Genomic DNA, 115,125 nt, shown 5'->3' on the forward strand with positions numbered 1-115,125 from the left:
GTCATGCATTTAAAAAGCCTCATCCGTCAGAGGACTAAAGCCAAGTAATAATCCACTCAGCTCTCACTTAATTTAGGCTCGCTTTTAAAACAAAATGTGGAAAAACATCAGAATACGTGGACTGCATTAGACGATCCAAGACCTCTGACTGCGCAGGTCGCAGGCTGCAGCCCTTGCAGAGGGAGGGTTACGTGGCTGAACTCTGTGCCACTGCATCAGTCCGTGCTCCGTTTAGGCCAAGGATGAGCTGCTGTAACAAACGTAATTACCATCAGCACTACTACCCTGGTATTTAATACTGTTATTTGACTTATTGTGATGATTTTCAGCCTCATGAGAGCCTCTCTCTACTCCTCCCCTGACTTATCCCCGTAAAAGGATCCCCACCCCAAGGCAAGGAGCAGGTGGGCTCTGAGGATCACACTGCGATGCTGCAAATGGTGCCAGCATCCCGATAAAATATAAGAAGTTGCCCAGGACAGACACTCTCCTCATGCAGGGAACAGAGCTGGTGAGTGCGGGGTTCTGGCCATCAGCACTGACCCTTTATTCAAAGGGGCAGCCGATGACAGCGCACTGGGCTGTGCCTTTATCACTGGTTTCCATGGAAAACGCTGTCACGGGGGGAGGGGGGGATATGGGTTTATGTCAGGGGAAAAAAAGCCGAAAGATTGGTGGGAGAAGGTGGATCCTGGGGGTGCTGCAGGGGAAGGAGCTGGTGGGGGTGCAGGGTGCCTCGGTGGAGCCGGGCTTCCACTCGCTGGCTGCCTGCGCTCAGGTATGGCTGCCCCAGCACAGTGGGGTGGCAGGGCTGTGGTTATCAGCACCCACCCTTGCAAAGGCCCCTCAGGGGTCTGCCTCACCCCCAGGAACCCCCTTCCCTCAGCCCCCACCACCCCAAGCCGGACCCCGCACCCCTGGGTCCCCCCAGAGCCAGGCACAGCCCCAAGCACATGTCACTAGAGGGCACTCGGGTTATTTTTTCCAGCAAGGCTGCGGTATTAATATTCCTAACATGCGCCCTGCTCCTGGAGCGGAGCGGCGATGTTCTCCTGTGGGGATGGGGAGGACTTTCGGGGGGCTGTTATGGAGCGGGATGGCAGCACCTGTGTACCATGGGGATGCTGATGGCAGCTGTGGTGTGCCCTGTGTGCCAGCAGCCCTGCTCCTGCGTGCCAGCCTTCCTGCGGGTCCTGGGGGATCCCAGCAGAAGGAGAGGGGCCCCAAACCCAGGCTTTCAGCAAGTGCTGGCTGCAGCGAGCTGAGCTTCAAGCAGAACAAGAGCATGGCACTGCCAGCACTCACTGCTGGGGCTGCAGGGGGCTCTGGGGCTGTGACAAATTCCCTGATGGCTCCAGCAGCGCCGGCTGAGCCCCCGGAGCAGCCGCCTGGGAGAAGCACCCGCTGCAGCCTCGGCCTCACCGCGAGCCCCCAGCCCTCGCCAGGAGCAGCGGGTGCCTCTCTCCTCTGGCTGGGCACGTTCCCCTCTCACAAATGACGTCTCATTAGCTATAATGCCTCGTAAGCCGCAACTGGTATTCAAATCAAAGAGAAGGAGCGTATTTTCCCTTATTTACTGCCACTTTATTTGTACTGGAGGAGCAGCTAGAGGCTCTGATTGGGACCCCCGTGTGCAAGACGTAATGAAAAGATGGTCCCTGCCCCAAAGAGCTTCCGGCTTAATTACCGAACAAGAGACAACAGATGGATGCCCCATACAGACAGGGAGGAGCTCAAGGTAACAGGGAGACAATTATGATTAGCTTAATAAGCCACGGTCACAGTACAACAGCTGCCTGCCATTGTCACTAATTGTCACTCCACTTGCTATGAAAGAATTTTTTCAGTTTAATCAAGAAACGTGCTCCGTCACCCGAGGGGCAGAAAGCCCAGGTATTTCCCTCCACCTCACATCTCACTTTTCTGTGAAACCATCCTCCTGAGCCCACAGATCCAGGACACGTTGCTTCGACAGCTGCACTTGTGCAGGGCTCTCCCTGCCCCTGCTGCCTCCAGCCTGGCCCTGGGACATGGCACTGGTTCCTGCCCCTCTGCTCCAGCTCCTGCGTGGCCTCACGGTGAGTTGCTGGAGTAGATGCAAAGCATCGTGCCAGCAGGAGCATGAACTGCTGGAGGTCTGGTGCTGTTCCACTACAGCCTCTCTTTGTCTCTGTCAGTCTCTTTCTCCTCTCTGTGGCTCAGCCACGCTGTAGGTATCCACTTCCAGCATCTTTCATGTGCTCTGACACTGTGACTGTCGTAGCAAAAGACCAAACTGCTGGCCCTTTCATGGCTGAAGTACTGTTTAATTCAGTGCTGCTCCCAGCTGTAGCTTTCTGGAGTAGCCGTTTTCTGTGTCTGCTTCTCCCGGGGGAGCAGCACTTTCTGCATGTCTACCCAGGGCCGGTCTCAGTTTAAGTCCAGGCTGCAGCAGGCACCAACACCCTGCACTCCCCATGTTGTGGTCATCATCCCTTCCCCTCACTGTGAGGAGCCTCGGACCATCCCATCTCCCCTCCCCACATCTCACAACCCACCTCAGCCTAGAGATAATGACCCATGGAGCCGTGCCCTGGAGCAGAGGCTCTGGGGCACCCCAAGAATTGCAGCCATGTGCCTGCAGGGCTGTGCCAGCTCTGGGTAGCATCTCTGCTTCACACCAGGCTTGCTCTTAGCAAAGGGACAGAGCAGTGAGCTATTTATTGCCCTTGCTGGCCACAGGCTATGGCTTTGCAGGGAGCTCAGCCCATCCTCCCTCACCTCCACACAGCCACCGAGCTGGAGGATCAGACCATGCCTGCCCACGCAGCCACCAAATGCCACAGGCAGATGTTGGGTAGGTCTGGCTGTATCCTGCCTCAAAAAGCTGTTTTGGGGCACTTTGGTTTGTTTGTAGCTTCTTAAGAGCAAGAATCAAGCCACTTTTCCCTCGCCCCTCAGATCACTCTGTATCTTTGGATACTCTCATCCATGCAGGAGTGGACTAATTGTCCAGGCTGCTTGCCTAGATACATCACTTCTGTTAGAGCAGCAAGCTGCCAGGTTTATGAGCATTAATAGCTCCATATTTATTCCACTATCACAAAAAATATAATACAAACACTCAAAGATTTTATGGTAGCTGTTGCTGAATCATTGCAGAGTGGAATAACTTCATTAAAAATTAGCCTGTCATGTTTGTCTTCTTGGTTATCCAGGGTTGTATTTCTTCCCTTTTCCCAACTGGTAAGTATCAACATGACAGGTACAAGCAAGACAGGGGAGTAAGGGCGAGCGTAATTTTAAAATAAAACCTTCTGTGCTGAAAACTGGCAACTGTATGGCAGTCAATCTGCTGCTCCTTTCCTTCAGCTGAAGCGGGTATAAGTCACAAGAAAAGGAGGATGCCACAGGACATAGCAGTGCGCTCAATGCAGCCAAGGCCACTGAAGGAGGTCTCTTGGGGCCTCCTAGAACTCGATAGTTGGAAGTTATTTCCCTACACACATCTTGCACCACACGTCCTTGCAGCTGAAGTACCAATGAAGTGTGCCTAAGCAATGGTAACTCTGCCAGGATGGAGCTTGGTGCTCCTCAGCCTTTCTGCAGCTCTGCTGAGGGGAGTGGTTACAGAAGCTCTGGAAGTCTGATGGTTTTCTGTACCCTGGGAATGCGGAGCTCATTGCGTTGCCAGCCAGCCCAGCAAAAAGGTGAGAGGCATCACGGGCAGCTAAAGGCGAGTCAGCACAGATTTTGCAGAGTTCAAAAATGGTTGAACCAGTCCTCAGAGTGAGATAGTATTCCCAAAAGACAAATGTCGTCAAATATATCTCCCCCCCAAACCAACATAAACATGTATGAGAAGGAAGATACTGTTCTTTCTGAAGGATGCAGTAATCTATTTGAGACAGGGCTTGATGAAGCAGCGCTTCGGTGCCTTATTTACAATGATGAGACAGACGATGCGAAATGATGAGAAGTCTTGCATAACTAATTCACTGCAATGCTTCAAAGCTGTTAGTGGGATGATAGTACGAGAAAATAGAGTGGATATTTTGTGCCAAGATTTTTAAAAAGCACTTCATAAGGAGAAAAGTTAAAGATTAATTAACTATTGGCTGTGTTATGATAGTGGAATAAAGCAGCCACTTAGATAGACAACTGGCTTAAAACAGCTTATGAGGGAAGGCTGGGACATGAGCAAACCAGCAAGCATTTGATTTTAAGACTTTAATAATCTGTAATGTCTTGTATTTTTAAATTACTAGCTTGGAATATGAAATATTAGTTACCAAAATCTGCAGGTTAAGACAACAGTCAGGGATTTAATAAGTAGGAAGGGAACTGGTCTGCATGCAAGGCAGTTCTGTTCTGAAAGGCAATTGTGAAAATTACAAAGTGGAATTTTTTGCTTGGTTATATTTCATGTACAAGCAAGTGACATCTCTGTAACCACCTGCTTTGCAAACTGAACTGGAGATCCATGAGCATCAGTGGGAATATTTGTAGAGTCGGGTGCTTCTCAAAGTGAATCAGGGCATCAGTCCCTGACCCCAAGCCAATAAAGGAGAGATGTGCTTTAATGTTGATGACTAATGTGGAACAATAAATCAGGGAGAAATGCCAAGCTGCAAATAGCACTGTCATGCAATGCACTGCCAAGTATTTGGGAGTCCTATTCAGAAAAGTTTTGAGCTCATCAGCATTGTATGTAGCTGCAATAAAACTGGGAGAAATAAAGACATCGCTGGTGGTATTGAATGCAGAATCCGCGCCATATGGTCAGTGGTAAGTGCATTTTGCTGAGATTACAGCATGAAACGAGAGCAGTAGTTCCATAAATACTGTTTTAGGACTGGGCTAAATCTCATGAGGTATGGTAGGCTTATATGCTGCTCTTCCATTTAAGGGATCTTTAAGATGCAGTAAACATATGTTTCGTATAGGGTAGGCTGCTCAGGAATTTGACTGTTCTGGCTAGCGTGGTTTTGTCTGGGTACTGTTTGAGGCTGAGTGACAGGGGTTGGGAGGCAGAGAAGAAACTCACAGACCATGCAGAAACAGGCACAAGAAGAGATATTAAAAATACAGCTTTTGCAGTGGGGGAGGAGAGCGGAGCTTGTCTGTCTCTGTCTGTGCCCAGCCTGAACCACAACAGCTGTGCTTTTGGATCAGGCCTGAGAGTCCTTCAGGGCTGTAGGCAGCAAAACCATCTCAGGCTGTCTTGATTCCTGTGCTCTGGAAGGGCTCGCTGTGTCTCTAGTACCGGGGTCTGCCTCTCCTGGGTGTTGCAGTTAGATCTCACAGTCCTTGAAGAGCAGGTTCCTATGTTCCCACACTCTCATTTTTTCCCTTTCTCCAAACTGGGCATGCAATTTAGGTCACTGCCAACCCTTCCATTATTGTTTCAAACCTCCAAGCCAATAAAAATAGCTCGTAAAGGCTTTCATTTTATCTCCACCACCCATTTTTCAGTAATTCAGCAGGAACAGCCTGTGCCCTGCTGCCTTGCTAGTCCTAAGTTTCCCAAGTGTCTTTCACATCTTCTTCAACATTTCTTGGGAAAACAGGTTGGCTGTCTGGAAAACAGCTGCTCGCTCTTCACCTTTGCCCACCTCTCTGCTGAGGAGCTCATTAAAGTGTTCCCTCTGTCTTTCTGCAGATGAATTCCTCATAACTAAAAGCTCCTGTTTTATTCCTTAATGGCCATTTGCTATCTTCCCTTCACTGCCACTCTTGAAAATGCTCGCATACTGCTAGGACTTCTACTCTGCCCTGTCATCTCCAGCAAGCCACAAAATAAATGCTTTTGCTTTGTCCTATCAGACTTTTGCCCTCCCTTTTGGCCTTATCACATCCCTTTGCCAGAGACTGAACTGGATTTTGAATGCAAACTATCCATCACGCTGCATGTTGATCTTCAGTTGCTTTTGTGCCACCCTCACCAAACATTCCCTGTCTTGTTTATATCTGGAGACGCTAACATCCTTCATAACTCTCCTACAATGCTCAGTCAAAACCCCAAGCTCTTCTTAGTATTTCTGTGATGTCCCTATCTAGAGCTGGGTTCCTCAAAGCCTCTGTGGTATTTCTACAGCTGTCCTTCATCTGGTTCTTCATCATGGAGGTATTTCTGTTATCAGCATTCCTAAAAGCCCCTGTCAGAGCTCCCCGACGCCTGGTGTTCTGGTTGTTTCTTTTGTCAGCCTGAGTTCCTTAGCAACCTGTCTTCTGGTGATATGTCAGTCGTTCCCCCTGCACCAGCAATTACTGCACTCGATTTCTACCAAATTTGGCAAAAGCACAGAAATAGCAAAGACACTGTCTGCCTGCAAGTTCTGTGGAAATGGGTGATTTAGTAAAGCAGAGGGGTTCTGCTTTTGTACCTTCCCAGAGAGAGGGGCAGGACTGGCTCCAGCCCTCTCCTACCACCTGGCAAGCAGCACGGCCTGCCCAGCCTGCCAGGATGAGAGCCCAAAACAGGTAGGTGGGAGGCAGGAGGGGAACTGGGAGTATTGTGACTAGCCAGGAGGAAGTGGTAAATGCTTTGGCACGTTGCAAGGCTGGAGGATACAGGCACGGGAAGGGTGGGTACTCCAGCTGGAGAGCTGGAGGGGGGGCAGAGCTGGCTATGCTGCTGCGGAAATGCTGCAGACAAGCAGAGGAACGAGCATTAGTGTGTGAATCCAGGCCACACATCCACTGGGAAATGTTTCCTGTGTTCTGCTGCTCCCGAATCCTTTCTATCTTGGATCAATATTGACTAACTGGTTGAGGTGATTAATAGTGACCTGGGCTCTGGAGTTGCGTGCAGCCAGACCACAGCTAGCTGGGCTCGTTCCCTCATAAGTATTCATAGCACAAAGACTCTTTTACCATCTGATTGGTTTCTTCCTCTATTTTAGCACCGCAGTTCTCTTGCCCATTTCTTTCAACAACCTTGAGAAAGCTGTGATATGTCAGTACAGTTCATAGACTTCACAGACTGCTATTTTATCACTCACTTCAGCAGTGACTACTGACAAAGCAGATACCACGCTCTCCTTTGTGTCCTGAAACAGCAAATTTATTTGCTGAGGGCTTCCAAACCAAGTGACTGCTAATAACCCAGGCTCACTATAACACATGCTCACACTGCATATTAGCTAACTTTCTTCTATAAAGCAGTGGGTTCACTTATATTTAAAAGACAGAGTCCCAGCTCCCTTAACTTTTGTATGGCAATAGTACTCCTCTAGTTGTGATGACTTATTTTGGAGGCAACCTGATCTGTATCAGATCAAAACAATGTATGCTCCAAGTATTTAGTCCTTTTCTCACCATAAGCCGCTTAATCACATTATAGCCAGTACTTTCCCAAGGTATATATGACTTTCTTACAAATCAGTTGTTTCATAAGAAAGCGATATTAAGCATATGCCCAGCCCACAGTCTAAAGGACAACAAGATTGCTTCTTAGCTGGCACTGTCCTTCAGTGTGACGGGAAGGAGTCTGCTAGCAAAACTCATGGATGTTTAGCTGTGTGCCCATTGGAACACAAAAACCCTTCTGCATGGTCATGCAATAACTAGAAAGGGCCATTTAAACACAATTACAGCTCATACTTTGTAATGAATGAGCCCACAGCCCTGCCTCAAGGTAGTGAAAATGAAGTAAACATTCACTGAAGCCTAAGGAGTTACTCTCCAGGGGAAATCCAGTAGGCAGGAGGAGACGCAGGCAGAACAGGAAAAGGTGTTAACTCGCAAGACATCTGGGCTTAACCTGAGCCAACTGCATAAAAATGTCACATCCTGTCCCACGCGGACAGGACAGCTGCTCACAGCAGCACCGACAAGCCAGAGGGACACGGCCAGTCTGACCAGGCCATGCCTCGGCAGGTCGGGGCCTGCTGCAAAACACCATATCTGCTGACATGGTGCTGGTGTAAAAATCCTGGGAAAGGTGTCCAGGGCTCAGCATGGCTCTGACTTGGGCTGCTGCCCTGTATTCCAGTGTGTGCCACCACACAACGCCGTCCTTGTGCTTTGAGGGGGCTCCAGCAGGATCCTGGAACAGAAGCTGCATGTTGCCTCGTGCAGCAGTGGCTGCTCCTCTAGCAGGCTCTCTCAAGTCAGATGGTTTTGGAGGAACATTGACGGGTGTATAATACCAGTGAGACTGACAAAGTGGTTAGCATAGCACACTCTTCATTATATTCAGAGCAGAGGATGTATTGGCCCTGCTGAGCAGTGGCTTATCTGGTTCTCTAACTCTGAAGAGTGAGCCAGCAATGTGCCCTTGCTGCAAAAAGGGGCTGCATTAGGCAAAGTATCACCAGCAGGTCAAGAGAGATGACCCTTCCCTCTGCTCAGCACTGGTCAGGCTGCACCTGGGGTGCTGTGCCCAGTTCTGGTCCTCCAGTACAAGGGATCTGGGCACACTGCAGAGTGCAACTGGAGGCTGCCAAGGTGCTGGAGGGCCTGGAGCACCTCTGCTGTGAGAGGAGGCTGAGGGAGCTGGGGCTGGTCAGTCTGGAGAAGAGGGAGGCTTGGGGTGGGATCTTACCCATGTCTGTAAATACATTGGGAGGGTGCAAAGAGCCAGGCTCTTTTTGGTGGTGTCCAGTGCCAGGACAAGAGGCTTTATGCACACACTGGAGACCAGGTGGCCTCCAGAGGGCCCCGCCAACCTCAGCCATTCTGTGGTTCTGCGATGCTGTACTACAAGCAGTAAAGATCATGCATAATACCTAGACTCCCAGCACTGTCAAAAAGGTGACCTCGACTTTCTATTATGACAATGAATGATTACATTTGGAAGCCGTCCCTGAGATTCTGCTTGAGCTGAAGCCTGCTGTGAATACTTTGCATTTACTCTTAGAAACTACGCCCAGCTGGATGGTTCAGGGAAAAAAAAAATGTATTTAAATTAGGCTTGTGGATTTGCATCTTAATCGTGTTATCATGATTAAGTAGTACCTCGATGTTACCTGAGGCAAACATAGGCTACACACCTAAATGAAACCTGAAATAGTCAACCCCCTTCTGCTTTACATATATTATGTCAGTTCAGATTTTCACATCCGCAGGGCAATTCATAGATTGGCAAGTGGCATCTTAATGATTGAAAGAGACAGCCTTGCCCAGGACAGGCACCAATTAATTACAGTAGCGATGGATGCTTCGAAATAATGTGTCCTGTTCCTGGACTACCACAAAATTAAATTTAGGCCTTGTCCTACTCCCAGCAAAATCAATAGCAGGGTCAGCTGGACATCAGTGGATTTCAATGAAGTTATGACAATTTCTACCAGCTGAAGATCTGCCCTGGGGAGTTTAGTTATTGACATCGTGAGCCTCTGCAGTTTGCTGCTGACTCCAATGAAGCCATGACGATTTATTGTAGCTGTGGATCTGTCCCCCTCCTGCTTAACGTCAGGAAGAGAAGAAGCCTCTCTTTAACCATTAATCCTCTTAGAAAGAGCAATCATGACTGCATGCTCTTCTGGGTTGTGCAGCCTGAGCACTCCGCCTGTGGCGATGGCCACTGAAGAGTCATCATTTCTGCACTTAGAGACGTCCCTGTTTCCCCATCACAGCTAACAGACTCGGAACAACAAGTAATAACCACCGCAGCTGCCTCCTCGGACGCTGTGTGCCTGCCCATACATCTTGCAAGGGGGAGCAGCTCTCTGAACCCGTGATTGCTTGCCGAATCCCTCCCTCTTGCTCCTCCCACGGCCCTTGATGGCTGGAGGACCTCCAAGCCAGGGATTTGGGTTCCCGGTACCATGTCATAGTCATTACTTGCTCTTTTGTCACTGAAAACAGGGCTTTGGTAAAGCATGTGTGAAGCAATAAAGTGTATGTGTGACATTGTCACACACAGGATCAGACGCTGACTCAACCCCATGTTAGCAGGAATTGCACCCACACCCAAAACGGAGAGACTGCAACGCTGCGTTTAGTCATGTCTGCAAGTTAAAACCCCACAGACGCAGCTCCTTATGGCCTGTAGATTGTTTCAGCATTGTTCTGTACAGAGACAACTATACAGAGCATCTAAAAAGAAAAAAAAAGATAACGTGGGGACAACAAGACGGCATTTTATTGTCGAGTGGTTGAGGGCTGATGACCACAGAGCCAGCTGGAGGCCAGAGCAGAACTAGAAGTTATCCTTTCCTTCTCCTTTGCCAAAGTTAGCAAGCAAAGCTGGCTGCTACTTGTTCTGGGTGGGGGTGAAAGCACTCCCACAAGCACCACCAGCTGCCACACAACCCCCAACCCAAATTAGTGCATGTCCAGCTCTTCAGGGTCTCTCCTGACTTTTAGTTTCTCTTTCCCCTCCATTTCAGAAGGCAGTGCGACACCCATAGACCCTGCAAAATCCCACTGGGTGCCACCAGCATCTACCAGAGGATGAGCAGCTCATCGCCACTCCCTGTGAGGAGGCAGCTATGAGGAGGGCACTCAGGCCAGGCCAGCACTCACATTCACCTGTGGTGCTACAAAGTTTGGGTCTCTGCTGAATCACTGTCAATATTGCTAGAAATTGTGGAAACTGCTGGTATAATGTGTGAGATGGGGGGCTTCCATGCAGCTTTGTGAAGACCAGGTAAGCCAGAAGCCAAAGGTAGCAGCATTGGTGTAAATCCAGCCTGTAATGGTGTGGCTAGGATCAGCCTACAGCTTGGGTGAACGCTTTGTTAGAGCAAATGAATAGGAGCAAAATGTCTTTTTCGCACATTGTCAGAAAAAAAGTCATTTTGTTTTTGGAAGAGGCTCTGTTGAACAGGAAAGTGAGAATTACCCAGAGATGCCTTTCAGGGTATTTGATACTGAAGATAGTACAGTTATTTTATTCACTGCCCCAGGGTACTGTGAATAAATTGAAGCCATTTTGGTCCCACCTCTGCCTTTCTGAACAGTGCCTGGAAATTCATAATAAAACACCAGCAGCCAAAGGTGCTTTGCCAGGTCACCATTACCGAAGAAGTAGAAGTGTTTTCTGCACACTATCTCCTGCTGCTTTTTGGACATTGTATAACTGTATTTTTTTCCTGAATGCTATTTATGCTCTGCCTCTTATAAAACAGATTGGAATCTGTTTTTTTTTTTTTTTTTTCTGATTTCAACTTCTCATTACCAAAAAAATAAAAGATTATCTATGGATTCTCCATTGTGGAGAGGGAACCAGGGAAGAGAATACAGTAGAATTCACTTTATTATTATTATTATTATTATTATTATTATTATTATTATTATTATTATTATTATTATTATTACTTTGATTATACATTTTCTGAAAATCAAAGAGCACTCTATCATAGAAGAATGAAGTATGTACTAAAGTAATGTTACTTAAAATGCAAAAATATTTCATTCAAAGCAGACTAGTTCTTTTCCTTGTAGGTAGATTTAGTTGTGCTTATCTCCATGGGAACACTGCTATTAAAGTCAATGACAGATTTTTAAAGGTACAGAAGAGAAGACAGACTGAAAAAGTTTTTTTTTGTTTTTTTTTTTTTTTTTCCTACAGTCATTTCTCTCAAGACATTAAAAAAATAAAATAATAAAATGCAACATTAATTTAAAATGCAATATGGAAAACACTGCTACTCTCAGCAACCCAAGGGAACTAATCCTACAGATTAGCTAAGGAAAAGGATCACATTTCCTTTTTGCATATATCACCTAAAATTCCTCTTATTCTCCACGAGGAACAATACTACTTAGTGCTTGGCTGAACTATGGTGCCAGCGTATCTAGCAAAATAAATCATTAAATAAAAACCCACAAAACAAAACAGGATAATCTGGGTACAGCATCTACTCAGGCGCAAAAAATTGCCTCTAGCAACATGATGCTTTTCACACTTCGAACAAAGATTGATCTGACTGAGTCTGGCAGATGTGAGGTTGCAGTAACACAATACTATTAAATGACAAAAATGGCAACTATACAGATAGCAAAACGTGGTGCTGCTACTTGCAAGATGTCGTAATTGTTGACAAGTACTTGTTGTTGTTGTTGTTTTTTATCATCCCTACTGCTTCCACCTCCTTTGAAGATCCCTTAAGTAGCATGAGTCTAACTGGTTTTTGTTTTGTTTTGCCAGTCTTTCAACATTATCACGTGCCTAAGCAGACTAGATCATGGAGCCAATGCTTTTCTTGGGATATTGTGGACTTGAAATCAGAACTGAAATAAAATTGAGCTGTTGTGTTGCCTCAATGCGGTGATGACATTCTGTTCCAGATGTCCGCAACAATGACCTCATCTAAAACTGCAATTCCCTGACACTTCAGTCATTTTCAGACAAATTCTGGAAAAAAAAAAAAAAAAAAAAAAAAAGGAAAAAGAAAGAAAGAAAGAAAAAAAAAAAAAAAGAACAAGTGGCCTCATAATGATTTTGATGGAAACAGCTGCCCACTTCAGTTAATGCTACTCTCAAGACGTGAATGGAATGAGAAGCTGGTTAATTTGATGTGATCCATTTCAGGCTCCTTGTATTAAACTGCCTGTAATCAGGAAACATACTGATCAATACCCATGATGGTTTCTTGAAATAGCAGCAGGGAGGCAAGTTCCCTTCTTTCAGGTGAACTTTAAATAGACATAAATTACCAAGAAAGAAAACAATATGAGTAAGAAAAAATATCGAGGAGGAAACAATGTGTTTGGGAACCTGCTGCATCTAGACTGGAAGAAGTGACAGGTTTGTATGGTTTCTGAGCCTGTGACAGCTTCTTGCTCATTAAATCCATCAAAGCAAACCAGGCAGAAGTGATGTATCCCTAAAAGAATCTACCAATACATCCAAGGATTTTTTTATTCTTTTTTTTTTTTTTTCTCTTTAAGAAAGCACCCACTAAGTGCAAAATCTTTGCATATCCTAGTGCGCCTCACCTTCACTTCAAAATATTGTGTTATACTATGACTGAATTCTAGGTACGTAGAAGAGCAAAGCAGAAGCACTGCCAGCAAATGCACTTAATGGCAGAATGCACTTAGTAGAAGGTGGCCTGCCAAATGGCTTTGCTGCTATTTTTTTTTTAGTATTGTTATGAGAAAGCATTTTAGTGAAAATTGGAAACGAACAGACTCTCAGCTCTTCCCAGCACTTCTTCATGAGCAACTTCCCTTTCTTTCCTCCCACTTCACTCATCATCATGTGCGAAGACAAGAGCATCTGTGAAATCCCCTTGCTAAACTAGTCCATTAGCAGTGAGCTGAAGCAGACAGAGCTCCCTGGAAGATGAAGCAGAGTTCTAGCATCCGTCATCCTACCAAGAGACTTCGCCTTGAGAAATCTTGTGCTCACTTCCCACCACCACTAACCCCACACAGTCTCCAATGGCGACTTAGCTGTTGTTTTTAATATCGAGTATCTTACCTCAGTGCTCAGGCTCACATGATGAAATGTCATCAAAGACAGCCCCCACTGATAGATTATTTTTGGCTCCCAGTCTGGATGACAGCTGTAGATTCACACTGCTTTTGGCAATAAGGAATTTTTTAGAGTATTGCCAAATACAAACAGTGATGGAAAGGTGACAGTTTCCTAAAAAAATAATTCCAGGAAGGAAACTCTATGATAACAAGAAGAAATAAACCAGTCATGTTGTTCTTAGTCAGATTTAACTCTTTCTTATATTCTACTTCTGAAATTTTATTACTATGAGCTTTCTCTGATTTCAATTTAATTATATTTTGTATTCTGAATCCTTGGAAAACTCCCTTGCCTCACATTTGTAAGCTTCTCTCTCAGCAAGAAATTCGATCTCATTTTCTTAATGAGTAGAATATATTTACGTCTTCTAGCTAGGTTTTCTAGCTGTTCAGAATCTCCCCTTTGCTAATTAATGTAAAAACAATTGAAATAAAAAGCAAATAAAGTTTGCAACTTGATATTTTTTCCTCTTTACCTAGAATTCTGTCTGAATGTGACAAAGTAGGTATTTGTGATGCCTTCACTTTTATTTATTTTTTTATTTTGTAGCATTAAGGCCTTAATTTTTAATGAGCAATATTTGCAATTTCTGTCTGTAGACTTCCCTATTTCTTTATTCTTCTCAATTCCAAACTGATCTGTGGGTGGATTTTCCTGAAGTCATAAAGCAGTGACACAGCTATTTCCTGTTGCCATCAAAATTCTGTAACAGAATTTCTCCCTCTAGTAGTTACTAAGTTACCTGGAGAACAGCCAAAAAGAAAAAAGAAAAAAAGAAAAAAAAAAAAAAGGAGAGGAAAGAGACTTAAGTTGATTAGTTCTGAAGGAACTTTTCGGTAGCCATATGGACTTTTTTCCTTCAGTTCTGCAAATCTGCAATGATTTCAGAAAATATATGTGAGAACCCTTTTGCTTACATTTTGTCTAACCAGAAAAAAAAAAAAAAAAAAAAAAAAAAAAGAGGATTTTAAAAATCAGAACAGTCCCAGAAAAGGGGGCTGTATTTTTCCACTGAAATATACCACAGGAAAAAGGAACCAGTAAGATGGATCATTTAAATCATTTTAGCCAGATCACACTTATTTTTAGTATATGGAGTTGGCACACATGAGTAACAGAAGTAGAAAACCTTCAGCTACATTTTCAAGCTTACATACATTTTTAATAAGTATACCAAAAGTCACTTTTCAGCTAGGTAGTTTTTTTGCAACTGCAAACCTTGCTGTGAAAATCCAGCTTTATTTACAATACACAAAACTTGTAACCTTTCACGAGATTTTTTGAAATCTTTCAGCTAATTCTGAAATAATTACGGTACCACTCAAATACCTTTTCACATGTGGGTTCTATACACTAAACCTTCCACAGTTGCTAAAGCAGGCTTCAATATCATCTGCCATCCATCTGCTGTCTTCCCAGCATAGGACCTGATTCTTCAGTGGTCGGTATAAGTCAGGAATAGTTCTTGAAATCCCTGAATCCTGCTAATGTAGAGCAGACCAAGGGGACTGGTACGCAGAGAACAGCTCTGTCTTCATCGGGCTGCAGTTTCCTTTATACACTCTTTCTTGCTGAAGAAGGTTGTGATAATCACCATCTGCAGGAACAGATAAGAAGGGGGAAAAACAGATAACTTTCTCTTGTATTATTGTAACAAACTACTGGATCTTTAGAACTCTGCTCCGTTACCCTGATAAGCTGTCCAAAAATGAGTCTCCAAAGTGATAATAAGTGGAAAATGTTAAACTCTCATTTTAAATAAAGCAGTAACACAAGGAAAAAAAAAAAAAAAAAAAAAAAAAAAAAAAAGATTATTAATATGCTAAGAATCCTGCAAATTAATGCATCTATGATATTAAACAGTTTGAGGTCAGGTGAAACAACTGTAACCAGGGAGAAACATAGAGGGAGAACAGTGAAAACTTGTGAAAGAATATGCTGTAATTTTTTTTTTAATCCACTGTGGCTTTTCTTTGTTTTAAAATTATATGTTCTCAGTGAAAAAACTATGATTCACAGTATCCTCTACTGAACCGCATTTTTTAGAATTAACAAGTCCCAACATGCCTATACCTTTTTGATCCAGGTAGTAGGTCCAAATGCACAGCATGCTGTTATTATGACCCAAATAGCTTTCAGATACAATAGGTATTCGGTGTCAAAGAAATATCAGACATGCCTGAGGGGCAACAGCTCCTGAAAACAGTATTTCCATAGTCACCTGCTGGACCTCTGTCATGTTGGGAGCAATACCTTCTGCTCCGTAATGCTCTGTCTAGCTCTGTCTGGCTGTGCTCCTGAACTTTTGAAAAGGGCAGCTCCCTGCATGCAGCACTGGCTGGGGCTGACCTTCAAGGTGATGGCTGAGATCATTCGGGTCTTTCAACAACCTCACACATCACTTTCTGACCACGACGAATGCCAGCAACTGCAACTTCTGCCAGGCAGACTCCTGCCCAGCTCCAGCTCCTGGAGGCAGGAGGTTTGCTAGCTCTGGCAGACCCAGCGCAGAGCTGCCTCCCATCTCCATGTGATGATTTCAGGATGGAAATGAGGAGACTTTTCTTCTGAGAAAGAACAGTGAGGCATTGGAATGGGTTGCCCAGGGAGGTGGTGGAGTCACCATCCCTGGGGGTGTTCAAGGAAAGGTTGGACGTGGTGCTTAGGGACATGGTTTAGTGGGTGACATTGGTGGTAGGGGGATGGTTGGACCAGATGATCTTGGAGGTCTTCTCCAGCCTTAACGATTGTATGATTTTCAGCCCACCTCGCTCCATCTAATCACCCGGGGAGATGAGCAAGGCAGAGGCATCCTTCCCAGTGCAGTTTTGCATTGGGACCTGACCGGCCGCATTCCTAGGGAGGTAAACTCCCATCACGCTATTCAGCATCTTGCCTGGAGGTGCTGCAATCTCCAGAGAGAACAGTTCTCAGAATAAATTGAAATGCAATATATATATATATATGTACATATTAAAAAAAAAAAAAGCACTTCATAAAGCTTGAGAGCCTTGCACCCAGCTCCTTCAGGTGAGCACGAGCAGTTGCTAACACACAGGTCTGTGCTCGCCCTGCTGCCTCAACCACCAGCAAGGCATAGAGCTGCCTGGTGACAAGAGGGGGTGACACCAGGGGTGACACCAGGGGGGTAACATCAGGGATGGACCCCATGGAGTGACACCAGGGATGGACCCCATGGGGTGACACCAGCCCAGTGGGGCAGCAGCTGTCCCCTGGGGGAAGCCGTGTCCTGGCAGAGCCCAGCTCACCCCCCAGACCCCCGCAGCCCCCCAGCAGTGCGGGGACCCCCCTTAAAATCCCTCCAGCACCATGCCACGGCGTGGCGAAAGTGCTGCGCAGCCCCTTTAACCCCGTGGCGAATGTGCGGGGACGAACCCAAAGCCCTGAGCACCCCCATCCCAGCTACGGCACGGCGCAGGGCCCAGTCCCCCCTCCCTCCCCTCCCCGCGCGGCGTTCGGGGCGTGTCCGGGGAGGAGCCGAGCGCTGCCGGAGATTGCCGAGCGGAGTCGAGCGGCGCCGGAGATTGCCGAGTACCTCCGGAGATTGCCGAGCGCCGCCGGAGATTGCCGAGCGGGCGCGGCCCTTCCCTTCCCGCCGCCGGGGCGAGGCCGGAGCGGGAGCGGCCGGGGCGCGGCCCATGGAGCGGCCGCGCCTGAGGCGGAGCCCGCGGAAGGAGCCGCTCGGCCCCGGCGCGGCCGTGAGGAGGAGGCGGAGGCGGCGGGGCTGAGCTGAGGAGACACGGCCGGGCCCCGTCTGTGTGTGTGTGCGGTGTGTGGTGTGTGAGGGGGGGACGCCGGGCGGCTCGGCACCATGTCGGCCAAGGTGCGGCTGAAGCGGCTGGAGCAGCTGGTGCTGGACGGGCCGCAGCGCCACGACAGCGTGCTGAGTGTGGAGACCCTGCTCGACCTCCTGGTCGGCGTCTACGCCGAGTGCAGCCGCGACTCGCCGCTCCGCAGGGACCGATACGTCTCCGACTTCCTCGAGTGGGGTGAGCCCGGCGCCGGGGGGAGGCTTAGGGGAGAGGGGAAAGGGGAGGGTCCCCCCCGGGGGTGCTGGGCCTCCACAGCCCCTCACGGCAGGGCTGGGCCTCGCCCCTTATATACATCCCCCCCCCCCCCTCAATATACCCTGTGTCCATGGTGCTGTGGGCTCTGGGGGTGAGGCTGAGGGTGGAAGCTGGCCTGCTGGCTGCGGGGAGCACCCCCCCCCCATCCCGGTGTGTGCTGTGATCAATTCGTGCTCAAACGGGCCGTGGGTTGTTCAGCTGGGGAGGTTGGGAGGCATAATGCATGGTGAAGGTGACTGAATTGCTCCGTGGAGTGAGGGGAGGAGAGAGCCTCGCTCACGAGCGCGGTGTCCCGTTCGTCAGCTGTTCCGTGGCTGTACAGCTAGTTGGGCTCTTAAGGATATCTGGTAAGGAAAAAAAATATAATAATAAAAAGAAACAAACAACAAAAAACACAAAGGATTTCCTGCGGGAGGGGGAAGGGCGATTCGCTTCAGGAGATGCAAATGTGTGTCGTGGTCCTGCCGGCCACAGCACCGGGAGGGAGGGAGGGACAGCTGGTTCTCCTTAATTTCTGTGGGGACCACCACTCTTTGTGTCACACTAACAAACTAAGAGGATTCACTTCCTGGACTCTTCTATTGACGTCAGTAATGCGATTGCCAACTGAATAATTAACCACTCGATCACATCTGCCCTGCAAGGCTGCAGCCAGGGGAGCATCGATTATTTGTTTTGTTGGGGGAGCTTTGTATGTCTCCTGCAAAGTGCAGGCTGCTTTTGAACTTGTTTTCGAGCTGGTGGCTTGAATGAGCGAGCATCTACAGGCTGTGAACTGTGTTGGGGCAGGGCAAGGTGCTACTTTTAGGGTAAAACTCAAGGGCAGGATTTGGGGCAGGCCAAAGAGCGGTACGCTTTTCCTGTAGCACTGTTGGTGGCTGGGTCTTACAGCTTGATTCCTGTGTTGTCATTTTCTGTGTGATGGAGAGTCCAATTATCTAATTGTTTATAAAATTGCTTTTCCAAATCCTATTTATTGTGTTCATTGAATGTGAAAAGGTTACTGACTTGGTGAAAAGTATATCTCGCAATGAAAACAGTGTGCAGCTCTCTCTGTAGCGTGGGATTACCCTAGTATAACAAAGTGCCTATTCAATAAATAATTGAAATGTATGTGAGCTACCATCTGGTGCTGCAGAGTGGGGATAAAAGTTTATAATCCAGTCTCTCCGAGGTAAGGGGATGGGCCTAAATCTGCACTGCTGTGTATTTGGGTTCCATCAGCAAGGAATGCCCTTAAAAGCAATTAAAGGCCATCCCGTGTGTTCCTCCCTTTCCTTCAAGCTGTTGCAAGCAGGTCAATGGCAACGAGGAGACACCTTTTATCTGTGTCCTAATGCCCTCACAGTATGGTTCCACTGACAAGGAACTTGGTTCTGCCTCCAGCTAATAAGGAAGCTATCATGCCAAACACGCTAATCTTCCTCATGTCATGATGTGCAGTGCTAATTACAGCCTGCTTCTCTGTTAGGAGACAGGCCGGATTGATGTGCACAGGTTCTGCGCGCTGTTATGTGTCTGTGGCAGCATGAGAGTGTAGCTAAATATTTGGCAAATACTTTGAAGATTAGCGTGTTTCTTTATCGACGGGAGACAGGAGGAATTTCCTTCTGACAAAATGGAGACTTAGCGCCCACGATGGAAATCAGCCGCGTAGGTATGAAGGGTGAATTAAACCGAGCAGTCTAACAAGCAGCCCTGTGCTATTCTGGGCTTAAAACTGGGCACGAGGTAGCAGACGCGCAGAATTCCCCCCAAATGGTTAAGTGGAATTGTTTGCACTCCTGGCTGCCAAGAGGAAGCCGAGTTCAGGCACGGGTAGGTGAGGCAGAGGTTTTTTATCCTGGCTGTGGGGATGCAGAGGAGATGTTAGGGCGTGGAGTGTGGCTGTTGGGCCTGGGGACCGCTCTTCTCTGAGGGCAGCACAGCGCTGCTCGGCTCCTGGAGCTGGTGGCTGGGAGAGGGGAGTCCGGAACCAAGCCCCACCTTCATCCCGTGAGCCTTGTGCCAACTTCTAGTCAACACCTGCAGCAGCTCTGCACCTCGAGCAGAGCCCAGGGAGCCCTGGGTGACCGGTCTCATTGCTTCTGTCCTGTAAACCTGGCTGCTGCTCCCTGGCAGTCCTGCCACGGGCTTGTTTCTTCCCAATCTTCTTCCTATTTGCTAACCAGAGAGGAGCGCAGGGTGTGGCCGTTTGCCCAGGGGCAGCTTGTGGCTTCCATCTCTTCAGCAATGTAGGAAGAATCTGCCATTTTAACCTTGGCAGTTGCTGCTTTCCCATGGCGAACAGAGCTTTGAATATCCTAGAGTTTTTTTCCCCTGTACCAGAAGTATAACGCGCATATTTTCATGCCGCATATCATGGAAGAAGAGCGAGCTGAGCTACAAGCGAGGGTTTTGAAAGTCATTTTCTTCCAGTTCCTGGTGTTTATAACTCCTGTTGAGTAAGGCCTCGCCGCTGTATTGTTTGTATAATACTGAAACGCCGCTCGGTGTGCTTGCTGGGAGCTGACTCCCAGTCTCTCACGGCAGCCCCGTGTCTTACATGTTCAGCACGAATTTGCCAGATCTGTGCGTGGTGTCATCTAAGCTGTTGCTGCATGTGCTGCTTCAGGAGTGAGAGCTGATGAGGAATCCGCACAGCCAGCCCTGTTTATTCTAGCTCTGCTTCCTCGTTTCCCTCTGAAAGTCCTCGGTGAAGCTGGCCTGCTGCTGCCCTCATGCCTCCGGGGCCAAATTCCTCGATCATCTCTGCAGGTCCTCATAGCCTGGTGGGGCTGGCATCCTGGGAGGTGCTGGGTCTGGGCAGGATCACGGTGCCCTGGGAAGCCCATAAAGCCACCTGCATGGCCCTACAAGCCTGTGGCCCTATCTCCTTGGCTGAAGCTGCCCAGACCCAATGCTGAGGACTATCTGAGACTGTCAGCAAGCAGAGAGGAGGGTTTGTGTGGCCTTTGGGCTTTCCTGGTGGATCACACTGTGTGCTGGTGCTTGGGAGCTGCAAGTGGTGAGGTATGTGTGCTGCTGAGCATCCTCCTGAGGGACTTTTCCTGCAGCCAGTGCACCCCTTTCCCTGTTCTGCACAGCAAGGAGAGCTGTGGGGGTGGTGAGCTGGCACAGCTCAGGTCTCCTGCATCTCCTGGGGTCTCTCAGGAGACGCATCACCTGCCCCATGGCCTTCAGGCACAGCGTGTTCCTCTGCATGGAGCCCGTTCTTCCCTCGTGCTGAGGGATCTCAGTCTTTCTAATCCAACACCAGCTGTACAGGAGCCCCGGGACGGCTGCTCCCAGGGCTCTCAGCACGGTGTTGGTGCTCATCTGACATCACCTTGTTTTGCAGGAGTTATCTCAGCGGGCTGTGGCTGCTGCTCGCTGCCCCTTGCTCCCAGCCCGCCGGGACTGGCACAACCGGCTGCTCCCTTCCCCAGCAGCTTCTGTCACGGTTTGCAGCGGGTAGGCAAGCGTGTTCAGCGCAGAGCCTAACAGGAACGGGCCTTATTTGTATTCCGAGAGCTCTTGGTGCTGCACAGCCTCTCGCCCCAGCCTTTGTTTCCCCTGGCTGTGTTCCGTGCCGCTGGCGCAGAGCAGGACAGCGCGCATCCCCACGTGGCTCGCCTGGCCTTGTCTCACTCCCGGACTGTGCACCGGCCAGCTTTCCCTGCGAGATCACCTCCAAGCCCGTGTCGGAGTAGCCTGATGTGAAAGGCAGTGTTTGTTCTCCCCAAAATGGGCATGCGGGGTGCCCCCGTGGGCTGCTCCTGCTGCTAAGTCAGGAGCTGTTTGCACATTGGCCTTCTGCAGCCCCGCTCGGTGCGAGGTTGCTGCCCTCTGAGGCTGCTGTTCTGCTTTTGTTTTATTTTTCTGTGTTGCTGCTGTTGGTTTGGTCTTGTTTTTGCTTGTTTGTTTGTTTTTCCCCAGAAGAACTGACTTGGAGGGGGCCTGAAGCTGCGGGGAAAACAAAGAACTGCGGACGATTAGCAGGAGGAGGCCAGCTGGGCACCTGCTGCCAAGCCCTTGAAGACAGCCTGGTGGAACAGGCAGGCAGCGGGTGCTGCCCTAACAGCAGCGTGCTCCTGCTTGGGGGGGGAAAACGTGCGTGCAGCACGCTCAGAGCAACCTGTCTAGCCCAGCCTCAAGCTGCTGCTTTTGGGTGCGTGCCTCTTACGTTTGGGGCTGGGCCACAGGTGGGAAGCTGACGGGAGGGATGACCAGAAGGGTGCTGCCGTGCTGCTGGGGCCATGATTCACGGCCTCGGGTCGCTGCAGGGACTGGTGCGTCGAGTTCTGCACCTCGTGGCTGGTGGGGGCTAAGCCAGGAGGCTGGGACTGGGCTTTCCTTCTCCCAGCTCCGCTGAAGGAGGCATGGTGACATTTCATGAGTGAAGTGAGAGGCTCGTGGAGTGGACTTTGTGTCAGAGGAGTTCGGAGCCTGTTCTCTCAGCTTGAAGGCGGTTGTATTCAGCTGTGTGGATGTGGACCTGAGGAAAATCCATGCTTCCTCAGCCTACGTTAGAGCAGCTTTGAAGCTTGCTGCGGGGTAGATGCAGTCCTCTGGCTGCCGCAGACACTGACGTACGAGAAAATGCCCTGGGTAAGGGTGAGGGCACAACGTGTGGCTGATGTGGTGCTAGCAGAGGAGGCAGAAACTGTCCTGAAGTGTTTTGAGATGACCTTATGAGAGCTGTCAGACTTTGAGCACTGCTTATGAGATCTTTTCTATGGCATATTTGGGTTATACCAGGAAAAGGTATCACTTAAGAACATGGTGTGCTTCTTGACTTGAGGTCTGTTGGTTTAAATTCCTCTCTCATTCTCTTGACCACTCCTTCCCACGCCACCATCTGCAGCGAACGAAGGAAGAAGAAAGCCAGGAGGTGACCCCAGCCTCTCCTAGCCTCTGCCAGCAGGAGCTGTGCAGCCTCTGATAAGCCTCTTGGGCACCAGAAGGTCAGCTTGCTTGGGTAGGAAGACAGCTGAGGGCCAAGAAGCGTGAATTTCAGTCTCTGGGCCAAGTCCCTCTTCTTCCATGGGACCAACAAAGCCGTTGTGGCCCCTTGTGCTGGAGGTAGCAGCACGAGGGCGTGGGTGAGGGCCCGGCCCGTTGGGGCAGAGTGAAGCTACAGCTGCCTTGCAGAGGTTCTGGAAAGGCCAGTGGTGGTGGTGGTGGCCACGGTTCCTTTGTGCACACTGCAGTGTGGATGCAGCTGGAGCCCTTTCCTGTTCCCCGAAGGCTTTCCTGTGGTCAGAGATGGGGCGCTGCAGCCGGGATCGCCTGGGTAAGGAAGCCTTTGACGGTCAGCTGGCAGGCACGCGCTGGCATGATCGCCGAGCCCTGATTTCCAGCGGTCTCTGCTGTCGAGTAAACGGTTTCTGTTCCTTTACAAAATGGAGGTTAGGATTAATTCGTGGTAGAGCAGCAAAAACTGCCACGTTAGCTTTGATAGCGTTGTAGTCAGGGCTAGTGATCTGAAGGCGTGAGGTTCAAAGCTTGCTGCTGTGTGCACGATGTTGCAGTGCATCTCTTCTAATCTGCAATTTTTAGATTGGGTAGAATATCTTTAGAATATCTTCTGATGACTTTTTCTGTCCTATTTTATTCTGTGAGACGCTGGCATTGGATGCTGAAGGCGTGTTTTGACAGTGTGAAAGTAGTGTGGTTTGGAGGCTGGGACGCACATTGGCATGAGCTGCTGAAACGACAGCCATCCTGGGCAGAGCTGCTCTTTTGTCCCATAGAAGGAAGTCAGCGTTGCTTTTGTCCTGGGGATGGATAAAGTTGCTAGTAATGAGCAGCCGTCTACCGAGGGCTTGAGGAATTGTCCTTTGTTGAAGGCTGTGACCTATTTTCTAGTTAGATTCTGCTGAAAAGTCAGGACGAGGTAGGTAAGTCATTGCTAAATCTGTCTTCATGGAGAGGATGCGCAGCCTGTGCTTTCTCACTCGTCTTACATGGCAACACGCAGAAGTCGGGTTTCATAAGCATCCTTACATTCAACATTTCTCAGAATTGTTTCATTGAGAAAGATGAAAATCAGTTGAAATTCCTTTTTGCAGGTAATATTAAGCTAAAATATTTTGCCAAGAAATATTTCATTTGCATCATTAAAACTTTGTGGCTGGCACCAGTTTTGCGCTCTCGGTGTGGAGAAACTGCTCGGGTGGTGGTTTAGTCAGCACATTCAGCGCAGCGAGCCCTTATCTGAAGCTGAACCAACCTTTTTTCTTCCAAATAATTCACATGGGAGAGTGAGTCAGTTGCTTTTACACCTACGAGAAACAAATGGTTTCAACTGTGAGTCAGAACTGAAGAGACTCGTTTCGTTGGCTTTTTTTAGCAAGTTGATTCTGCTTTATGGATATATTTTAATGCATTGGTTTCCAGAAGTGCTGATCTATAGCCGAGATCAGGTGGGAATGTTAAACTGCTGTAAGTCCTTCACATTTAGGAGGCTTGCATTTTGCTCCTTGCTTGCAACTTGAGGTGGTTCATGCAAGCTGTTGGGTGGCTGTTACCAAAAGGAAGACGTGTAAGACTTCACCAAGTAATTGAAAATGTATCAGAGCCATTAACTGCGTATAGTGCATGGGATTCAGAGTAACTTACCCGTGTTGGAAAAGATGAATAGGGTGATGAACCATGAGCAAATTTGTTTGGGAAAGTGGAAAGGACTTCTTAAAGCTTTTTACTAGATTCTTGCCTTGATAATGCTTCAAACGGAGTTGAGGTTCGTTTTCTAAGTCTTTTGCAAGGTTCACTTGAGAATTCCAATCCAGTCTTGATGTAGTTGCCAAAGAGCTTGTATCACGCTTACTAATACATCTGACTGAAGCTGTAGCATTAAAAAAAAAAAAAAAAAGGTGACTTGATTTAAAAAGCTTTTTGAGGTCTAAGAATTTCCAAGTGCATTTGGTCTGTGGCTCGACATGATCTGTTCTTTTTAACTGTCTCCTAATACTCAAATCTTCCACTCAATTTTTTCCCCAGCATATGCAGATCGCCAGAGTGCAAGCTTTTATTTATAAGGACCTTTGTTCCCTGCAATGACTACAGCTTTCTGCAGTAGGAAGCTGCACGCTGTTTTCTTAAGCCCTGATTTTGCATAGAACTCAGTAATCGTGTCTGTAGATGTACTTAGGGTGCACTCAGCTTAACGTGTGCATCCCTCCGTGCCAGCTGAGGCCTTAGGCACCCTCGAGTGCCTGAGATCTTAATTTCTGCCGTTCTTGTCATCAGGGTCTTAGGGCTGAAACCTGTGGTTACTGAACCATGGCCTAAAGCTGCAAATGTGATAGCGCCTCTGGACGCCCAGCCTCTCTAAAAGTCTGAGCTTTGGGATGTGGTGGGGGTGTCTTCACTTAGCATTGGATAATAAAAATGTGTGGAGTTCGTTAATCAGGTGTGCGTTAATGAAGGCTGAGATGCTGTCCTTACCTTGCTCTCCTGCAGTGCCACTAAGGACCGAATATATTTAGCTGCCTTTCCCAAAACAGCCAAGAGAACTGCTCAGAAGCAGGGTCAGTTCCAGATATATTCCAAATTCTTTTCACATTTCTAACCATTCTCCCACATAAAAATAAGCAACGACAGTTGCTCTGTGAAGTCCAACTTGAAATGTATTTATGCCAGTTTAGGGAGAGATGCATATCCGGCATTTTTAGAAAAGTCTATAAAAAAAAAATCTGTCTGGATATTTAATCCAACTTAAACATGGGTTATTTTGTTCCAGTTCCCATCGCAAATTTCAATGAAAGATAAAGTAATAATGAAGATGAAACCAGTTTTAAACTCACGTAAGTTTGTATGTGGAAGTCAGCCTTAAAGCCGCTGTTCTGGCAATATTGGGACTGTGTAGGTTGAAGGATGTGGATCCATGCCCTTTATGTGTAACTTTCCTCAAAGTACAGCAGCCATGACAGAGTATGTTTTTATGTCTTCACTACCTGTACAGCTTCGAATTTGCCCTGCTGTTACAGCATGACTTCTCCTTTCTTGATTTTGCATGTTCTTTCCCCAAAGTTGGCTTCTTCATGGAGCTTTTCTGTGTGCCCCCGGTTCTCTTGCTGCCGTGTGACTTGGATTATCAGTGCTGAGAGCCGGAGCGCTCCGAGTGTCCCTTATTTTCCTGTAATTAAGGCAGAGCAGAAACATCAGGAGGGTGACTTCAGGCACGAGATCCTATTAGCATTTTGAAATATGTTCCCAAGGGTTTGCTTTTTAGGATGCAAGGGGAAGCTTTAAATTGAGCTCGTCTTGTCATAGGGTCAGTCGTTCTGCACCAGCCCCAAATTTTGTGCCTGCTGGTGATACTCTCCTTGTCTGGCATTTGTGCCAGGGGATGGACACGTATGGTGCGTGCTCTGCAGGCTTCTGGCTGCTCCGGGACTGGAGCCGAAGAGGGGTAGCATGGGCATTTTTTTGTGTATTCCTGAGGAAGGTGGATGTGTTGAAGACTTTAAATAAAGGCATGGGGTTGCTGTTACGTAGTGTGCCATCATTTGAACTGCGTCCGTGAGTAAGATGGGAGTGTAATTTCTGTTTGGATTCTGTTTTTTTGCTCACAGTTCTTTAAGGCAAGGGTGGGAGCTCACCGTGCCCTATCAGTGGTTCCTTTTAGGATGACTTTGCTGCCCTGGAGCCCTCTCCAGTTACTCACCCAAAAAAGGAAGCTCTGCTGTTGTGATTCAGAACCTCACCCGATTTGACTTATTACAGGGGGCAGGGAGGAGAACAAATTACACGTGCAAATGGCTAAAAGTGATCTGAAGGTCCTAAAGAAGTAACTGCTAGCTGGCAACCTCTGGCTGTTGGGTTATAAAGCAGGGGCAAAGGCTAGAGTTCGTGGTAGGTGATCTTTCCATCTTTTTATGACTAATATGGTATTTTTCCTGAATTCACAGCGTATCATCTTTCGGAGCAGGCTTCCTGGGAAGCTGCAGATAAGTTAGCTTCTTGTGTCACAGGGAAGAAGCACAAAACCTTTCCTTCCAGACCAGCCTTAACTAGCAAAATGTTTTAGCAGCGTGCTGTGGTGTTGCTGCACAGAGGAGTTCAGTTTTTTCTTCTTACGTAAGTGAAGATTTGCATTGCTAGTAAGCTCAGCCGTGGGTTTCCCGGACACTCAGTCCAAATTTAAGTTTGGAATACTGACAATATCGAATTGTTTTCAAACTGTGGTTTCTGCTGCCTGGGTACTTCAGATAAAATCATACAAGGCAGTGTGCAGTGGAGATGCCTCACCGGAGACAGTGTCAGGCCCACGGACTGTCTTCATCTTGCTCTTAGAAGCTTTTACTGGTTATGAAGGCAACTGAGCTGTGGCTGTGGCTCTGTGCTTTGTCTTGAGAGCCGGCAGGATTGACTGGGTTGGGCGTAGTGCTGTGCCAGCAAGGCTCGACCCACTCATGTCTATACCCATGGCTGGAAATAAGTAGCTCGTGTGCACCCTGACATTGACTGCGTGTGATGTGAACTCTAAAGGTTTAAAAACAAACAAACAACAAAAAAAAAAAACAAACAAACACTGACAGTGGGGGAATTCATTAAAAATATTTTTAGCAGTGGAGAATCTTTCAGTGCTCTTAGGAAAGTGCCTTGCAGGGATTACCTTCAACGTTAAGAGTGCACGTGTACCTGAGTGGCTCACGCCTGGAGCAGAAGTGTCCTGGTGGACTTGGACAGAATCAGAGCTGCAGGTACTGCGGTTACAAGCTTCCTGTTCTCGCAGGTAGCATTAAACATGGCAAAGGTTTTGTTTAATGTTTCAGGCCCTTCTGGAGGGTGGGGATGGCAGAGATTACATTCTCTATACTTAGCCATTTGCATACCAGCGTTATTTTTCCTTCACCCCGTGAACCTCACAAAGTTCAGTGCAGGCACAAAGTCTCACACTGCAGAACTGTAAAAGCTGGTGAACGACCAGCCGGGGAGCAGCCTTGCAGAAAAAGGTCTGCGGATCCTGGTAAACACTGAGCTGAGACAGGCAGTGGTGCATCGCTGCAGAAACGGGGGCTGCCTCTGTGCTGGACTGTGCCAGGAGGTTGAGGGAAGTGGTTGTTCCCTTTACAGCACTTGTGAGGCCAGCTGGGGACTGCTGTGGCCACTTCTGGGCTTCCCAACACAGCAAACACATGAGCAAACTGGAGTCTTGGAGAAAGCTGGGGCTCAAAACGCACGATGTACACAGAAAGGCTGCGAGACCCGGGCTGGGTGAGCCTGGAGAAAGGGCATCCAGCCCCCAGGAGGAGGAGGATGAGGAGACAGACCCCTGGGAGCACAGCTGTGGTGGACAGGGGCATTCCCCCAGCAGCTGGATGGGCTCTGGACAGGGACCTGGAGAGCTGGCAGAGCCCCCATCCTACAAGGTCCCCAACCCACAGCTGGACCAGGCTCTGAGCAACCCGGCTGAACTTTGACGTTACCTCGCTTCTGAGTAGGGGGCTGGACTCGGCTCTCCAGAGGTCCCTTCCAAGCTAAAATTATCCCAGTTCTGTATTACTGATTTATTTTTTCCCCCGCATTAGTAAATTTATTTAACATCATGGCTGCTTGAACACAAAAGAGTTGTTCTTCAGGCCTTTCAGAATGAAAACAGAAATAAATGAAATCCTTTTTTTTGTTGTTGTTGGCAGATAAAGTAGTTCAAACAACTTGTATGAATGTACCATTCATTTTTTTTTTTTGTAATTTAAAGTGTTTACCATGATGGGTTGGCTTTTTACCATGTAGGCTGAATACAAGTATTGACAAACTTTTAACTAATTTTTAGGCTTGTAAATGATGAGAAACTGAACTAATTTTTGTCTGTGGTGTTCTGCCATTTACTTAATAAAAGGAACAGCTTCCTTGTTCCTGGAACAGAGTTACCAGAACAGGTTTTAAGAACTTTGAACCTATGTTTTATGTCGATTGCTTTTCTGCAAGTACGGTTTCGTTATGTCTAGCTGTTGGTCTTGATAGCAGCTGAAGGATTTTAAAGCCTTGTCGCATGTAACTATGAGAAGCCTGCGAGCCCTACGTGGGCATGAAGATTACAGGTTTAGCTGTTCTGCTGGCTGTGAGAGCTGTATCAAAGGGATCTGTCTGTCATATTCTTATATCTGACCAAGCTAACAACAGGATAGAATCCACCTTAAAGCTGTAAAGATGTCCCCTTGTTTTAGTTTTCCTTTGTAAAATAAAAACCTGTAAAACTTGCACGAAGTTGGACTTAAAGTATGTTTTTCAGTGCTGATACTCTCAGTGGTAGTGCATCAGCAAACCAAAACCCACAATAACAGTTTCAGTGTTAAAATCATATCACTGTATGGAAAACAGCACGGTAAGTACTGTTGGTGGGAAGGATAACAATGTGTAAAGGAGACAGAAAACAAGAACTGATTCCTTTATTAGTGGTGCGTTGTAAGTGGTGTTGGAGTGTACTAAGTGATGCTTGACTTTCCATACAATGAATTTATGTCCATGTTTGTGAGTTGGTTGCTTACAGCTGGGCATGTATGGCCAAAGGGAATCTCCCCCAGCTCACAGGAACATGACCGGATTTCTCAAAATACACCGTGGTTCCTGCGTGCCTGGGGGCCTGGCAGGCATCCTGATCAGCGCTATGTGGGTGTCGGGGGCATTCCCTGACGGCGCTGCGTGCTGCGATGTGATGCTCCATTACCCTTCTGGGGCAGGGGCTGTGCATGTACGTGAGCAATTGATGCTGTGTGTTAATCTTCCAGAAGAACCTTTTAAAAAGTCTTGTGTGGCTGTTTCAGATGCCATGGTTCAGTTCTCAGCTGTGCTCGTGTTTGATGCACAGAAGTGGTTCGCACTGTTCCAGTTTCAATGTACAGCTTCTCTGCTGGGATGTACCTGCACACCGTGCAGATACCCTGGGGAAAAACACGAGTGAAGTAATGATAATAACATTTTTTGTGCCGACTCTTGCTGCATAAAACTGCTGAGAAATGTCATCTTCCTCCCCTCTTGCCCTTGATTTCCTCTTCTGTTTCATTGCTGGGAATCTGTATTTCTTGTTTACTCTTTGCATTTAGAGCAGCTGCCTTGCAGGGATGTCTATAAACAGCCCCACACGCTCATGTCATGGCTGTAAGCGTGCTTGGCCTCACCGATTGTATCATCACACATGTTGGTGCTGATGGCGCTTACTTTGAGTGCGTGCGTGGTTGCCACAGAAAAAAACAATACAAAGACTTCCCTGGCAAATGTGCCCCAGTAATTCATCTTCAGAGCTCTCTGTGGAGCTCTAAAATGGGTGACAGCTGGTGGAAGATAATGGATTATCTTTCTGCAAGATAGAAGCATGGGCAAGACCTACTTCTTACTTCAATCTCCTTGCCCTCATCTCTCCCTTCCCCCTTGTGTCCCATATAGCACTTAAGAAGCCGTCCTCTCTGTTTTCTGAGGGGTTTAGGTGGGGAGCATTGTTATTGCTTTTGTGTAAATGATTCGTTGGCAAGGAAATAAATTTAGCTGTGTGTAACAATTCATGGAAGAGGAAATCAACGCTGTCTACTTGCAATCTTTTAACACTTGTCCAGAAATAGATTGCTGAGGAGTCGGAGTATGTGAATGAAAAATTGCAGTGTTAGAATCAAAATAAGCAGGTACCTCCATTAGAAAGGGCTGGGGAAAGCACGCTCAGTCTGTGGGTCAATATGCTACAAACAGTGGTCAGCCCAACCATCTTTATCACTTTGGGAAGTACCAGGTGGTCTGGACTTTAAGGAAAATCTGAAACTGAGGTGATGTGCTAAACCGTCTGATAAACGAGACTTTGAAGGGGTGAGATGAGACCGGTGGTACTCAGAAATAGGTAACGACTGAAAGATTCTTACTAGGCTTCTGAGGTTTTTTGGTGTGCTGTGATTTGTTCGTGTAACAAGGCTGAGGCACCAAAATGACTTCTTATTTCTTTGAAAATGCATTTCTTATAGGGCAGTCCTTCAGAAAAGACCAACGTCTTAGATGTTGACTTCATGCAGTACAGCTGTAAATGTTCCTGGCGTCCCTTCTTCCCTTAAGATAAAGCTGAGCAGACAGGCAGGGGTGAGCTGCTGACAGCAACCGCACAAACTGCTCAGCTCTTAGGAAACAGTTCATGGAACAGTTCGACACAGCTGCTCCTGGTGCTTAATTTTAAAGACTTAATAGAGCTAGGTTTTTAAAATGATGCTGATAAGAACTTTTTAAAAAATTCAAGTTATAAAGGATAAAGATTTAAGCTTCAAGAAGCTATGATAAAAGTGAAAATTGCCTGGCTGTTAGAGTATAAGCTTTACCAGAAGAGTAGTCCTCAAGACTTGAAGTCCTTTGCAGGGGGGTTGAGGAACAAAGATGAGCTTTATAAGTCCATTCTTCCTTCTGCTCAGTGTGCCATGGTATCTCTTCAGAGATCAGTGTCATAGCCTTGTGGTATGTACCTGTCTGTAAGAACGAGATTGGAGCTTTCATGTTATTTCAAAAGTCGTGAAACTGTCAACAGATTGAAAACAGCGCCGGTGATACTCATGTCCTTGCTGGATTCGCAGTGGCAACCTGCAGATGGGATGGCATGTTACCAGATGAGCAGTTCCGTGCATCTCTTTCACGTAGGTTAAAAAAAAAGAAATAGTAACTGGTATAAATACTGAGAATCACAGAGATGGAAAAATAAAATATTAAAGATTATACCTCTTCCAGATTTCTTTCCATTAGAAACTTCCAGATCTGTTTACGGAACAAAAGGGTTACGTGGCCTCAGCTCCGCAGCGCTAGCATCAAAAATGAGAGCCTGAGCTGCAGTATCAGGGCTGAAAAGTTTGAAAATCTTTAGAAGATTGTGGTTTGGGACTGAATGCTTTTTTGAAGTGAGTCAATACAAGTGGAAAAAATTACTTAAGAACTAAAACAATCACTGAATGGGCAAAGTAGCCAGGGTTTATTTAGATGACATTGGAGATAAATTAGTAAAGGAAAATATTAAATTCTGTGTGGAAAAAGAGGGGAAAGGAATGGGGTATTGCTAAAATGTCATATAAAGAAAGAGAAAGCCAACCATTTGGTTTTTCTCTGCGTAAATAGTTGACTTCAGTGTCTATGCTAGTTTGCCCTTACTTCACAACATCTTTAAATATTTTGAAGACTGGCTGAAATTCCTTCTTGTTCTTCTGCTTGTGGTCTTGTCTTCTGCTTATGTTCTCCTCGGAGCCCGCAGTCTTTGTCAGATCTCTGGAAGGAAGTTAATGTGTCTGTGCTGTTTCCTACTCGGGAAATGTTTCTGCGAGCCCAGCTACATGGGTAGGGCTTCCCAGCTGCCTCTGTGCTGACCTGCAGGTGCTCACCCTGCTCTTGTGCTGGAGCACGAAAGGTTTGGGTTGTTATTTTCAACTATTTGTAAATGAAGAGGTTGAGAGCCACCAAAATAAAGACTGCAGTGTAAATAAAGATTTGAGGTTACCAGCCTAGCACAAGCTTGTTCTAGACATCCAGTACCTGATTTTGCATTTTCAAGATCAAACCCAAATCTAGATGGGTTGTAAGTGGGGATGGCAAGGCAATTCTCTGCTTAAATGTGTGGAAATAAATCTTAGGGAAAAAGGATTTGGGATGCAGTGCTCGCTAAACAAAGAAGCCATGAGAATAATCTTTTAAATTCAAGTAAAGGGGAGGGTTGAAAACAGAAAAGTGGCATTTGAAAAGATAAGCTAGAAGCAGAATGTTCTTTCAGGTGCTGTTTCTGTCATTAAAGCTTGTGGGGCTGATCCTTAATTGCTAGGTCTGCCTTGAAAAGGTGAGGAGCAGGGCATAAAGGAATGGCATAAGTAATATTTACAGCTGAGTGTGATGATTGAAATTCTTTTCCTTTTTTAACGGATGTAACTTTAGTATCAGCTAAGGACGACAAACAAATTTTCATTTCCTACTGGCTTCAAGCATACACAAGAAAGAGGGCTGACAACCGAAATCATGAAACTGAATGGAGAATTCCTGAAAGATAACACAGGAAAGATCTTAAGAAAAGACGGGGGTAAAAACACTAAAATGCAAAAGCCTGTGTTTTTTGGCACATGCATTATAAAAGGAAAGTTTATTCAGTGTATTGTATGTAAATTGTGAAGAAGAAAGTTGTGTGGGGGTAGGTGCCAGAAATGCACAATGTGGGGTAGAGAAGAAAGAAAATCTTCCTGACTGTACTAGAGAGAGCTAAACTTAGAAGGCCTGGGGACTCTGAAATGTCTCTTGAACAAGGCATGGCGTTCTTCTCTTTTTAGATTCTTGTTCTGTAGGCTTTGCATATGTATGATATGGTAAAGCTCTTCAGTTCTAAGACAGTCAGATTCAAAAAATTCACTTTAACTCCAGGATTTGATTTCTCTGCCTATCTGGTTTAAAGGACAATGAGAAATTTTGAGCTTGTGTTAAATGGGATGTGTCTAATGTTTTATCCAACATGTTTTCTTTCAGAGCTCTTTAACAAGTATTCAGAAACAAACAAAAACGAATAAAACCTGCAATTCTGCGGGCTTCTCAGTTTTCTGTTGTCAACTTTTGCCTTTTTTGAACCATGGGCACTTAACAAAAAATCCCTGTACTGTTCGTTAGTGGTCCACCTGCATTCCTAGAGATCAACACCTAAAGCCAGATGTAGCATCTCCTTATATATTTCCAGTAGTTATTTTTCCCTGCAATATCCAGGCATCTCAGTTTTCACTGTAGCATATGGGATGCCTGGGGATAGCTGTAGACAAGCTTTAAAACGTGCTGAGTCCGAATTGGACATTAAGGAAAAGGTGCTTGGCGGAATCGGAAGTGGTGCTCTTCCCAAGTAACTTATGCAAATAATTGATATTATTTACAGAAGATAAATATTGTCTTCTTTGGGGGGAGAGGATATAGGAGGGTTGTGTCAGAGGAACACATCTTAAGGCTTAAAGATGCAGAGAGGGTTTTCATCGTGCCTTGCAAGGCTAGAAGAGTTGTGCTCACCCCTTTCTGCTGCTGTTAATGGTGCTCTTGGCCATGTCCAGACAGAGGTGTTGGAAGCGGCAGAGCCTGGGGTTTGTGTAGCTCTGCCACCAGCGAGACATTACAGTCTGAGTTTAAATACTGGCCAGTTGTGCTTCAGAGCAAGAAGGGCTCTGGTTGTAGAGTTCCTGTCCCAGAGAGGGCATGTTGGGCTGTGGGGTTAGTGTAAAAAGCAGGTGAAGAAGAAAAGCTATCTGTAAATAGTAAAAAAGCCTCTCTGAACCTTTCACTACAATGCAAAGCAAGTCTTAGCAAGAGACTTTTTAGTATTCTCTGCAGATTTAAAGGTAATCCCCCTCTTCTCTGCTTTGGAGAAACTTGAGGTACTCGCCCCTGGCTCCAGCAGTTGCTTGGCACGCGTCTTTGTTGCCTTTGCGTGCAGCAAAAGTTTGACTTCCATTGACCTCTGAATGAGGTCTGGGGTTCTAAGGCCGTTCTGAACTGGGGTGAGTAATGTTGGAGAAAATGTCCTGAACGTTGCTGCCATGGAGAAGGAAGTGGGAGGACCAGAAAGCTGTGCCACACCTGTGCTTCACCGAGGTGGTGTCGTCTGCGCTCTTTCTATTGGAGGGCACGACAGGGTGGTTCTGTGATAGCCCTGCAGCCTTGAGCTGTCAAAAACAAAACCAACCCGAACCAGGTGCAGCTCTGCAGCACTGAAAGCTGGATCTGGTGCCTCGTCCCCTGGGTCTTCGATTTCCCTTATTATTGTGTTGGTCTGGATGAGAACTGAAGTGTAGCAAAAAGGGTCACTGTGATCCCACTGCTCCCTTGCATGCAGTGCCAAGGCTGCAGCCAGGGCTGCTGGATGGAAGGATGGTTCAGCTCATCTCAGACCGTGCTATTTCAGATGACGACTTAAGAACTTCTTTACTGAAAGGGTTATTAGGCACTGGAACAGGCTGCCCAGGGAGGTGGTGGAGTCACCATCCCTGGAAGTCTTCAAAAGACATTTAGATGTAGAGCTTAGGGATATGGTTTAGTGGGGACTGTTAGTGTTAGGTCAGAGGTTGGACTCGATGATCTTGAGGTCTCTTCCAACCTAGAAATTCTGTGATTCTGTGATTCTCTGAAAAAATACACTGCAACCCTTCCTTTTACTTGCTTGTCCTGCTGTATTGGCCCAGACCCTATACAATGGTGTCACTGAATGTCAGTGATAATTCAGTTTGCTCGACTACCTGGAAATGGTTGCGCTGTGTTTCCTGGGAGCTCAGCTTTCTGCTGGGTTAGGGAGCAGAATCAGATGGGTGAGCTGTGACCTGCCAAATTTTTTCCAGCTAACACAGGGAGGAGAGCAGGGCTGGGCAACTGCCCCTGTGGGTGCAGGGCTCTGGGATTGCCTCGCTAACTTCACTGAGCTGCATCTGAAATTCACTCTAAATTTATAGGCATAGAAAAGCGGTACCTGTAAGGTGGATTTCTCTCCTGTTACTGTCAGTGTGTGTGTGGGGGTGCTTTGTCAAGAAAAGCTTATTAATAGAAATGTCAAACCTTTATAATAAGAGAGGTGGCATGATAGAGAACCAAAATAACGTATGAATTTTGCTGTTATATAATGTATATGTGAAGTTTTTGGTTACTTGAGAGTGGTTTGTGTATATCCGGAGAAAACAAACGCTAAGTATATTTACTGTAAATAATAATTGATAAAATGCTCCTTGTCGTGAGAGATTTTCCCTTTAAGATGAAATAAAGCCTGCAGTTGGAGAGCTCAAACTTTGCTCGTATGATGATGTAAGGGTTGTTTCTTAACGTGAATGTGTAAGCTTGTATCACAGTGTGGTCATCAGATTGGAATTTTTATTTCTTAGGAGGGTGTGTGAAAGACTGGGTTCTGATGCAATTTAGTCAGACTCACCATTGAAATTTGGGCGAGCTCAAATTTGAGATTTTCTTAATCTTTAGTCTGAGACCATCAGAAAAATAAGTGAGAATGCCAAAGGGTTTTCCTGAGTAGTCATAACCTACAAAGCATTCTACAAAAATTACTCTTAACTGGTTTTTAGATCATTCATCATGCAGGAAAAACAGTGGATTTTAGAAATATTTACAACTTTGTTATGGAGTGAGGGAGATTGGATCACTGATATTTTACTGTTTGGAACTCGTTGCTCGCACTGAAACATGAAACATTTTTTTCCATTACTGCTGAGCTTCAGTATGTGATCTCAGTTTGCTGCAGCTTCAATCGCCTCTCCCAGCACCTGCAAAATCTGGCTTCAGAGCGCAGCACCATTCAGGTACCTAAACAAATAAAGCTACATTGTGTTCTGTAGTGTTTGCTGTTGCCCTTTTCTTACAGCGTTTTGACGTGCGTCTTGGAAGACCCCATCCCCGTGTGCTGCAGGGTGGCCAGGAGCAGCCTGGAGTACCCAAAAAAGGCCATTTTGTCCCCGCAGCCTCTTCCTGCGGCCTGCTGCTGGTGCTGCAGCTGCGCGTGAGTCACAGGGGGCAGGAGGGGATGGATGGACAAGGCAGCTTTCGCCTGGAAACGTTTCCTGGTTCGACGTGCCACGTGAGCACTGCGATGAGCCAGGCAATGAAAGCAGAGTGCTGGTGGGAAGGAGGGACTCCTCCAGCAGCAGAATGGGTTTCCTGGATTAAAGCGGTCGTGCAACCCCCCTGTCAGTTGTCTCAGACGTCTGGGAGGTCAGGGAGTTAGTGTCTGGGAAAGGCTCATTCAGAGAGCTCGTGTGACTCGGCATGCGTGTGTTTTCTGGGCTGGATCTGATCCTCCCGAGGAAAACAAAGTGAAGATGAAGCTTAAGAAGGTGTTGGTATTAACAGCTGGTTAAGAGTAGAGCAGATACTTTATTGTGGAATGGTGATCTTTTCCTCGTATTTCTTTGCAAGGTTTAAAAGGAAGGAAAACACCATGCTTGAAAACCTCATGAAATTCAAGTATGAAGCAAAATGCAGTCTTCCAGTCTCCTCAGAAAATCACAGCGTGCAGACATTACTGGGCTGCTGCACAGCAGATCAGGCAGTGAAGTCTCTAAGGCTGAGGAGGCCGACAGGCTGCCCGGGGATCCATCTGTCTGCTGGGAGAGCTGGGACCCTCAGCCAAAGGTTAGGGAGGCAGCAGGGCCTCCCTTCTCCCAAACTGCCAAAGCTTGGAAATAGATGCGGAAGGTGGGCCTACAGACTGCAGTCAGGAACATGATTTCTCCAGTAGCTTTATAATTCTCATAAGAGAGTTGGGACAGGCCTTAGTCTCTCACGCTACTGACTTTTTGTTTGTTTTGTTTTGAAATGCCCTGGTTATTACTCACGCAGGTGCAGGTTTTATTGCTTGGAATGTGGCACCCGGTGTAGAAAGGTCTGGCTGTGTCCCGATATGTTACACATGGTGAAGCTGCACCAAGCCTTTGTGGATGTGAAGTCTCTTCTAGGTTTCCCACACTAAATGCTCTGCCCAGGCATATTTTCCTTCAGTCTTAGCACTAACAGTTCCATCTGCCAGCGTAACCTTTAGTACTGGAAATACCCCTGCCTGATCTGTAGTGTTGGCATATGCCATTACCTTTAGGTCTGATTTGCGTGGGGTTTTTGTTTTACCTGACCGTTATTTTTCCATAGGTGAGCTACTGTCTGTATCTCTCTATGTATCTGTAGCAGACGGTCGCTGGGTGTTTGCTCTTGCACGTATAAGCCAGGGTGTATTTCCCCTCTGGCCTGCGAGAGCTCAGGTGCTGTCTGGCTCTCCGAGGAGCACGGCTGTGCTGGCAGGGGTGGTGCTGGCAGTGCCTCCCGTCACTTGGACCTCGGTGTGCTCCTCGGTACTCGTCTTTGCAAACCTCGAGTGTTCTCCTTGGTGTCCTTCCCCTGTAAGCACGAGAGGAGGTGAATGGGCCAGCAGGGCAGCGAGCCAGCTCCTAAGTGCTCCTGGTAGCATTCAGCAGCGAGCTGGCAGTGGGAGCGATTGCTGCTCGTGGAGCCCTTCTATGTGCTGCTTGCTTTTGGGGCTCGCCACACAAAAACTGCGCTGAATGAATCGCAGCGACCACGGGTGAGGTTTCAAGGTAAATGCCTGGCTCTTCGGCCAGCAAGTGCAGTGATACTAATGGGATCAGAACCAGTGCTGCTGCTGTTTTCTTTCTTCAGAACACTTCCCGATGCCATTACCCTTTAGCAAGGAGGATAAAGCGAAAACCTTTACATCTTTCTTGTAGATAGTTATCCCAAACCAGTATACGAACCCTAAATGCCAGGATTAGTGCTGTGACTGATGAAGCCCCTCCTGCAGCATCCTGCAGAAGCTCTGCAACACACAGTTCTGGTTCATGCCTCAAAGTGATGACTGCTTTGTCCATTTAAGTCTTAGAGGATTTTGCATGTGACTGTGTAATCCAAATCAGTCCAGGTGCCACCAAGGTATGTGACTGAAGGTGTTCGAGCACTCTGTTTTACGTATGTTGGAAGCCTTTCAGAAAACAAAGCAAACTCCCTAATTACAGCCCTGTGACTTTGTGCGCTCCATCTTCAGGAAAGAGTTTCTTTTGTGTGCTGGTTTTCAGTTTCATAACCCAATCTTAAATTCCTTAATAAACTCACCGCTTATTAATTCTCCTGAAAAGTACTGGCAGTCGGCCTCAAGGAGGTTCAGGCTTCCTTGATGTGTTAGCACAGGTATTTGTGACGAAGTGCTGCCCAGCCAGGCTCGCCAAGTCCTGGTGGCCTTGCCGGGGGGACCAAGGGGCCTGGCAGTGTGCGCAGCAGCAGGAGGCTGCCCTGTGAGGGCTGCGAATGCCCCACCGTGGGTAAGCAGCTTCACTTCACAGGTGTTCAATCCAGTGGAGCTCGTGCTCGTTGATAACCAAAGTCTTGCACCACTGGATTTGTTTGGCTAATGAATGTTGAGTGAGCGATGAAGGCTCAGATCACCGAGCTGGAGCCAGGCAGAGTAAGCGATGTGTGTGTGCGTTAGGGACGTGGGAGGGAGGGCATGGCAGGGGTGAAACGCCCAGCAGAAAATGGCAGAGAATACAAAATGTGCCACCTTTGTCTGTAAGGAGCAGAGCTTTGTACAGCACAAGTTTGGCTTCCCATCTATTTGCGATCTACCTCCTTTCCTTGCCCTTCCCACTGTACTGCCTTCCCTTTCCTGATGCTCCTTTCCTTCCCTCCGACGTCTCAGTGTTCCCCTGCTGTACCCACAGCTCCCTCCGTGACCAGGCCCAGCGAGGTGTCTGCTCTGCAGCTCAGTGTGTGCTCATTGCCCAGCTGTGCACCTGCGGCAGCCTTTCCCATCGTGGGATGACACTGTGGGCATCTTTCCTATCACCACTGGTGTTTATAGAACCTGGTATCTTTGGATGAGTTAATATCCCCTTTACCAAACCTCATTAAGTGTCTTAACAGGGATCAGAAGTTGCTGAGGAGGAGGACCGGGCTGTGATTGCCAAGCAGCGTGCTCGCATACCGTATTTCCTTAGGAAAGCAGCCTGACAAAAGGCACTCACAGGGCTGGCTGATGAGAGGAAACTGCACAGGAAAAGGGAGGCAAGGATCTGTAACTGGAAGAAAGGAAGGCTGGAGTCAACAAAGGATGGAGGAATTAGCAGAAATTTACACCTCTAAAATAGAGGGAAAATCACACAATCAAGCGGCGAGAGGATGGTACTGCTTTAAAAGGCGAAAGTGTGGGTTGTGGCAGGTACTTATCAGCCCCGGGAAGCTGGTTGGGGCTACCTGGGTGTGGGTATCTCTCAAGACAGGTCGACGAGCGCTAACTTGTTGAACCTGTCAGCCTGCTGTTTTAGCAGCAATATCACAGGAATGCTGCTGCTTTGAGGAGGGTGCACAAAGGGCAAAGGAGTTGCTTGATTTCTAGAGCCTAAGTTAGGAGGTGGTGGAGGGAGATGGTAAAACTCGCTTCTCTTTCATGTGCTTTCTCCAAAGAAAGCATCTTAAATGAAATATTGGATCTGCCTGATGGCACTGTGGCTCCACAGACAATTACCTGTGACATCTTTTGTTTTTTTTTTTTTTTGACATTAATATTTTGCAGTTCACACGGTTTCCTACCATAACATTTTGTGCAGGGAGTGAGTAGATAAAAGGGAGTGTGATGGCAGATGAGTTTCTGTGGAACAGATGGTTTGGCCATGCCTTCTGGGCAGGTCTACCTGAACGTTATCATCTCGTTATATAATGGCTTAAAACCCAAAGCACTCACAAGATCAGTTCTGAACTGCGAAGCTCTGGTGCAGGGCAGGCTGCTATAGGGATAGGCTGTCCAGGGAGGTTGTGGGATCTCCGTCCTTGGAGGTGTTTGAGACCTGACCAGAAAAAAAAAGCAGCATACCCATACCCTGCTCTGAAGTAAATAGAGATTGTGACCTGAGCGAGGAGGTTGGTCTAGAGACCTCTCGAGGTCCCTTTCAGCCTGAGTTGTCCTGTGTTTCTGTGTGTTAGTTCCTTACAGTTGTCACATTTATTTGAAGCTTGAAGTTGCCAATGATAACAAAACATCAGATGTTCCTGAACATTTGGCAGTTTCTACTCAGTGATTTTTGTGAGTCTGAATTTCTGGGATCCTGCTCTGCCAAACAAAACATGCACCAGTCCTCAAATCGGAGCTGCTGGACTACTCCACTGAGGCAGGAGTTATCACAAACCCAGGGTAGTTTTCTTGTCCCCTCCAACATAAAGGTACAAGCTGGTCTGATTTTGGGTAGTAAATTATTAACACAGTCTACACAGTTCAGAATCTGAACAGAAAGTACAAATCCAAAACATATGTCAATCCTTTTTGCTTTTAACCACATTCTAGCTTGGAGAAGGTTGCCCTATTATTTTTGAGCAGGATGTTGACAGTACTACACCATCCTTCCCCTGCATTTGGAAATGAAATCTTGCGTGTGCTTCTGACCTTGGTGGTGGTAGCAGAGCACTGGGCACCTTGGCTGTCACATTGGATCATCGCTGCTGTCCTTCCCTGCAGCTTCTGCTCCTTCGGAAACCATTCCACCTGGAAATGTCTTCTGTCAGGTGGAATAACACAAAGTGACTGCGGTGTAGATGTACACAAGAGACCTAAATCACAAAGCTATTTACCTATGACTGGGCTTCAAATTACATTTTCAAATTATTCAAATTGATGTTTCCTTTCTGAGCAAACAAAACATCCTAGTCCCATCTATCAGGCAAAGAGGAGAATGATTGGAATATAATTTGTTTGTGGGTGGAGAATTTATGCCTTTCGTACATACCTTGGTTTTCAGTGAAGAAATAAATGTTGGCATTTGGCTTCCATTTGTGAATATTGATCAAAACATAGACCGTTAATGTTTTGTAATACAATTCTTGAAAGCAGACGTTTCTTGGCTCCTTAAATTTTTTTTTTTTTTCCTGTGTGGCCTTATGGAAAACACCCTTCTTCCAAGCAAGTGCAAATACAATAATGCAAAATCAGCTTGAGAGCAAAGCCGGTGCTGCATACAAATACATGGCACGCAGAACGCCTGTCCCAAATGGTGATCAGAGCCTCAGTCGTGAATAAACAAAGTCACGCAATTACTCAGAGCTGGTGTTACCCTGACAACAGCGTGTATATATAACAAAATTTAGTAGTGGCTGCCAGTAAAACCCCCAGTACAGTTAATGCTTCTGTTTGCCCAGATGAAATACTTTCATTAAGTTTTACATCAGTTCCAAATCATAAGTCCCGCTGTTAATATTGGGATCAAAGCTAATCAGTAAAATGTAATTATCCCTTCCAGTACATGGAGAGAATTCTGCTTTGAGTTCAGTATTTATAAAATAGTGAGATGTAAAAAGAAAAGCTCGAGCCCTTTACCAGTTATATAGCGGTGGGTGTATCACTTGGCATCATTTTGGCAGAGGCAGCCTATGGGGCTCTTACACGCTTTCTGGAGCAAGTTTCTGCTCCTTCAGTTTTGCCTGGTGTGTGCGTGCTGCTAATCTGGGTGTTGGATGGGTGAGGAACAACAGGAGTCCTGAGGGGAAGCAGGAAAGCAGCTTGGAAGCGTTTTGTGATTCCTCTCACTGAGAGGTAAAAATTGTGCAATCCAGTACTTGAAAGCAGCAGGCTACATGCTGCTACAAACAATGGTCTTCTCCCAGATCTCAAAGTAAGCATCAGTTTGAGAATTAGTACTTCATGGCCTCCTCTGGGCTCTGATTTGTTGCCTGAACTCCATTTTGGTCTCTGTGATGATGGGATTCCGTGGAAATTTGGTTCTATTTTCAAATTTTGTTTCCTTTTCAGAAACCTTAGATACCTTGACAAAGACCTGCCGTTGTCCTTTTTGGGGGAAGTGCTGTCCAGTGTTATCCTTCTGTGTGTTCAGCTCTTCGTGTTTGGTGCTGAACTGTCGAAGAGAGTTGCCACTGAAGTGGTTGTGTTTCTTACCACCAACATTTCCTAAATAGTAAAAGCCAACGTTGATGAAGTGCACAAACAGCCTGTAAAAATAACTTGTTTTAGGAAGGGAAACTTCATATGCTAAATTAATTCATTTTGTTATGTGGTACTTCACTGACAATTGGAGATGGAAACAATGGGACTGGCCTAGGACTTGTGGTCTTGGAGCTGGGATGGAGGTGCAGGGGGTGAGGTCTGCTTGTACTAAATGATCCAGTGCCCAGAAAGGTAGGAGTAGTGCTTTTTCTTAGCAGGCACTATTTCTTCTTTTTGCTTGAATTTGAGTCCATTTTATGCTTGATATATAACGAATATTTATTTTAAAGTAGAAAAGTAATTGAATTTTCTCTTACTTTAGTACAATTTAATGCATTTCTAAACTGAATCCCAATTTTTAGCAAGGTGAAATTTGGTATACTTCAAAGCAAGGGAAACTGTAGAAAATAACAGCATCACCGGTTGACAAAGTAATGAAAACGTAAGAAATAAAGAAATAAGGTTATTTTTTAACATACAAGACAGCAAGCTGAAACTTGTGTAGGTTTGTGTTGGCCTGCTTTGAAAATTACTTGCAATTGATTTGCAGTGGCAAGGTTGTTTTTTTTTTTTTTTAATAACTTGCACCAATTACATTGGGTTTCTGTTTAGTGACTAGAATTTTCATTAAAACTGGATATTAAAAAAATATATATATATATCAGCTTACTATCTTCCACAAATAAAACTACTTGATTTCATTCCTACTTCCCTTGAATTGTAATAAAACCAGAAGGTGGTGTTCGGCTCAATTAGTCTGATGACCTGTGTTTGCAATAGCAATCCGTACCTTGGGTATGAAATGTTCACACTCATTTTGGATCTGTAACTGCATTTCTTCAATCCCTCCTGATCTGATGGAAGGGGAAAGAGGCAGAACCACGTTGCAAATAATTAATGTATAACATGATCGTCAGTAGTGGTGCTTTGTTGTACAGATGTCAGACTGGACCAATTTGTGGGTTTGGGATGAGGATAGTCTCAGTTACCCCTGTGGGAGAGACTGGTGGGCATCTCTGCCCTAAGGAAGTGGAGAATCGAGTAGGTTCCTCATGAAATTTCACATTTTTTGGAGAAACCTGAAGTTATCCAGTGAGAGGGGAATTGCTTGTGGATGAAACCTTTTCAATAACAGTTCTCTCAAGAACAGAGAAGAAACATGGCTGTTCTTTAGCCAGGGTATTTCTTCATTCTATTAGCCGCTGTGAGTTTGTGCGGACAAATTTTCATGCGTTCATGCTTTGACTTCCTATAGAATCCGTAATTGAGTTCAGACTTGTGTGGCTCCTATGTGTTTGTAAGGTTTGGTTTGTTTGTTTGCATCTGAAATACACCGGCAGTCCAGTGCCCTCTTTCATAGGAGATCTGCTTGGTTTTTAACTCATTGGTTTATAATTATAATGCACGGGGAGGTAAAATGGGAGTCTGGGTGGAATTACAAGTTGTAGTCCTGTGCAAATGGAAAATATGTTTTTAAAACCTTCAGTCTTCTTAGTCTGGGAATGTTTGTGATTCTGTGAAAAGAACAATTTTTTTGTGATTAATTAGATGTGTAAGCATTCCTTGTGTATACACCGTACTTTTGTACAATTCAGCTGGCACCACTGTTCGTTCTTATTGATTTGGTCTAACAATTCACTATTTATTCTGATTATTAATGATTATTGTAACAAGTATCTAAACAGTAATGCTTTTTGCAGAATATGTGAGAAAGAATTATGAATTGGGGCTAAAGATCAATGGGATCTGCAGGTACAGCAGAATTTATTGGCTAGATGCTTTGAGAAATGTGAGGAGTCCAGCAGGACCACTATAGCAAAGTAAGTGTAGGTCAGTTATTTGCTGGACACCTTTCAGGCTGCAGCCCTTCAAGACTTGTTCTAGCTGAGATCTGGCAAATGTGATTCTTGTTTGTTTGTTTTTAACAGAAAAGATAATTCAAAGTAACAGATTATGTAGAATTCATTGCTCTTGAGCAGACAGCTATCTCCTGAAAGCAGGCTTTTAAGACTTCAGTTTGTAGTAACTGAAGAAATGAAAAATGAAGGTGAACTCTGCTTAAGAGGAAAGTTATTCCAGTAGCCAAAGGATAGCATGATTCTTTCTTTAGGGTTTTACACATAATGAACGAGCTCTTTTCCCATTTTTTTTTTGTTCTTTGCTGACTCATGAAACCCTAAAGAAAGGTAGGGTGGCAAATCAAAACCTCTTTCTGAAAGACTTTGCACTTAATGGAAACAAGGCAGAATCCCAGGCTGAAGCTGATACTGGCCATCCATGTGTTAGGGTGATTTAGTAATGGAGTCTATAGCTTTCTGCTCACAAAATAGGGAACTTCAGCTTATTTTTGTCTATCTCATGCACAGCTCTCCTTGATTGCAGCTCTAGAAATGTCAAGTCTGTGTGGTCATGTAATCACTGCTAGAGTACTTGGGTTGTGGCTCACAGCACAGTTCTTGGTGGTGGATAAATATGGTAGATAAGCTAACTGATAACAGAAGGTGGAATCTATACAGTCATAAGCCAAAAGCTTCAGTATTCATAGGATTAAACTTTTTTTTTTTTTAATTTTAAATGTTAATTGCATTCTGTAATGAATGTTTTTCTTCTATCTGTACATTCTAGCAGTAGTTGGAAAAGCGCACTAGATATACTGCAAGTACTGCAGACTTCTGTTTTATGGATTACTTTGATTTATAGGATTTCTGTTAATAGAGTTTTCCTTTTTCTTTTCCCTAAACAGCACGACCATTTACGAAGTTGGTAAAGGAGATGCAACTTCACCGCGATGACTTTGAAATTATAAAAGTGATTGGAAGAGGTGCATTTGGTGAGGTAAGATAATTTTGCTCTCAGTTGTAGTAATGCAACTTTTATCACTTGTGCATCTGATTTCTTGGTGCAGTTGAATTTGCATTTGTCCTAAAGACAGAAGATTCACACAGATATATTAAAATACTTGCAAATGTGGGATGCTAGCAAGGTACTGCTAAAGGGGGGTCCCTTTGAAGGTTTCTAGTGTCCAGTTCTGCCATCGATGTGACTAGCTAATTTTGACTTCAGAGCAGCAAAACAAGTGTCTCTTCAGTATGTGCATGAGCAGGGTGGTCCCACCTAGCAGCTGCACAGCTGAATTTGGGATCTCTTCTCCCACTTGCCATATGTACTCTTCTGTACTGCTATAATTTAACACAGAGCTGGGCTGCTTCGATGGTAGGAACGCGGAGGCTGCTCCACCCATCTGCCTGTCTCTGTAGCAATCTGGTAATGCAGAAAGACGCATTTGGCTGCCTCAGAGGCTGTTCCCTGTCATCTTTGAAGATCAAAGGCTGCTGGATCTGTTTTTTTGGACAGCAAGTTGAATCATGCTGGGATGATAGGAACGCCTTGTGTTTTGAGGACTCGCCAGGCCCAGGACCCTGGACTGAAGCTTTACTTCTTAATATGCTTAATGAAAGTCTCATCGGTCGCACAAGTCTGAGAGGGCTTGCCACTACCAAAGCATTCAGGAGCATGCCCCCTGTAGGAGGCGTAGGATGCTCCTGGAGAACCTCAAAGGCAACCTCTCAGCATTTAAGTACACATAAGTAAAGCTGTAGCTGTCAGCAAAAGAGATGATTAAGTAGAGGATTTCTGGAAGGAAGGAATTTAGATTTCTTTCAGGAAGCTTCTTTTAAGTAATACCACATCAAATCAAATGCAGTGACGGCCATTAAAGGCTCACTTGGGCCCATTAGCACTTGATTACAACTTTGCTGCCGGTGGCTAAGGCTAGGCTTCGTTATCTTCATCTGGTGTCAGGAGCGGGAGGATGTGCTGTGCAGGGCTTTCCTGCCAAGCACGGTGTGCCCATGACATGCCAAACTTTTGCAAAGGGTTTGATTGTGGGACAGGGGTATTGTGAGTTGATTGTTGGACACTGGTATGGTGGGCAGACCAGAAGCTGACCTAGAAAAATGGCAGGCCCCTACTCAACCTGGGTTGAGAAAGCAGTGAGGTTTCTGTGCATGTGTGTACTTGGTAATAGCCTAAAATTCTGTGGATCTGTTATCTACGTCAGGGACTGCTTTTGAAGAAAGTGAACACCTAAGGCAGGCAGAAATTAAAGTTTCAGGAACATCTCCTAATCTGTACCATTCTCTCTAGCAGTGTGAAGTAGTTTGTGTGTAGTCACTGTGGACATAGCTACTCAAAGAACTCGAGAGTTTTAAGTAAAATGTCCAGATAAATCCTAAGGTCTTGACCTGTAAAACAACAGTTCACTTTCTAGTGGATGTTGAACTCCAGGAGTTGCAACATTCGTTTAAAAAAAAAAAAAAAAAAAGGAAGTGTTATCTTAGGGTAGTAGAAATAGTACATGACAATCAGTTGGTTGTTTCATTTAAGTGTTAGGTTTTATCTGGAATATGTTATTTGAACATGGCTTTTAGGCAAGAATAGTTCTGCAAAGAGTTCACAGTAAAAAACAGAAATGGGAAACAATTTGATAAGTCCGAGGCAGGGCTGAAAGCTACAAATTATGTCTAGAAAAGAGGTCTGAGCAAAAAATTTATTGGCCAAATAAAGGGCTTAGAAAATGAAGGCAGTAACAGGTAACTGTCTACATCTCCATTAGTGCTTTGGTTCAAAGCAGTAGCATAGCACACTTGAAGACAGTGCCCCCAGTTACTGCAGAATGGTTTTGCAATGTGTAAATTGGATTTCTTTTGGAGGAAGCTAAATGAGAACCTGTGTTCCAGGTGTGCACCAAATGTGCTTCTGGCCCCAGTGAGTATATAAGAATCAATCATTGTTTTTCAACTCTTCTAGCAGCTTCAAAGCATGTTTAGTCCAGGAGACCAGACTAGATACCCTCTGAAGCAAAATTCCTGAACTGCATACAGTATAGATTGCAAGGCTCAGCACAGGCTACTTTGATGTCTTGTTCTGGTCCTGCTGTGCCAAATTACTAGCTATAAGTGGCTGCGACCACTGATATCTAAAGAATTTTAGATTAGTGTTTTGGCAGTTTGTCTTTTGGTGGGATTAGAAGTGGTTTCTGGATCTTTTCAGAACCAGACTTGTGAATGCTATAGCTATCAAAATGATTTCAGGACAAGGGAGCCCTTTATAGTGGCTTGCATATGGAGCCAGTATTAGGAATGCCTTTGCCAGAATATTCCTCTTAATCCTAAAATCAATGAATATGAAACAGTAAGCTCTTTTCATATTGCCCTGTAACTTGGACACAGAAATGGGACATGTTTCCTGATGCTTATTGAAGGTTGAGGGGAGTTTTGATCTCTAGCAGGAGATGGACTATGTCTCAGAATGTTTCTGAAGACAGCCTTGGACTTAATTTTTAGACTAAATGCTCATACAAATGTTAATAACTTAACCTAATTTCCTTCATCATGTCACAACAGTTTTCTTTTCAAATTATTTCTTCATTTATCTTTCTTTTTTTGAGGTGTTTGCTATGTCTTATGGCTTTTGCATGCAGAGATCGCTGTCTCATGTCTAAAGTTTTGAAGCTTTGTTACAACATTAAGGGAGGACAGTTTTTTATAGGACTTAAATCTGTTCTCTTCATAAAGATGCTCCTCTTCACTTAGGGATTTCCCCAGCTGGAAATCTCAATGCAGCGGCAGATGAAGCGTGTATATGAACTTTTCAGAGATTTCTGTTTATACTTGTTAGGGGCATTAGGGTGACCTTTCTTAGCTTTGGATCAAGAGTTTTAGGGTATATATAAATTTAGAAATTCTGGGTGGAAACTTGTGTTAATTCTGTTTGGGATGCCTGAATCAACAACTTCTTTCATATTCTTTCATTTGGAAAAGCATGAAATGATCAAAGCAACTGGTAAATTCTACACCCCCCACCCTCCACCCCAGTGGAAATGAAATTTCACAGAAGGGAAATGATAAAACGTCTTTAATTTCATCCTTGTGTCACAGCTATGAGTAGTTACAAAGTCAGAAGAGTTGGTTATCTGTTGATATTGCATTGTCCTTCTCATCTGTTACTTAACAGGTTTATGTTTGTACCAGCTCGACACTTTTTGATCAGTTTAAAGTGATTTTAAGTTCACTGTACTTTAATCCTGCTTGCCAGAGAATATTTCACGCTTTTTGCTTATGAATGAATCCTTTGACCCTTGTGCATAGTAGGGTGCTATAACTGTCAAATATAGGCATTATAAAATAGCAAATATGTGAAGGTTGAAATTCCATAAATAAGAAAATAAAATCTAGGTTCTTTAGAGGGCCTTGTGGCATCTGACTTGTGTAAAGCAACACTTCAAAAACTGAATGGGGTGCTGTAAATAATTTTGCTGTGGTACATTCATACACACATAAGAACGGTTATAAATTAGTTGATGGGATTTTAGTGTTATTTATAAGGTTACTCTTTCATTCTTGATTAAAACAAAACCAACAACAAAAACTATGCTTACAACATACTTATTGAAGTGCATAAAGAATTTAATCAGAATTAAACTAGGCATATTCCTTGTAGAAATAAGTAGTTTAAATTAAAAAGCCAAACAGCTAAACAAGCCAGACTTCAAAAAGATTGAAAACTACATTCCATTCTCCTGAATGTGTGCAGCAGCTATATCCACAGTTTAGCTACTTTAGACTTCTTTGAGAACCCCAGGGGCTTTAGTCTTAGAGAAGGACTTTTGCATAAATCAGTAGCTTTGAAGAAAGATGGCTTAAACGGAATGAAGACGTAGCATCAGACAGGATCGGTGATTGATTTTGCCACACAACACATGAGACACATGCTCCTTGACCGGAGAGTGGATTGAGATGGCATGTGAGTGTGTCTTTATGAATACAGCAGCATCTGATTCAAGGCAGATTGATATAATCCCCAGTGTGTAACTTTACTGTGAGTGCCTTTTTCTTTCCTTTTCGTTTTCAAACCAGCAGAACTCAGCCTGATTCTTTACACTTTTTCCAGCAATATGAGAAGAAGAAAACAACTGGTAATCCAAAACCACCTGAGTGGAAGTTCTGAGAGCAAAGGAGAGTTGGGAAAGCAAGTGAAAAAATATTTCTTAAAGTTCTCATTATTATGCTAAGACAAAAATAGCCTAACTCAGGACCTAGAGATTTCTTCTGTAGCCACCTGCCAAAACATGCAGTTCTCCTTTTCTCATAAACTTAGCCAGCTACTTTGCATGCATGGTAAACTGCATGTCTGAATATCCTTTACAGGAATATTTAAGGCTCTGAGTCCTGGAGTCGCTGGCTTGAGAACATCATTACATTTTTTCAGAAGTTTCGTAGTTATAAAGAAAAGTTTCAAATGATCTTTGAATGCATGCTGTTCTTATGAATAGTATTTTAATTTGAAACGTTAGCTATGAGAAGAATAAACTACTAATGGTTCTTGCCCATCTCCTGCAGTGTACGCACCTGGTGTACGCCCAGGAGGCTGCAACATTGTCATGAGTGCCCACACACTGCTTTCACTGTGGTTTTTGGGGGATCATGTAGGCAGATGGTTCAAGTGCAGAGGGGCAACCTCCATAAGGAATAAAATAATAGTCGTAATAATTTAAAAAAAAAAAAAAAAAAACCCTCTGAATTAAAATCAGAACTAAAATGTCTGTAATCTTAATTCTGGGTTCTATTAATAAAATTAATGCAGTGTCCTGTCTTGATGAACAAGAATGAATATGCTCTGTAGGGTGAAGTTTTTGTTATCTACTGCAAACACACCTTTCCTAGGAGAAAATCTAAATAACGCAAGAACAGAATGGAAAACTCCTCCGGTTTTTAGACTTTTAAAAATGCATTATATCTGTGGTTTGAGATTTGCATGTGGCTGGCTATTCCTTCTGTCTAGAAACACTGCAGGCCATGAGTTGAAAGGAAATCCTGTCCTGAGATGCTGGGCTTCGTGGCATTGTGCCTACCTGAGAAACTTCGGGCAGCCTTAGATCTGCTTTCTGTGTGCTTGGCCTGCATAATGTGGCTGACACCTCCTGGAAATTTGGCAGCACGGGACCGAAACAATCGCTTTCCTTCCCTTGTTTATTAGCAAGGACTTGTTTCAGTGAGCAGCACTGCAGCGGAAGGGAGGAACCCTTTGGTCTTGCTTAGCACAAAAATAACTAATATTCTTAAAGTGCCCTGCTTCAGTAGGATTTGCTACTGATAGGTTAGAAATACATTTCCTATAACTGCTGCTGAGTGCAGACTCGATCCATACGGTGTTCAGCGATAGCTCTTGTTGCCTCTACTCAGTGTGCTTAGTCAGAGTCTCAGCTGGAAGCAAGACCTGTCCAAGTGCTGCCAGAAGAAAATCTCTCATTGCTGAGAGAAGGGGATAGGACCGATCCCATGTACCACAGGTTTCTGATGAATTGTATGGTTCCTAATGGGAAATGCACTGGCTAGGACCACAGATAGGCTCAGAAGTGAACAAGCAAGAACTAACCTTCCTGTCGACCATTACCCTTGGCAGTAAGACGCGGTGCTGTTAGGGCCTCGTCCATGTTGTAGTCACAGATTTAGGGTGCTAAGTGTAAAGTTTTTGTCTGCATCTAGAAATTAACGTGGAATGTGATGAGCCTACAGATTGCAGCTGAGGCTGTCTCACCTCTTCAGGTGCTTTGGTAACTGGCAGTGGGAACCCACAAGGACCGTGCCTCCCTAAATTAACTGAACTCATAAGCAGAGGACACAAGGTACGGCACTGCTCACCCAGCTGCTCAGACTGCAAGCATTGAACACGTGGTGTCGAATAAATGTTTAATGAGCTTTTCCTGTTCCGTGCCATGCTCTTCACAAGGTATTTTCTGAAGTGGAAATGGACAGAGAGAGGAGCTGGTTGGTTTTGAAAATGCTGCTGAAAGAGGCCAGTGGGCGGCTGTGTGGTGGCAGCACCCACCTGCTATGGAGCTGGACGGACAGACGGGACAGACAGACCTGCCTCATGCTGCTGTGCTTGGCTGTGTGCTGGCTGCTGAGGAGCAAGTCTGGGTGTTGCTCAGGGCCACCTTTTGCAGACTCCTTCTTGCTGGCACTGATTTCTTCTCTGTACAGTGTGAAGGTCTATTCTCGGTGAGAAAAACATGACTTAGTTTGGGAAATGTGAACCACGGAATGCGAGCCCTGCAAAGATACTGCTGCTCATTTAAAATGTAAAATAGGCATAAAAAACCTGATAAAGCAGTCCAGACCAGTTTTTCTCCATGCTGCAGTACTAAAACTGTTAACTAATGAGCTATGTATCAAAGACTTCTCCTGTCCAAGAGTATTGGGAAGATAAAGCAGTTCCTGCAGAGTGTTTTCAGTAGGTATCATCCAAGGTATCAATTGCGTGAGGCAGAAACAGGAGTGTAAAAGTGGCACCTACGAGCTTTAACTGAGGGAAATGTCTATAATATTCAATTACGAGTCTGGTAATAAGACATTACAGGTAAATTGTTTACATCTGAAATGACATTTTGTCTCTTCTGGTTGAAAGGCTTGTCTAAAATCCCCACTCAAATTTCTAAAGCCATTCCAAGTTCCTGCCAAAGGTTAATTCGTGCAATTTTACATCATTTTATCCATGTAATTTTATTGTCCATTAGCCTAAGCAGATCTTTCATCATCCTTATTAGTGGTGTCCTTCCTTCCAATTTTATTGGTAGGTAGCAATCATAGCCACTTTTTAGCCTTCCTTTTTATTTTTTTTGAACAAGCAAAGCTTTTTCTATTCCCGTGTCAATATGAGAAGCTCTAAATACTCCTCCTCCTTCATACCTGCTATGTGTGAAGTTTCTCTCTCTGGGTTGTGGCTGTGCGTGGAGTTTCCAATGATTTTCTATTTCTACAAGGCAATAATGTTTACCCGTCCCTATACCTATCGTTACGAGCTTGCAGACTGTTAGCTTTATGTCTGAGTTCATCTCCTTTTCAGGTGAGAGCTTTTTGTATTTGAATTTCACCTTGTCCTCAAGGGCTGAAATTTTAGGATTAAGTTTTACATGAAAGTTTAACATGCCATGAGCATAAATAGTGGTAGGTAGCTTTTTTATGTTTGTCTTGAAATTAATGACAATATGGTTCTCAAGAAGTTGAGCATCAAACAATCCATAGGTTCCCAGTCAAAAGTCTTTCTGTTAACTATCTTAATTGCTTTCTGGAAATTCAGCCTTGCATTTAAATGATTTCTGCAGTTTCTTACATCATGCTTGCTGTTTGCATAAATTTGTAATTTGATGCTGCTTCCTAACATTGGTCATGTCACTCAGAGGTCAGAGTACAGGACTAGGAAATCTCATGTTTGTTGAGGCTGATTGGGCTTGGATTCCCACCATATAGGCTTCATTGGGGCAGAAAAGCTTTGGATAGCTTTGCACGTTACAGCCCGAAATGCCAATATCAAATGGCTTTGGAAGATCAGAATGCAGCAAAAGGCTTTTATGAAACAATTTGAGAAGCAAAATTCTAGCTCTTGCCAAAGTCTAAAAAGGTTATTTCAGCTATATTGGTTCAGTTTTATTTTATTGCAGTACAAGGAAAGCAGAGCTTTGAGGCAAAAAGTCCTGGAAGAAAAGGGATGGCAGAAATTAATACAAATCTGATGGGCTGTTGTGGTATGCAGTTATCATGCTGGGCTCTCACACTTCAGCTCCAATTCTCATACTTTTTTTTCCATAAATAAGTCTGAAGAACACTTAAAAGAAAAAAGGTTGTACTAGCCTTGGAAATAAAGGGCAAAAATCATAATTAAATCCCATTTTTTTACAGTGTGTGCACGAAGTAAGCACTTGTTCGGCCAGTGATGCTCTAAACTTATGCTTAAGGTAGCAGCAATGCTTTTGTTGTGAAAGGAGGTATTTGTGCACATCTGTGTCCTGTGGAATACCTCTGAACGTACCTCTGAAGATTTTTCTTATGATGTAGTGAATTGGTGTGTACTATAGAAGCAGTCATATTTCAAATTTGACATCTTGCATGGTTAGCACAATTGCAGTGTAAGGGATTTTTGTTTGCTCGTACAGAGTAGGCATTGTGGGTATTTTAACTGCGTTTTCGATATGCCAGAGAAAGAGGAGTTTTTAGAAAAGCAAGAAAAAACAAATATGCTGCAGCACCTCTGTAGCAACCAAAGTATTGTATCACGAACACAATCTTAGAAGTATTGCTACCTGATGGACAAAGTAAAAGCTTTTCCTCAAGTTAACTTTGTGCTTTGTGGAGCAAAGGCTGTAAGTTGTTTGTTTTTGTGTGTGCATGCAATATTATTCTTGGACAGCAGTGAGGTTTTGGTGTTCTCGTGGTAGTGCTTTTTATCTTAAAAGGTCAATAAATCCTGATGATTCGAATGAAACAGAGAGTCAGGACTAGTCAGGCCAAAAATCCATTGCTTTTCTGGGGTGTCTTCTTTACCTTCCATGTTCTTTTTCCTTGTAAAAACACCTGCTACTTTCTATTTTCTTGGGGATTTACCCATTTTGCTGCATGGTTCAACACTTCTTTTCTGCTGGCACAAGAAGCCTCTTGTCCCCCTGCTCCCCTTACAACTACAGCATCGGTGTGTTTACTGATGCCATCATCTGATAACCACTTCAAGTGAAAATGTGAGAGTCAACGCTCCTTTTATTAATCCCACTTTTTCTTCCACAGAAAACAATTCCCCTCCTCCTGAAATTTTAGTCAGGCTTTTTTAAGCAGTCCTTTCAGTTGAAAATGACGGCACTGATAAAGATGGCAACTGGGGAATTGCTGAGCAGATCCTACACATTTGACTCCCTTTTCTTTTTTCTTTTTCCAGGCTTGTTCTCACTTACTGCTTTGTCTTAATATTTGCACAGCTTCGCAGTGCCCTCCTGGATGCCAGGCTCACGTCACACCTTGCCAGTTCAGCACAGAGCAGTCTCCAAGCTTCCCCTGCCCCGCAGTGCTTGCAGACAGCGATGGCCTTAGATAAAACCTAATAGATGTGTATCTGTCTTCTGCTTTGTACGTAGATGGCTGAGCGATTCGAGCATTGTGCTTTAATGAAACTTGAATCTTGCTTCTTCAGGGCTTGCGAAGCTCAACTTGTAAATCACTTCTGCCCCAGAGCCTTTGTTTTTTGCAGCAGCTCATCGCGTTCTGCTCTTCTCCTTCGGTGGATACGGGGGTATTTCCCAGATGGAGACGGGTATTTCCCAAACGATAGTGTTGTGTATGAAACAGAATTTAACATCTACAGAGACTGTGTCGGCATCTTGCAGTTTCTCAGAGCTTTTAATGCATAGTTTAACTTACACTGTATCTTCAGCTGTGTCAGGCAAATGATTCAATTCACTGTAGTTGGAGAGACTGTTAGAGTAGGTTTGAACTAGAAGGCTGTGACAAGGCTGGTAATGAAGCTAAACATCTTAGGGCATTACCAGCATTGCAGGCCAGCACTGAACCCTCTGATATATGCCCAAGGAGCCTCATGTTCAGGCAAGACTCCCATTTGTACTCCCCCATCCCCTGCTGCAGGAGCGGTGTCTGCGGGAGCTGTTTGCAGACCAGGAGAGGTGAGGTGCTGAGTGGCTGGGGATAGTTTACGTGCTGTACAGAAGGATTCCTCTTAGCACTGTATTTAGGGCTCAATTCCCATGTCTTCCCTGTCATAGATAGCTGCTGGTCCTTCCATAACAGATTTCCATTGCATGACTGTGCAGCTGTGTACGAGATGCAGCTTCTCCGTTGGCGTGAGCTGCTGAGAGGAGCCTCAGGCACCGAGGGGTGGGAGGCTTCAGTATCCACCTGCAGAGCCAGGTGTCTGAACGGGGGGATCTCATCCCTCTGCTACTGGAAGGGCAGTCTCCCCCTGTCCTTCATCTGGAGTTATTTTAGGGTAAGCCCCAGGGAGGAACTCTTCCCTCCTCAGGTCTTGTGTTGATCTTCTCGATGCTCAATTCCAACATTGTTTCAGAGCCAGCATCTTGGTGGAGTTTCTGCATCTCCTGAATCCCTTACAAATAGTGGTTATAAAGCAACAGAAGAGCAGAGCACGACGTGATTCCTGGTACTGCTCCCACTGCTACTCAGAGCTCTGATGGAAGCGATGAAAGCCGATAGTTTTTGTGCTTCTGAAGTAGGCAAAACAGTAGCGGCAGAAATACTCAAGCAGTCCCTGTACAGTCTTGTGGAAATGTCGCTGTCCTAGTTGTCAGTCTTGATTTTCTTTGCCAAATGTAAGAATTTTATGGAAATAATAGCTTTACTACAAGAAGAATTAGTTTTGTTCTTGCTCTAAGTACAGTCTTTGCATTCCTAGGCCTTGAAGTTTTTGTATTTCTCAGTTTTTCTTCCACTGTACAGCCATATGAACAACTGCTTGTAGTAGGCTGGTCTAAGTGAGTGACTTAATACAGAGGCTGCGTAGCAAAATGCTTCAAGCAAAGTGATGATTAAGTAAATGAACACTGGTGTTTTTTTTTTTTTTGCTTCTTTAAAAATATCTGCATATAGTACACAAAAGCATGTTAATTTATAAATATCTTTCAAGTTTCTGAAAACGGGAATGTGAAAACGAATTAGTCAAACGTAGTGTATTTCTATTGACAGCAGCCTTCCTCCTTTTCTAAGGCTGCCCTTTGAAAAGTTCCCTGGCTGGCTGAAGGCGAGGTGTTAGGAGCATTCCTTGTTCGTTGTAAACAATGCAGCTTTACTTTGCATCTGCCTAGGAAAAGCTTGGTGCCCCTCCTGTATCATCCCCAATGTACTTGCTCATGAGCAGTTGACCACACAAGGTGTGTTGTGCATCAAGTCCGTAGTATTAATGGAAGAGGAATACAGAGGAAGCACAGAATCAAGCTGAAATTTATTGGTGTGAATTGATTGCTGATGGCTTTTTAGTAACTGACTTCATTAACACCGTGTGAACATTAAGCTGTTTAAATACTGCATTTCTCTGACAGTGCTTTTGTGTGAAAATTAAGCTGTTTAAATGTTGTTTTTCTCTGACCATGCTTTTGTTAAATAAGGATATCTTATTATTGCAGGTTGCAGTTGTTAAAATGAAGTGTACGGAGCGCATTTATGCCATGAAAATTCTCAATAAATGGGAAATGCTTAAAAGGGCAGAGGTAAGTAATGTGATTCTCTAAAGCAGAGAATTTTAAAAATGTCATCAGGAAAATTACACTGAAGCTCTTCCAGATTAGAAAGAATTATTTTGTGAGCCTAGGAGCTTCATACTTTTTTTTTCTTAAGCTGTTTTAATGCAATCAAGTCTGACGGTCCCTTCCAGGCATCTGTTGTTCTCAGCATTACCGTGTATTCGTTTACCAGACAGTCTGCCCTAGTTCTTACCCTGAATTTATTGGCCAGATTTTTGTTTACAATAAAGGCAAGTTAAAAACTACATGAAAGCTGAGATCGGTGCTACTATGACGTTCACAGCTGCATACAAATACATTATGAAAGGATCTTTTTTTTTTCCTGTTGTATTCAGAAAGCATACATTAAGGAGCTTTGCATCCTGCAGTTTGTAACAGGATTTATGTAACTGGTAAAACTGTAACTAAATACTTTGAAACCACAGATTCAAATTGTAAAACAAATGTGTTAAGAGGGTAAGTCTGTTTAAAAAGGGTGTTTTTGATGAAAGGAGATGTACGTTGTCACAACAAATTATGTAAATGCGAATGTGTACTTCACAGATTAGGCAAGGACCTACTGGGAATGTGCCATAACTGGTGTATTCCTAGAATACCTCCTCTTGCAGTGTAGTAGGCGAATGTAACGTTATATAAATCAGCAGTTAAATGAGCAATAGATTTGAGGGGAAAATACGTGTATTGCATCACTCCTTGTAGCAGTTTTATGGAGGGACAAAGGCTAGCTGCTTGCTGAGGACTAAGCCTGCTGACACTTCCCTGTCCTATTCTTCTGTCCCCTTCCTGACACCTCCTCCCCCTCCCCAGCCTTCCTCGTCTCTCCCTTCCTTTCAGTGAGTCAGTTCCACCTCTTTTCCTGTGAATTAATCTCTTGGCTCTTGTTAAGCCCCGCTTCGCCACTGCATTTGGCTGATTTAGTCACACTCCGTCCATCAGCCCGGCCTCTCCTCGCCAGCAGCACAGCCACTGCTGTTGGGCTGTTCTTTGAGCTGTCAGGAGAATTCACGCTCCCGGCTGTGCTGCATCAGTGGTTCTGTATGAAGCCTTTGCCTGCACCGGGGAAATTGGGTGCCATTTCAACACAGATTTCAGTTGGGCTAATTCATTGCTCAGCCTAGAATCAGTTTAAATCCTAAAGTGCTTTTAGGGGGTTCCCAAACTCTGATGGAGATGCAACTAATGCTGGCTTACTTCTGTCATTTTTAAAGTGACTTAATTAAAAGGTCTGGTTAAATGGCTGAAACTTTATGCAGAGATGTCCTGAGGAGAGAGCTCTTTCTTTGCAAATTGTTGTCTTCAAATTATGTGACTAACTCCTCTTACCTCGTCAGGCAGGCTAGGACCTGGAAGAGTGTTATCTACCAAGAAGGAGCTGTAATGAGCAGTAGTTTTCCCAATACACAGTTAGGATAAGTAACAGTCCAGCCAAGTCCTCTTCCTGCTGATTTCCCCATCTACAAAGAACAGAAAAGGCAGCTGTCTGCTTTGCTGTGCCCCTTTGACATTTCCTGTTCAATTTGTTGGCTTTTTTTGGCTTTCCTGGGTAAGCAAGAGCTTACAACCTGCATATCAAGTTCCTGAAATGTTTGGGAAATTAAAATTTCACAGATGTGGTAGAACTTGTTCGTTTTTCAAATGAAACCTGCAAGTATACAATGGCATCTTCAGTGGGCAGCTCCACTCAAAAGCAGATTTGAGGTGTTTTAGTATGTGCTGAGTGGTCTAAGAAACAAAGTGTTATGCTTGTTTATGGAATATGAAGCATTGGATGAGATTAAACACACCAAAAAGTTATCTAAATACTGTGGATTTGTGTACTGGCTGCAAGAAAAAGCATATGGTTGGAAGCTACTGAGGTACAGGAAAGATTAGCGAATATCAGCTGACATCCGTAAATGGGTTGCAAGCAAAAAAAATAGGCATGCCATTTATGTTGATGAGGTGGGCCATTTGTATTCATTGTTCTGACAACAAAATGTGTAGTCATTAGTGTGTTACCGCTCACAGTTCCAAATAAATCCTGACTAGCTAATTAGGTAGCCTGTCATGCTTTCTCAAGGCATGTCTCAAGGCATTTTAAGCCAGTGTAAGCTGAAAAGGATAGTTTCATACTTTGAATTCAGGATGCAAAGTGCTCAGAAGCATTACTGGTTTGGAAGTGTTCATAACATTCCCTCACTATTTGAGGTTGCGCAGTGAACTGGATCAAGGAACTGATGTCTTTGAAAATAAATAAACTAGCTTTCTGTGTTGGCAGCCTCCCCAAAGAGCGGTGCCAGAACAACTGAGAACTGCTGCGCCGTGGTGCTGAGGGCAGGGGATTGGATTACTTGGAGCTGCTGTTGCTGCCAAACTTTTCTTTTTTTTTGTGATACTTTGACCTTGCATTCGTAAACCTTAAAATCATTCTCAGTTAACATTTAATTATAATACACATCTCTTTGCACCAATAATTACTAACTTTACAACATGACCCCAATATGACCTTCTTCAGTAGAAACATAAATTGACTTTTGCTTCCTTAAGGGGAAAAAATGGTTAAAATAATTTTATGAATTGCAATTGATATATGGTGAGGCTTCGGCTTCCCGAGAACGTTCCTTTCATAGTGCGTTTTCTATGACATCTAGACAATTGGCAATGACAAAAAATGAATTCTTATCCAAAACCCAAACACTTGAATCTGCAACTACTGGATGCCATAATAATGGCTTTCTGAATCGACAGTACCGAAAGAATCCCAAGGTCTGCTTCTTGATAATACTGATCTGATCCAATAAAAACACTATTTTTATTAAGGAAGAGATTCTTGAAGGTTATGGAAGGTGGTTTTATGTAAAGATGCTGAGAAAACACATTACACTTACTTCCCTGAACTGTTGCAGTATGCTATTCGAAGTAGAGGAAATATTCTTGGAATTGGAAATGTATTATACTAGACAAAGATAAGGCAGTAAATTTTGCTTATTTCCTGTCATGTTTGCAGTGTCTATAGCTGGAACTGCAGTGTAAGAAAATTAAGATTTTGATATATTTTCATATATAACATTGTGATATATTTTCACAAGGGTCTTTTTCAGAAGAACCAGATCTGCAGTGATAAGTTATCATTTTTCTAGCTTTTAAAGATATGTTATGGAACAAAGATTTAGTGTTGGCTTGGATTGGTTTGTGGGTTTTCTTTTTGGTGTTTTTCTTTTTTTTTTGTTTTTAAGGTTGCAGTCAGAATTAGAATGACTGAATGCATAACTACAAGCCTGCAGAGATTCCTTGGCTTGTCACTTGTGCAGACAAAACTCAGATGAATAGAGACCTCTGTTCAGTAATTTTAGATAATCCCATAAAACATCCATATATATTCATCCTGTGAAAACTACTTGTTGATGTTGACAATGGCTTCTTCCCCTTTCTTCCTTTAGACAGCTTGTTTCCGAGAAGAGAGAAACGTCTTGGTGAATGGAGATTGTCAGTGGATCACTACGTTGCACTACGCCTTTCAAGATGAGAACTATTTGGTACGTTTGATTCATCAGCAAATAAAAGCTTTATGTTATGAAAGAACTTTATTTTTGGTACATTTAAGGGTATTGCAATAAATCAGTCTACCTCATGCCTTCCAGCAGTGTTTTGGCATTCTTGTTTTCTCCTTGAAGAAAGACTTCAAAGGACTGACTGTAACTGTAACAGAGTGAGAAAGTCATGTACTATGGTCTATAGAAGTTTAGCTAAGCAGCCTTTAAATTAATCTACCCTTGTATAAAACGTATCATGTTTAAGTTTATATTTTTGGATAACATTGCCATTAACTAATTTATGAAGAGAAATGGTAACTCTGTGAAAGTAAGAAAGATTTTTATTTTAAACTTTAAAAATCGTGGTTTTGTTTAAAAATGGCAGAAGTAATTTCGCATCTTATTTTAAAAGCCTCAGGGAAAAAATAATAGCCAACTTCATAAAAGTATTTAAATGTTTTTGAAATCAGTAGATTGGTCATCTCTATAGTTTGAGAGATTATAGCAACCCTTTGTAAAGTAATTGCTCTTATTTCATGTAGTGATGATTACTGCCTAACTGTTGGTTACTAGAGCTGTAACATAGAAGCTACGTTTAGCTTTGTCACAGAAGTCAGGAAAGTGCTGGTCAATGAGGCTCCTACACACTGGAATGTAGAGAAACATCCAGCTTCCACGTGGTACCTGAGGCTGTGTTAGAGAACCTGCTGTTTCTGTAGCAAAGAACATAGTCGTAATGCAAAAGTTTTCAGCATCTTAATGCTTTCTAGATGGCACAACTAGCAAGTCATGACTATAAATAAGGAAAAAGCTTACCAATGAAAACCTGCCAATGGGTTCAGGAATGAAGATTAAGAGTTAAATACCCAACAGTTTTCAGAGGTGCTGAAACAAAACAAATTATTTTGATTACCATCTTAAGCATAATTTCATGATGTCAAGCACATTTTAAGCACACTGGGTCTCTATACCCTCATTTATATTGAGTCTATTTCCATTTAATAAATACTTTGATAGATCCTGATTTTTCAACCTCTCAAAATTTAGTTCTCTGACACTTTCCCAGAAAGATCACTCATAATTTCAAATTCCTTCAGAACCAGCCTTCAGACTTTTATAACAATAACCTACAACACCCTGTAATGCACTATTTCCACATAGCATCTGAGAATGGAGCTACCTAAGGAAAAAAATGTTACCTGTAGTAATAGCTAGCAATGGTAATGAGAGTACAGAGAGGGATTTAGTGTTGCTAATGCCATTTCATGAAAATCTGTTCCAAGTAAGCTACAGCAGTATAATATGCTTCTTTTCCCCACATTCTCAAAGGCATGGAGAACAAAGATGTTGAAGTTTCACTTGACAGCAGAATTTAGACAGCTAACATCTAATTAAAGATCCAGAACTTAGAAAGCAACAGCTCTGTGTGGCAGCCAAAGTCAGCAGCTTGCCAGCTTGCCTGAGGTCTGGTACTGCATGTGCTGAGCTGCTGCCTTCCAATTCGGTCTGTTACTCAGCATCCACCTCATGTAAATGTCTGGTACTAACAGATGAAGTGTGTGTGCATCTCAGTCGCTCTATTGTAAATGATGCATGAAGAAAAAGTGAAGTTGACAAAACACATCAGGAAGTGGCTTTCATCCAGAAACCTGGGCTGTGGTCCAGGTTCTCTTCCATACCGTCTTAGTGGTTTATTTGTCCAGGGACTAAAAGATCTCTGTTCAGACCTCTGCTCAGCTTGAACAAGTTTATAGCTACGTTTTTCCACGTCTCAGAAGAGTGCTGTCACATTACAGAACCTGGACAGGTTGAGTTTACTTTTTGACTTTGCTACTTATCCTTGATCGTGTAAAATGGAACACAAAGCTAAGAAGAAAATGAGAACAGATAACAGAGCTTGGTTTCCCAACTGGGAGTGGACATCAGTCCTCTGAGAGGGAAAGCTCTAGCTTCTTTGTATCTGCTCCCAGTGATGTTTGTGCATTATAGCTCATGATTCTTAAATGCAAAACCACATAAGGTAACCCTGAAACAGAGAGAGAATATTGGTGTCTTCCCCACACCTAGGGCTTTGCCATCCTTGTCTGGCTGCATGAAGAAAGACTTCAGAATGAGAGAGAAGATGTTAAGACAGCAAAGCAGTAGCTGCTCGTGTGGAGAATCTAGAAATAATACTTGGGGTTGTATTCTTTCTAATATTAGTAGAGCATTTGATGATGCAGATCTTAAATAAAAGCACGAAACAAATTCAGCAAAAAGTATATGTCCTGAAGTTTCATTTTCTGGTTCTGCTCCTCTAGTTTTACATGTTTGAGGCAAATATATCGCACTGTAGTGTGTTCTGAACAGTCAAGCCTTAAATGACAGTATGCTGAAATGCTGGCATGACTTTTTTTGGTTTTAGAAACAGTTTGAGACAAGATGGTTTAAGTAAGCCTTTGGTGATTCTACTGAAATAGGGGGTAGGTAAGACATAGTCCATGCGTATTGTAAACATGCATGAGACCTGAAGTTCATGATCTACCCCAGATTGAAATCTGTGAGTTTTCCTGCGATTTACCAGAAATCCTATCCAGAGGGAAATTTTTCTTTCCCAATTTTATTCCTGAGTATTCATAAGAGTATTTAGATGCCTTTTTTTCCCATTGATTTCCAACTACTCTTCCTGTATGATGCAACTGCTTTCCAGGAAGAAAAATATGTCTAAATGTAAGTGTCATAATACCTTTTAATTTAACCCAATGTGAAGAGCGAAGTGCCACTGGGCAAGAAGAGGAAGATGTGGAGGATGAATAAAATTTGATTTTGTTATAGAAGAGGTTCACTGTGTTCCCCTGATCCAGGCTCCTCATTTCACAGGTCGGCTGAGTTCTCACGGCATTACGCATGCTGTGGGAGCTGAGAAGCAGGCACTGATGGCTCTTTGACAGGCATTCTATTTCAGATCCCACAGAAGGCTCTATAAGCTCTCTTAACCTTGAATTTAAGAGAAAATAGTGTAATACAATATCCCTCTTAAAACATTTCTGGTTCCTGTCTGTAGCCTTTCCTTCCCAAACATAATTGTTGTGCGTATGCGGTGTTCCAACAAACATTTAAAATTCCTTGTGGCGTTGTGCAATGCAGGCTGGTTGGTTTCAACATAAATCATGAAATTTGCCTGTCAAATTAAGCTGTAATGATACGCAGAACAATATCAAAACGTAGGCCTTTTGGAGTCACCCTTGTAAGCCACAGCATCGTAAGGAAACGGGTAATGGTGCACTTACTGCTACTTGGGGTTCTCATCTTCTTTATTTTGCTTCACTTGTGGAAGAAGAATCGGTGGCAGCAACACTAGACCCGAAGTTGCTTTACATTGAGGAGAAAAATAAGATAACTGCTTTGGAAAGTTAGTCCCAGAAAAAGCAAAGTTATTCCTAAAATAATATATCAAGGAATGGGAAGCATGGAACAAACAGGTTTAAGACTGGTGGTACTAAATAAAGTCAATATACGCTGAGTGATGGTCTGGAGTTAGGTGCATATCGCTAGGAAATAACTGAGCCCACTCCCTGTTTTGTGGTATGAAAACCAAATAACAACTCCAAGCCCTTTTCTTTCACTTGTTACCTGTATCTGTGTTGATTCTTTCAATAGATAGGATAATGGTTGATTGCCCTTGGAGGCTATTTCCTTTTTCACTGAAATCCATTCACAAGAACCCAAATGTTTGATTCCTAAATGTCCTGCTGCTGTAGTGTCTCTGGCATGTCATGAGCCTCCCGGCCACGGTGTCCTGAAGCTCCTGCCAGCTCTGTCATGCATCCGTGCTGTGGCATGTGCCAAGATGAGTGTTTGAGGATGGTGGTGTGATAAATCCTACTTTTGGAACCTCAAGTGGTATTGAAATGGTACCAAAGCTAAAACTAGTAATGAGATGTTTAATTTAGACTGAGCTGCATCGATCTAATGAGCACTAATACTTTCCAGAGAAGTTTTAAGTGAAATTTTGATCAAAATAATGTTTGGAGGAAGAGTGCTTATTGTTTATTGCTTCTATAAAGAGTTTACCTCAGCAAATGCTTATGTTATGAAATGTTACATGCTTAATATAAATACTCTGTGTTCAGTTGCGTACTGCTGCTCCCATTTTAACACCTGATAATAGATGTGCAAGTCAGGCAAAAAGCCACTAGCTTAAATTAAATTTCAAAATGTTAATCCTTATTGTTTCCCATTCACAAATGATTTTATTTAATAAGTGGCATTAAGTATTTTATGTTCATGTTAGTGTAATACTAATACTCTTTCACATTTTTTTAACTATTCCTTTTAAATATTTTTTCTTACTATCCCTTCTGGACGTTTTCAGTTTAAGTGTCAATGACCTACATTAATTTTTGGTGATACTGTTTTTTTTGTGTGTGTAACATTGTAGTTAATACAGAGATAAACTCACCCTGATTTACTTGTTTGTAGTTGTTCTCTCTCTATAAACGTATGGTAAGGGTGGAATGCTGATGTATCGTTATTACTGGAATTATTAAAGGAATAAGGTATGCTTTTACAGTGAACAAGCGTAACACAGAGGATTACTAATTTTAACTTCATTTCATATGGATAGAAAAAAATAATGAAAGTCTTTTTTTCCCTAGCAGTTAACTGATGAACTTTAATTCATTTCCTTAACAGCTGTGTCTCAGTACGTAACTGCTTGCTTTCTCCCTTTCCAGTATCTAGTGATGGACTACTATGTTGGTGGTGACTTGCTGACGCTTCTCAGTAAGTTTGAAGACAAACTTCCTGAAGATATGGCAAGGTTCTACATTGGTGAAATGGTGCTTGCTATACATTCCATACACGAACTGCATTATGTGCACAGGTAAGGTACCATCTTGCTTGAGAAAAAAACACATTTACATCTGTATGAAATTAACCTTAAGGGTATTACTACCAATACAAATGGGTGCAGCAGCCACAGGCAAGCTACAGTGGGCACATGCTTACTACAGACTGTATAATAACTGCTATAACGTTTTAAATACCAAATTCTGATGGACTGATATTAAAAGCAGTGGTATTCATCTAACCTTTTACTAAAGCTTTTAGTTTTAATCGGACTTCTTGACTAACTCTGTTCTCTTCATGAAATGTACCTACCGTAAGGCCATGATAACAGCAAATCTATTTACCTCAGCTTATCCTCAAACCGATGAATTTTGTAATGGGGGGGGCACATGCCTGTCTAATTGTTTCTACAACACAGGATGCATGTTTCCAGATCGGTGCCTGCAATCGTGGTAACTTAGGTGGTGTTCTGAAGCAGTTAAAAACATAACATTCCTTATTCTGGGTAAGAGAAAATAGGTCAGGCAGGTAAAGCACGCTTCTTTTTTTGGGTCATCTCTCGGGGCGACTGTCTCAGAAGAGCTGTTAGTAGTGCAGGGGTGATGCTTGATATAAATATTGTGTCATTTCAAGAATCTAGAACAACTGAGAATTTCTATCCTTGGTTTTGTTTTCAGGTTTAGAAACCGTGATATATCAATTACAAAGCAAAACTATAATAATACTAGAAACCTTTGTGGTTATATCTTTATACACTGACCTTACAGCTTAATTTCAGTAACCAAGATGTTAGAAAATGTTAAGTGTGAGAGTAGTGATGTTTTTCAGTTGTGTGAAGTCTGCTTATGGCCATACAGGCAGGTTTCTGAAGTCCCAGCTCAGGAGAAGGAGGCTTCATACTATTTGCTTGGCAGGGAAATCTCAACCACCAAGTCCCTTTACCTCTTTATGCCTTAATTTCTAACTCCATAAAATACAGACAGCAATGCTCCTGGGGGTAAATGTGGACAATATGCGGGGTACCGATTTGGAGAAGTTCACTAGAGGCACTATTGCACCCATTTTCGAGGAGTGGAACCTGACCAACTACAGCTTTGCATGGGTTGAATGAACGTCTCCTGTGGCAATGGGAATGAGCGGTTCCAAGGCCAAAGCATTGGATGAATGGGAGATGTATGAATGCCCAAGAAATTACTGCTTGGCAACTGCAGTGGATTAGGAAGAAGCATGGTTGCTCTGGGGAGGATTTCAAGGACCCTTTAAAGGCTTATATGACCTGTTAGCTGTAGATAGGAAACAGTGGGGCTCAGAGATGAGGCATTAAGCTTTTCTCAACAGAAACAGTGTTCCCTTAGGCAAGCGAGACCTGAATGCAAAGCAGAAAAGCAGAGATGTGGTGGATGAGATTGGCTCATGCTTCGAAAGGCACCGTGAATGATGTTATTTGAAAACCAACAACAACAAAAAACCTCTTGCATAGTTGCGTAGAAGTTTTAATAGTCCTCTGCTCATACTGAGCTTGACTCTTACTTATGGGACTGTAAGGGAAATCTGTACAGGCCTTAAAACTGAAATGTATGGAATAAATTTAACAATGGAAAATGGCTAATGAGTTCTGTAGTGAAATGGTCTAGTTTTCTGGGTTAACGGTTATTTTTCTGTCCTGTAACAAGTAAGTATGCATTTAATTTATGTTGATAGGCATACATTAGCATTGATATTTTGTCTTAATACTGCTACATTGGTGAAGTTTCAGTAATAAATTTCAAAGCGTTACACCTTGGTTAAAAAGTAGCAATTCAATTCTACATTGGAAAAATGTATCGGGTTTTTAAACATATAAGGACCCTTTGTTAAACCTATCTTGATTTTTTTCATGTCTGCTCAAGTGTGAAATAGAATTAGGAGCTGAAAAAACAGACGTTGTCAGCATCCACCTCTATGCAGCAAGGTGTTTTAGAGCATGCTTTTTATCTTGTTTCTACTAATTCAAGCCTCTTCCCCTCAAAGTAAGCTGAAGCTAGTGTACAATTCTAAAGTTTTTGAGCAAGTGTGGTGACACTTGGAACTTCCCATTTGAAAAGAAATTCCGCATTCTGTGGTTCAACAGGACTGGTGGGTTTAAGATAAAGCACGTGTTCTATTTATTAATAACACAGTATTATTGGAATATATATGGTATCTAAAACAAAAAAAACAGATTTGGTGGTTTGGTTATCTTTTTTTGGCTACCTCAGTCAGTATTTCAAAATGGCATGGTGAAATGCTGGCATGTTGTGAGCTGGTCCTGGGTGGTGTTGGCTACGGAAAGGGAAGGACACTGGTGCAAGTTAGCTTGTAAGACTTGAATGTTCTCATTCTTAGCCTGCAGACTTGGTGTGTAGCTGGCTTAGTTTTACTTTCTGCCCTTGCTCATCTCTCTGCCTTTCTCAACATATTGACTTAGTGCTCTGAAAATAACACTGTGTATTTTGAGGCTATCAATTAAAAAAACATGTAGTGGGCATCAAGACTGTCGTATTATTAAATTGAATGTCTTTGTCCATCTTTTAGTTTTACTTTACCTTGTGTGAATTTGAGCACAAAGAGGTGAGAGAAAATGGTGGATTAAATTCAATTTACATGCTCTAAATCTTTTTCGGCTGCCTTCATGGTATCAAAAATAATATTAAGTAATGAGATACAATGAAATGGAAGTCTTAGTTCCATGTCATGTAGTAGCTTTAGCATGCAGAATGCCATCTATAACTTGCTGTGTACATGTATGAATAGCAATGAAGTGGTTGATCCAGGAGATTTTCTCCCATTACTGTATCCTGTTGAAACATCATTGCCCTGATCCCAGAGCTGGGGGAATTCAGTGCTCTGTAGAGTAAGTGCTGCATATACACAGGATGCAAATGTCTTCAGGTACCCATAGAAGCAAATATGTTATGCAGTAGTATATAGACAGTCTTGAACAGCAAGTGAAAAATGCTGGACAAAATTTAGAGAAACAATGATAAATCTTTCTAGATAAGAAGCTGTAAGTTAGCTATAAATCTTGGCAAAAAAAAAAAAATCAAATTAAAAAATTGCCTCTTTTATCTTTCTTGCCCCTCAAAAAGTATATTAGGATGCATATAATATTGAAAGGAGGTTGCTAAGGTAAACTACCTATCTGTTAGTTATACCATTCTGCATAACGGTTCTGCTTGATTATGGGAGCAGAGCTCAGCTTTGATGAGCTGAAAATCTGATGTAATCTGAAACTTCAATATTGCAGGCAAAGTTTCAAGTTCGTCAGGAAGAAAGGGTCAAAATAAAGAGATTACCAGTGGGTACCCAATATAAAACTGTTATTTTGATGCAATCTGTACAATTGGAGCTCATACTTAGTATTTAAATTTTTCACTTTTTTCTGTTATGACAGGGACATAAAGCCTGATAATGTTCTTTTGGACATGAATGGCCACATACGACTGGCAGACTTCGGGTCCTGTCTGAAAATGAGTGAAGATGGCACAGTATGTATGAAGCAAAATTAAATTGCATTGCTGGTAGTGGTACCTTTTATGTGAGTTGCTGATCTTAACTCTACTACATGTTATCAGTGTGCACCAAGGAGGTATGATAGTTTGTAAACTTCTTGGCTTGCTAAAAATTGAGGGAAATGTGCAGCTCACCACATTTATATAAAACATTTTTCCCTCTTCTTGTTTTACAGGCTGTAAAACAAGTTTAAGTTATTCTTTGCTATGTTTTTCTGTCTTTCACCTTTTTTCCTACTAGTGATTCAGTTCTCATGAGATATTTATGAACTGGCCAAAGGGCCTGTGCTAAAAAAGGATAAAAATTTGATGTTATTTATGCACTGGAATCATGGGTGACCAGGAACCTAGCAGTCATGACAGATTTAAAGTAAAAGTAATCCAAAATGAGCACGTACTTACTAAGTAGTTTATTTTACATGCCTTTTACAAAAGAAATAGCAATACTGTGGTAATTTGCTATCTTGTGTACCAGATAGGATACACTCCTAAGAGTTAAATTGCTCATGAGGTTTTCTGCTCTCCCTAGTTCGAGGTGCTTCTAGGAATGTCAATTCTGCCAAAATGCAGCATGTGATATTCACTGGCTATGGCACAAACTCCAGGTTTTGGTGACATTCTGTAGTCATAGAATGCCTCGTAAGGATTTACCATATTAAAATACAGAATAAATTGGAAGGAGCCATTGTAACTCCGTTAACCCTTAGAATGCATTCCTAGAGTTCACTTTTCTGCCACTGCCCTGATGGTCAAGGCTTTCCTACTACTAGGACACAAGGAAACTAATTACATTAATTCCTGTATTTTATCCACAATTATGCTATATAAGTGTTAAACCAGTTTTGAACATAGTAAAAATAGGGCAGTACTTGCCCTGGAACCTTGTTTTACTATCTTCAAATGAAACTGTAAAACTTGAGTATAGAGCTTGAACTCCATGCTTTTTTATTTTTCATTTCAGCTTCTGGCAACCAATTGCAGTTTTTAAGTATAAAAATACACACACACATATATAAAGGCAAAACATTTTCCTGTCTGTCTGCATTCTGAAAACAGCTATGACTATTTTGAGTGTTTACTGTTTGGAGAATAAAATGTACTGATTTTATGTAGAAGTGGACTGAATCGTAGTCTGTTACTTTCTGAATATCATCTTTATTTTGTTGCTGTCATTTTTTAATAAATGTCTTCCCTTCCCAGAATAATGTACTGATGTATCTATTTGCAAAAGTACTAGTGTATAAGTAAATGTTGCTGAGAGAACCTGAAAACTAACCAGAACGGTGTTTGCTTTATTTTCAAGGTGCAGTCCTCAGTAGCAGTGGGTACACCTGACTATATCTCCCCTGAGATACTGCAAGCAATGGAGGATGGAATGGGAAAATACGGACCTGAATGTGACTGGTGGTCACTGGGTGTCTGCATGTATGAAATGCTTTATGGTGAAACACCCTTTTATGCAGAGTCCCTAGTGGAAACATACGGGAAGATCATGAATCATGAAGTAAGAAATAAATTTATTTATCTTGATTTTAACGTTTACAGAGAGACTGATGTATCTTCAAAATACTGCTGTGGGTGGTAGTTCATTGCTTTTTTCATGGTGATTTTGAACCATATCTAACTATGTAGATTTGTTAGTTCAGTTTTTAGGAAAATTGGCATCCATGAACTGCAGAAATCGAATTCTTTGTTAATTTGATTTTTTTCTAAATGGTGATGTTCCTCTTGAAAAATCTTAAACAATCTTCATGAAACAAAAATTAAAAACAACTCTTATGTTAGGCCCATTGAAAGTTTCTTCTGGACTGCGCAGGAGAAATGAAGTAATGCATTACATATGCAGCTGTGCACATTTTGTCACACTGCTAATCAGTACAAAAAATGGAAACAGACAAGTCAACCAGTGTGGACATGAGCTGCATGAAGAACATGAGGTCTGGGGAGGGTTGCTCAGAATAGAAGTGACATAAAAACATGAGCTTTTGAGCTGCATGAAGAATGTGAGGTCAGGGGATTTTGTCCAGAGTCAAAGTGGTAGAAAAGTGTTGAAACTTCTGTGTGCCGTGTGAATATTAGAGAGTAAGAATTAACCAGTTCATTGTGTCCTTTTGAGAGGTGTGGTAGGAGTACGTGCTTATGGGTGTCCTCATCTTAGCTAGCCAGAAGCTGTTGGACAGGGAGTGCTGCTGCATTTTCTTCTTCCCAGGTTGAATGTACTGGTGTTCACAGTGCTGTGCTCTCACAGTGAAGTAGTGATGGATAAGACGTGAAATCCTTCCTAGAGCTGACACTCTTGCAGTGATCAACATTAATCTCTCTATTGCTTCAATTTCTTCAATGAACTAATTGGTGACAAGCTTTTCTGTATTATGTTAGTGTTGTGGTTCCGCTCAAGTGGGCAGCTGAGCTCCATCACAGCCGCTCTCTCACTCCCCCTGAGTCTGTTTTGCCCATTACAATAATTACTGCGTGATTTTCTCATCCTTATCTCAACCTTTGAGCCCTTTTCACATATTTTCTCCCCATTCCTCTTTGAGGAGGGGGAGTGAGAGAGCGGTTGTGGTGGAGCTCAGCTGCCCACCTGAGTAAAACCACCACAGTTAGAAATATGTAACCAGCTTGTGGGTAACTGCTGGCTACCTAGCTGTTAACCTGCTTTCAAGGATGTTTAAAAGCCGTTGCCCTGCAGATTTAATATTGCAATCTCATTTGGACACAAAATCAATCTGATTTTATGTTTTTCAATGGGCGTTCTAAACTTTGATTTGAATTATGCTATTTTGGTCCCTAATGGTCTCATTCTGCCCTTGAAAAGATGTATTGTAAAACGTTAAATATTCTATAGTCTTTTATTGAAAAAACAACAAACAAGAACCTTCAATATTTTAGTTTACTACTACTTCCACTATATAGTCAAGAATTTTTCCCAATTTTATCTAGAGTAACATTATGTATTAGTGGTAAGTACATTTCTGGATCTTTTGTTTGTGATAATATAAATCTTAGTGAAACTATATTTTGATAGGAAAATTATAGTAATATTAGTAATTATATTTTGATATATAGTAGTTAGATTTTGATAGGGAAAATGTGTAAATTAGAAAAATACATCCTTAATTATAACAGTGTTTTGTGGGGGATTGACTAACATTGTGGGTTATTAAGAGCTGAAATAAATAAAATCTCAAGGAGTAGATCTTCAGCAGATCAGTGGATCTATGACTAAGAATACCACTGAGTGTATGCCTTTATAGCATGATCTTTAAAGTACTGTAGTGTGTCAAAACATCTGTCCAGCTTCCAAAAAAGGTTTGCTGTTCGTAAGAGTTACTGTTCTCACAGTTAGTTTCAAACAGATCTGTGTGAAAGGAATCAAAAAGTGATTACTTGCCCTCGAAATCCATTTTAAGACAACAAGTCTATCACTGAATGTATTGTACTGTGTTCTGCTGCTGCTCACTGGGACTAGAACAATGTCTGCCTATTTGTTTCCAATTTTGTTGGAGTAATTTAGCACTTTCTTTTTGAAATCGCTGTTGAAATCTATGGAATGGATTCTTTTTAAAATTTCTTTTTTTTTTTTTTTTTGTAGGAAAGATTTCAGTTTCCATCCCACGTTACAGATGTATCTGAAGAAGCAAAAGATCTTATTCAGCGACTTATCTGCAGCAGAGAACGTAGACTGGGACAGAATGGAATAGAGGATTTTAAGTCTCATGCATTTTTTGAAGGACTTAATTGGGACAACATCCGAAACCTAGAAGCACCTTATATTCCAGAAGTTAGCAGTCCATCTGACACCTCAAACTTTGATGTGGATGATGATGTTTTAAGAAATCCAGTGAGTCTTTTATTTTAATATTACTATTGCAAGTATGCAACTTTGCTGCACTGTAAGGTAGTAGTGAGAACTTGATTTCAAAATTGATGCGTGCCTTTTGTTTGTTTGTAATTTTTTAAGGAGCAAATAGTGAGTCTGTTAATAAGCCGTGCGAATGAAATAAGATTTCTTCTTATTATTTCGTTCTAAATTCTAAAAAGCCGTGAAACAGATTCCTGAGTTTAGCAAATTTAGTTGTGCTTTCTTATGGATGTGCACTGTGGTACAATCTTACAGGAACAGGTAGTATTCTTATTGCAGTCATAATGACATCAATGGGCAAATGAAGATCCGCAAGCAGGAACGCTCTGAGAAACTTCAGAAGAATGAAACCCTACTAAACTGTTGTTATTTATATCAGAACTGACCCAGTTTGTCAAGTGTTACCATTTAGAAAAGAAGCTCACAATTTCTGAAAACTCAGAATGACAAAGGGTTGATTTATTTTTTTTTCACGCTTGGAATGACTTATTCAATGCTAAAACAAGAAAAATAACACGGACAGTCAAAATGAAAACACTTAGGCAGGAAAAAAAAAACTTGCCTTTTTACCTTTACAAGAATTTTGAATTTATTTATTTACAAGTATTTTGTTTTATTTGTTTTCAACTATGAATAACATCTGTCTTCATATATGTATATATTCTTCATGCAGTTTGTAATAGCAGCAGACCAGGTGAGAGAACTCAGATTCCTGCTACTTAAGTCACTTAAGAACCAGGCGGCTGTTTGGGTGCGGGGGCATTGATGTTCTGCTCCTCCATTTCCATTGTGTTAGTAGTTTACAAACTCCTATCAGGAAGAGTAGGGAGTTTTCATGGCAATTTGTTCATCAGCTTGCATTCCAAAAAATGAAGAGCTTTTTTGGCTTGGTTTTTGATTACCTGGCTGGCAGTAACAAGAACACTAAACAAAACAGCGTGCATTTTCATGCCAGGTCACTTTTAATTAGGAACTTGGAAGTTTCGGGTTTTCTTTTAATGGTTGTATTGTGCTTTGAACTTGTTGAAATGCTTCCCTTTCAAGTGCCAGTTCACAAAAAGGAGGCTTCTAAATTCAGGTCATTATATTAAGTGACCTAATCTGAAATAAAGTTCATACAAGGACAATGGAAGGCTATGCAATGAAGCAGAATTGCCAGTTGTGAATTGGTGTCCTCTAAGAACAGGCTTTCCATCAGCTGTTTCTTCTAAACTATTGTGACTAAATCAAATAGCTTTAGTTCTGTATGGGTTCTCTTTTGGGTTTTCATGCCTGTTGTTTTTATGCAGGAAGTGGTGCCACCAAGTTCTCACACAGGCTTCTCTGGATTGCATTTACCATTTGTTGGGTTTACGTACACAACTGATAGGTAAGCAAAGGATATGTTGTTCATTAAACTTGTTTCCCAAATACAGCGCATTCTAGGAAGATGTCATTTGTATAAACAAGTAGAAAGATTGATGTCTATGTGTCAGTGGATTAAATCTTTATCCCATTTTTTTCAAGTGAACATGTTTTGATTATGCTTGCCAAGATTAAATGCTTCAGTATTTAATTTCCATTATTTGAAACAAATGAAATTTAAGGGACTAGATTTGTCACGTTAGGTGGGTATAAACTTGCTTTTCCTGCCTTAAGAGGCTAAAAGCAAGTTCTTGTCCATGTTGCGTGTCTGCCAGAAACAATTCAGGATTAGTTTATTGCTCCTAAGCCTTGTTGACAGGCAAAGTTACTATACCTTAGTGTTACTCTAATTCAGGTTCCTGATTTTCAGATGGTTCTGAGCACAGACAAAGCTAGCTCACTTTGCCGTTCTTTGAAATGGAAGTAAGCCTCCATCTGTCTTCAGAGATCCCACAAATACATACTTCTTGTGCCTCTGTGTGGTTATTCTGTCCTTTTTGTTATTCCCTTGTTTCCATTTGCTGAGATTTATCTCCACGATACTGTTGCAGAAAGGACCCAGTGCACTCATCTTTTTCAGGGTAAAATCACATGGCTTAACTAAATCTATCCAACTTCTGGCTTTCTTTCTCAGCTGTTTCAGTGCAGGTACACATTCCATTCTGCTTCCTTTGCTGTCAGGCAGTAACTTTTGACAGAGGGAGTTAATGTTTTTAATCATTCAAGCAGTTTGTAAAGTGAACGTAAATCAGCATCGTTAAGGTCCTGAATGCAAATATCTTAATTCTACACCAGCATACACAGTAGCTAGGGAGTAATCACTATATCTACCCTGACTGTTATCTCAACAGTAACAACTACTGTGCTAATTGTTCTTGTAAATTTAAGGTGCATATTTGGTGGAATCCCAGCGTGTCGCTGCTGTAGACTACTGTGAGTATTTATTAGAATATTCTAACTTAGGTATTTGTTTTCAGCTCTTTATCTGACAGAGGCACTTTAAAGAGTGCAATGCAATCTGACACTGTAACCAAAGATGTGGATGTACAGCGTGACTTAAAGAACACTTCACAAATAGAGGGTTATGAAAAGAAAATAAGGAAATTAGAGCAAGAAAAGCAGGATTTGAACCGAAAACTGCAAGGTTAGTCGCTTACATTTCTTTGGGTTCTTAGTTCTTCTCATTAGGAAGAATTGGAATGTATTTTATTGAATAACTTTTTTTCCTTCCTTTCCGGATTTTAAGAATCTACGCAGACAATGCAGAGCCTCCAAGGTCCAGTGTGTGTTACAGTAAATACGAACCGTGATAAGGAAATAAAAAAATTAAATGAAGAAATTGAACGGTTGAAGAACAAATTAACAGGTAAGACTCTAGCATGATTAGTGGCAATTATAGCAAGGCAGCTTAATGTTAACGGTAGTAGCAAAATATATCCTTTGGTTTTGCAATAGTTACAATTAATGTTATTGAGGTATTTAAAAAAAAAAAAAAAAAAAAAAGGTTTTAAAGCCTTGTTCAAAACTAAGAGGCATTTCCGTTTTTCCAGGCAAGCACTTAACTTTTTCTTCCACTTCCTTGTCCTGACAGCATATGCTAGTGTGGGGAGTCTAGAGTACAATGTTAATTGCCATAAAAATCTTGGGAGATCCTGTTCCCTTTCTTTTTTGGGGGTATATTTTTGGAACAGTTTTACTGGAGGCATATGTAAGAGAGAACAGGGATAAAAGATTAGCTGCCCTTTAGTAACATAGGAGGATAAGTTGGGGTAGGGGGTTGTATGATAAGTCACATCTAAATGTTTCTGAGCTCCTGCTCCCTTTGTGTTTCTGTCTGGTGATGCATTAATTAGGAAGTGTTGCACAAAAACAAATACTGGCATCTGTCCTGAGAGAAGGCTGACTCATCCCTATCACTGGAAATCTGTTGCTTGACAATGCTATTAGTTTATGCATACAAACCTCCTGTTAGTGTCTGATTTTTAAGAGGGAATCAGTCATAAACTAAATGGTAGTTATGAATCCTGATGACTTGGCTGTGAGGTTTATAGGGGCCTGTATTATCTAGTGAGGGAGTTCAGATGCCAAGTTGCTGATGCCCAAAACCTCCAACTGTTGTCTTCCATTCAGGAGGACTTTTTTTTTTTAACAGTCTTTTTTTTTTTTCTTGCTTCAAATTCCTAATACAATCTTAATTCATTATCTTGTTTTGTGTATCAGTTCATTGTCTATCACAACTGATAGTTTTTCTTACAGTTTGGCAATATATACTCCCCTATCTGCTGTGAAATCAGTGGTGCTGAGTGCTCCTCCCCCCCACCCCCCCCAAAAAAAAAAAAAAAAAAAGCACCATCAAAAATCTATTCTTATGCATTCTGTAATAGGTTTGTCAAAATGGTTAGATTAAGGTGCGGCTTCTGCAAATAGGTTAGATTTATCCCGTTCTTCAGCCTATTGTGTGCTGTTATATACTGAAAACTAGCAGTGCAGTCTGGTTTAAAAAGAAATAGCATTGGTTCATGCAGAGTGGGAGGGAGTTTAGCACAGCTTTTGTCCTAAAATGAGAAAATTAAAATTACTTCAATCATTACAGCAGTGCTTGGGATCTCTGAATACATAGGTCTAATTTCCTGTTCTGCCACAGACATCAATGAAACTTGAGTGATACAGTTATTCCCTGTGCAATTTCTTATTTATTTGTTTAAAAGAAGTAGTAATTAAAACCAAATGGAGAATGGCAGTTCAATTTCTTACCAGCTCTAAGACTGAGCAGAAATATAAAAAGGTGGTTAGTCTTCTGTGTGTAAAGGTGATAATTTCAAATCAATTTTTTTTTTTGAGACTAAAGGGAGAAGTGCCAGGAGAATATACTGGTAGGAATATGGACAGTTTACGTCTTGAATCTGCCTCATGCAGGATGGTATTGCCTTCCCAGATTGTTAGCTCTTATCTACTCTAGGAAATAAATAGTCCTTTCCTGTCTTGCTGGATGCACTAATAACTGTAGTCTTACTTGTCATACAATGAAAACTATTTAGGAGACAAATTACTAGGACTGGAATTCCAACAACTGAAAAAAAAAAAACAACCAAAAAACCTCTCTGCTAAGGCTTTTTCACCTCAAGAGATAAGTCTTCGGGTGGTGTGGTTTTGTGTTTGTTTTTTGTTGATTATGATATGCTGAGAAAATTAAGTGGAGCTGTCAATGCACTGAAATTACCTTAAGCTGTCTAAAAATGGAATGGAGAATTTAATTTTCCAAGCAAAGTTATGCCATTTATTTAAGTAATGTTTCTTACTTGGTATAAATTTAGGACCAGTTGTCTTTATTATGTATTACTCTGCAGATATAAGTAAGCTGGAAGGGCAGCTTGCAGACGCAGTGGCTTTTCGGCAAGAACACGAAGACTCTATACATAAGTTGAAAGGACTGGAAAAACAGTGCAGAGTACTGCGGCAAGAAAAGGAGGACCTTCATAAGGTGAATATGGTTAGAAATGGTCACATAAAATAGTTCTAGAACTATTTTATTTTGATTGCAGTTTCGGCATTCGGAATGTTGCTTTTCAAAATATATTGAGATGTTAGTGAGCCCGTTAATCTCGTTAGCAATACAGTTGTTTTCCCAGGTGGCACACTTTTTGAAAAGTGATTGACATCTTACTAATTTTAAGTGTGTTCTGTTAGATGGGAAGACCACCTTTTAGTACTGACTTGTTCACTATGTTTATATCTTGGAAGACAACTGCAGGTTACATCCCCAGGTAGTGACACAAAAGCTAACAGACTGTGTAATCACAAAGCTCAATAGGATTTGGTTCACCCAAGAAATACACATGTTAAGTTTGAAACTGCTTGGGGATGGGAGAGAATTTTCTAAAGAATGGCTTTAGTTTAACTATTTTTTTTTTCAAGATACTTCAATATACCCAGGAGTTAAATTCACAGATTTATGGCTTGTTGTCAGTTATATAGATGCTGAAATATATGAATGAGTAAATAGGGCTAAGTCACTGTGCCAGCTTGAGCCCACTTACTCTTTATAATACCAAAAGGTTAATTACTGCTTGAGGATGACTTTCATATCATTGCTAAGTGATACGTCTGCTACTTACTGATGTGTAAATTACACTTTTATTTGCTTCCTAAAATGTAACAGTATGCTGTGTTAGGTCACCAAAATATTTTACAGTAAAGTAAATAGGAGCTTTGCATATACTACCTACTGCTTTCAATAAAGCCCCCCCCCCCCCCCCCCCAAAAAAAAAAAAAGCTACCTGCATTCAAATATCTGGTTTTTAAAAGATAGATTAGCCATAGTGCTCATCTGGCATTTAGGTGGACCAAAAATAATCCATGGGTCAAAATTTAAGGGGTTTTTGTCCACTGGAATTTAACAGCCTCTCTTCTGTTTGTTACCAGTGATCAGAGTTGGTTTACGGAGTATATGAGTAGCAGAGAAGGCAAATCTGTGCCTCCTGGTTTGTCTACATGCCTTTTTGGAGGTTAATGAATGCTTCTGCAAGACTCCTGCTAATGGCAATTTTTTTAATGTCTCCTGGCCTGTGTACATTTCTTCTGTTGTCTAGTTTCATGCTTTTTTTTCACTGGCAAATGATTTTATGTAAAGCATTTAATTTGTATTTTAATCTTGTTAACTTATGTTAACTATTAGCCGTAAAAAGAAGCTTTTATACTTTCAATTAAAGTATTAGAGCTTCACAGTTTGTTCTGAGGAATCTTCCTCAGTTTTCTTAAGAACTTCACAAGATTTTCTGTAGCCACTCAATGCTGGTAACTGTTTGACAGTTCCCCTGAATGTGTCGTCTGCTAAAACATTCCTTTGAGAAATATTACTATTGTGCAGGTACATGGTGGTAATCTGAAATTACATTTCTTAGCGTTGAGAGGGGCTTGTGAAGTGAGATTTGTATCAAAGACTTGTGGAATAGCAAAGGTCCTCTTGGAACTGCCATCCTAGAAGCAGAATAATTGCTGTCCTGGTATGCTATTGCAGCTGTCTAGCCAGAAGAAATTTGTGTAAATTAACTATTAGCAATCATATTTAGAAATTACCTGAGAGGCTTGAATTTTCAAGTCGTGCTTTATGTAGGTTCACTTCCTTTCTTCTTGGAAAGAATACATAGAACTCAATTTTTTTTAATGTATGTATTTATTTAAACCAGCAACTTGTAGAAACCTCAGAGAGATTAAAGGCACAATCCAAAGAACTGAGGGATGCCCACCAACAGAGAAAGCTAGCAGTTCAGGAATTCTCCGAGCTCAGCGAGAGGATGGGAGACTTGCGGTCGCAAAAGCAGAAGCTGTCCCGGCAACTTCGCGACAAAGAGGAGGAGGTGGAAGTGAGCATGCAGAAAATTGATGCTATGCGACAGGACATCCGTAAATTGGAGAAAATCAGAAAAGAGGTAGCTTGATTAAAATCACTAAGAATAACATTTTCACCTGCTGCTTGTCTGGGATCTCATCTGTGATTGTATTGAGAAATCAGAATCATAAACAGGAATTTACTTTGTCTATAAGAAATTGCCCTGGTAACTCTTCCATATCACTTCACTGCAGTTCACAAATTTGATTCTTGCAGGCTTCAAGTCATAGTCAGCTTGAAACCTAGAAAGCTTAATGCCTTGATGGACTTTGTTGGAGTATTCTGACTCCCTTTTCCTTTTTTTTTCAGATGATTTTTTCTTTAGCTTAAAGGAAGAAAGGTGATACAGCCTACATAAGTGTTTTTCCTTACTCTTTAAGTCAATATAGACAGAGTAGCTGGGTAATAACTTGCTCACAAGTAAATTTCTGATTACTATTCTAGGCAATTTATGGTTTTAAATAAGATGAAATGGGCAACTGGATAACTAGAAGAATGCATAAGAAACAACTATCATGGTTAACGTAGTGTTTTGATCACTTAAAAGCACTCCAATTTTACATGTTCTATGAGTGAACTTTTGAAAAGGAACGTGAGTTTTCTAAACACTACTAGAAATTTACAAGCAAATTAAAGGGCAGACTATGAAAATGGAGTAAGAGGTGAAGTTTCTCAGACCTACCTGTGAATAAGAAGTGGTACTTAACCAGAAAAGGCATAGGGCTGCAGCACCATATTTGAAGCTGCATTCTGCCCTTCTGTCTAGAGCCTATTCAAGTGTTGTTGCTTATTCAGTTAAATGTTTCCGTGAAGGTCTTGATAATGTCTTTGTTCTTGGAAGTTCCTCTGTCCTTCCTTTCCAAACATAAATTCTGTGATTCTGTGATTCTGTGATATGTATCAATCTATCAATCTATTCAGAACATAATCTGTAAGTTTGTTATCTTGGTATACAATTCTACATACAGCGCTTTTAAAAACAACTTTCTTAGTTGAGTTTGAGTGCAGAAAAACAGATTTTATTCTGCCTTGGCTGCATAGTTGCCACTAAATTGTCTTTCTGATACAATAAGCTTTTTGAAGTGGATAAATGGATGATCAAGCTTATTTTGTTCCATAATTGCAAGGTACAAGTGTTCAGTGTTCATATTTGAAGTATTTGACAATAATTTGGCTCAAAGGTCAAGATTTTAAACTCTGCTGCCTTAGGAGATACTGAAGCGTGGAGCTAATCTGTAAATGTGGGAGGCTTTTTTTTTTTCCCCACAACCTCAGTGACTTTCGACTGCTGTTTCCTTCTCTTAATATTGCTGGAAGCTGTGCAGTTATCCCTCCATATATTTGGTGTGGTTTATATCAGTACAAAAAGCCATTTCGAAGTAGTTCTACTTAGAGACAGACAGATGCCTGGATCACTGAAAACAAAACATGACGTTCTGAAATCAGTGTTACAGTGGTGTAATGTAAGATACAAATAAGAAAAAATTGCTGTTTTCAAGGCCCCTAGAAGTTCATTCCTATGAGGAGATGAAATGAATGATACAGATAGCAGTATGTCATGTTAAAATGACTTAAAATTACTTTGATTTTATAGCTAGAAGCCCAGCTTGAAGAAGTTGCTGCAGAAGCATCAAAAGAACGCAAACTTCGTGAACACAGTGAGGCCTTCTCCAAACAACTGGAAAATGAACTGGAAGCTCTGAAGGTTACTTAAGGGCTTGGGAGGGATGGGACATTTTTACTCGTTACATAGAAGTTGCAATATTTTTATTCCAACTGTTGATACCTGTGGGACACTTAGAAGAAACCACAGCATTACTAGAAACCTGACCTGGCTAACCTAATTAGATTTGTTTTTTTATTGAAATACTTTAATATTGTTTAATATCTTGTTAATGTCTTCAAAATGTCCAGTTCTTAAAAATTCTAAGCAGCTATTAAACCAACATGGTCCGAATTTATCTCTGCAGCAGCATTTAATCTCTTAGGGTCATGAAAGCAGAGCAGTTGCTTAGGGGGTTAAATGCTTGAAGAACCTTTTAAACCTCTCAGACCCCAAACAAAATTTTTCCCAAGTGCTACAAATTGAATAGTTCTAATCAAAATAACGGTCCTAAAATATAAAGATCATAGTCTTTTCTTGATGTTTTCTCTCATTCTCTTCAGCTGAAGCAGGGAGGCCGGGCAGCAGGTGCCACACTAGAACATCAGCAGGAGCTTTCCAAAATGAAGTCTGAGTTGGAAAAGAAAATCTTATTTTATGAAGAGGAGTTGGTCCGGCGAGAAGCATCACATGTTTTAGAAGTAAAAAATGTGAAGAAGGAAGTACATGATTCAGAGAGCCATCAGCTTGCACTGCAGAAAGAGATCATGATATTAAAGGATAAATTAGAGAAAACAAAGCGAGAGAGGTATGTTTTGGGATGGGATTGGTTAATCAAGGATTTCCTTTTTGTGTGTACTGTATTGCATGGGTAACTGTACAGGATGGTATTTCACCTTAATTCTGTTTATTCCTCTCTGAAAATCCCTGTCTATGGGTTCAGCAGTGTTACAGTACATGTTTCTATTTCTTGTTGTCCTTAGGCACAGTGAAATGGAGGAAGCAGTAGGAACAATGAAGGAGAAATACGAGCGTGAAAGATCTATGCTTTTGGAAGATAACAAGAAGCTAACAACAGAAAATGAGAGGGTAATTATTTTAGGAAACACTTAAGCAAAATATAATTCTTGCTTTGCTACTTTCTGATGTTGAAAGTGTACTTATTGATCACAATGGGATCGGTAAATGTTCAGGCAATATCTGAGTAAAACGAATGCGGTTCTGGCCATATAAATGTCAGAGATCTAGCTAAATAGTAGCTTTGTTCTTTGCAGAATTGATTTGTGCATCTCAGAGGGCACCAAGAAGTGGGCACTTCCAATTTCTGTTAGGGCTTCACGTAGAGGGAGACATTTACTGCCTGCCTCTCCAATGGCTTACAGTTAAGCTTTATTCCTCACAACAGCCTCTATGCTTTTTTGTTTGTTTTGTTGTTTTTTCCCCTCTCCTTTGTTTTGGATTGTTTTGTGTGAACTGGCAATGTGTTCTTCTGTGCTCAGGAGTTAGTCTCCAGTTCTACAAAAAAAAAAACACGAACTATTTCCTGTTCTTTGGTCTGTGTTAGAACTTCCACACTTCCACATAGCCCCACACAGTGTTATTTGTTCAGATTTTGTATGTGTGTAGACATACACATATGGAAAAAAATGTGAAACTGACATAAGCCACAGGTGAAATTAATGTTTTGTTTCAGCTTTGCTCCTTTGTGGACAAATTAACAGCACAGAACAGGCAGCTAGAAGATGAGCTCCAAGACCTAGCAGCGAAGAAGGAGTCTGTTGCTCACTGGGAAGCTCAGATTGCAGAAATTATTCAATGGTATGTACTGCTTAGAGATCCAGATGGTCACTTTCAACTTTTGAAGTATTGATTGGGCTTTTTTTATGTTTTGCCAGGCACTTTGTGTGTGTCTGTGATCAACAAAAGCGTGGTGCTTTTGAGTGATGATGATGCTGTTTCTCTTTTTGCTTTGCAATATAGCTGAGTAGTTTAAAGCATTTAGTCTTAACTTCTGAGTGAAATTGTCAGATACTATTTAGTGCAAGATACAAAGTTTGGAATATTTTCCAATCACAGAGTTTGGAATATTTTGATAAGCCTAATCATGAAGGTGACTATGATTTAAAAGGTCCATGATAACATATAGAACCCCGCTAGTTGTACAACACAAGAATTTGCATTTAATTCACAAGTCAGTCTTTCCCTCTTATTTTCTGAGTTAACAAACAGTATGCAAGTGTTTTCAGCATGCAAGACCATCAGGTTATCTGTACGTGTCTTCTGCTGGATGAAGTTGAATGTAGTAGGCTGGGCTTTGGAGTACAGTGATTTTTAATGAGATGAATTACTAATTGCTGGCTAATACTTGTGTGGAGGGGCATTTCAGCTACTGAGAGGAGAGGGGCAAGGTGCAGAGAATCATAGAGTACACATACTTGCCCTTCCAGTTGTTAAAGGAGGACTTAATGGTAGCCACTATAAAAACTGAGCAAGTGATATGCAGATAATTTTCCAAAGAATAACAGTGAATCTCTGCAGAACCCTCCATGATAACAGGAGGAAAGCTTCAGTTTCCCTGGCAACTGCCACAATCAAGAGAATTGGATACAAGAAAAAAAAAATAAATAAAAAAAATAAAGCAGGCCATCTGAGCTGTATTCAGTTTCTCTGCTGGGAAAGTTTTTTCCTGCTCTGTCCATATCTGCTATGTTCCTAAATCTAGTGCAAATGCTAGTTATTTGTTGCTGTGAACCATCAAACTGTTCACTAACAATTTCTTGTAATTGCACAATAGGGTAAGTGATGAGAAGGATGCTCGTGGCTATCTCCAAGCATTAGCTTCCAAGATGACAGAAGAACTAGAATCTTTGAGGAGTTCCAGTCTGGGCTCACGAACACTGGTAAGAAAATAGCAAGCATTTGGGCTGTTCTGGGTATGTCTAAGCAGCTGTGTTTTTGGTGTCAGCTACATTCGCATCAATATCTGTTCATAACCAGAATTTGTTTCTAATAAATCCTCTGCTCTCCTAGTGAGTTATTAGTTTTATCTATTTCTTTTGAAATCAATTTGGGTCATATAATCAGAAGCTGATAATCACAGCAGTGCATCTGCTATCACAAACTGCTTCACACAGTAGAGAAGAAACAATAAACCCTTAAAGGGGAGTGTGGAAGTGTACTTCACCTCATTAGATGCAAGTAAATATTTTTAATTGCCATTACAGTGAGATTAAAAATACTTTATTTTGTACAATTATTTTTGTATAAATTTTAACAGGTTAGTATTGTTACAAACATGAGAGATTGTAGCTTTATGTACACCAGGACCTGCCATAGTTTTTTTTTTCCCACATAGTAGTAAAAAGGCTTCCCAAAACTCTGTAAAAAAGAAGAGAGGTGAAGTCCTCATAAAGCATGGTTTCAAAGAGAAAACTGTTTTGCCTTGGCAGGCATTAAATACCTGCAAAGCCACTTGCAGCTAGGCTCAGAAGCCCACGTTCCTAAGCAATGTCAGTCAGCACAGTCAAACTGCCATGCAAAAAGTCAATTTGCTGCTGGTTTATATAGATAAAAGTTACTCGTCACTTCCAAACGTGATTAAGAGAAAACAAGAGAAGATTGACTTCTTATGAACTTTGCCTACATCTTAGAGAGACAATCATTATATTGATAGGTTTAATAGGAAGAAAGATTGGATCAAATGCAGTTGGCCCAGAATAAAGAATGCTTTCTGTTCTTTGTATTACAACTGGTTTTGTAACTTCAGCAGAACCTGATCTAAGGTAATTATTTCTTAACGTAAAAAGTGGCTCTCATTTTCATGAGTGTTGCTTGCAATTTCACGTGTGGCTAGAGAGAATATCCATTAGAAAACACTGAAAATGTTGTCTACATTGAAAAATGCTTGGAAAAGCTTAGAAAATTAGCTTGTGGTGGAGAGGAATTGCATAGTGTATGCAGAAGCATACTATATGCTACTTAACAAGCATGTGAACTGTTTAAGTGAATGTTCTAGATTTTTAAGACCCAGGTTATTTCATTTTCTTCACTTTTTTGCTACTCATTATGTTTTAGGTTAGTGTTTGACATTTACTATTTACATTTATCTCAAATTTGAAAGTCCAATATGTTACAGTATGTCACCATGCAAGTTCTATACTCTTCTTAGTATAACCAAAACTAGCCATTGTCAGTGAGTTCTCTATTTGACAGTCACAGTTGCTGATACACCGTTTTGATTTCAAGTGTGTTGTTTTGGTGGCTTAACTGTTAAAAAAAAAAAATCATTACTTAATTTTTGTGAAATAAAATCTGACTATTGACTGATTTACATGTATCAGAAATAGTGTTCATAATTAATATTCAGTAACTTATTGCAACAGGATCCACTTTGGAAAGTGCGGCGCAGTCAGAAGTTGGATATGTCAGCGAGGCTGGAATTACAGTCTGCCCTAGATGCCGAAATTCGTGCCAAACAACTAGTTCAAGAAGAGCTACGAAAAGTGAAAGATGCAAACATATCTTTTGAAAGGTAATGAGGGCTTTGGTTCTGTTTGAGTTTTTATATGCTGCTCTAGACTGCTGGTTAGGATAGTTACAACTTTTTTCCAATAACCCCATTGCGCCTGGGATTTGGACTTTGCCAGAAAGATCCTACTCTACAGACTGCACATTTCTTACATAGTCAATTATGGCTAAGAGCTATTTTTTCATAGACTAACTGGAGAGCAGACATATTCTTGGGAAGAAAAGACCAAACTAGTATTAGAATAATTTTGTTTGGCAAATACCTGCAGTGTTAACAGGAGTCTTAAGTGCAGTCTTCACTATCCAGCCACATACTGAGGTGCCTTACTAGTGAGATGAGGAAGGGAGAAATAAAGTTAGAATAAAAGAAAAATATTTAGCCCTTCATGCACCTCCAAAAATGGTGTTTCTTAAAACTCTGAGACTGACATTTCTCCGTTTGAAATGTTTGAGATTGTATTTTGATCACATTTCGTTGCTGTAGTAAACTAAAGGAATCGGAAGCAAAGAACAGAGAACTGTTGGAAGAGATGGAAGGCTTAAGGAAAAAGATAGAAGAAAAATACAGAACAGATTCAGGTAATTAAAGTTACTGTATTTCAACAGAATTCTAACACAGCCTGTGGTGTTGCATTTTAGCTAAGTCTGTTATGTTTTGGGTTTTAGGTCTTAAACTTCCAGACTTCCAAGATTCCATTTTTGAATATTTCAACACATCTCCTCTTGCACGTGATCTGACTTTCAGAGTGAGTTATTACACAAATTAACTACAAAAATGTGATAGCCGAGTTATATTTTTATTACCGAAAAGTAACCCTTGGGCTCTACATGGCAAATTTGTATCTGGCCTATTAGCCAAATTAGTGGAACGTAGAATTGGATGTCCAGTAGGTGTTGGATTGATTGGCATTTTGAAGAGAAGCTAGCACCTTTGGGAAATACTCCCAAAAGTTCACATTATTTCTTATTCTACTTTTTTTCTTTGTTAATCTCAAACCTTTAGCTGGAAAATACACATTCAGGTTGTTTTGGAAGGGCTGGCACACCCTATTGCAAATAAGGGATTAAGCGCTTTACTGTTGGAAAATACTAGTTAATAAAAAGAAAAGTATTCACTCAGTTCAAAGGGCATTTAAACAGATATGTAAAATTGTTGGCTCCAGTTCTTAATGGGGTGGTTAGAGTAGAAGGGACTGGAAAGAAAATCAGAGGACCCACAGATGTTGGTATTGTAAGTGTACTGTGACACACCCTCTGATCCTTAGAAAACTAATCATACAAATTGCAGCTCCAACTGGGTGTTTCACTTAGAAAAGTTTGTGCATTCCCTGAGGAAGCAGCTGTTAGATGCAGCATTGAATCACATTTCCTTACTTCATGAACTCTTGATCCTTGAGGATTTTCTGGGATTTTTTTTCTTCAAAACACATGGATAGCTTAGGGTAAAACCAAGAGCTGGAACTGGAAAGAATAATCTGTTATGTTTATGGAGCTGAGTCAAAGGGGCTGAGGTTAAAACCTCATCAGTCTGGTTAGATACTCTATCTGAAATGTGTGCTTTCTGGTCTCTTTTCAAATTGTTACTGGTGCCAAAAAAGAAAGCTTAAGAACATGCTGTGGTATTTGCATATGCATACTTCGTGTATGCACTGTTCCCAGTTACAAAACATCCACGCTGGCTTTCTTGCTGAAGCAGCAAGATGAGCTGTGTGGATGAGGTGGAAGGAGAGAGAGAAACATGATATATACTACTGTCTGGATAATAGCATTTATCTACAAATCTTAATAGTTCAAAACATTGTTTTAAAAAGCACCAAATACTCTTCAAATAGTAACATGTACGATATCAAGCCCATAACTAATCAAGATTCCATTCTACAGATCCAGCAATAAATACATAGTCTGTGGGAACACAGGTGGCATTTTCTGATGAATTGCATTAAAAAATTCCTGATATTGTATTTAGTCATAGCCACTAACAGTTTTTTCACATGTACACATAAAGATAATGTCATATGATCTGGGTTCATTTAGTTTGAATGAATATCATTGGCCCATATAAAACATTTTATTTAGCTAGCCTACTAATATTCCATCTGAAGTTTTTCTGTGGGTGATAAGTGATCATTTTTATCCCTCATATCTGTTACAACAAAGGATTCTGTTTCTTCTTCGTCTACATCTTCTCTGCTAGCCTTTTGGGAAGAAGTAAGTTCTTGCTGGTAGTTTTGTCTCCTTATTTTGTTGTGATCTCTCATAGTAAAAATGGCCTTCTAAAACTAGACATTTTGCTTCATTAGTCTCTCTGTAACTTAATCCACTAAATAGTGCTAGCTTAGTTTTTTTTTAATACCTTTCTACAGGCTTGTTATTTTAGATTCTGTCTATATGACTAAAGCTAAATCATGCCTTGCATTTTTAAATTGTTCATATTACATAATGGTATAATTTGATCTTCATGGCCCAGCCCTACCAATCAATTCATAACAAAAAAAAACAAACAACAAATATCTGAATCTATTTAGTGAGCTAACTGAATTCGAGCCATTTTCCTGTCGAAACTGGCTGGGAAGTGAGTGATTCATTACTCATTGCCTTTAGTGCTAATTACATCATTTAGGTGAAGTCTAATCTGATGTTTGTTAATCATGATTTTCACGATGTCCTCAGAGTACAGTAATACTGCTTCCACACCCAGCTTCAGCTGTGGAATTGTAGCATGCTTCCCCCTTGTGCTGGCAATTAGTAGTTGCTAATGTAAGTGTGAAATTAAAGCTTGTAATGGATGCTAGTGTTAAATTCTAGTGAAATGTAAGACAATATGATTAAGACAACATGGTTATTTTTAATGATAGAGGTGATAATAAAATCAGTGCTCATTTTGGAAAAAAATAATTAAAAAGATTTATGGTGTTACGTGAAGAATTTTTCTTGTGGTGGAATTGGCAGCTGCTGTCTGCCAGAAAAATCCTAGGGTGGTACCAAGCTACCAAGAGAAAATGAGCTATTTTATGGATTATTGCCAAGCTTCTCAGACATCATTCCCTACCCTCATGCAAGAGGATAGACATAGTCTTTCTGGGAAGAGAAGGCTGTTACAGGATTTATGCTGCCTACTACTGGGTTTTGCATTTCAGTGCTTCCAGCTTTACAGCTTTTCCATCAGGTGGCAGGGTTTCTTGTAAGGAAAGGTTTTTTTCAGAGTGGAAAGTTGTTAGATGTATGCATACAGAAATGAATATTTTCTCGATTTATTTTTACAGTGAGCTGTTCATTGTAGCTACCCTGAAATTCTAAGCTGTTGGCATGAGAACACTTCATCTACTCTGTGGTATCTAATTTATCATGTTTGATGTCACTTTTGCAGACCAGCTCTATTAGTGAGCAGGAAACACAGGGTCCCAAATCAGAAGTTTCACCATCTACTTCAGTTGTAACTGCAGAGCAACAACAAGAAGTAAGGGAACCATTATTTTACCCTGAAGAGTAATTCAGTAGAAAGTCTCTGTCTTGTTCATTATAAATATATATTGCAGCATTTGTTTTGAAGAGGCAGAATTGAATGTTGTTTATGTGTAACTTGTCAGTGTTAATTGCATCTGCTTTAAGGGGTTGCAAATGAAACCTTTCTGTTGGCTCTGTGTATGTTGATGTACCTCATTTTCATATGTTTTCTGTAATGCTGCTTGTTTGTTAGTGTGCAGGCTTTCCTGTGAGTGCTTTAAAACACAATCTGTTTCTGCTAAATCAGAATGGCAATGTGTATGACAATTAAATTTCCAATAATTTTTGAAAAAAAAATAATCAGAAAACGATAAGCTTTGCCACCCCAAGATTAAAACAAATTCTTGAAGCCTCGTTTTGCTCAATTACAGTTTTTTGTGATTCAGGAACCAATTCGGCTTCAGAGGATGCCTGCAGCTCCTTCCCCCACCATTCAATCCATTTCTCTAGCTGTACCAAAGGTAGGGGGACTGTACTAACTAACCTTATTCTGAAGAACTAAGGAAAATTACCATTTATAAATTAGCCATCTGTGTTTGTCCTGTTTGGGTTTGTCGTATGTTGTTTCTTTGTTAGGTCTCTGGTTTTACTCAAATGTTACCAAATGCAAGTTGAAGGGGTTTAATTTGTCCAAAGGGGTGACAGAAAAAATACTTGGTTGTAGGATTTGGTTTTAGTGTCTTCTGCAATTTAAAATAATAAATACTGCTGTTTTCTTGCAGCACCTTTTTACAAGCTGCAATTATTTAAAAGCCCAAGTTTTATAATATGTGCTCTGATACATTGGAGGGTGGAGGGTGAATGGAGATGCTTGCATTATCTAAGTACAGAAGTTGAACTGTTTTTCTTGTTTGTCCTGAATGTATCTTTCAGCCTAAAGCTCACCAGCTCAGTATCAAGTCATTCACAAGCCCTACTCAGTGTAGTCATTGCACCTCTCTCATGGTGGGATTAGTTCGACAAGGTTATGCCTGTGACGGTGAGTCAGTTAAACTTCCTGCTTTTTCTGCAAGTTGTCCACCCAACCCCACAAAGTTATCCCCAAACACTAATGTATTTTAAGGCAGTGCTTGGAGAAGGAGTGAAAGAGAAGGGGTGGCTATCACTGAATGGTTCTCTTTTTATTTCCTTTTCTTCTTTTTCTCCTTTCCTTTCTTCTATCATAGTCAAAAAATTAGCTTAAGCTCTCACGGTTCCCTTTCTGTCAATCCTGCTACCATTAGTGATGTTGTAGTGTGAGTTGAGCAGGGAGGTGGGAGTGTTTTCTGTCTGTATAGTGAAGCAAAAAGATAACAGGGATGCTGTGGTAATGTATGAGTCCTGATCATAAACCCTGTGTGTTGGGGAGAGCATTTGCTAGGCTTTTTGGTCCATAGCCAGCCTTACTGTCCATTAGGTTTATTTACAGTGCTTTCTCTGATGCCTGTGTCACTATTGAGTTCCATGTTTGAGTATATGGGGGTATTGTTACATGGAAATGCTTCTCTGTATCATGATGAGACACAGGAAGTCGGTGAGAATTCCACGTATCTGTTCAAAACACTATAAATAGTTTAATTGTATTTCTTTCCCCAGCTTTGTTCTTGCTATGGCACCCACTCCACTGACACTTCCAGCATCATACTCAGATTGTATCATCTGCCCTAAGGTGCTTCTTTCCTGGCAGGTCTTCGGGCAGTTCTTCCCCAGAAGCACCTACTGCTCTGCCAGCACTTGCCCTGGGGCTGCCTTTTCTCTCCTGCTGACAGTTCTGAACTCTTGTTTTGCACCTTTTCCTTCCTTTTTTTCCCCCCCTTAGTGTATCTATCAATTTCACTCTTCTATTCTCATGTGTTTTCATTAAGCAGTGCATCATTAGTTTCCCGTTTGCCTCCCCTGCTTCAGGTCTTGATAGCTACAGAAAAAACTAGAATCACCTTGGCATAAGAATAGAGATGACTCCATCAGAACAAAACTTGCCATGTTCCATTCCCAATCACTTGCTTTTCCCACTTCCTCCTCTTCTCTGTTGCTGGAGAGTGCAGTAAAATACAGTTGTACTTTCAGAGCCTGTGGACCTGACTACATCACGTAGATTTTTCCCTGTTCTTCAACTAGTGTGCCTTGGCTTGCACAGTCCCAGTAATTATAATGCCTCCTGAGAGAGCTGAATTTATTATCTGGTCATGGGCAGCACCTACAGAGCTTTGTGTGCATGGCATTATGGTAAGCCTCGGAAGGCAGTGCTCCCCCTGGGAGCAGGCTGCATCTCAAAGAGCAAGCCAAGCAGCCTGCCCTGCCCTGGGCTACCTGCTCTCCTGGCTATTCCGAGTAGCATCATGAGCAGGTTTGTAGGCCAGTCTGGCTCCTGCAGATGCATGCTGTTTGCAGCTGCCATATTTTTCTGTCTTAAGTGAAGTGTCATATATGCTGGGCTTTATGTAGTCCTTCCAGGTGAGATACTGTATAAACGAGTCCGTTGTCCCTTGCTGGTGTGCCACAAAGTGGTGTCATTGGTAAGAAAGGACGCAAGGTTAGTGTAGGATACATTTGCTCCTAATTTGAACTCTGAAATGTATATATGCCCCTTTCATCATACAGTATATTTCTGCTTTGTTATACATTCAAGGCTGTTGCCTGTGATTAATTCTTTAACACTTTCTATTTTTTGTCAGTTTAGTTGTACTTTTTGTATCAGTAGACTCTCTTGCATAATTACATCCTATTAAACACCTACTATGCTTACCTTGGCTCTTACCACTGTCCAATAATTTTTATTCCTCCCGTCATTAATGTATATTCTCTTCTGCAATTGGGTTGGTTGCTTCTTAGCACCACTGAGGCTGACCAACTCCTTTTCCTGCTGGAAAATGCTTTTATAAGTGACATTGAGGTGTGGAGTTACTTCCTGCTCAGGGAAGCATCAGGTTTAAAAGGGCACGTAAAAGCACCGTGGAGAGTCTCCTACAGTATCTAGGTGTGCTCACTCCTTTAGCATAGTGGGCTCCTGCTATGTTTGACTGGCAATTTCAGTGTAACTAATTAATTTGCTGCTTGTAAGGGTAGACTGTTAATCTCCTGTTATGATTCACTCATACATGCATTTCACTGTGGATTTTCTCTTTTGTACTTAGTGTGTTCATTTGTATGCCATGTTTCCTGCAAGGATAGCGCGCCTCAGGTCTGCCCTATACCCCCTGAGCAAGCCAAAAGGCCTCTTGGAGTAGATGTGCAAAGAGGAATAGGAACTGCCTATAAAGGTTATGTCAAGGTAACAGCCTTTTTGGTCTTGGGGAAGAGAACAATACTACAGTTATACAGCTTGGAACCTCTAAGTATGTTTAAATGTATCTCCTAAACTGGGCTAAAGCCTTAATATGTGCCATCTTTGTAACTTACTTAACATTAGTTGCATTAGATGTGGGGAAAAAAAAGTTGATTTTATTACAGGAGCTAAAGGTTAGTAGCTAAAATGTTCTTAAGTCCCAGGGGGGTGTAGGGAGAAGGAATTTTAAGGAAAAATTTCTGCCATAGTTGATGTAAACATAACATAAAAGCAAAACTGCCCTACCATTTTGGCATTTGTGTAATACACAGGCCACATTGTTTATCCTAAAGCTACATAATGTATTTATTAAACTGTAACAGAGGATGTTTGAGCTTAAGGGAAAAAAAAAGATTGATTACTTGATTTTTTCACTCCATTTTGAAGGGCAAGTAAAATGTGTTCAGCTTCCATTGATCAAAGAATGGGCTTTTTGAAATGTCCCTGCTTTCTGTGTATACTGCATGTGCTTACCTTTAATAAACAAGTACCTATTTATTATGTATTTGTACACAGGTTCCAAAGCCTACAGGAGTTAAGAAGGGGTGGCAGAGGGCTTATGCAGTTGTTTGTGACTGTAAACTCTTCCTATATGATGTGCCTGAAGGAAAATCCACCCAGCCTGGAGTTGTTGCAAGTCAAGTCCTGGATCTCAGGTTTGTATTTTTCTGATAGGGTAGAAACCCTCTGTATTTTTTTTTCTGACAAGATTGTTTGTTTATGGTATGCAATAAATTTTTGGATGATAAGAGCTCTGGTCTGAGCAAACTCTGTGTTCTGAGTATAGACACCAGCTAAATTTAGGCTGAAAGAATTGGCTCAGCAACAGTAAGTCACTTAAGTGGTTTATAAGAAGTCACTTGTACGGGCACTAATACTTACAGTATTAGCATGCTTCCTCCTAGAATTCCATATTTCCAAATGGAAAACAAGTAAGCTTTGGTGGATTGGTTCTTCCCCTGCACTCAGACCTAAACAGTGAGTCACAGATCGTCCCATAGTCGGTAATTTCATCCACATTAGAAAAGCTGAAGCAGCCTGCAGAAAGCATCAATTAATTTATAATGCGAGTGGCTCTGACCCTGCCTTCTCACAGGAGTCATTTTTTCATGGTGAGCCATTTGTAACACTGAACACTACCTACAAAAGATCTGAGGCTTACATTCATCAGAGTAACAAAGTTTTTAAATTTTAATTTACAGAAGTATTAAGTATATTACCTTGTATTACAACACTCTCTCTCTCTGATTATAAAGTTTACATTCATAAGCACATTGATTTTTATTTTTTTCAGACAGCAGTACCATGGGGTTGCACCAGTACTGCTGTTCTGTTCTGTTCTCATGTTTATTCTCTGAGAACTGTCAGTGTCAGTTCTCTGACATGCTGGCAGCAGGAGCAGAAGTGTGGATCTACTGAAAATAACAGCGTTCACATCAGTACATTGCTTGAAGCAACTCAGCCGGATATTATACCAACTGTCCTGTGCTTTATCTGTTTATCGTAGCTGCCTCTTTGAGGCTGTCTTCTGAAGGTCCTTAGATGTTTTAACAGACGCTAAGTACCACGACTAGGAATTCTAGCATGGGCAAGTTTCAGGCATTAGTGTCATCTTTGCTATAAAATTGGCAATTATGGTGATCAACTTGGTCAAATGCACTTTAAAAGGGCTTGTGTAGACAAGCTCTCTGGGGTGGAGCACTCTGAAATGCAAAAGTTGTTCTGTTGTCTGTTTATTTTACTGTAATAGAGAATAAAATCTAGCTGTTTTGAAAATCCTTATTTGAATCCCACAAACTATAATTATGTTGCCAAGAGCTTTTTATGTGATTTTTCTTTTTTTCCAAAGGCCCCTCTCTTGCTACACATTGAGGTATGAATTATTCATTTCTAATGTGTCTGCTGGGCTGGAAGAGCAATATTCTTGCTGCTAATTGTAGAGTAGGTGTGGTTGGTAAACCAAAACTACCCAAGGCCAGCCCACTTCACTTCAGGTGGACTGAGTTACACGTACTGAGTGCTGTAGAATCATAACTAAAGCTTGCAAGTTGTTTAGGTTGAGGACAGTTATAGCATAACAAAGCAGTGCTCCCAGTTGTGACCTCTGTGCAGTGTTGAGAGATTGCCTACTATTGAAACAGTTGTGATGCCAGTTAGATTTTGCTGAATATAGTCAATGTGTGCATGTATGTGATTCTCTTGTTCTCTTTCTTACTAGAGATGAAGATTTTTGTGTCAGCTCAGTCCTCGCATCAGATGTAATACATGCAACTCGTAAAGACATCCCTTGTATATTCAGGGTATGGCTATCGATTTTTACTATTAAAGACAGTACAAATTAAACACCACTATTCTCTTTTTATAGTGAAGTATGGTATCCACATTTAATATTTTTTAAGTTATGTAATTTCTGATTTTCCTGATTGCAGAAGTATAAAGATGTGTAGAAATGTGCTGAAGCGTGTACAAAAACAATATGATACTCCTCTTATAACTGAATTGTAAAGAGCAAAGTTCTGTGTTTAGTACTTCCTTGTGTATAAAGTTTGGCATCTTTTTTTTTTACTTAATTATAATTCAGTTGCTTTAGTATATTCATGTATCATATTCCGTTGGTATTACTGGATCCTGTTTTTTTTCTTATTAGATTTGAAGTACTCTAGCTTTGGGAACTAATGTTGTAACAAAGTAGGCTGAAGCTGGGGTAGTGCTTGCAGATTTTATTTTACCATGTATTATATTAAAAAAAATCAAAACATTTTTTTTCAATTTCTTTTTTAAGTATAGTAGGGAAATACTAAAATAAGAGAAGAATGAGCTTAAATACACTCAAATTCATTGTTGATGTTTGTTCACTCTGAATGCTGTATTTATTTTCAAATAACAGGAACGTTTTTTCTAATTTGTATGTGAATTATACTCAATCTGGAATTTTAAAATATGGGGAAAAGCATGTTAATAGCCAATATCTAATCCCTTGCATTTGAATACAGAAATTCTCACTGTTTTCAGCATCTCTAAACCTTAGTCATTTGGAATCCAATCAGAGGAACATGCAAGCCAAAGAGCTGACAGTAACATACATTGCCAGTTACTTGGTCCTGTAGAGTTGTATTTAGGAAATGTCTTGGCTATGTGAATGCTACAGTGGTTTTGCTTTTTTTGCCTTTTTTTTTTTTCAGAAATACTTTCTGCAGTGGATTTGTCATCCTTTAGTTTACGACCACTCTTACCTTCCTTTTCCTAGTTTCAAAATGTTCTGTTTTTATTCCTGTCTGCCTGCTGTCTTTTCAAATTGCAGAACAGTGCAATCATTTTAAGAAAAAGGCTTCCATACAGCTTAGCTTGCCTGACTTGCCGCTCTATTTTCTGCTTGTACTTTTTCTTAAATACCATTCCAGCTAAAAAGCTTTTGTCAAAGTAGTCCCTGTATAAGAATATTTGAGTGATGGACACGATGAAATGTCTCTGGAGTTTGATCAGATTATCCCCTACTAGAGAGATTTGAGGAATTAACTAAAAGTCTGCTGGATATCCGTGTATCAATTTAGATATCCTGTTGACAGAGACCAGAGAAGATGCTGCCAACGTCCACCTCTTTTCTCAGTTTTATTCCCTTCAGAAGAGGAAATTCCTGCAACTGAAAACCAGTGATATCTGATGCAAGAGAGACTTACTTTCTTAATCTCATTTAATTCACCGTGAACATCATGTCTCTTAGATAGAATAGCTTAAACAGCAGTTAAAACAGTTACTCCACATCATCTGTATAAAATATGGGGTCCTTCTTTCATACGTGTTATTTCATGTAAGACACGGTGATATTGGTGGCCCACCAGAAAGACAGACTTTCGTTTTCTGTTGGCGGACAATCCAAAAGAAGCAACAGATTGCTGCCAAACAATAAATTATTGCCACTTCTAACCCCCCACAAAATCAAGAGGAGAAAGAACGTATCTCAAACTCCAACCATCTCTCCTTGGTAACTGGTTTTAAAGCTAGGTGGTAGGCCATCCTAGCATCCAGACATTGCAGTCAAAGTGCCATCCATCATCAAGAATTTTGTAACTTAAATAATAGTGTCTCTAGTGGAGTTCTTTTGTAAGTTAGTAATAGTATATGTTATTCAATATATATTCAATGAGTTAATGAGTAAGTTGAGAAGACTTGAGTTACAGAGCAAATACTGGATTTTTGTATCATGAATAATGTTGGGGTAACTTCTACTTTTTACATTGACTGCATGAAAGGTGCCACCTTGAAAAATTTGAGGAGTGTTTCATGATGGTATTTCAAAGAGAAATCCTTGCTAAGTCTGGTGTGGGTTGCTTTTTCTTCAAATTTAGAAATATTGTCCACTGTGTCTACATCAGTCTTTAAAATATCCTGAACTGTACTTAAACACGTACAGTTTGCAGGTTCATCAAGCTGTTGAACAAACTAGTCAGTACTTTACCTACTGCTTTTCACTTTCACCTTACTTTTGGAGTTCTATCTTTGACGTCCTATTATCCCAAGCATGCTTTCAGATGATTTTCTTCACAGTGAACATTCTTGCTTAATCTACCCTTCCAGAAAGTGTATGTTACCTAGCTCTACCATATCACCCATGTTTTTTTGAGTTTTCTCATCAAGGCATATAGGTCAAAGGTGTTTTATTCCATGTATGTATAACCCTCTGTTTGGCTCTTTTTTTTTAATCTTTTGCTGCTTTTTTTATGTTTAACGATTGTTATTCTCCAAGTCTGTTGTGAGGGCTGGTACCGGTTGATGCCCTCTGTGACGGAAAGCATAGTTCCCATGCTCTCATAGTTCATATGATGTCTTCATAACAGACACAAAACTAATATTAAGAATTAGTAAGTGCGTACTTTGTTCAAAAGAAAGTTCCTGGATAGTTCCCATACTCAGGATAAATTCTGCTTAGAGATCTATAGGATGGTTTTCCTGAAAATTTGGTGAAGCCATTGTGATTTTTGTTTAACTTGGTACTTGTGAAATACTGAGAATGAAGTACTTGTGCAGTACTTCTTTCTGAGAAAAAGCATGTTTTCCTTCAGAGCCTTCAATGACGATAAGATTTCTTCTTTTCTCTGGACAAGTATTTTGAAAACTAAATGGCAAAATCAAAATCTAGACCTGATCATAATAATGTTAGTGGGTTTAAATGCTCAGAAAGCATGTTTTTCATTTTTAACAAAGTATTAAAAGACGGTGGGGAAAAAGTATGGGACAAATTATAGTATGTATATAAAAGTCCATTTCAGAGAAGGAAGCAACCTTTCGGTTGTGTCCATTGGTTGACGTGGTAAAGGAATGGAGAATTCCTTGCCTGCATTTTAGGATTCAGAATGATTAAGCAAGACTGAGCATTTTTAAACAAAACCACTGAAGCTTGTGCATTTTTTCAAAGTGCTGTGGCCATGTTAGGTATGTGCTGAGCTGAATATTGCTTCAGTACATTATGTCATTGTTATGAATAAGTGTACTTTACTTGCATGGTTCTGGGAAGCAAATAATACTGACCAAGCAGTTACCGTATAGGTCAGAGTAATAGTGACAAAGTTGATGTATCAATTTATGTATGAAGTATATAATAATGACAAAACGGGCTCTTACTGCTGTTATTAATTTTGCTTTCTCTGTCTGTTTAAAGGTGACAGCTTCTCTCTTAGGTTTGCCATCAAAGTCTTGTTCTCTACTGATCCTGACAGAAAATGAGAATGAGAAAAGAAAGTGGGTTGGAATCCTAGAAGGGTTGCAGTCTATCCTGCACAAAAACAGTCTGAAAAACCAGGTTGTGCATATTCCACAAGAAGCCTATGATAGTACACTGCCTCTTATTAAAACAAGTTTAGCTGCTGCTATTGTAGGTATGTTTGTTTTAACTTTTACAAGTGTGTGAGAGTAGCTGAAGCTTTTAGCTGGGCTTCTGTAGTGAGAGCACTGATACCTTGAATTCCTCAGCTGAATACTTTCATAGGGAAAAACGTTAATCTTGCACTGATTATTCAAATTTTTCCCTCCACTTGGGGGTAAATAGTGATTGCTGAACAGATTGTTTTAGCAGTATATATCTTATACAGCATGCTTTTGACAGACGACATAAACTAAAGCAAAATTGATTTGCTGTTGAAAATCTTTGTCCATAAATGTTTCCAGCTGTTCAAACAAAGCAGGCTACTTTAAAGATGTGATTAAATATAGCTGAATTAATAGCCTTTTTCCCCCTTTTCCTCATTTAGATCGAGATAGAATAGCAATTGGTTCAGAAGAAGGACTGTATGTGATAGAGGTGACCCGTGACGGTAAGTTAGGCCGTAATGCATGCAGTAATTATATACAGAATAATGAGCTTCATAACTTTTAGTGCTGTTTTAATATAGGTTACACAACAGCCCTTCAAGTACGGTAAGTATTAAGCACTGAGTTAATTGATGAGAATCAAAAGTGAATGTGAGATATAAACACTAATTTGGTCATTATCATTATATTCAGTTGACTGGCTGAAATTAAAGGGACAGGTTAGCGGGCATATTGACACGTTCTCACCTTAACTGTGTTTCCACAGCAGGTAGTGAAATGCTTCAATACTCAGAGCACACAGCAGCAGTTGATGGACAGTGAATTATCAGTCACTTACTAAATAGAATTTGAATCGAGTGAGCGATTTGGTGTGGAAACTTGTCCTAATGTGTACCATCAGACAGTTCAAACTGACATGAAGTAGAAGCTAAACAGTTAGTGCAAGCAACACAAGAGAGGTGAAGACTTTGGCCATTACGAGATGTTATCTGTGCCCATGGAAAGGGGTTGAAAGGAGATGATCTTTAAGGTCCCTTCCAACCCAAGCCATTCTATGATTCATTAAGGCCACTGTGTATCATCTATTTCTTCCAGCTGTTAGAAATTTGGCAACTACTCACATTGTTTCTGACCAGTGATGGCCAAAGTAGATTTCTTGCATGTCTTTCCATGATCCTTTTGTTCCCTGAGCCCATGCTTCTTGCTGAACCTGCTCTTTTCCTTCCTGTTCTTAATAGACTGCCCTCTACTTTAAGAAGAAACAGTATCACTTTTAGTCTGTTTTATCTGAATGCTTGCCATGTCCATTCCAGAAATTCACACAGATGTGTTCCAGGTGCCACAGTGAAGTGAATGCTGCTTTAGTCACTGGTCAGCACAGGCTTACACCCCCAACACTGAATTATCAAGAATCACGGATAGGGAATAAGGGAAGCATTCTTCCCTTTAGCCTGATTGTACTTGTACAAACACAGATAACTGGGAGACATGCCTTGGTATGGTGGGGAAAGCCAAAAGGGCTACTAGCAAATGAGCATGGGGATGGTTAGAGGTTAAGTTAATCCACATAAAACGTGATTTCAAATGTGGAAAAGTAAAGACTCTCTGGTTAATTTTGCAGTGCATTTTGTTAACAAAATGAGATACTCAGTGACTTCTTACTGCAGGATAAAACAAACAATTTGAGTCAAACCGAATATATAGAACTTATATTTCTAACAAGCAATGCAGATTTAAATCAATCTACTGTTACATATGTTCTTCCAGGTTACCACTGGAAATATTTATTTCTTTCTCTTTGCCTTCAAAAGCAGCCAAACATACCTTGTGATATCCATACTTTAATGGGATTACTGATGCAGTCTAAATTCAGATAGTACTCTAAATCCTTGCTTTTAGTGGTATAAGAACTTAACAGCCTTGGCTAACTGGTAGGATTGTCTCTAACAAAATACCTAATGCTTTCTTCACCTATATTTATAGCCTCTGAGCTTAGGTTCTTCTGTTGTCTTTAACCTTCTGGGAGTTAATGATGGTGAGGTCAGGGATACAGATTTGTAAAATGAGAACTTTGCAGCTCTGGAAAAATGACTGTGAAACTCCTGAAATATCCCTTTGACTGTTTTTAGTCATTGCCTTTCAAATGCCCAAAAACATAGTTCTTTACGTTTTGATTTGATGGAAGAACGTGATTTCCCTTTTTCAATGCAATTTAGTTTGGTTTGCAGTCATGTGAAAACTTGCACTTCAGTGTAAAACACAGCAGTGAATGTGGGTTTCTAAAGTCTTACTTGACTTTCAAAATAAAATGAACTGAAAAAAAAAAGCCAGAGATGTGGTTTTGAGGCAAAAAGCAAACTGTTATTGCTTCCTCTTGCTTAGAATAAGCCATTGCCCAATTCTAGGAGAAAGTGCTTTGCACATGGAGACATCAGATATTTCAAATTCTTTTTAGCAGTAATAAATGCCATTCCTTTGAGTAAATTTCCAGTGGTCACCATTCTGTAAGTACTTAGATATAAACATGACTTAAGATGCAAGTAATTCCAGAGATTCCAGTATAGCTTCTTGCACAGAAGAAAAGTATACATTTAATTTGAAAGGTCATTTCATAAAGAAACAATTATCTGCATCACCATGCCGTATGTAAATATGAAAATGAGTTACTGATTTTGGTTTTAAGTTAATAGCTGTTTTCCATGAGTTTTCTGTGGCCAGTTCCTGTGTGTAATGGCATTTTTATAAATAGTAATATCTTCGTCCGGTTATAGCAATTGAAATTTTCAGTGTTAATTAACTGCCAGCTGCTCATATCGAAGGTCTTTGGTCAGGATATCACTTAGCTTTTGACAAATAATCTAAACTGTAAGTTGGAGTTTGAACTAGGGAAAAAGAACTTTCTCCATGGCAAAGTTCCAGCAGTGGGTTATTTCACAGAGCATTTCTTCAGACGTATCATCTGTTTGTGCAAGTGTGGGGGGAAGCCACACAGCATGAGGATTTGTAATCTAAACAGCCAAAGTCTTGCTGTGAATTTACAGAATTCTGTAATTCAGCTAGGCCACTCGACTAATACTGGGAAAAAATGCAAATAGTTTCCAATTGATGTTTAATTTTTATTACTGTTCACAAAGATTTTGAATTCATTCGGCTAACATTAAAATGAAAGTGATACTTTGATATAATTGACTTAGGTATTCTATGTAGTATGCTTCCTAGTTTGGAATTGTTTCTGTTCTGTTTGTACCCCATGAAATGCTCACTGTTTTCTTGAATATGACAATAGACCTGCAATCCCAAAAGCAGACCAAGTTGTACCTAACCCTGTTAGGTGCTACTGACCCAATCTTAAATTCTGCAAACAATGAAAACTCCCCAGCTTCCATAGGTAACCTAACCAGTCTCAACTGGGAGAAAGCTTTTCCTAGTGTCTGTCCTAAACCTTTCTTGGTACAGTTTAAGGCCATTCCTGCTTGTCCTTTCTGCAGCACACGCAGCATTTTTTGCCTTTCCCTATAGGTATTTAACACAGATAACTGTATGGCTTTGTATTTGGAAGAGACGTTTGCCAACACTACAGCGTTCTGTATCCTGAGTTCTCAGCATTAAATACTTCATATTTCTTCTGTTTGTGTTCTGCTAATTTAGTTTTACTCCCTAATTTACTCAAGATACTGATGTTTTTCCTGAATGTGGAACCAGTTCCAGAAGATGTCCTGTCTTGCAATGAGTAGATAGTACAGATATAGGAAAATTTCAGGAAAAATATATTTTAAGCAGCCTTTTCCTGCAAAGTGTTACTGAGACTGTATATCAATAAAGAGTTACAGGAACACTTTGGTTCAATATTAGTTCTGAGAATTAACATCAGAGCATCAAATGTGTGTAATAAGTGCTCTTTCTTATCTGTTCTTGTCTCTGTTCAGATTTATTTTCAGACATCAGTATGTAATGGTGCAGTATTTCCAGGCCTGATGGTTTTATTGTTTTACTTATAGTAGCTGTTGTTTCCTTTGCAGTGATAGTCCGAGCTGCTGACTGTAAGAAGGTGTACCAGATAGAGCTCGCTCCCAAAGAAAAGATCATCATCCTCATCTGTGGTCGGAACCATCACGTTCACCTCTACCCCTGGGCCTCTCTGGACGGATCGGAAGGAAACTTCGACATCAAGCTTGCGGAAACTAAAGGCTGCCAGCTGATCACAACTGGAACACTAAAGAAGAGTTCTGCAACTTGTTTGTTTGTGGCTATTAAGCGACAGGTTTTTTGCTATGAAATTCACAGAACTAAACCTTTCCACAAAAAATTCAGTGAAATTCAGGCTCCAGGAACTGTACAGTGGATGGCAGTGTTCAAGGACAAGCTCTGTGTTGGCTACCAGTCTGGGTTCTCTCTGTTGACCATCCAGGGAGATGGACAATCTATAAACCTGGTAAATCCTAATGACCCCTCGCTTGTGTTCCTCTCACAGCAGTCTTTTGATGCCCTTTGTGCTGTGGAGCTCAGTAATGAGGAATACCTGCTTTGCTTCAGCCATATGGGAGTATACGTCGATTCGCAAGGTCGAAGGTCACGCATGCAGGAACTAATGTGGCCTGCAACTCCTGTTGCCTGTAGTATGTATATGTTTTTCTGTTGCCATATCCCTGTTGCCGCTTTATTTGTCTAAAAATAATCAGCATGTATTCTATTTTGCTTTGGTTTGTCTTCAAATATCTACAGTTGAAGTTGTGATGAGTTAACAGGATACGTATCCTGATGGTAGCTTTGGACTTGGCAGTCTCTTGGGCTGAGATCCTGGAAGCTGCAAGAAAATGAGCTCTGTCTTGGTACAGGACACAGAAGAACTAATAATGGAACGCAAAATAACTTCTACAGAGAATAGTCCTGGATGCAGGGCAGTGTAAGAGTGCTGCTTCTGTGAAATTCTGTCACGGTTTTTGCTCTAGAAAGCAGAAATGTCTGGTTGTCTTTAGGACGTCTTCTGTGTCCTGTATTCAAAGCACAATAGAAAGCTGGAGATCAAATGTGACTGCGACTCTAAACGTTCATAAGGATAACAAAACAGGAGGTGAAAATACTGCTTGTAGCAGCTGGTTGCAATTTTCTCTTTATTTGTTGTATTTTGAGGGGGAGAATTTCCAAAAATAATACAGGCAGGTGAAGCACATTTTTCATATGCTCTGTTCTTTTCAGGAGCGTTGGTTTATCAGCCAGTCAGGACAGCAGCACACGTGGAACATTCTTCAGTAGTCAGAGGCAGTTCATGATAAAACCCAGCTTTCTGTTTGGAGCTCAAATAATAATTAAAGTGGTTTGGGATGATTGAAGGCAAGAAATATCGTTTTGTTTAAATACTACACAGAGCAATTAGGTGTTCATTGGTTTGATTAGGTCAGGTCCAAATAGCAGTTTGTTTCATTTTAATTGTCTTGAACTGAAATTGTTTGCTTGCTTTACTCTGACCTAGTTCTCTACAGAAGTCTGAAGCGAAGGCCCAAGGAAGCAATGCAGTTGCAGGTTTACTTTAAAACACCATTAGCCAAAGCTAATGTTTCCTTTTCCTTTATCAGCTTTACAGTTTATTGTATTTCAGCAGACTAGCCGTGCTAGTTAATTGTTTTGTCTGCTATTATTAGAAGCTGGTCTTTCTGTAACTATTTTATAGCATTCTTGTACCGCACGGTCCCAAGTGGCATTGGCCTAGGGTGTTCTTTTTAATAGAAATAGCAACGTTGTCCACTGCCAAAGGAAACTGGATTATTTCCCTTTTCTTAAGCCTTGTCCTTCCTCAGTCCTGGTGTCTGTCACTAGTGATGGTGACTTTTTAATCACAGAATGGCTCGGGTTGGAAAGGACCTTTTGGATCATCTAACTCCAAACCCCTGCTGTGGGCAGGGATGCCACGCACTAAATCAGGTTGGCCAAGGCCCCATCCAGCCTGGCCTTGAACACCTCCAGGGATGGGGCATCCATAATTTCACTTGACCACCTGTGCCAGTGCCTTGTCACCCTTACCGTGGACAACAATTTAAATCTCCGCTCTTTTAGTTTAAGACCACTCCCCCTTGTCCTATCATTATCTACCCAAGTAAAGAGTCCTTCTCAGTCTTTTTTTTAATAAGCCCCCTTTAAGTACTGAAAGCTTCTAATGAGGTCTCCCCAGAGCCTTCTCTTCTCCAGGCTGAACAGCCCCAGCTCTCTCAGCCTGGAGAGGAGAGGTGCTCCAGCCCCCGGTCATCTTTGTAGCCTTCCTCTGGACTTGCTGTAACAGCTCCACATCTTCCTTGTGCTAAAAGCGCAATAACAAATATAAATAATACAAATAAGAAGTAATAACATTTTTATTTTAAACTCTCCCATCAGCTCATCATAGTGGCAGTTGTTCTGTCCTTGCTGCAGCTTCTGCTGTAGGAAGAGGACAGCGTTGTAGAGAGATTTTAGGCTGTGCTGGAGAACTCGGCTCTAGGGTATTCAGCCACATGTAAGGGGAGGCTGAGGTCTGTGTTAGCCCAGTCTGCTCCATGATTTTGGGCAGCCAGCTAAATGTGCTGGGTTTAGGCACATGTTGTCAGCTGGAGGGTGGTGCAGCACAAATGCTCAGCTCAGGTCTGGAAGCTGTGGCAGGGCTGAGCCCAGTGTGGGCAGGAGGTGCCAGGTCCCTCAGGGAACCAGCTGAGGTCTGACCAAGCTCACCAGCAGCTGGCTGCCTGCTGGCCTTGGCTGCGAGCTGGCCGGGCAAATGTTTCCATCTGCTGCTCTGCGGTCTCTTTTTTGGATATCCAAGCCAGCCGTTGCCCCATGTAGCGAGCAGGTGACCCTATGTCCCTTCTGGGATACATACATGTGAGAGCTGTCCAAAGACTTCTGTGAATGAGTTTTAAAAGCAGCACTAAAACATCATTTCAGTTCTTGTAAGGAGCTTCTCAGATGCACTGAGCATCCTATTTGGGTTATTTTCCCTTTGTTTATTGAAGCAGCTCTTGGTACATCTTTTCTCTACTAAGTCCCATAAATTTCTAGTAACTGTTCTTTATATCAGGGCACAGTCATTACATGAGCAAAAGCATTTGATATGAAGCTGTAGGGATCTCTGCTTTTCGTTTGACCTAAAGTAAACTTGTCTGCGGATGCCTTTTATGCTTAAAAAAAAAAAAAAGAAAAAAAAAGAAATGGATTGTGAGCTTTAAGCATTGTGACATTTTTATGTTAACCTGATGAAAGCAACTCATACATGAATATCTAAAACTAGATAATTGTTAGCAAAAGAGGAAGGAAGTTCAGAATAGAACTGCATCAGGACTTCATGACCCACCTCCCAGATGGTGACCCTCTTTTCCCCTGTGCACAGCAGATGTACAGTGAGTTTGTGGCTTCCGAAATGAAGTAATCTGCTTCTATAGAAAAGCCAGCCTCAGTCCTACCACGTAACAAATTTATATGCATCTGAAAACGTCAGATGGCTTTCGGCAATTTCATGAAATCATAATTTGAAGATTAAAAATACTGCAAGGGTCAAACTTAAATCTTCCTGTGATGCTGGCAGTTGTCGTTAGCAAAGCTGTTGTTGCAAAAATATCTGTTTGAAAGCGGGCCTGAGAAAAACAGGGATGTTTTATAATGTAGCTCACAAATAGAGGAAACTTTTGACTGTTAAAATTTGTGTAAATAGGTGTCAGGTATGGACTTCTGAAACCACATTAGGGTTTTCTGTTTGTTTTTAATCTGTGCAGGTTGCAATTCCTCATATGTAACAGTGTATAGCGAGTACGGTGTTGATGTATTTGATGTTAACACTATGGAATGGGTTCAGACTATTGGACTGCGAAGGGTAAGTACTTTTCTGTGAACACAGAACTTAATTCCAAATGAGATGGTTCTTGGCAGTGTATGCTAGGCTGGAGATAATTTTCTTTCTCCTTCCTCGAAACAGATCAGGCCATTAAACATGGACGGCACTCTGAACCTCCTGAACTGCGAGCCACCGAGACTTATATATTTCCAGAACAAGTTTGCAGGTGAGTACTGAGCAAGGGGAGGAGTGGGAGAATCCATCTGCCTGGATAATTTTAAGCAATGTCACCTTTGCATGAGATGAAACTTGGATACTTCTGGATCAACATGACTCTAAGTATATAAAATTGCTTTGTGCTATTACAGCTGGAGCTGTTCTCAGTGTACCAGAAACGTCTGACAACAGCAAAAAGCAAATGCTTCGAACCAGGAGCAAGAGAAGATTTGTATTTAAGGTTCCTGAGGAAGAGCGATTACAACAGAGGCGGTAGGAATTTAGTCTGTGTGTGTAACAGGTTGTACGTGATGACATGCAAAGATCGGGACTGCTAATAGTAAAAATCACTCTGCTCTTTTAGGGAAATGCTTAGAGACCCTGAGCTAAGGTCAAAGATGATTTCTAACCCAACGAATTTCAACCACGTGGCACATATGGGACCAGGAGATGGAATGCAGGTTCTCATGGATCTCCCACTGGTAATGCACATTTGAAGGGGAGGGAGATGTACGTGTGTTTGTAATTGCTCAGGAATACATGCAGACATGAGCTGTGTGGGGTTCAAGTATTAATCTATGTACCAAATTCTTCTAATCATTTTGAGAAAGGTAAACCTTTCCTATGTATCCTTTAGATGTTTCTAAATCCTGTGCAGAGAAATGCTATTAGCTAACTTAAGAATGAGACACTGAAAGAAACAGAGATCACTGCCAGGAACTTATTAGCCGTTTTATAAATAATCAGTCTCTCCCCCTTCCTTTTGCTTGTTTGTCATCTTAAAATAACAGAGTGAATTTCCTCCCCTCTCATCCCCTTGGCATTCTGGTCTGTTATCACCTCCAACAGGCTTTGAGCACATCTTGCATGAGCCCTGTCCCTGTTGGTGCCCTTCTGCAGAGTAACCATTCCTCACTGCAAGGCTTCTCTCTGCTTTCTTCCTCTTCCTGTCCCTCCTCCGCTTCCTTAGCGAGGGTAGGAGTAGCTGCACACAGTTAGGAACTGCAGGGTGTGCTTGTGGCACTTGGACAATTCTGGAAGAAAAACAAGGAGGGGGGTGAATGCTTTGGAAGACAACCAAAACACGTGTAAGCCGTGGCATTTTATAGCATTACTTTTTGGTTTGCATTTAACAAATAGAGCACTTTGTGAGCTATTTGAGAGCGAAATCCACAAGAGGAAGGTGCAAAGGTACGCTTTTACGCTGTGTACCTTTCATTTTATAGCTGCTAGTCGGGCTTTTTCTCGTCCTTCTCGGCTGGCTCTGATGAGGATAATGCATTCATCTTTCAGCAGGAGGAGGAAGGAAAGCAGAGCTGTTGGCACGGTCACTGCCCCTTCATACCAGGGTGTGCTGGCTGACAGGTTCCAGTGGCTCCTGTCTCCAGCAGGTGGGAGGAGTGTCCGGTGGCTGCTGCGGGGCTTAGTTCTTTCTCTGTCTTTCTCAGGGTTTGTGTCTGTTTCTGAGAATATGTGGATGTAGTCAAGTAAGTTCAGAGTTTTTTCTGCCAATACTGGATTGTAATAGCATCAAAAGCACCGAGTTTTTATCAGTAACAGCCCCTCGTTGGATAGCTGTGGTTGTTGGCTAACAAGGTGTTTCATTTCATCTGTAGAGTGTCTTACCCGCTGCACAGGACGAAAAACCTTGCCCATCTACAGCCAACCTCTCACGGCAGCAGCAGCAGCAGAGAAGCAAAACCTATATTTCTTGGCCCTCGTCAAGTAAGTCTGGGAGTTATCTTGTCAGCTCTAAGCTGTAATTGATGGCTTCAGCAGGAGATGTAAAACTGCCATTTTTGCTCCTTTCTCTGCAGGTGGCAGCGATGTGGGAGGAGCGATGCCTTCCCGAAGCATGTCCGATCCCGACCAGGAGTTTGACAAAGAGGTAACGTAGCTTTTATTAAATGGAGACTGACAATATCCTGTTGCTGTAGATTTTCTTCTCCCAATAAATTAAATAGCTCAGAAAGTACTTCATGAAGACTGTGTTCTTTATGGAGATATATTCCCTCTGCAAATGTTTTCTCCAGCATGTAATAGCTGATTGTATGCTAGATAAGCCAGCACTAAAGCAAAGCTGTGAAAAGATCTTTTTATGGTGATATTTTAAGAAGTATTGTGTCCTAGATTAAGCTTTGTAGACAAGGCAATTTTGACTAATTGATAAAATGTCCTCGAAGCTCCCAGAAATGTTCTCTGGGCTATTAGCATAGAATAGGAAAGTAATACCACTCGTTAAATGGTTTTCTGTGCTCCCTTAAGGAAGACTTTTTGTCTTGTAACTTGAGAAGGAATAATATTTTAAAATATTATGTAATCTGTTTTTAGCAAGTGTGAAAGCGTGCGCTGGTTGGCAGTCAGCAGCCTGAAGATGTTCTGGCTGCACAAAGCTGGTGTCCCTAAATCTGGATGATGGTTTTTCCCCTTGATTTATTGTGGGTGTAGCTTCTTGTAAGCTTTGTTCAAGTACTGTCTGCGCAAGATAAGTGTTAGGAAGTAGCACTGGCAAACTCCTGGATCAAGATCCTCTTCTTTTTTTTAGTGCCCTGTATAACATTCTGAATTTTGAAGTGTGGTGACTTAGCCTTTTCCTGACACCAGACCTTTACAGAATGCCTTCATACATCCCAAGTCACAGTGTTTGCCCAGACCTCTGAGCCACGCTCTGACTTCCTTTGTCAGAGCATTAAAAGCCCATTTGTCACCATTAAAGCAAGCATGTTAAAATGGGAATCTCTAAACATGGGCATTTTTAAAACTGTCTTGATTTTCAAAGGTGCTTATGACAGACTCTCCCAGTTGATTTTGTTGTTCTGTGGCATCCTTCCCAAAGTCTGTTACGTTTTGCAATCTAATCACTGTTTGTAGGCACCAGCAGTGATAGATGGAAAGGTTTTTTTTACAATGTTTTTGTTTTTGGTAAACCTTAAAATTCCTTGGGACATCTTAAATTTCAAAAATAGTAGTTTGTAACTTGGAGGATCTGATGCCACCTTCTAGTTTATACTGCTTTTCCCAATGGTTTGTGACTTGGTCACAGCATGAGCAGGTTTATGTTAAGATAATCTTGTTATAAATGGTCTTACTATTGCTTGAGGCATGCAAAACCTTGTAAGCAGCATTCTTGTAGGATGTTACCTTTCGGTATATTTGCTGTATATATGTCTCCTTTTTTAAAAATAACTTGCTGTAGTGGTACTCGTTTTTCCTGTGCATAAGCTGTGAATTTGTTCACTGCTCAGTGTTGTAACTCCTCAAAATAGTGGGAAACTTGCCAGCCATGTTGTTGAAGTGAGACCAGTCTGTGAAGGCAAATATCCAACATCCAATCTAATGCTGGGAAAATAACTGTGGATAGAGTGCCTTTATTAGATATTGACGTAGGGCAGCTCCAGTAAGTATATTCTGTTTCTGGATCTGATATTTGGCAGCCTTCACTCTTTTGTCAGGCACTTCACATGCTTGCCTTTGTTGCTGGTACTGTTTTGTAAACAGTTTGTGTGCTTGCTTCCTTCCTTCTCACCAAGCTGAAGATGATTTGACTGTAATTGTTTACACGTTTATATGGGCAGACAAATGTACTCCTTTGCTATAAAAATCTCTTGAAAAAAAAAAATCAGGCTGGTAAACACAAACTAACAATGCACAGATGGATGCGTTCTGTCAGGGAAGTTTTCACAGAGTCACAGAATTGTAGGGGTTGGAAGGGACCTCGAGAGACCATCGGGTCCAATCCCCCTGCCAAAGCAGGTTCCCTGGAGCAGGCTGCCCAGGTAGGTGTCCAGACAGGCCTTGAATATCTCCAGAGAAGGAGACCCCACAACCTCCCTGGGCAGCCTGTCCCAGTGCTCCGTCACCCTCACCGTGAGGAAGTTCTTTCGCATGTTTTGCAGTGGCTGAAGTAGAGGAGCCTGGGATTTAACAATTTCCACATGCTCTGCCATAATTCGTGTTAGGTCAGGAGGTCACCTTCAAGACCGCACTGAGGCCCATTGAAGACAATGAAAGTATTTGCATTAGCATTTAGCTACGAAATGAATCTAATGCGTGCTGCTTTGTGTAGGCCTTGCTCTCCCTAATTTTTCGAGTGCCTTGAAAGCTTTTGAGTGTAAGGAATTGTTTTTTAAGAAGTGTAATTTTTTAATGTTTCTCGTTAACAGCCTGATTCAGACTCCACCAAACACTCTACTCCATCCAACAGCTCAAATCCAAGTGGTCCCCCAAGTCCCAACTCTCCTCATAGGAATCAGCTGACGTTAGATGGACTGGACCAGTCAACCTGTGACGCGTAACACTACAGCTCTCGCCGTTCCGGCTTCGACCATCTACTACTCCATGGAGCATTCAAGAGCAGGGCAAAGCTGTCTCAGATGCTAGTGCCAAGACTGACACTGAATCTCTAGTGTTGTACAAGAATAATTATATATCCAGATTGTAGATACAAACTATTGAAATGAAGAAAATTCTTTACTAAATAGCGATCAAGCTTTTTATGCGGAATTGTTCACTGTTACGGTTGATTCCTTTCTGCACAGCTGTGACACAGTTGTATTGCATAGGAGCATTTAAGGCCACCAGTAAATAGTCTTATTCTTATGCTGAAGAAGAAATAGAGAGATACTGATAATGTTGCTACAATATCAGGAATATTATTTTTCTATAGAATGATGTAATGTCTCATTAGCAGGAAATCCTTTTAGACACAGTTTGGACCTCTGAATAGGAAATGCGAGCAGGTCTAGTTACATCCTCAGAAAAATACACTTTTCCCTTTTTCCCATAACAGCTGGTTTCGTAAATCTTAAGGAGAATGCTAGGAAGTTGTAGGTTGTTCCCAACATCGGTAAGAATCACCAGGAAGTCCAATAAAAGTTGGTTATAGTTTTGTGGCCTTTGAATTCATTTAGCCATTACATATTCAGCTGCATAACAGTCTTTCTACCTTTCTACCGACTTTTTAGTCTTGTACATAGGACTACTACCAGTTATCTTTTACCCATACCCTGCTTTTTAGTCCTCATCAGTCAGCCGTTAGTCAAGGCTTTTAAAATATTGGTAATTACTGCTGTGAAGAAACTTTTACTCCTAGTTCCTGCCTATCTCCTCCTGAGAAGTTTTCTCCTGACTTTTTTGGTGTAAGGACGCACTACATTGTTTAGCTAGCAAGCCTTCTTGCGGACACACTGCCCTTGAAGTCTGCTTGACCTAAGGGACACTAAAACTCTGTCACACTAAAACGTCGGTCTGTTCATTGGTTACCAAAGTGGAATGTGAAGGATGTGTAACTGGGGGTGCTGCTTTTCTCATTAATTGTATCCTCACCTGCATGAAGACCCCATGATTATTAATCAAGTATTGATCATGTAGAAAAATGCACAACACACTCCTGTATATTTTGCTATGGCCCACGTGCAGTGGTGATGTTTTGCGTGTATATTTAATCTCATGCTTCCATGTATTATACATTTAGTAATCAAAGGTTTGTGACCATGTTTCATTAAAAGCTTGTAATTAATTCAGTGGCTGGCATATCCAGTTTGTCATTGTCACACTAGTGTGCCTTCTGTGCCAATTTTATGACAGTTGGATGTCACTTATTTAAAATTTGGTTTAAATGGGCTAATGATATACCAATGGCTAATGTTCTTTTCTGAAACACTGTATAGGACGTGCACTTATCTTTAGTTTAAACTGAGTGTTCTAGTCAACATTTAATCCTGTTACGTTAAGTGTTCGACAGTACTTGCTCTTTTTCTCAGATTATTGATAAAGGGGCTCAGTTAGAGCTGGACACTACTGCTTTGGGGGTTTTCTGGTTTTTACTTTTTTAATGTAAGTCTAAGTCTTTGTAATTATTGAATTGTGAGAACATTTTTGAACAATTTACCTGTCAATAAAGCAGAAGAGGGAGGTTTTAAAGTTCATAGTCGTCTGTCTTGACATCTGAAAACAGTCCCCTACTGGCGTTTGCTGTCGTCTTGTGGTAAGTTTGCTTTGTCTACATGAAAGTTTTACAGAAACTGAAAAATACTTTGAAGCTCCATTCCTGAATGGATTCTTCCTCTCCTACAAGAAGGGTGTGTTTCTGCATGTAAATGCATGTTCGGGAGCAATGGCAGGCCTTTGGGAGGATTGCAGTATTGAAATCGTGCCCTCAGTTTGTGCTGGAGTTGCCATTTCATCAAGGCAGTGGCCCTGTTGATTCATTTTAAATAATTCAGGTCATCATTTTCCTATGGCCAAAGCACAGTGAGGAGGCCGCAGGATCCCAAAGAAGCACTTCAGAACATTTCAAGGACTGATGGCATGAACGGTGCCCCACACACACCACAGAGGGGTTGGGAAGCTCCCCTCGTGTGACCTGGGTGAGTGTCCCTTAATGTCCCTTACCCCTACAGGCTGCCCAGGTGCCTCCTGGATGGGCTCTTGGTGTCTCACCCATCTTCAGGTGAGCAGAGGAGGCCTAGCCGAGTATTTTGGCTGTGGCTGCTCCTTGTTGGCCAGACCTGGGCAAGGCCAGTGGGCTGCTTGGCTGTGGGAAGCGGTGCCGGCTCTTTGCTCTGGGGAGGTGGGGGGAGAGCTGGCAGCAGGCTCGAGGTCTGTGTGCCAGGAGCCTTCCCACCAGCATTCATGCTAATCAGCCTTTGACTTTTAAAAAACGTTTCTACTGCTCTTGAGCTGATTTTTCTCCGCACAGTGAGGACTTCAGATGACAACAAAGTCTTTAATTATGGGAGTATTAAATCATAGCACTCAGCAGTGCCAGGGCTTGGTTATAATTTAAGCAGGAGAACGTTTCTAGAAAAATAAATGAATTGCTCAGTGTGAATACATTATTCCTCTTTTTTTTCCCCTCAAATCTGTCTGAGCAGATTCCTCCCTGAGGCCCCCACCACAGCCCTTTTCACATCTCCCATTCCCTCAGGGCTCCTGCTTCTGGTTACCTTAAGAGTCCTCCTGAGCCCTCAGGAGAACTTTCAGTAACATGGAAATTCAAGACTCGCTCTGAAACGCTCCTCTGACGCTGCACTTTCTTCTCCCTGGAGGCTGCCAGTCTTGGTATCACAAGCGAGGAATTTGGTTATGCAAGGAATGAGGATAATTCGGGCTCTGCCTCTTCCTCTGCCAATTCCAGCCTCATGGCAGCGTTACATCGGGTCCTGCTGGAGGCGGTGACGGGGCTGCCCCTCACCAGGATGCTCCGGTCACTTCCAGCACAGGTCCTCGCCACACGGGGCTGTGTCTTTTGGCACACGGTCTGGTGCCACTCGCTACCCGGAGCTACACAAACCTGCCAACACCTCCAGAGCACAGCTGTGCTGAGAGCAAACAGCTTCCTAAATGGGTGCAATCTGCTGGGGTGTGTGTTTGTAAACACTCGGTGTTTGTGCGCTGCGTGCCTCGCACAGCTAAGTCACAGGGAGGGGACTTCAGCAGGGAAGCATCTTGCTGCTTCCCTCAGCCAGGTCGGGCAGCCCTGGGAGGAACCAGGTGCACGGAAACCTCACGGAGCTGCCAGCAGCAGAACTGCAAAGCAGCACACAGCTCCTGGCGTGGAGCAGCCCTTTTCCGAAGGCCAGAGAGCTCCTGCCCTACAGCCTTGTGCTCAGAGCCAGCCCCACCTTGGTGTGCCAACCTCCAGCGGGTGTCCGTGCAGCCCTGGGGTGATGGCGGAGCAGCCACCGCTGCGTGACAGCCGCGGGACAATGGCACCGTGCTGGCTGTGGGGGATGCTCGGCCTGCCCGTGCCGGCGGGGTGAGCTGAGGACAGCGTGGAGCACCGCGGGACGTGCTCCACAAACAGCAGCTGCAGTGCTGCAGCCAGCCAGGGGAGGAACACGAACTCAGAAATCAGCCCTTCCCCGGCCTTGCAGTAAATATTTTCCCTGCTCCCCGATAAGACGCAGCACTTTTTTTTTTTCTGTCACCTGACAGCACGGGGGAGGCAGCTTTATCGGTTCGGTTTACCACAGCTGAAGCCCCCAGGTTTTTGCGGCACCGCTTCCCGGTCCCTTACGCAGCCCCTGCTCTGCGTTCCTGGGAGGACGAGCAGGAGGAGCCCCGAATGCTGATGAGAGGAGATGTCCAGCGCGCTGCTGGCCACAGAACCTTTGCCTGCTCCTTCCCTCCAGGGGTGCCAAATCGCACCCCTTTAGCTGCTGCTACCCCCTACTAAAATAAATAAAAATAATAAAATTAAGAAAATGCATCGGGGCTGTTTGCAGGCTCTGTGACATTTTGGGAATCAGCACCTGAGCCCAGAGCTGCGCAGCTTCTGGGGGCCCCTGCAGCAAACCAGAGGTGGGCACGGCCAGACGAGCTGCTGTCAGCACTCTGCAAGTTGCTTTTTCTTCTAAAACCCCCGGAGCCCAGGACTCGTGAGTGAGCTCCCACCACTGCCACTAATGCGTTTTGCATTAACGTGTCGCAGCGGGGACCCCGGCCTCTCAGGCCTGAGCACGACAAAGCCATCGGGTACCCAGCTGGGCTGTGCACAGCCTCAGCAGCAGAAACCACAGCCCCAGCGCGCTGGCTGCCGAAGATGCCTGCGCATTAAATTCCCTGTGTATGCAGGGTCCCAGGAGGGACTCCCACGTCCCGAAGCCTCTGTGCTCCCCCACCAACCCCTGGCTTTGCAGCCCTGCGGGCCCCGGCGTGGCAGCGCGAGCGGCGCTGGGTGCTCTGCAGAGCTCCCCCTCCCCGCAGCGATTCCGCCCGAGCGCACGGACGGCTCTCCTGAAGGAAAAGTACAGAACGTGCTCGGCTCGCCCACTGGCAAAAAATCGATCTCTGCTTTAATTAAAGCCTCTATTCTAAGTGACCCCGAGCTGCTAATGCGTTTTAAGAATGAAGCCTGGCAAGTAGCAAACCCATGCGCCCAAAAACAGAGGGCCAACAGGGCACAGGCCTGTGCTGAGGGCAGAGCCCTGCACAATTTGCCTTCTGCAGGATCTCTGAGCCCTCATGATGCTGGAGCAAGAGGCCCAAAACAGCACAGGGAGGGAAACCAGCAAAACCAGCAGGGCTGCCTTGGGATGGCCCCCAGCCCCTGCAGAACAGGACAGGAGCGAGGGGCTGCCTGGTGCAGCACTGCGCTGACCTCAGCTGTGAAAAAAATCTTACTAGAGCTTCAGTCACTTGCAATGAACTGATGTGAAAGGGGAAAAAAAAGCGCAAAAACACTCGGAAGCACAGCAGAGAACAAACACCCCCCCAGCAGCGAGAACAGCCGCAGCACACGGGGCCGGCAGCTGCTGCGGGCGCTCTCCAGGCACCATGGTAACATCGCAGCCACAAACCAGCACCCGGGCTGGATGCAGTGTGCTGGGTCCCTGCTGTCCCCTTCTTTAGGGCAAGGATCTGAGTCAGGGGTGGTGTCTGAGGGCCCTGTGTGTGCCCAACCCGCCGGTGGCAGCCACCACAGGCAGCAGGCGATGGCTTCGTCAGAGCCAGCTGCGGTGTGTCACCGCCTCTCACCCCACCTCAGGGCTCCAGTACCGCTCACGATGTTTTCCCAGGCCTTTGAGAAGGGATTATGTCTTCCAGAGACTTGAAGAAAATATAATAAACTTAAAATAGCTACTTCCTCATGGAATATGCCAACACGCCCTACTGAAAACCCAGCAGAGTGCAAATTTGCATAAATCTGCATCTATTTCCATCATTTCAGGCTCGCTCAGTAGACCCGCTCTGTGAGGAACAGGTGCCTGACTCCGTGAGCACCTGAGGGAACGGGGCACACCACAAACACCACCGAGGCCTCCCCGTGCCACCGCTGCCCCGACCCATGTCAGAGAAGGGCCCCGTC

General features: G+C 42.3%; 1 protein-coding gene across 9 annotated transcripts; it reads left to right on the forward strand.

The window, feature by feature from the left end:
- The first annotated feature begins 16,957 nt into the window (after positions 1-16,957).
- On the forward strand, positions 16,958-111,239 carry CDC42BPB (CDC42 binding protein kinase beta). 9 transcript variants are annotated; one of them, XM_068682680.1, is made up of 39 exons: positions 16,958-17,424; positions 44,682-44,773; positions 55,917-56,000; positions 59,453-59,548; positions 64,261-64,409; positions 67,788-67,881; positions 69,209-69,409; positions 71,501-71,749; positions 73,060-73,139; positions 74,152-74,318; positions 74,421-74,540; positions 76,522-76,655; positions 78,361-78,603; positions 80,158-80,268; positions 80,730-80,974; positions 81,150-81,255; positions 81,860-81,984; positions 82,961-83,066; positions 84,549-84,697; positions 85,178-85,272; positions 85,360-85,439; positions 86,851-86,901; positions 88,061-88,150; positions 88,569-88,658; positions 89,071-89,176; positions 91,311-91,447; positions 92,018-92,157; positions 93,720-93,801; positions 97,158-97,374; positions 97,747-97,809; positions 101,326-101,922; positions 105,040-105,137; positions 105,240-105,324; positions 105,467-105,587; positions 105,679-105,796; positions 106,763-106,801; positions 106,931-107,039; positions 107,132-107,202; positions 109,478-111,239. In XM_068682680.1, exons 1-39 carry the CDS (start codon positions 17,247-17,249, stop codon positions 109,607-109,609), a joined length of 5,250 nt encoding a protein of 1,749 aa, XP_068538781.1. In that variant the 5' UTR covers positions 16,958-17,246; the 3' UTR covers positions 109,610-111,239. The 9 variants fall into 9 exon arrangements, with proteins under 9 accessions (XP_068538781.1, XP_068538782.1, XP_068538786.1 ...); XM_068682681.1 differs by having other exon boundaries at positions 16,959-17,424; positions 88,584-88,658; XM_068682685.1 differs by lacking the exon at positions 88,569-88,658 and having other exon boundaries at positions 16,959-17,424.
- The last annotated feature ends 3,886 nt before the right edge of the window (positions 111,240-115,125 follow it).

Source organism: Anas acuta, chromosome 5 (assembly GCF_963932015.1).
Source record: "Anas acuta chromosome 5, bAnaAcu1.1, whole genome shotgun sequence".
NCBI lineage: Eukaryota > Metazoa > Chordata > Aves > Anseriformes > Anatidae > Anas > Anas acuta.

Bases quoted from the DNA above. Each gene is read 5' to 3' on its own strand.
- CDC42BPB (XM_068682680.1), top strand. From the start codon at position 17,247: ATGTCGGCCAAGGTGCGGCTGAAGCGGCTGGAGCAGCTGGTGCTGGAC. The intron at 86,902-88,060 runs GTAAGTTCTTGC...TCACTTTTGCAG, and splicing joins TGCTAGCCTTTTGGGAAGAA to ACCAGCTCTATTAGTGAGCA. The intron at 92,158-93,719 runs GTTTGTATTTTT...CTTTCTTACTAG, and splicing joins AGTCAAGTCCTGGATCTCAG to AGATGAAGATTTTTGTGTCA.